Source organism: Uranotaenia lowii, chromosome 2, assembly GCF_029784155.1.
Source record: "Uranotaenia lowii strain MFRU-FL chromosome 2, ASM2978415v1, whole genome shotgun sequence".
Lineage (NCBI taxonomy): Eukaryota > Metazoa > Arthropoda > Insecta > Diptera > Culicidae > Uranotaenia > Uranotaenia lowii.
This window is the reverse complement of record NC_073692.1, coordinates 148545073-148689251: the sequence shown is the minus strand read 5'-3', so window position 1 is coordinate 148689251 and position 144179 is coordinate 148545073. Positions and strand designations below refer to the sequence as shown.

At 35.0% G+C, this 144179-nt stretch overlaps 3 protein-coding genes and 1 long non-coding RNA gene across 5 annotated transcripts; 1 reads left to right on the top strand and 3 right to left on the bottom strand.

Moving 5' to 3' along the window:
• Positions 1 to 24197: 24197 nt before the first annotated feature.
• LOC129743685 (lipopolysaccharide-induced tumor necrosis factor-alpha factor homolog) lies at positions 24198 to 35865 on the bottom strand. 2 transcript variants are annotated; one of them, XM_055735773.1, is made up of 3 exons: positions 35768 to 35843; positions 35548 to 35661; positions 24198 to 24868 (listed from the first exon to the last, which is right to left on the bottom strand). In XM_055735773.1, the coding sequence occupies exons 1-3, from the start codon at positions 35769 to 35771 to the stop codon at positions 24618 to 24620; spliced, it is 369 nt and encodes a 122-aa protein (XP_055591748.1). In that variant the 5' UTR covers positions 35772 to 35843; the 3' UTR covers positions 24198 to 24617. The 2 variants fall into 2 exon arrangements, with proteins under 2 accessions (XP_055591748.1, XP_055591749.1); XM_055735774.1 differs by lacking the exon at positions 35548 to 35661 and having other exon boundaries at positions 35768 to 35865.
• Positions 35866 to 49319: 13454 nt separating this feature from the next.
• Positions 49320 to 51124, bottom strand: LOC129743687 (lipopolysaccharide-induced tumor necrosis factor-alpha factor homolog). Its single transcript, XM_055735778.1, has 2 exons — positions 50998 to 51124; positions 49320 to 49710 (listed from the first exon to the last, which is right to left on the bottom strand). Exons 1-2 carry the CDS (start codon positions 50999 to 51001, stop codon positions 49460 to 49462), a joined length of 255 nt encoding a protein of 84 aa, XP_055591753.1. The 5' UTR covers positions 51002 to 51124; the 3' UTR covers positions 49320 to 49459.
• Positions 51125 to 61550: 10426 nt separating this feature from the next.
• LOC129743684 (lipopolysaccharide-induced tumor necrosis factor-alpha factor homolog) lies at positions 61551 to 130781 on the bottom strand. Its single transcript, XM_055735772.1, has 4 exons — positions 130535 to 130781; positions 104997 to 105231; positions 91997 to 92135; positions 61551 to 61982 (listed from the first exon to the last, which is right to left on the bottom strand). Exons 2-4 carry the CDS (start codon positions 105208 to 105210, stop codon positions 61880 to 61882), a joined length of 456 nt encoding a protein of 151 aa, XP_055591747.1. The 5' UTR covers positions 105211 to 105231; positions 130535 to 130781; the 3' UTR covers positions 61551 to 61879.
• LOC129743688 (uncharacterized) lies at positions 101575 to 102066 on the top strand. Its single transcript, XR_008736655.1, has 3 exons — positions 101575 to 101765; positions 101833 to 101906; positions 101971 to 102066. It is a non-coding gene; the product is annotated as an uncharacterized LOC129743688 (long non-coding RNA).
• Positions 130782 to 144179: the final 13398 nt, after the last annotated feature.

Sequence of the window (144179 nt, the reverse complement as noted above, 5' to 3'; positions counted from 1 at the left end):
TTTTCTGTAACGGTTCAAAATGAATTAGAATAAAACTTCCAAATCAATTCTTTTTTCGGAAATAATTGATAAATTGAAAACGTAAAAAACACTTGTCTTTGTAGTTCACAATACAAACTTCATATATATATATAATAAAACATGTTCAATTCATCTTTGGACACTTATATGTACTGACAAAGCCTAGTTTGGGAATTGATTTCTTGTATGATCATGAAGAAACTGATAAATAAATGGAATTCCAAGTTTTTCTGTAAATACTGAAAAAACAAAGCAAATACGAATTAAGTTGGTGCAACTTCTAATTATTTTCAGAACCTCTGATATACATATTATAAACAAGATCGATTAAAATAAAATTAAGAAATAAAAAAATGGAACACCAAATACAAGAGAAAAATTTAAGATCTAATACGTTGTCGCCGATAATTTAGATAATCATTCTTGGAAGGGACAACAGGTACACACAATGTTTCTTTTAATAAAAAAATATATTTATAGGCTCTAAAGAAGATTATGTTTTCAGAACACAAAAAATCAGGATTGGGAAACAAAGAAAACGTTAAAAAAAAAAAAGTGGAACTGTACATTTCGGATAAGTTGTTTGAAAATCAGAAGAAACAATGTTAATGGAAAAGATTAGTTTTTCAACATTTTAGAATAAAAATTTTAAAATTTTATTAACAAAATTAAACAAATTTTTTTGTTGCTATGATCTAATGATTGATTTGGAAGCTTCTGACTTCCTGAACTCGAGTCTTCTGTCAGATTTTGTCTTTCAAATCTACTTCTGGTGATATGTATTACTAGTTTAAAAATGAATCAGATTTTAATGAAATCAGTATCTGATAACTGATGAACCAACCTCAAGAATGATCAAAAACTTATTCTGAATTTGTTTTTTTTTTATCTTCTATTCAATCAAACACCAATATTTTACTTCAGATTTATATACAATGATTCAAAAAGTTAAATTCTACGATTTTTAAAATTTGAAAATATATGAACAAGTATTTCTGACATTACTAATGTAAGTAACCCTTAAGTTTTGTAATATTCACAAATTTGTTAAAGACTGAATTTTTTTCTTCTATTTCCAAAAATATTCGACATTAAATGTGGTTCCTTCTTTAAATACTCGCTGAAATTCCCGTATTTAACAGAGTAGGTAAATGTAAACCAAATAAATACAACTTCAGATTGTTTTCGCAGAAGTCAAAATTTCTTGCGATCTTCGAGAAAGTTGATCAATGTTTAAAATCGTTTTTTTTAATGTTATTTAGTTTTTTCAGAAAAGTGCAGAAATTTTCCAAATGATTTTTACCTACTTTCAAGAGTTGATTAAGAATAAAACATGACGGAAAAAAATGATATTTCTAATTAGGATTAAGGGCACCCAAATTCATCAAAAATTAACTTTTAAATTCTGTGCATCTTGGAAAAATGTTAATTTTGGGGCCTTGTGTAAATTTTCAAAACTCTTTCGGATGTGGAGTGGAGCATTTAAAAGAACAAGAAACGCAAAAAAAAAGTTGAGGCTAATAATTTTTCTTTGAAGAATATATCATATCAGCATAAAAATTGTAATGACATAAATGAATCTCCTAAAATATATTCCTTATTCAATAATGATGAGAAAGCGAAGTATTAATTATTATAGGGTAAGAATTACAGATTCCCGGATTTTTTTCAACATGCCCAATGACTTTTTGTTCACATATGTTTTTGATATTCTTTGGGTCACCAAAAATCAGTGTAAAATTTAAGATGATTTGGTTGATTCCTGAGTTAGCGCAACACGTTTCAATTTGGTATGGAAATTTATATGTAAAAAGAAATTTTTGCTCATTAAGTTGACTAGAAAATTCAACTAAACTTGAAATGAAGTTTGTCTTTGATTTTAAGTTTTCACTATTCTTAAGCTTCATTTTTTGCTAACATGACAGCCGGACATTTCGTGAAACAAGTTATAACCATTTCAATATAAGAAATCTGAGTAAATGGAAAAGTATTTCAAAATGGCAGACTTTGCTTGCTAGAGCTTTTAATAATTTTATGAAATGTTTTTGTAAAAGTTTTATGAATCAATAAATTTCCAGGCTTTGCAATGTAGTTTTTTGAAATATTTTTTTTGTCATTACACGGCTACACAGCTTTCAAACAAGCAGTCAAAACCGCTAAAAAAGAAAGTAGATAATTTTGAAAAATAAAATTTTGAATAACATAGACTATCTTTTCTGGGGTACAAGTTAGGTTTGCGTTTTTGTTCACATAGAATATACTGCAAGAATCAAGAAATATTTTTCATCCAAAATCATATTTTTTGCAACTTTCAATACATATCTGGCAATTTTTTAATGAAAAATTTCGTTTTCCCATACAAATTTCCAGGATTGGATGGAATGCTTCCAAAAAATTTATTACTATTTCTGGCAGCAAAAACAACCAAAAAAAATTGTGGGAAGTGTAAAAATTTAAGAATTTGAAATTTCCATACAGAGCTTGCAGCGGTTTAATGCCCAGGTTTTCAAAGAAAATGGACAAGTAAAGCAATCAACGGTTGCCAGAATATGTTGAAAAAAGTTTATATTTAGATGTTTTTTTTTCAAATTGAAAAAAAACGGACAATTCAAATTGTGCTCAGTTTTATTTATCTAGGTGTATCCATGTTTTATCTAAATTTATTATCCTTATATTACAGTGAAACCATTCGAGATATTATTTCAGGGGGCCCCGTTTGGTGTTCTTATTAAAATTTTCTAGTTTTATTTCCCTTGATCTAGAACTTTAAGTAGTTTGATTAAAGTAAAACTTTTTTACCCTCGCCAACCCCCCCCCCCCCCCCCTCCTCCTCCTCCTCCTCCCACTCTGGCCGGAGGGCCAGGCCTCCCTTAATCTGGTGTTGTTGACAGGAAAAAATATGTAAAATTTTAGTTAAAAAATAACCAAAAACTACTGCAATTGGTGATTTTATGCGTTTCGGCCATTGTGGCATCACAAATTTGTCAAAAATTACAAATTTCCTGCTTTTCGGTTAACTTTAAAAAAAAAATTGTTGCTGATCTTTTTTTTCTTTGTTATTTTTGCTCAAGCAATGCAAGAACATAAAAATTTTAAATATTAATTTTAAATACTATTTGTTTATTAATTTTTTAGTACTTTACATATATAATCTATCTTGTTGAAGAGAAACTTTTGAAAATACATCCTAAAGTCATTTAAAAGATGATAAGAATTTGTATAAAAAATCCTTGGGTAACATAACAGGAAACTTACTTCCATCGATTGTTGAAATCATAATTTTTGCTATAAAATCTGGTCAACTTAGCTTAAGATTGCCTGATGTTTTCCTGCATGTATCTGGGCTACAGAAACTATCAAACGAAAATCAAGAAAAAATGCATTTGAATCATTATTTTTCCATCAAAAAACATAGCCAGATTTTGAATGGTTTTGCATTTTCCCAAAAAAAAATCGATTATGATTTTCTAACAGTTCTATCTTGAACATTTTCATTTTTAGGAGTCAAAATTTACAATTCTAATAATGCAATTTGAATTTTTCGTTTGATTTTTCAAAACAAAAAAATGAATGAATCCGGACAAAATCAGGATATATTTCAAAAAAATTTGGACAACCTGGCCGTGCCAAACCTTTCCCATTTTTTTACTAATATCCTGGCAAGTCTGGATAAAATCGGGTAATCTGACAAGCTTAATATTTCTTATTCGATTTCAACTTACTATTTTTTTTTAGAAAGCCTTCAATTTAGAAAAAAAAAAATTCTAAAATAAAATCTAAATCCCATTTTTGAATAAAAGTTAAGGATTAAAATGTTGCGGTTCCAATCGGATCTCTGCAAATTCGATTCATGTTAGACATTTTTATTTGAAATTTGGTTCTTGAAAAATCGGAATTATTAATAATGTTGAAAAATACGCCACAAGAAATGGAATACCTTGCTATTTCTTTAAAAGAAGAAACATGTTTATCTATCATCAATTACTTATCATTAAAAATCCATTCTCGTTGTTGGTTTTTTTTAATAAGTATTTTAGAAGACGAAACTAGCAAAATGAACTCTATTTAATTTTTTTAATATTTTCGGCTGAATTGTTCAAACGTACTGACTTGGGTTTTAATATAAAATCAAATACTCAATCGGAATTACAAGCCTACGATCTCTTGCAATTTAAATTCCTTATCGAACTAGTCATCTTGATAATTTTATTTTGATTGTGGAACTCATTTACGAGCTAAATCTGAATCTGAATTTTAAAACGTTTTAATACGTTTTTTTAAATGCACATAAAAACGGTTTCTGAATTTAGAAATATGAGCCAAGAATTGAAATTAGTTTCAGAGCTCTCAATCATGAAACCATAATTATAATTCGGATGTTTTGGGTTTCAATGATTATCCTTTATTTCTGTAATGTTTTTCTAATCCGACTTGCAAATCTAAAAAAAAAAGAAAAAAAATCGACTAAAGAATCTATATCGCTATTTTGAAACTTTGTTATATTAAATTTTGCATTAGAATGAAGTTCATAAACTCTGAATCTGATTTTTTATTTGAAATTCGTTTATTCGGAACTGCGAATCTGATTAAAAACCAAAAACTCAGAATGATTTCTCAGTTTTTTTTTTCATATACGGAAAATTACTATCGAAATGTAAAAGATGCGTTTGAGTTTTGGAAATCATGGATAAATTTTTGAAGAAAATTTATAATCAAATTTAAACGGCGATCTCAAACACAGCTTTTTGTTTCAATTTTTAATGATGATTCGAACCGAAAATCAACAATTCTAAATTCATAATCCTAAATATGAAAACACAAATACAATTTCGATTTTGATTATAAGGGACCAGAATCTCTAAAATGAGTTTAATCTTATTTTTAAGTTTCAGAAATGAATTCCTATCAAAAAGTGAGAAATTTTTGAAAAAAATTGTAGCTGAATTCTGAATCTGGGATTGGTTTTCGAGGTTTTGACATCAGTTCTGAGTCAAATTGTTACTATCGAATAACCTTATCAAAATTTGATAAAGAATAACCAATTTTGAGTGTGACGTAGAATACATGGCTTGCTTTTGATGGACCCCAATAGAGGAAATTGGGGGGTTTAACCCCCAAAACCTCCTTCCCCACGTTCCTACAGCCATTGTTCTGACTTCTGAGTTTATATTAGGTGACGTGATTTTATATGAAAAAATCAATTTTGAAAAGTTTTTTAATGTTAACGAAAGAGAGAAACAAATACAAAGAAATAAATTTTAAGTTTTAAAATTTCTAGGGGTGAAAATTTTAGGACTGAACTCACTCGTAAAAATTGATTGATTGACAATTTGTCGTTTACTTAATGTTTTCGTGATCGACTAACAAATTTTCTTGTGAGTAAAAGCAGTAAATATTTGCTGAGGAAAGCTAAAATGAATAAGTCTTCAAAATAAAACTTCGAAAAAGGGTTTCACAAAAGCCCTTGCCCGTTGGAAATTCTTTCCAAGAGTAGAAATTCCTTCGGTCCCTTCGTAGGATAGTTCCACATGGATGGGGAGTGATAATAAAGGGGCGACATTCCAAAATTAGACCTTCTCTCTTCTACAAAACTTTTGTGTAGTCGTTGTCGTCGTCGTCGTCAAATTGTCGCTGCTGAGGATCGTTGATAGGATTTTTTTTGTTCGCTTTTCTCCTCGACACCCATTTGGTGCTTTTCTCTACTTTTGAGGGCACATACCCGCAACATGTTCTTGCGATGAAAAGTAGGTCAACTTTAGGGGGAGGTGGGCGTGTGAAAAACGTGAAGAATCGAGTCGCTCTGGAGCGAATGCTTATGCTGTAGATGGTACATTACACCGTACCCTCGTCCTTGTTTTGACCGTTTGATGAACCGCACCAATACAATGAACCCTATCCAGTGTGTGGCGGAATGACCTCAATACAGATGTAACTTCCCCGAAGAGTGATTGCTCTGTTATATAACAGCGAAAATTCTTTCGAAGGAAAATTCGGTGAACCGAAGTTGGAAAACTTGATTTTCTCCTTTTACCCGAACTGGAAATGTGACTTCTCATCGGAGCTTTTCCGAAGTCGATCGTACGTATACGCGAGTTCTTCCATGTATTTGTATTCGGTGAAATTGCGCAAGGCTCGTATCGATTTTCTAATCATTCTCAACGCACAATGACACAAACACACCCGCAGCGGGAAACCTAGAACGAAAATTCAGTTGACACAATTTCCGAGAGCGCCGGCGCAGCTTTTCCAGCAAAACTTTCATCCCTCATCCTCTGCCGTTCAGAAAGCATTTTTCCACCCATCCTCCCCCAAGCAGCGCAAAGAAAAAACCAAGGATAAAAAGAAAGAAAGCCAAGCCTCCGTTCTTCGCCCCACTCGGTGGTGGAAAACTTTCAATTATTGATCCAAATGAAAATAATAAAAAGTCCTCTTTACGGCGAGATTTTATTGCACCATGTGTCGATGTTTCTGGCCTCGTTGGGGAAAGGCCTTTTCCGAAAGCACATTTCCCACCAACACCCACCTTATGAATTTGCATTTGTCCTATCTGTGATTTTTTTTTGCCTTGATCCCGCAACCACCCTCAGGGCGTATTAAGGTTGGTTACATTCAGCGCTACCAAAAAGTGAAAATTAAAGCAAACATGAAAAACCTGACTTTAATTTTTGATGAGCTTCCAGCCACTACTGGCTTGGGGAGGTGTTAGTACTCTTCCGATGATGATTCTGATGGAGACGCTCGGTGGCTTGTCGTTGGCACGTGAATAATTTTTAATCAGTTATTCGCGATGCACCGTATCCATAGTGATAAAATGATAAACAAGAAGTGTAAGTACGTAACAAGGTTTATTTGATTTAGGCATGTTTTATTAATTTTTTTACCTTTTCTGGGCAAAGAATCAGTCACAGGAGTAGATTAAACTTTCAATTTTAAAAACCTGAATCATTGGCAGTTTCTATTTGTCATATGACTTGATATTACATTTGAAGATCGCTAGGTAGTGAAAACGTAAGTTCAAAATTTTCTCTCGAATACATGAACAAATGCTGAATGTCGAATAGCAGAATAGGAATGTAGGTAAAAAAAATCCAACAGTTGCAAACTTAATATTTAAAAGAATTCAAAAGTGAACTTACTCAATCTATTCTTGAAATATCTAGAATAAATAATAAATTAAATGTATTTTTTCCAATTAAGCTAGGCTTAGTTTTTACCAAAAGGTTAGACATAATTATTTTGGATTATAAAAAAGTCGATAAATAAACATGCTTATGAAAGAAGATTAACAAATCCAGAAATCTCAATTCATTAAAAAAAATAGTACAAATTATTATACCTACTATTTAACTAATCATGTACGATCTCGTGTCTTGAGCAAAAATACTGATCAAACCATTCGTTTTAATAAATCTTCAATCAAATATCAGAGCTTGTCATTTTTGACTGATTTTCATTTTTAAACTTTTTCCAGTGAAAAAATAGAGCCAAATTGTCTTCTTTTGAGCTGTAGCCAACGGTTTTTGAGGTAACTTTACCGAAGATACGGGTGGGTTTTGGGGGTTAAACCCCTCCCATAAGGATCCAAAAAATGTCAAGTCATACTTTGAACACTAAACTCTTAATTTATAATTCTTACTCAAATTAAGATGAATGACTAAAGTGAATCAAGAGTAACAATCTCGACTCAGAACTAAGGCCAAATCATCGAAATTTTATTCCAGGTCCACAATTCTACTTAAGATTTTCCAAAAAAACTTTTAGATATTAACTCGAATAATGAATTTTTAAAAACGAATAGACTCACAAAGGTTGCCTGATTGCCCGAAATTATCATGATTGTTTATTTTATTTTCAAAATCCAGAACAATTTAAATTGCGCGATAAAAATTATGTATTTTGCGTTTAATACAATTTTTTCTTCCAATGTCCATTCAAATAAACTAGTTGATGTGTTTCGATAAAAAAAACAACCTTTTTATTTTTTTCTTCTTAATTTTAATTGAAGAACTCCAAAATTTGCCTGGATATTGCTCAGATTTCGGGTTTTATTTTAAATCAAATGCCTTGATTTTGCAAGGTTTTTAGATAAAATAGCGCGAATATTCCCTGCCCGGAATTTGTTGTCCATAATCAAATTTTGGAATTTGTATTCAGTAAATTATTCTTGATTTTCAGTTCCATTCATCATTGGGACAAAATCCTGATTTCAAACTTGGTATTGTATTTTAAACTAAAATTAGATTGATTTTTCATATTCGAAACGCATCATTCCGGAATAGTAAAAGAAAATATTTGAAATAACTAACAATTTAAAGATTTGGAATTGAAATTTTTACTTCCAACTCCTATGAAGAATTGAAACTCAAAAAAGTTGGCGACCCAGAATTGAAATATCAAAACTTCATCATACGGCATTTGCTTCAGATTCACTAGTTGAATTACGAATTAATAATGAAAAAAATATTCATCTAGATAATCAAAGATTCATAATTAAAAAAAAAGATTTCTGGTTAAGGATTCTGTCTCTTCTGTTCATAAAATTGTGAACTTATGGATTTTCGTTTTAGAAATCGATTTCAAATTAGGAATTGAAATTTTTATTCAGATTCAAAATGTAGAATTCAGATTCGGAATTGAAATTCAAAATTGCCTCAAACAAAACAGGTGAATTCACTATTATAAAATAAGAATTGAACTCATTTCCAAAATTGCGTTCTTTAAAAAAAAAATATCAATTTTTATATTTTTCCACAGGATTGTACTGAGTCTTCAGGTTTAGGAAAATTTTGCTCAAAATATATTTTATTGGTTTGTTGTTTGACATGATTTACTTCTAAACAAAGATTTAAACTAAAATCTTAGTGTATCGAGTTTACAAGAGTGGAAAATAAATCTTTCAACCCCAAACAAGTTTTTTCTTCAAATTAATGCTTCAAAAAAGCTGAACATTTTTAAGACTTATTTTCGGAAATTATGATTTTAAATGAATAACTTTTAATATAAAAGAGCTTAAAGCCGATAATGAGATTCTCTTAGTAACATTCTTTTATTATTTTTTTTATCATGCAAAAATCTTATAGGAAAAATTCGGTCACCAAACCACTCCCATGAGGCTTCCTACGGCCCTGGTTGAAATGTTAGGGTGTGTCGAAAATATTAGTATTCTGGCTCTAACTTTTAAATGGATGCCGCTTTTTCCGATCCTTGACCCAAGAAGTGATTTTCTAAACTTTAAAACTGTCCCTTAAAACTCCCATGTACCAAATTTCATCTCAATCTGATGCTTGATCATGCCAAAATTGCAAAACTAGTTATCAATTTATATGGGGAGGGGAGCTGTTTGGCTTCAGTACCTTAGTAAATAGATCTATCTATTATATAACATTGTCTTGTAATTTTTTTTTAGAATATTCTTTTGGCATGAGAATCGATTTTTATAAATTAAAAAAAAACACAAAGTCACATTAATTGTCCGTTATAAATAAATTTGTAATTATTTGAATTATGTAAATGAAAGACATGGTTTCCATTTTTTCGAAATTATGTCTCCTGTCTCTGATTTCTGTCTTCAAGGTCGAGGTGTCGTGAGCAAACGTCGAGATAGTATAGTAACCACGTAGAAATGTGATTTTTTTTTCTTCTTGATTCTTAGCTCATTTGTACAGCACATATTAATGAATGACGACTAGATATGACCCAGATTGTCATTTGCCAATTTAATCAAAACCATATAAATGATTTCAATAATAAAAACTATTTTGATTTCGTGTTAACTTAAACAGCATTTGTTGTCCAAAAATATGAATTAAAACTGATGCATATGATATAATGGTTTGAAAAAAAGAAAGTTGGAAGATTTACATACAGTTGTACAATCCAATACGCTTAGAAGGTTAGTTTTGATTCATATCGAAAACAGAAAAAAGATTCAGGGGTCGGCAAAAGGACTCGTCCATATCAACTTTTCTTTATATTTGTGATATTAACGTTATTAAATATGCATAGGATTGAGATGAAAATTTGAGCTCGGATATTTTTAGAGACAGGCAATCGATTGCCGATATCAAATTTAGTGTAAAAGGCCAGCCAAAGGGGTCGTCCATATTAACTGTTCCCTTTTTTGCGATATTGACGTTATTATTCATCTTATTCATATGAAAATTGATACACGAGAGTTTTGAATGACGTGCAATCGATTTCAGGTATCACATTCAGTTTAAGGGGTCGTCAAAAGGGGTCGTCCATATTAACTTTTAAAAATTTTATTGATATTGACGTTATTATACATCGGATTGAGATAAAAGTTGGCACAAAGGAATAATTAAGGACGTACAATGGATTCCAATTATCCAATTTTAGGTCAGGGGTCGGCCAAAAGGATCGTCCATATTAACTATTCCCTTTTTTGCGATATTGACTTTACTATGCAATGGATGATTTTGAAAATTTGCACAGGGGAGTTTTGAGGGAAGGGCAATCGATTTCTGATTTCAAAGTTTGTAAAAGAGGGTTAAATTTTATGATAATAATTCTGTTTTTATGCAACGATCGTGTCAAAATTTATACACGGGGGTTGGGGCAGCCATTTGATTTCTGATTTCAATATTTGTATCAAACAACAAAAATCTGTATCGCATCAAGACAAGAATTCATGTATGGGGGTTTTTCTTATGGTCTGATTTAAAATTTAGTAGCATACGACAGAAAAAGTGATCGTCCATATTACGTGTACAAAATTTTTGCAATAATTGCTTAGCAATGCATTCGGAAATGCATCTGGAAAACGCTTGGCAATTGACATTCATTCAAACTGTTCATAACATATTCTAAGAGGAAAACGAAACGGAGTTCGTATGGGATCAGCTTGTATGTATATAAAAATGGATTTCTGCCTGTCTGTCTGTCTGTCTGTCTATCTGTCTGTTTCATATAGAATCGAAAACTACGCGCGTGAAACTTGGCAGAAGGTTCCTATAATGGTTTGGGACCCCTCTCTGTACCCCTGGAAGGGAGGTGGAGGTCTCTCAATGTAATAAGTTTTCATAAATCGAGAACTGACAATGCAAATGGAACCAAATTTGGCATGGGAGTATATTTCGGTACGAGAAACGTTTCTATGATTGTTCGGTACTCCTCCTTCATTCCAATGGGAAAATAGAAAGCGGGGAGGGGGGCTCCCATAAATTTTTTCGCACAATTCGAGAATTAATCAAGCAAACGGAACCAAATTTGGCATGCGAGGGTATATGAATAGGAAGAATATTTAAAAGATTGTTTGAGACTCCTCCTCCTTTCCAGTGTGGTTGTAGAAAAGGGGGAGAACTAATCAACAAATGAATCCAAATTTAACATCGGTGGTTATATGGGTACGAGAAAGCTTTATTTGGGACTCCACCCTCTTCGATTGGCAAGAAACAAAGAGGGGAGGGAGTCTTCCATATAATTTAATGCATTATTTGTCACTAATCATGCAAATGAATCTAAATTTCACATAGGAAGGTAGAAGATTACGAGTCAAGTTCGAAACCCATTTGTCCTTCCACTGGGTGGATAAGAAGGGGGGAGGGGTCTCCATGTATAACTCGATGAATAATGAAATAAAATACCAACTTTATCATTGAATCATATTCGAGTACGAGAAATGATTTTTTTTATGTTTCTCCAACGGTAAGAGGGGAAGGAGGAGAGTTGTTGGTATACAATACTTTTGAATCACTCGAGAACTTATTATTCAAATAATATAGCAGAGGATATTTGAGTAGAATTTTATTTCTATGATTGTTTAAGGCTTCTTCCTCCTTTTACTGATTCGATAGGAAGGAGGAAGGAGGAGAGCTCTAATACATTTTTTGGAGAACTTGAGTGCTAATCTAGCAGATGTTAACAAATTGGGAAAAGTATTCCTATACAAGAAACCTTTCTAAGATGTTTTGGTTCCCCTCACGGAAGGGGAAAAAAAGAGGTGTCATATGTATGTTTTGATAAATTCAAGGGCTCATCAAATAAATTTAACTAAATTTTACAGGGGAGTGTTTTAGGGTAGGGGTTTTTCTTATACCATTATTTAAAAACAATTTCAGATCCAATATAAAAAAAATTATTTCAGAAGATCAATTCTTCTTTGTATTCCAATAATTATTCGATGTGAAAGATCTCATTTAACTTTATCGATAATTAATTTATAAGAATATTATTTTCACGCAATTAATTGATTTTTAGAAGGTGTAGCAAAGCACACCGGGTCAGCTAATCTATATCTATATCTATAAAAATGGATTTTTGTCTGTCTGTCTGTCTGTCGGATCCCTATAGACTCGGAAACTACTGAATCGATTTACGTGTAACTTGGCAGGTGTGGGTATTGGAGGCCAAGGAAGGTTCCTATTATGGTTTGAGACCCCTCCCCTTCACTGGAAGGGGCGAGGTGTTTCCCAAACAAAACACAAATGTTTGCATAACTCGAGAACCGATCACGCAAATGAAACCAAATTTGGCATTGCAGGGTATTGGGGTACGAGAAATGTTTCTATGAATATTTGATACTCCTCCCTCCTTTCAGTGAGGAGATAGGAAGGGGGAGTGGGTCTACCTTACAATTTTTTACACAACTCGAGAACTAATCAAGCAAATGGGACCAAATGTGGCATTGTAGGGTATTGGAATACGAGAAATGTTTCTATTAAAGTGGTGAATTAGGAAGGGAGTAGAAGGGTTTCCATACCTTTTTTATTGCATAGCATGAGAACTATTTGATCAAATGGAACCAAATATGACAGAGAAGGGTATTGAGGTACCAGAAATGGTTCTATGAATGCTTGGTACCCCTCCCTTCTTCCAGAGGAGAGATAGGAAGGAGGAGTGGGCTCCTTTACAATTTCCAGAATCACTGAATAACTAATTAAGCAAATGACACCATAATCGGCATGGGAAGGTATTGGAATACGAGAAATATTTCTATGATATTTAGAGAACCCTTTGTTCTACCAGTGAGGAAACTTCAAAGGGGAAGGTGGGGGAGGGGGGTGGTCCCATACATACTTGGGAACTCATCCGACCACTGGAGCCGAATTTGGAATAGGAAAATATTTGGAGGATATTTGGTACTACCGCTTCCAGGGAGGTAATAGGAAGGAGAGCGGGGGGCGGGGGGGGGGGGGGGGTGGTCGGATTTTGCAATATTTCGCACAACTCGAAAACTAGTCGAGCAAATGGAACCAAATTTGGTATGGGAGGGCTTTTGGATACGAGAAATGGTTATATGCTTATTTGAGACTCCTTTCTGCTTCATTTGGGGATAAAGTTAGGGAAGAGGGGAGCTCCCATACAGTTGTTTTGCATAAACCAAGAACTTATCAAATAAATGGAACCAAATATTACATGGGGAACTATTTGGCTACCAGAAATGGTTCTGTAACTATTTGATACAGCATGCGTCTTACAGGGAGTACATAGGAAGTGGGGAGAGGGTCCCAATAAAATGTTGTTGGTATAACTGGAGAAGTAATTAAGCAAATAGAATCAAATTTGGTATGCAAGGTATCTAAGTACGAGATATGTTTTAATGAATATTGCCTTGCAGTGTGGAGAGGGGGAGGGACGGAGAGAGTTCCACATAAATATTGATAAATTGCTTAAGAACTTATCAACCAATGTAACCTTATTTGATATAGGAGGATTTCGAGTTGGGGATATATCGAGTTCTTAACAAGCATAAGAGACCATATTACGTATCAGACAAATGAGGCGAAATGTAACGTTATTTATATACTAAAAATATATCCATAGTAGTTCGTGAGCCCTTTCTGCATTGAATGGAGGAAAAGGTGATGATTTCATACCGGCAAAACAAGAATTTTGGCATAATTGAAAAATCAATGAAAAAGAGAGCGAAAATTACAGATCTTGGATAACTAATTTAGAAATCAAGTTTCAGAAAATTATATTGAATAATCTTTGCAGTGCAATCCGAAACTCCAGTTGCAGTTCTCATTTGAAAGCTGTTGCTTTTAAATAATGTTGAAACTATATTTAAAATTATGCCTACAAAAAAACTAAATTAAAATGATTTCCAAAAATTTCATTTATTTTTGGGAAGTGTACACACTACCAAAAAAATCTGTAAAATTACATCATATATGATGTAAAGAAAAAGAAGCATCACATATGACGGAATTTTCAGAGTGAGTTAAATATTACACGTCTGTAAATTTCAACTGACGTGTGAAATTTGAAGGCATGTAAAATATTAAAGGCGTGTAATATTCAATTTGCACTGATAATTCCGTCACATGTGATGCTTCATTATCTTTACATCATATATGATGTAATTTTACAAATCATTTTTTGCACGGCTTTTTCGTTTCCAATAAGAAATCCGAAAACAATTTTAAAAAAAAATTTTATTTTATAAAGCTAATTGTATTTTTGTTTACGTTGTGTTTGAAAGCAAATCACTACGATTAAGCCGCAAACTAGAGCGTGATGGAACCTCAAAATTCAGGATCTGGTATGAGAACGCAGGAATCTTCTCCAAGGGATTGCTTCTTCCGTTTTCTGGACTTGATTCTCAATTTTGTCTTTTTTCATCCTCTTTAAATTCATATTCCGCTGGCCCTGGTGATCACATCGTCGGACATCCTTTTTCCTTCTTCTTCCGCCACCATGGCAATCGAATCTTCTTACATTGTATAGCTTATTCATGCCTTTATTAACTCGACTCATCTGGTTAGCTGGTGGCTTATATTGACTGCTCTGACTGTTCCAGAATTATATGGAAAACAACTTCAGACTCACTAGGACAATCTGTAATATAAGCATGCGTTGTTTGAAGAAGCTAGCAGATCTAAATGAAATTTAAAGCTAGATTTACCGTTCTGTTCTGCTTTTCGCAAATTGCGCACGAATGCAAAAACTGCTTAGCTTCAATAGATGGCTCTGGTAAATAATTACCTTTTTTTTGATAAGTTATACTTTTTTATTCAGCATCATTCCTCTTATTAATTAGAGAATTTCCTATAAAAGAAGGAATAAAAATATAAATATACTTAAATGAAATAGGTTAAAATTGAAGTTAGTAAATTTCTCACGGTTAAATTTCTCGAAAATTTTAAGTATTGTTCGGGTTTCAAATTCCACTTTTATAATTCAGATGTTAAGGGTTACCATAACCATTATCAGCAGTTGGATCTAAAGTTGGAGTTTAGCCAGTAGCAAGATAATTCGAATCCTCTTTCACAATAACCATGGACATGATAGAATCGCCCCGAGAGCAGCATTAGTCTTGTAGACGAGACCTCAAATGATCTAACACTTTGATTTATTCGTCGCCCTTTAGTCATCGTCAATCGAGGTTGCTTTTCAAAAGTTGCTGTAGTTCCACTGTATGCAAACCATTTCTGCTAAAATTCAAAAGAAATAATGTTAATATACACTTGAATTTATTTGTCAAGCATTAAAGTTGTTTGAAATTAATAAATTAAATATTAACTTCTCCTTTTCCGAGTTCTAAATCATGAATTTGTATTCTGAAAGTTTATTTAAGCGATGAAATTAGATTAACTTTACCTACATGCCGTTCTCAATTGACATTCAATTTGTTGGTAGAGATATTGGCCGTTAGTTTAACCAAATCCTCAATACTTACCCTCTTGCATTTTATGAAAAAGAAAGGTTCGACGGTTTTGGATTTTGGACGCACTAAATCTAATAGCTTGCATAGACAACCTGCGTGCAATGCACGATTGTACAGGATGTTTTCCATTCCCTTTCGTTCAACAGGTCGGTAAACCAGAAAAATCCAGCCATGAATTCGCCCTTCATCCATGGGCGTCTGTTTTCCCGGTAGCAATCCGGCAGCATCTCCCAGGGCAACTACCGAACTCTTGAGGATGAGGCCAGCCATTGGCGTATCTCATTGCAATCGTAAATTGATTGAAAGGGTTCTCAAACCGCCCGATTTCCATTTTCGCAGTCTTGACGGATCTATCGAAGAGTAACAATAATGAAAGGATCAATACAAATTTAGTTTTAGATTGGCGCCGGAACTTACCGTATAACTAAATCAGCTGTATTCAACAGACAATCTCACTAGTTGCACGACAAAACACTGTTCAATTTTGAAGTTGTTGAGCAACGTCCAACATTTTTGCTCGAATTTGTTCGATTTTGTTTACATCCGCTTTTTCTTCTTTCGGTGTAACGGTGTAGAACGGGGATGCCACGAATTAATGCTTGAATCGCAGATTACTCGATAAACACTGATCAAAATAATTTCCACACCTAATTCTTCAGAAGCTTTTTCGTAAAACAAAATGTGATGCAGGTCGAAGTTTATTTGATGGAATTTTCAATCATTAAAATTACATTAAATTAATTTTACGTTTTATTGTAGTATTCCATGTCGTGTAATATTAGAAAATTTCATTTTTATTGCTGCTAAAGATTCAACGCTTTCAGTTTACATTACAAAATCGCTTTCCGTGTCATGTAAAATTATATTGATTTTGAAATTCAGTGCTGTTAAGAATTCAGATTTTTTCGGGAGTACGGAAAAAAGTTTTAAAATTACATCACATATGATGTAAATAAAAAGAAGCGTCATAAATGACGGAATTTTACATTACGAAATCGTGTTCTGTGTCATGTAAATTTTGTTTGATTTAAATTTCAGTGCCGTGAAAGGTTCAATTGTTTTGATTTTGTAAATTTACATTACGAAATCGCGTTCTATGTCATGTAATCACCCTTATTCTCGTTTACGGCGTATCTGGCTTTCGTTCGAACGGATACTTTCGAACGAATTCGAAAAAGGTATTCTTGTTTTCGTACGAATGTGATACGTTTGATTTTGGTGTTGCCTGATTAACTTCGAAATTTCATGGCAGCCCTGAGGTGTGAAAATGACAGTTCTAGACGTGAATGTTGTGATAGAAATTTGTTTATTTTTGAAACCTGAAGATCAGAAAAAACGCCGAGGATGATTTCGGTGAAAATTCCCTCGCCAGCAGCTGTAAATAGTCTCTTGGAGTGTCTACGGTTACAAGGAAGTGTCCCCGTTACAAGAGGATAGTGAGAATGGTCCCACCTTGATTGTTCTGCTGCTGTAAATTTCCCTTACCAGAAGGAAAGACGATGGCGAGTCTCAAATAAAAAATTACCATTTTGATTTAAAAATTGACTTATTTCAACTCTGATTTTTTAAAACAAAAATGCTAATAAAAGCCACATAAATTTTATTATTTCGAACCACAATCGTTCTTAACCCTTAAACCTACGCCCTATGTCCACAGCCGAATTGCCGACGGTAGAAACCAAATCGGTCGAAAAAAAATTCACCAACTGCAAACCAATTCGCAAAATTTTGCAAAACATCAACCCGCGTCTATAATGTTTGTATAATCAAATCCTTTTTTGTCTTATTTCCTCCAATTTAGCGATTTCTCCTACTTCAATTTCATATATTTTATATGAGGTTAAAGGACACCTTCTGCTTCAAACGCCTTCCGTTCGCAGCATGAGACTTGCGTTTGTCAGGCGGTAGAAAAAATACGTTCGATCGAAAACCAGAATGCTATGTTAAGTTCGTACGAGCTATGTTCGAAAAATCGAACTGTTCTCATTCGTTCGAACGAAAACGAGAATAGAAAGTTGTCTAACTTTCGAACGAATGTCATTCGATCGAAAACCAGAATAAGGGTGAATATCAGGGGTTTTCATTTTCAATGCTTTTAAGGATTCAGATTTTTTTGCTGTGTAGCAAAGCACACCGGGTCAGCTTGTGAACATATTAAAATGAATGTTTGTCTGTCTGTCTGTCTGTTTTTCATAGATTTGGCAACTAATGAACCGATTATCGTCAAAGTTGGCGTCTGAGGGTTTTTGGGGCCGGAAATGGTTTCTAGAATAGTTAAATACAAAATTCTCCTACTTAAACGGGGGAAGGGGGCCCCCATTCAAAATTTACATAAAATATGACACAATACACACAATGTATTTTGAGATTATTAACTGATTTATTATGGTGGTAGACAGGTTTTGTTGTATAAGAATCATTAAATGTATTTACAAATAATTTTGTAGAAAAATTTGGGGCTAAAGAGGGGGTTAGTTTCTTTTATATACATTGTAAAATATATCATAACTCGAATAATTTTCTAACAATTATGATCAAAGTTGGCACCTAACAAAATTCAGCAAAATTTGGGCTTTCAGGCAAATTATTTAAGAAAAACAGCGTTTTCCTATTTCATCCGATGATTCGGCGTAATCTATTTCGCCTACTTGCACTCACAAATTACAGTAAAACCCTGAAGAAGGTGAAATACATCACGCCGAAACGTTGGATGAAATAGAAAAACGCTGTTTTTCTTCAATAATTTGACTGGATGCCAAATTTTTCCAAAATTAACAAACAACAGTCGTAAAAGTTTTATCAATAACAAAATTTTTGATTTTATGAAATGATTTAAAGAATTCTTAACGTTTGCTTATTTTGTAAAGGAGGATCCAACGCAAAATTAAAAAAAATATGGTTAAATTCGAATAATTTTCGAACAAATTTTGTCATACATTGATAAATATTGGCGATTTAACATGATGAGATGATTTATGGATTTGACAAACAGGTCTAGTTCTAATTATATGATATGTTGTATTGAAAGACTCTTTCCAATTAAATAGCTCGAGCACTAATCTGTCTGTTTATCAGTTCCTTATTGTATAGACTCAAAAATTATTGAACCAATCAATTTGAAATTTTGTATGTAAGAGATTTTGGGGTCGGAGAAGGTTTCTAAAATAGTTTCAATCCATTCCGACTTCAAGGAAGAGGGGAAGGGGGGGGGGGGGGGGGCTCCCATACAAAATCAATATAAAGATGACAATTTGAACAACTTCAACCGATCAACGTGAAGTTTGGTGTGTAGCCGTTTTGAAGACCGAGAATAGATTCTAAATATTAAAAATTTTAGTTTTTGTGAACCCCTTCAGTAGCTTCAATGTAGCAGCACCAGCCTAATTGACAAATGAGTAAATACATGCATGCATCTTCCTCGCGTATCCTACCGGTCGTGGATGTTCTAGATATTTACTACCTACATGTATTGCTGTATGTTCGTGAATTAACATGTGTGAATAACGACATCATTTCACGGGGGACCATAATGATGTCAATCAACTGCCGACGACCCCAGCCCCTTTTAACCAACATCAAAATAGGGAGGGGTGTTGATCTACTTTTTAACCTTTTCCACCACCACAGGTTCATCAACACCCGAGGACATTACTGAGCTTGAAGCACTGTGTTTTGGGACTACCAACTTCTGCGGCCATCATGCCACCTGTGTGTCGAGTCCTGCTGCATAAATGATATCCCTCCTAACCTGATGATGGGTGTAATTCAGAAAAAAAAGGGAAAAATGCACCCGGGAAATTGTAAACGTGACAAAAGTGCACCACCTAATGATGTGGACGATTGACGAGGCCAAAAGATGTGGTGAGTTGTGGAAAACATGATCGTTAATGGCCAAACAGGGGGTAAAAGGATGCATTTGATGGTGAAAACAGGTAGGGGTGGGCTTTCAGATAATCGAATCAACTGATTCATTGGTTCCGTTTTTTCGCACTGCTGCAGCGTTTTTAACCCTTTTCTATTACATAAATTTGTGCTGAATCCCATAACAACGTGTTGAAGTAACTGTAGAAAAACTGATGATTTATTAGAACACAATGCTGAATATATCATGGCTAATTAAATTGATATATCGTTGATTTACATTTTCAACAAAATGATTTTTAAATCAATTTGCGAAATAATAACCTGACTAACGTAAAGCATCAGGGACTACTGAATGAATATAGTATATGTACATTAGAGTGCCCCAAATGACCCGACTTTTGAAAAAGTTATGCGCTGCAGGCTAAAATTGATCCTAGGCCTAGTACAAGATCTCATGCCAAATTTGGGCCAGATCGGATCACGGGAAGGGGTCGCTCAACGAGCCTGAAGTTTGTATGGGATTTTGAGACATTTTGTTCGGGAGAAACATGAAAAACCAGTTTTTCATCAATAACTTTATTTCCCGTCGGCCGATTTCTTTCAAAAACGGGTTTTCTTAAAGCCTAAATTATGAAAAACATTTCATCCGAAGACTGCATTTCGATAAGAGTTAAGACAAAAAAGTTATTGGACTTCCAAAATGGGCTAACTTTTTTTACGGTGGTATTCATCACTGCTAATGAGGCGTCAATAAGTTCGACCACCCCGACTCATTTACAGTGATGAATACCATCCTTAAAAAAGTTAGCCCATTTTGGAAGCCTAATAACTTTTTTATCTTAACTCTTATTGATATGCAGTCTTCGGATGAAATGTTTTTCATAATTTAGGCTTTAAGAAAACCCGTTTTTGAAAGAAATCGGCCTACGGGAACCAAAGTTATTGCTGAAAAACTGGTTTTTCATGTTTCTCCCGAACAAAATGTCTCAAAATCCCATACAAACTTCAGGCTCGTTGAGCGACCCCTTCTCGTGATCCGATCTGGCCCAAATTTGGCATGAGATCTAGTACTAGGCCTAGGATCAATTTTAGCCTGCAGCGTATAACATTTCACAGGTTTTGAATTTCCCATACAAATTTGGGGCAGTCTAATGTACATACTAAAAATTTCTACTATTTGGAAGATAATTTAATTTAATGTAAACTTCCTCATTTGGCAAAAAAACCAAAATTCAGATGCAGAATTGTGATTTAGAACTCTGATTCATAATTCCGAAGAATTCAGATTAAGAATTTGAATAAGAAATTCAAAATTCAGATACAGAATTCAGATTCAGCATTCAGATTCAGAATTCAGATTCAGAACTCAGATTCTGAATTCAGATACAGAATGAAGATTCAGAATTCAGATTCAGAATTCAGATCAGAATTCAGATTCAGAATTCAGATTCAGAATTCAGATTCAGAATTCAGATTCAGAATTCAGATTCAGAATTCAGATTCAGAATTCAGATTCAGAATTCAGATTCAGAATTCAGATTCAGAATTCAGATTCAGAATTCAGATTCAGAATTCAGATTCTTTTTTTTTTTTTTTTTTTTTAGGGATTTTTTTACGGCTATCAGTCTCGGATTTTTTAAGTAAAGTAAGACGATTTATTCCTCGTACTACAACCAACACAAGTAGATGCAATCAGAAACACGTTCAACTCACAACATCCAAACATCCAATTCACCGTCGAAATGGAGATGAATGATCACCTACCGTTCCTGGACCTAATGCTGCACCGAAACACAAATGGTAAGATATCTACGGAATGGTACATGAAACCAATCGCTTCCGGAAGATTTTTGAACTTTTTGTCGTTTCAACCACTACATCAAAAAATTAACGTAGCATATAATTTTGCGAAAAGAGTTTTTGATTTCACATCCAATACAGATAAAACTAACGCAAAAAAAGTTATACAAACACACCTTAAAATGAATGATTACCCAATCACACTTATCAATGGAATCATTAACAAATTAGGAGAAAAAATTATTGAACCGACAGCTATGGAAGAGAACGAAATAAAATGTTATAAATCTCTCACATATATTGATGGCTTAACAGCACAAATAACAAAAACATTAGGTTCAGGTTTTAAACATATTAAAATCGCAACCAAACAAAGTAAAACGATCGGATCACTTCTACCGGTCGTGAAAGACAAAACTCCGCACGACGAGCATACTAATGTTGTGTACAAGATTGAATGCAATGGTAATCCAGACCAAACCGAAAATTCAAACAGCTTCGAACGGAAATGTAACGCCTGCTATATTGGATGTACTATAGCAAAACTGAAACAACGGATGTCACAACATAGAACACAAACGAATGAGCTGAAACGACTGTGGGACAGAGGATGCACCGACCAGGATTACGAGATAACAACCTTGAGGCAGCAAACAGCATTATTGGAACATGAAGCAGCTATGCACCACCTGTTCAACATCGATAAGGCCAAAATCATCGACAGGGGAGACAACCAAAACAAACTCATGATGCTGGAAAGCTGCCACATAAAAACAACATCATCATCAGTTAACATTAAAAAGGATACAGATATTTTACACTCAACATACACAAATATTTTTCAGTGTTTAGAAAAAATCAAAACCCAAGAAGCAAAACACAATACTAAGGATCAAAACACAACATCACAAACATTAAATTACACCAACACAAATTAGTGAACGCCATATTTAAAAACAACTCGAAAACCAAAACAGTCCACAGTGCAAAGTTCTGATGCAGAAAATTGTAAAACTCCCAAAATTCAATAGAAAAACGAATATTCTACAAAAATTCGTCAGCAGTAAGTCTCACCAAACTTTAAAATACAAGAAACACAAAATTATAACCAACATAATCCAACACAGAAACCCAATGACAGCAGTTCAAGATAAGCCGAATCAAACTTAACAAGAAAACGACACTTTATCGGTAAGCACCAACAAAATTTCAAAGTCGATTTTCACTAAATTAGCAATAAATTGTAGCCCCTGATGAAGATCCAATAAGGATCGAAACGTTGGAGTAAAAAACAGTCGTTTTTACTTAAAAAATCCGAGACTGATAGCCGTAAAAAATCCCTAAAAAAATCAACCAAAACAGTCGTTCCATTCATAAAGAATTCAGATTCAGAATTCAGATTCAGAATTCAGATTCAGAATTCAGATTCAGAATTCAGATTCAGAATTCAGATTCAGAACTCAGATTCAGAATTCAGATTCAGAATTCAGATTCAGAATTCAGATTCAGAATTCAGATTCAGAATTCAGATTCAGAATTCAGATTCAGAATTCAGATTCAGAATTCAGATTCAGAATTCAGATTCAGAATTCAGATTCAGAATTCAGATTCAGAATTCAGATTCAGAATTCAGATTCAGAATTCAGATTCAGAATTCAGATTCAGAATTCAGATTCAGAATTCAGATTCAGAATTCAGATTCAGAATTCAGATTCAGAATTCAGATTCAGAATTCAGATTCAGAATTCAGATTCAGAATTCAGAATTCAGATTCAGAATTCAGATTCAGAATTCAGATTTAGAATTCAGATTCAGAATTCAGATTCAGAATTCAGATTCAGAATTCAGATTCAGAATTCAGATTCAGAATTCAGATTCAGAATTCAGATTCAGAATTCAGATTCAGAATTCAGATTCAGAATTCAGATTCAGAATTCAGATTCAGAATTCAGATTCAGAATTCAGATTCAGAATTCAGATTCAGAATGCAGATTCAGAATGCAGATTCAGAATTCAGATTCAGAATTCAGATTCAGAATTCAGATTCAGAATTCAGATTCAGAATTCAGATTCAGAATTCAGATTCAGAATTCAGATTCAGAATTCAGATTCAGAATTCAGATTCAGAATTCAGATTCAGAATTCAGATTCAGAATTCAGATTCAGAATTCAGATTCAGAATTCAGATTCAGAATTCAGATTCGGAATTCAGATTCAGAATTCAGATTCAGAATTCAGATTCAGAATTCAGATTCAGAATTCAGATTCAGAATTCAGATTCAGAATTCAGATTCAGAATTCAGATTCAGAATTCAGATTCAGAATTCAGAATTCAGATGCAGGATTCAGTTTCGGAATTCAGATTCAGAATTCACATCATTGTTTTTTTTTTTTCAAGGACAATATTCCAATGTTCAAATTCTTATGCATAGAAATGCATAATATTTTTCATTTTACGAATTCTTTTTTGACCCTCGCGCTTAGCATTAACCAGCTATCAATTACATCCTACATATTCAATCTTATACAAAGGTCACATGCTTTCTATCGACTCCATATATCAGTTACTGGAATATAACTTCTACTACTTATACTACTGCTATTAGTTGTATAGTCGTTTCTGCCGGAGCCAAAATCGAAACTCACGCTCGGTTTAATTTATGCTCAGGGCCATCAATAACCTCCACTCTGCTGAGCGAGTAGTGTTTTCTATTACTTAAGCTTAAAAATTATAAGCCAACGCACCAACACACAACGAGCAAACCTCCAGCTCTGTTTGAATATTTTCCCTCCAAGTTTATACTTCTCTTGAACGTTGCCTCGGGGGCCTTCAGCGAAAATAGCAATCCAACAATGTTTGGTTTTAAAGTTTTTTATTTATTCTCTATTCATATAAGTAGATAAGTATACACATGTATGCTAGCGTAGGTATGTTGCGTTAGCTCAGCGAGTTGGTGCGTTGCATCATCGCTTGTTCATTTTTTTTCCTTCTCTTCGACGGACCATATGTTCCATCCTAGTTTTGGAGAAACAAAATCATAGCTCTCCATCACTAAAGTGGGCAACATTTATTTGCCCTCCCCGCCAAACACCAATCTTGCAACATCAACGACAAAGTGATTTATTTTTTATTTAATTATTGCTAGTTTAAAATTTTCGAACAGTTAGTCTAGATTAGAGCAGTTAGATATGGATAGTAGTAGGCAAGCTTTTGACGATGTGAAAGCATAAATAATCGAAAAGCTCTCAGCAGAAGCTTCCAATGATAAAAGCGAAACTCTCGGCTCGGCTTCGCCCTCGTTCACTTTCGGTAGGTTCCGATGAACGAACCACAATTCGGGCAGTAGTGGTTTGCGTCTCGGCACGAAGTCGAGCAGTACGGAATGCAGACACAGGGCCAGCAGATGAACAGACACAGAATGGCGGCGCACACGTGCGTTCGGGTTGTCGTTTCGTACTCCAGCCGGGTGACGACAGTGGCGCGACACGAGGGACACACGATGGTGGACGGGTCCGGTCCCACGGACGGTGCCGTTACGATGACGGTCGTTTCTGAAATTAGATTGGAGAAATATGTATTATGAAGTAAACTAACAATAAGCTATGGGAAACATGCAGAAGGAAAATAATTAAACAATAAAAATTACAGTTTACTCATTTCTAGTGTTTGTTTTGATTAGGTCGTATGAACCAACATAAACAAAATTGAGATATTTACTGCAAACGATTGAAAAACATGTATTTTACGTTAGGTAAAAATTTGGTTTCATTTGATCAATAAATAAATTTTAGAACATGATTTGAATTTTAGACGTATAATGACTTTCTTATTTTTGAGTGCAATTTGGATTTAACGAAGTTTTGCGCAGCATTGGATTGCCGTGATGCAAAATGACGTATAAACAACAGTTCGTCGCGATGGTTTTTGCGACCTAATTTATTTTGGCAGAAAATTCATTGCCGAGTGATGAAAACCATATTTTTTCAAACAGAAATCTATCAAAAGAGTTGTTCTGCATTGTAGGAAAACAAATGTCTTCAACTTGTAATTGGGTAAGTTAAATAAATGTTACTTCTATGTCTCAACATATACTCAGCCTGTTATTTTTTGGTCATAAAGTAGCAGTCGACATATAGAAGCTTCGGACGAGTTCCTGCACTACTTGAGCGGTTATCAAAATCACAGGAAGTACCTAACCGATCATTTCCAGTAGAATAGACACCTGGTACATAGTCCCTCGCAGCACAGGTTCCAACTGCTGCACTGGTGTGGCTCCTCACCATGACTTACTCCAATGTTACAGACTAAGACCAGGCCCTTTCACCAAGTTTGTTGTGCGCATATCACCCACGGGGCAAGACAACGATCCAAGGAGTCACACGTAAGTCCTCTTTCATTTCTATTTTTGCTAGATGCTTGACAAATAAGCACTTGCAGTTATTTCTCAAATTAACTACAAGCCAATAATCGAGTCAAACCACAAAGAAATCATCATGTAAGAATTTCTGTAGTCAAAGCATGTTAGCAGATATTATTGAAGATTAGAACAAAACAAATCATGTTATAAAATAATTTTTTTTTTAAATTTTATAAATAAAAATTTATTAATTGCAAAATGACGTTTACGCTAAAAACGTAATGCAAAAGGTCGTTAGTACTTGTTTACCCGAAAATCTCAATTAATGCCTGTATCGAGTTCACTGCCACATTTCTCATCTGTTTTTGTATCATGTATCAGTTTTCCAGACAATTCTGAGTCAAATATGAAATACCATAATTGAAAAAGTGTTACAAAACTTCAGCAGCGATTTTCTCGAAATGAGTCAGTTGGCTCATACGACTTAATCAAAAGAAACTCTAGATTTTACAACCTTCGGACTAGAAAATATATAATTTTTTAAATCCAAAGGAAGACCTTTATGAAAAAAAAAGTCTTGAATTGCAATTTTGGATCAAATCATACGAGATCTTATTACAGCAGCAACATCAATAACGTAGAATAAATACTCGAGAAAGATCAGAATGAAAATTCAGAATCAGTAATAAGATAAAAATAAAAAATATATTAAAGAGCAGAGCACTCTGTAGGGAATATAAGTAGATAAATAACTTTAGAGAATATTGATGGTATAGTTAGTGGGTATAACACGATAATAAACATATTATGAAATGTATATAAACAGAATTTGATTAAAATTAATTAAGTATGTATCGTTTATGAATCCATCTACGAATGTTCGGTTTTATTGAAAAATGTAAACTGTATGCGTATCTTCTGAGATAACATACGAGAGAATGACTGAGCGTCAGTAGCGAGACGCTTATTAGGTATAGGCAGCCTTGCCAATTCTACGGATTTCTCCGTAGTTCTACGGACTTTGACCATTTCTACGGACCTACGGATCGATGCTCCAAATCTACGGATTTTCAGCATTTCCTACGGATTTTCTACGGATTATCGAATAAAGTCAAGGGATTCTGCGGATAAATGAAAATTCTACCTGACGACCAAAAAAAAAAAAGGTCATTAAGTTTTATTTAGCCAAACAGTACATTTTTCGATTTTCGTGAAATCTGCGGACTTGAGCGGTTTTCAATCTGGCAACGCTATATATGAAAGAGCATTTGAATGTTGAGAGTTTCTCTCAGAGGAAAAGAGAGGCCTGACCGACCTGGTGATAGTCAGTTAGTAAAGAATTGTTCTTAAGTGTAGTTCGTTTTGACGCGCGACAGTTTTTCCAATAATAAAAAATGACAAATTTGGTTCGTTAAGGAAATAAAAGTTTTGAGAAGAGACCCATCAGTCACGACAATGGCGCAGTTGGTGGGCGAGTGGACATTTCAACAAAAATTGTTTGAGAAGGTAACTTTATATTGTAATGATGAAAAAGATTTTTTTTTTCAAGATGGCGGATGATGGAAGAAGTTTTCGGACGCATGGTAAAGTGGTATTTTCTCGTAAAAGGAGTTTTGAAAAAAATTGCGAAATGGATGGTATCTTGATTTTAACGGTGAGTAAACGATAACGCTAATTGAGAACAATTTCAAACGAAACGTTGAATATCCCTCCAGGGCGAATGAGTGTGCCTAGTAGGTAAAGTTGCTAGAAAAATGATAGTCCTTTTTGGAGTGAGAGAGAGCCCCAAAGGGTCCCACTGGGGTGAATTACATTCCCTAGTGGGTGAAGTTGTTTAAAAAATGATAGTTCTCTTCGGAGTGGAAAAAGACACCAAAGGGTCCCACTAGGGTGAATGAAAGTCCCTAGTGGGTGAAGTTGTTTGAGAAATGATAGTCCTCTTTGGGGTGAGAAAAGTCCCCAAAGGGTCCCACTAGGGTGAATTACAGTCCCTAGTGGGTGAAGTTGTTTAAAAAAAAGATAGTTCTCTTTGGGGTGGAAAAAGTCCCCTGAGGGTCCCACTAGGGTGAATGAAAGTCCCTAGTGGGTGAAGTTGTTTAAAAAATGATAGTCCTCTTGGGGGTGGAAAAGTCCCCAAAGGGTCCCACTGGGGTGAATTACAGTCCCTAGTGGGTGAAGTTGTTTTAAAAAATGATAGTCCTCTTTGGGGTGAAAAAGGTCCCCAAAAGGGTCCCAGCATGAAACAAATTAAATGATTATAATTGTTTGAGCAGTCCTCGAAGTGTATTTTTTATTTTTTTTTTATTAAAGTTGTTCAGCGGCTTGATTGGGACTATCAAATTGTTACATTTTTTAACAGGTTTAAGGATAAGGTTTGATGTGATTTGACCTACGATTGCGATGATTTGATTTTTATTAGTAACTGAGTTTTGGATCTAGAATCTGTATAGCCCGAATAATGATTAACAATTTAAACTCAAGTCTGATCTCTAAAGGTAAATCTGGGCCTGAATTTAGAAGCACGAGCCTAAAGTCCAATAAATAAAATGAAAGTGTGTTAAGTCTTGGCTGACATTTCTATTGTATATCTGAAGTTTTGCACAGCTATTGCAACCCTGAGTCAAATTAAAACGTGGATTTGAAATCGGAATACAGAAAATAACCAAGCAAATACATTTGTGAATATTAGTGCTCAGACGACTAAAAGATGACAGGATTTGTAATTGAGCAAATGGAAAGAAAGAGAAAGCTGAAAACATATAAAATAATAGAGATGAAAGCTGGGTGTTGGGACGACAAAAAGGTATTAGGATTTGAAAAAAAAAATTGAAGATAAGAACTATACGATGCTGGATATACGATGCTGGATATACGATGCTGGATATACGATGCTGGATATACGATGCTGGATATACGATGCTGGAAAGTTAGTGAAGGAGAAGTTTGGAAATTGAAAGGCGAGTAGGAGAAAAGATGATAAGATGAGTTGATGTTACTTGAGACGGGAATGATGCAACGATGATTTTTTTTAATTCAATAAATGAGGTTACCGTAAGAGATAAGAAGATGAAAGGAATGGATAATAAAGATCAAAGCTGGGTGCTGAGACGACAAAAAGATGACAGCATTTGAAAAAAACATGAAGGATAAATATTATAAATAAAGAGTCTTTTAAAAAAAGTGAATGATAAGATGAAAAGACAAGAAGAGTAGAAGATGAGATATGTGATGGGAAAATACAGCTATAAAAAACGGAAAAGACTAAGAAAAACAAAGTAGTTAAGAAGCTGAAGAGATGACGAAAAAAGGAGAGACCCTTAGCTATGTTTGAAAGTCAAAAGGTGTTTTTTTTTTGCTTCGTCGGTAAAACATTTATTTTCAATATTTCGCTGGTGTTTTTATTTTAAAATGTGTCTAATTATTGTTAAATCGAATGGCCGGATAAGCCAGTGTACCAGTAATTTTCACCATCGGTGGAATAAATGTGTCAATCATCGTTGTTCTCAATTGAATAGTTCCTAGTTTTTCAGAGTTCTTGGAGGCAGCGAGGAATATTTAGTGGAAGGAAGAAAACAAAGCTTTTCATGACGCATGCATTTGCTTTTTTTTTAACTAATCATTTTCTGACTGAAAAGTGTTTTAATGTAAAAATTAAGTATACCAACGCATGGTCCAGGTGATGCGCAGCAGATGAATTTAAAAAAAACAGACAGGCCGAACACTTGCGTTAAAATTGTGTCTCAAATCTCAAATAGGCCATTTGGAAATGAAAATTTTGTTTTTTTGGGAGCGTTTTTGAAGCTGGTCCGAAACTAAAAGATTAATTGAGTGAAAATGCATTTAAAATATAAATTGGAGCTTCGACGTGCAGCGTACTTTGAATTTTTTGAGCAAACGTGTTGTTGTTATTAGCCTTTCGTGCACGTACATGGGTCGGTATGAATACTGGACTGCTGTGGTTAGTTTTTTTTTCGTAACCGAATATGCAGCTTTCTGTGTGGATCGCCGAAAAACTGCTGAAGCCATTTGATAGCTTGAAGATAAGTACCTATCCTTTTATTTCATTACTTCTTCATGAAAATGTATTTATATTTACAATAGCTTAACTCTATTATTGGGGATAAATGGGGGGTAGGACAGGACATCAAACGAACGGAAAACTGATGTACAATGGATTGTGGGTTCAAGCCAGCCGGAGTATCTCGGCAAATTTGGAACCATGAGTAGGTTACTTAGGTACCGTAAACTGGGGGAACTTTGATCACTTTTTTCATTCATTTTTGAATATTTTGTTAGGGGTTGCTTTTTCGTAATATCTAAAATTTTTAAAACCCTTACTGAGGTGAGGAGTATCAAACATCATCATTGATTGTAGTAAATTCAAAAGACATTGGTGGTAATAATTGAATGTTTGTTACAAAACCAGATTTCGAGTTTCGGGGTGACTTTGATCACTGTGGTTTTTAAGTACCGCAACATTTTCAAAAAATTTGTTATTGTGCCAATAAGCACACAAAGCATAAACATTAATAACAGTAATTTCTGTTAGGACTTTACCCAGTTTTTCAACGTTTTGTTTTCAAAAGCATTTATAGTCAAAAGATGGACCATGTTGCTGCATACATCTAGGGGTGAAAATTATAAACATTTCTCAATTTTGTTTGGCCTAAAAAACAAATAAAATTTTACCTTCATGCAATTCCCTAGATCCTCGCACTGTTCCCATGTATTTTTTTTCTTCAAATTGAACCATTTGATAGGGTCTTAGCCATTTTTACTATACGGGGTTTCTCATGGAAATACACCGTTTTTTTTCCAATATAAAAACATTATCACCAAATGACCTTAAAAATAACACTTGAACAAAACCTAAACAAAGAAAAAAGTTGAACTTTCACATTAAACAACCCATTTGCTTCTAAATGCTTGAATTTGATCAGAAGAGATGTTTGTTTGTGAGCCTTCGAAAAACCAGATATTTTAAGTTTTTAAAATTACATTATTAGGAATATCAAAAATCTTCTAATAAAAACCAAATTTAGCTTATTCGTAACTAAATTTATAGGCTTTCAAACGTAGTAAACAGTTTTAAGATATTTTAACTTTTTGCTTAGTTCATGATGATTATCTGCAAAAATTTCATGTTGATCAAAGTTACCCCGGTGATCAAAGTACCCCCAGTTTACGGTACCTTTTCTAGATTCTTTATTTGTTTCGAACAGTTTGAAGGGAGTGAGATGAGTCAAACCTGTCCCAAGCCAGTGGTATCGGACCCCTTGGTTGTGCTGCAATTATTGTTGATGAGTTAAGCATGAACAATATTTGAATGAGCGATGGAGACTTCCCGTACCGACTCGGGTCGAAAGACCTATCAGCCACTGGTGGGTTTTCATACATACATACATACATGAAGAGATGACGAAAAAAGGATAGTTAGATGAATAATCAAGACGGTTTAAATAGTATTACTCATTGACTTTACTAGGCTTATGAGCAAATAAATATTCAAAAAAGAACAAGTAATTAAGAAAAAATAAAATAAATAAAAAGGTCACGACAAGAAGAAGCTGGGTATTGGGTAAAATTGGGAAAAGTAACCGAACTTCAAACTGGAAAGATTGAAAGATGACGATATGAGAAGAACCAGTGAATGAAAAAATTTAAAGATAAAAGGCTAAAGAGAATAGTGGAAGAAAAGATGGTAGGATGAAAAGATGTGAATTGAGACGGGAGATATGAAACAAATAAAAATAATAAAAAATAAGAGAGGTTGAAACAGAAGAAATAAATAGGTAATCAAGATATAAAAAAGTCAAGTAAAAAAAACGGCAGAATTTGAAAATCAGACAATGGAGGGGTAAAAAATATAAAATGGGAGGCTGGAGAGAAATGTAGCAGAAAAGTTGATAAGATGAGAAGACAAGAAGAATAGAAGATGAGAAATGTGGTGAGAAAAATAAAACGATGAGAAACTGAAACAACTTAAAAAAAAGTTAACCTGAAAAGACAAAGAAAAGGGGATAATAAGATGAAACGGTAAAAATTGAATTATTAATTGACCTTTTTCAGCTTAGATGACAAAAAAAAAACCAGAAACTAAGCGAAAAAAAAGAAAATTGGATATTAAAAAGTGAGAGGATGTAGAGGAGTGGAAGAAAAGATGATAGGATAAGAAGATGGGAATGAAGACGGGAGGATGAAGCGACAAAAAAAGGGAATTAAATAAGAGAGATTGAAACAAAAGTGAAAATAGATAATAAAGATCCAAACTGGGTGCTGAAACGACAAAATGATGAAAGGATTTGAAAATCAGAGGATGAAAGGATAGAAGGTTGCAAGTAGGTTGGCTGGGTTGGCCTAAATCATGTCTAAAAGATTGAGTTTTTTTATTCTTAAATGTTTACCCGAGGTTCGATTGGTCCTTGTTTTAATCTGAATTCGACATGGGAATCAGTTTTTTTAAAGTTGGCCTTTGAAAAGGCCTCTTGGTGAATGTGGATGGGCAACTTTGGAAGAAATCATAAATTAATGGTTGGGAATGAGAACTGAACTGACATCTTTTAATTTAAATTTCGATTCTTAATATTCGATATTAATTTCAGTTTGAATTTAAATGAGAACAAAGTCGGAGTTCCACGGTAGTGCCTTCGTGATTTGGTTTTAGATTATGAAAGTCTGAGTTTTTAAAAGGAAAAGTTGAGTTTAAAAAGGAAAAGGTTGAGTCTGGAAGCTGAATCTTCAGTCTGAGTATCTAAGGTTTTTTTTTAAAGATATTTAATATGTGTTCTAATTGAGGCAGTTAAACGAGCTTGTAGACGAGACAAGAGAGCGAGGACAAACTCTCTAGCCGAAAAGGTGAAAGAGCCGCCGCCATTGCATATAACCGATTACTTTATGACATTTTTCGCCGCCTTAGAGGTGCAATGATTAATGCTAGAATGCCGCTAAATGACCGAGCAGGTTAGTTATTGACCGATCGAACAGATCAGCTCAAACGATGGACTGAGCACTTTGAACAACTCTTCCGAGTCTCGAATAGCGATGAGTAAGTCACATTAATGGCGCCAAATTGGAAGCGCCTTCGCCGGCTGAAATAGAAGCGGCAATCAAAAACATGAAATCCAACAAAACACCTGCATCCCTGCTGGGATGCTGAAAGCCGACTCTGCCTTGTCAGCACAAATGTTGCACCGTCTTTTCAGAATCAGAATCCAGGAGAAAATCGTCGCTACACTCTGACGGCAACAAGCAGAACTCCGATCCGGACGATCATGTGTGGACCATATCAGAACGCTACTAATAATACTGGAACAAATCAACGAATTCCAGGACTCCTTTCTGCTGGTGTTCGTTGATTTCGAAAAAGCATTCGACCGACTTAACCATGAAAACATCTGGGCGGCTCTAAGACGACGAGGGGTCCCAGAGAAACTAGTCCATCTCATCGAAGCACAGTACGAGGCATTTTCGTGCAAGGTCTTGCACGACGGTGTCTTGTCCGAACCAATCCCGGTAACTGCTGGAGTGAGACAAGGATGTATTCTATCACCGCTACTTTTTCTAATCGTAATGGATGAGATTCTGATTGGATCGATTGACTGTGCACCGAACCGAGGATTGCCGTGGAATCCTTCAACAATGGAGCAACTGAACGACCTTGACCTGGCTGACGATATTGTTTTGCTCGCCCAAACACAACCAGATATGCAGAGCAAACTCGACGACCTCACCGAAAGTTCCAAGGCAGCAGGTCTCAAAGTCAATGTCGGAAAGACCAAGTCGATGGAGATCAACACAGGAAATCCCTCCAGTTTCATGGTAGCTGGGCAACAAGTTGAGAAAGTGGAGTGCTTCCAGTATCTTGGTAGCCAGATAACGCCTGATGGTGGTACCAGAAAAGACATCGAAACCCGGATCAGAAAGGCCCGATTTGCGTTTGCGAGTCTCCGAAACATCTGGCGGTCACGCCAGATCTCTCTACGAGCTAAGATCCGAATCTTCAACTCAAACGTCAAATCCGTATTGCTGTACGGGTGCGAAACTTGGTGCACATATGCGGTAACGACGCGAAAACTGCAAGTATTTGTAAACCGCTGCCTGCGGAATATCATCCGCGCTTGGTGGCCTGGCAACTGGATCTCGAATGAGGAACTTCATCGCCGGTGTCATCAAAGGGCGCTAGGAATCGAGATTCGAGAACTAAGTGGAGATGGATTGGGTACACGTTGCGAAAAGAAGAATGAATAAAAATGAAAAAAATAATCCTACAAACGTCAAATTTCTTTCATCAATCTACCGACCAGTGCGAAGGTTCAAAATTTACTTTCTTATTTAGTGATTTTCAATAAAACTTTTTTGATGCTTAAAGAACTTGTTTTGCGTTAAACAATTATTTATTTAGGTTTCGTTTTGTTCCGGAAAATTCTTGCAGGTTCAGGCGTATTAATTCGCTCAAATTTCGTTGAAGTTTTGGAAGCTGATTAATGATAATTGTTTGATTAGTGGTTGTTCTAAATATAGCTTAATTAACAGAATTGGATTTTTGGTCGTTCTCATGGACCGAACAACATTTTTACATAGTCCAAAATTTATATTATTGTCATAGTTGACAGACTGGCATTGGAAAATCTAGCTGGTGTATTCGATTTCGATGTTTACTTTTGAATCTGCTGCAATTAACTCAGAAGACTTAAATTTAGCACTTAAACAACTAAGTTACATGCCTCTCTACACAGGGACTAATCATTTCAAGTTAAAATTTGCTTTATTACAAGTCTTTTCGAAATTTGCTGGTTTTTGACCGAACAGCAAAAAAAAAAACGATACAGAAAATGATATAGCGAATTTCAGTCTTCCTCCTCTAGATGAGAACGAGATTTGTAGAGAAGCGCTTGAATGGAATCCAGAAGGACATCGAAGAAGAGGCAGACTCGTGGCGGCGAAGCCTTGTCACCGAAATCCGAACTGTCTACGAAAATTTTGACTGGGACCAAGTGAAGACGCTGGCTCCGAATCGTCAACAGTGGAGGTCTTTTACCACGGCCCTATGCACCAAAGGATCGGCGCGGGAACATTTATTAAGTAAGAACAGCTTGACACAAAGGATATTAGTTAAATGACTCGGAACAATTAAAAGTGAAGAAAAAGTCCAGTATGGTTGAAAACCAAAAGAAAGTGTTGATATCTTTAGGGATAGTTTACGGTTGCCAGAATTTACTCAGCACGGAATTGGGCCGGACAAATTCAGGCTATTTTCCATTTTCCATTTTTTCCATTTTCCATTTTTTCTATGTATTTTGGCAAATAATTTAATAATTTAATAAAAATTTATTCTCTAATCCGGACAAAATCTGGGCATTTTTAAATAAAATCCGGGCACCCGGGCCGGACCGGACTATTGTCGAATTTTGTGTTCAATATCCGGGCAAACCCTGATAAAACCGGGCAATATGGCAACCTTAGTATAGTTTCAACCGTCATGTTACATCTGTTCTGGACTTGATTTTTTTTCCTAATTATTGTCGATCATATGTCTATGCACTGCAGTTCATATTTGAAAACTTTTTTTTCCAAAAAAAAAACCGCTGGAAAAATGGAAGTTTAAATTTAAAACTGTTTCAGGGAGGAATGAAAATTCCGGAAAAAGATCGAATTTTTTTCCAATGAATCTTAGTTCTATAAAGCTTTTTTTTTCAAAGTCCCTGAAACCGATTCATTCAAAATACACTTATCTAGAGAAAGTTTAGTTTTTTTACTGCTTAAAATTATAACTATGCTGAGATAATTCGTCCACGAGCATAACTCTACACAATCTACCTAAATAATCTAAGTTGAGTACACAATTTTTCACTACAGAAATGGACATAATCTTACTCGGTTGCATCACCGGTTCCATGCGAAAAGTCGGCTGAGTCTGCTGATGAGGATACGAAGATGGAATCGGCTCAAGGGTCTGTTCATATGACGGGGGGTTTGATTTGCCCGAATCTGATTCAACGATTGAGAAGAATCAAAAGACACCGCTTGAATAAGCTTATATTTTGCTTCCCCGACCCCAATTTTCCCCATTTAATCAACGCGCTCAACAACTCACCCATTATTTCTAATCACTTAACGGTCACGGAGTCCCGCGGGAAGTAAACTAGTAACGAACCGAAACGTGTCGCGGCTAATCCGAAACTGGGACTGACTGAGACTAGGATCAATGTCAAAATATCCGGTACAGGTCTTATCAGTGACCCAGACCCGCGATTTGCGGGTAGAGGAAGGGGGTTTTTGCTTTCGCGTGTTCGAAAGTTGTGTCAGGATATGCTCAGCTAGTTTGTGAATGACACGATCAATATTTTAAAAAATCCAAATCATATCTGAAATGTAAACAAATTTTAGGGTTATTTTTTTTCTTTAAAAACTCTTTGAATATATTCAAGAATATTTTATCTGAACTTTGAGTAGGTGCTACAAATTTCAAAACAGAATTAGAGCTCTACATTTTGATAGGATAGTTCAATTGGAATTACTAAAAGTTTCTTCCTGTTTACAGGCGACATAACTTCAGTAGTTTCTTTTCAAATTTCATAATTTCTTACGAAACCTTAACATGAGATTCTTGGAAGCCTAAATATTTTGTTGTTGGTGTTGATTTTATTCACTCTCTGATTATACAAAATATTAACTGATTGGGTTCGATAAGATATTGAGTTTATCGACAAAGATATTAAAGGCTTACGATATGAATCACTCATTCGTATTTTCAGGTGCCACACATCCGAATCGTCCCACAGAAATCAGTTTATACATTTGTTGTGAAATTCTGAGCCGCAATCTGAAAAATTATTTTGAAAAAAATAGTTGTTCAGTAGAAAATTAATATGAAATAATATGTGTTGATCGAAAACTCACGGATCGTTTGGGTTTTCAAATAAAGTAGAACCCCGCTTATCTGAGTTTGTCGAGGGAAGGACCACCTCGGATGAGTGAAACCTTGTATTACACGAAATACATTGACAAACTCTATCCTTTTGTTTTGGTTTCACATATCATCCTGGCGCATAGCTCGGTGAATACTTAGATTTTTCAATGCTGTTTTTCAACGACTTAAGACTTTAAGCTCGCCGAAAACAACGCTCAGAAAGCATAACAATATATCGCTTAGAAAAAACAACTTGAAATAGGACAGTTATCGGACTAGTTTTGTCAAATTGTCTGTCAAATTCAGCTATTTCAGCTCACAAATTGCTTTGAAAGGTGTATTTTCTTTACCGGTATAAACCAAATAAAAGAAATAAAATCAATTATTTAGGATTTTTTAACATCTATTTTTAAACAGCGGTTTTTTTTTGTTAAAACTGTTAAACGAGAAAATCAAGAAAAAAGGAAATTGTTTATTTTATGAGAAAACATTTTTTTTTCGAATCAATACCAATCTAGAGTTGAACATGAACATAATTATGCGTGTAATGCATATATTTACAATGTTCGAAATTTGGCTGTTATTAAAACCACACTAAACAAATTAGAAAACATAATTGTTTATTCAATGACAATTTTCGAGATAAACTCCAATCACTTCTCTTTTGCATTTTAATGAATCATCTAGATTCCTGTATGAACAATATCACGCGAGAAGTGCTTGTTGTTTGTCTATTGAATTTTTTATGGATTTAGCTAAAGAGCATGTTACAAAAGGCGACAAGAACCGTGCATTCAGCCCCTGGAAACTGGCAACTGACATGCAAATATGGCTTCAATGCAGTTCTCTAATTTGATTTTACCCAGAAAAACGAGTAGCTTATGCATTTTACTTAAGGTTTAAGGTTTTTTTTTTAAATTATTTTCTGATTGCAACTTGCAATTTTGTAAATTTGTACTCAATTTGTGAGTTTTGAGATCCCAGATTATAACACGATAAAGAAGATAGTGATTTTCAATTAAAACATTCATTAAAATTGTAGACGCTAGCTGAAGATAATTACATATTCATGCCTCAGCTACCCATAAGAAATATGAAAGATTTTGTGACTGGCAAAAATCCGCTTCGCCTTTTAAATCTAAACATGCTGATTATTTCAGTTATTCAATATATTTGCGTCTTTCAATTATCATAATTATCTCACAAACTCAAAAAATAATAATTTTTACTGATTAAACATATCAAAACTTTCAAAACAAATCACAATAAAACGTTCAAATTAATAATATTTTCGCTATGTCTTTGAAAGATTTTTCGAAAATATGTTTTTTATTATGGACAAGGAATTCGCTTAAAAATAATTTTTGAGCAATCTAGTTTTAAAATTTTAAATAAATATTCCCAAAACACAGACCTCCGAAAAAAAAATTGAATTCTCAAATAATCATCAGACCAGGTAAAAAATTAACCATGATGAATTGTTAGGAAAATGGTAATAATTGTTATTTATTATTCACTATCTGATCCGGTGTGCTTTGCCTCACCTTCCAAAAAGATACGAAATTTTCTAAAAATTATTCAAATAAAATTGTTTTGGGGGCATTATTTTAAATCAAATTACAACATAAACAAAAAGCAACCGCTACAGAATGAGAGATGCAGCTGAAATCTCGAATTGCAATACAAAAAATACTGAAACTAATTTTCTGAAACTTGATATCTTAATTTTTTTTCCAAGATTTGAAATTAAAAATCTGTTTTTATAAGCTTCAAAAGTTTTTCAATTCATCGAAAAATTGATATCAATTCCCCATTCTCTCCCCATTCCAATGCACAGTGGTGCAGAACATAAATCTAGCTGTACGAAATTAATAGCGCTCAGGGATGAAGAGATAGACATTTGATGTCTTCAGCAACACTGTTCAGTTTTACATGGAGCATATTCTAGTATCAAAATTTTTGCCGAGGGGACCACCGATAGCGAGATAAAAATGCTTACTTTTTTGTTTTTCAAATTAGGGCTTGATGTCTTCGACAAAGTTGTTTATCTGATCAAAATACATAAGTTTGTTGAATATGTCAAAGTCCTATCACATCACCCTCAGGAGTTACTCTCAAAGTAAAAAAAGTCTATAGAAAAAACACTTTTTTGAACCTGACACGTTGTAGATTGAATAAAACGGTTCGCTATTTTTGAAACAAAGTTGACACATGCCACGATCTACAATTGTCTCATACATTATGGTGGGTTTAGAAGTTGCTGAAGCCCTATAGAAAGCATTTAGTGTATTTTATTGGCACTTTTTGAAGGTTCGTTCATAGAAAAGTGCACATTTTTGCAACATCCCCTTTTTTGTGATTATTTTTGATGATAAGCGGAACCATTTCCGTTAGAAATTAGCGGGGAAATCGGTGGAACTAGTAAAGATTTGATTGATTGAAAATACACTTTTTATATAAAAATAGCCTATTTCACTTATAGTAAAAAAAAAACGTTGAAAACATTTCATTTATTATTAAAGTGTTGCAATTTTCTTTTATATGTTTTGTTTTATTAAAAGACATTGAAATTCGATTTTTCAAATCATTTAAACTCCAAAAAATTATTGGAACTAGTCCGATAAATTTTGTAGAGCACAACTGTGTACTGGCAAAACCGGTTCTATTATTCATTTATTCATTTATATGATCGAATACTAATTGAGTGCTCTACAAAATTTAACAAATTAGTTCCATTAATTTTTTTTTGGAGTTTAAATGATTTGAAAAATCGAATTAAAATGCCTTTTTAATAAAACAAAACATAGAAAAGAAAACTGCAACACTTTATTAATAAATAAATGTTTTCAACGTTTTTTTCTTTAAGTAAAATGGGTAATTTTTATACAAAAAGTGTATTTTCAATCTTTCAAATCTCTACTAGTTCCACCGATTTCCCCGCTAATTTCTAACGGAAATGGTTCCGCTTATCATCAAAAATAATCACAAAAAAGGGGGCATTGCGAAAATGTGCACTTTTCGATGGACGAGCCTTCCAAAACTGCCAATAAAATACACTAAATGCTTTCTATAGGGCTTCAGCAACTTCTAAACCCACCATAATGTATGAGACAATCGTAGATCGTGGCATGTGTCAACTTTGTTTCAAAGACAGTGAACCATTTTATCCAATCTACAACGTGTCAGGTTCAAAAAAGTGTTTTTTCAATAGATTTTTTTTTACTTTGACTGTATTTCCTGAGGGTGATGTGATAGGACTTTGACATATTCAACAAACTTATGTATTTTGATCAGATAAACAACTTTGTCGAAGACATCAAAGCCCTAATTTGAAAAACAAAAAAGTAAGCATTTTTATCTCGCTATCGGTGGTCCCCTCGGCAAAAATTTTGATACTAGAATATGCTCCATGTAAAACTGAACAGTGTTGCTGAAGACATCAAATGTCTATCTCTTCATCCCTGAGCGCTATTAATTTCGTACAGCTAGATTGATGTTTTGCACCACTGTGCAATGCGGGAAGGGATCATAAACTATAAATACCATGAAAATATTTTGAGTACCGTAAACTGGGGGAACTTTGATCAGCGGGATAACTTTGACCAACATGAAATTTTTGCAGATAATCATAAGCGAAAAGTTAAAATTTCTGAAAACTGTTTTCAACGTTTGAAAGCTTATAATAGAGTTATAAATAAGCTCAATTTGGTTTTTATTTGAAGATTTTTTATATTACCTAAAATTTCATTTTAAAATCTTAAAATATCTGGTTTTTCAAAGGCTCACAAACAAACATATCTCCTGTTCAAATTTAAGCATATAGGAGCAAATGGGTTGTTTTATGTGAAAGTTCAACTTTTTTCTTTGCTAAGGTTTAGATTAAGTGATATTTTTATCGTTATTTCGTGGTAATTTTTTGATATTGAAAAAAAAAAAACGGTGATTTTCCTTGAGAAATCCCGTATTGTAAAAATGGCTAAAACCCTATCAAATGGTTGAATTTGAAGAAGAAAATAACATGGAAACAGTGTGAGGACCTAGGGAATTGCATAAAGGTAAAATTTCGTTTGTTTTTGAGACCAAAAAAAATTAGAAATGTTTATATTTTTTACCCCTAGATGTATGCAGCAACATTATCCATCAGTTAAAAATAAATGTTTGGAAAAAAAAACATAGAAAAAATTAGTTTAGTCCTTACAAAATTTACTGTTAATAATGTTTATGCTTTCTGTGCTAAATGGCACCATAAAAGTAGTTTTGAAGATGTTGAGGTACCTTAAATACCATAGTGATCAAAGTTACCCCGAAACTCGAAATCTGGTTTTATAACAAACATAGAATTATAACCACCAATGTCGTTTAAATTTACTGCAATCAATGATCATGTTTTATACTCCTCACCTCAGTAAGTGTTTTAAAATTTTCATGTATTACGACAAAGCAACCTCTTCCAAAATATTCTAAAATGAATGAAAAAAATGATCAAAGTTCCCCCAGTTTACGGTATCTAAAAAATGTCACATGCCACATTTGGATCCATTTGTTTGATAAGAGTATTTGAGTTATGTCAAATAATGTATGAATAATGTCTGCATACTTTTGACTCCCCCCTGTAAAGGGAGGGTCCCAAATTGTTCAAACGCAATTTCATAAAATTTGATCCCGTTGCTTGATATGTTCTCGATTTATGCCAAACGAAATTGTAAGAGAGGCCTCCGGTCCTTCCCATCCTCCACTGCTGGAATGAAGTTGGGTCTCTAATTATCATTCCAAGTGTTTTAGTATCCAAAACCCTTGCTATATAAAATTTAATAATCAAGCATCTTAACACTGCAACACCGCACACTACATATTTCGTACTCAAATACCTTTACATGCCATACTTGATTGCATTCGCTGGCTCTGTCAACATATATTGAGAACTTATGCAAACAAAATTTTCCCCTCTTTCTATGTTTCTGCTCACTAAAAGAAGGGTGGTGTCTTAAATAATCATAAAATCATGTCAAAATAATTTTCCGTGTAAAATTTTGTTCATTTTTTAGATGAATTCTCGGGTTATACGAAAAAAAAAATTGTGGAAGCCCTCTTCCCCTCTTCCCCTCTTCCTATGATGTCAATCCTATGCTCTTACTGCAAGAAAGGTTTCAAATAATTATAGAAATATTTCTCGTATTGAAATAACATCCCATGCCAAATTTGGATCCATTTGCTTGGTTAGCTGGTTGGTCAAGTTTTACCAAAACACGTTAGAGAGTCCCACTTACCCTTTCTATCTCTCCATTGGACGGAGGGGTGAGTACCTAATATTCATCGAAATATTTTTTCTATTTCTTCTACTTTTTGATGCCAAATTTGGTTTTATTTACACGAAGCTGGGATGAAAGCGTTCGCAGTGAAGAAATTTTGGAAGTGCATATAACTAACGAGCCTATAGTAAACAAAGAGACGAAATGTCACGATTGGAATTTTTGATTTTCTGTCAGTGTCATTCCAATCGAGCAAAACCTAGCAGTCTTAAAGGCAGCCCTACAGCAGGGTTGCAAGCCCATTATTTCAAAAGGGATCAGATTGCGCTTCTTTGTTTACTATAGTTTCTTTACATATAACGTATTCAGATACGACAGAAATTTTCAAATGTCTCATAAGAAGACAGGTGGCGGAGTTCTTATACATAGCTTTAATACTGAAATAACTCTAACCCGAAAATTCAATGAATTTGAGCATGTTTGGGTGAAGGCATACATAGCAGGTGAAACACACGTGTTTGCCTCAGTGTATTTTCCACCAGACCATGCTCATAAAAACATTTATGAAAAATTTCTCATCACTGCAGAAGAGGTTATATACCATCTATCTGCTGAGGTCAAAACTCATATCTTTGGGGATTTCAATCAATGCCACGCTGACTTCATCGAGGACTCTGAAAATTAAAGCATATTACTCACAGTCGTTGGGGACAATGAAACTTTGCAGTTCATTTTTGACGAAATTGCTAATTTGGGATTAAAACAAATTAATCACATAAAAAACCAGCATAATTTCTATTTTTACCTTTTACTAACAAACAATTATGAAGACCACACGACTGCGAATATAAAGAAGTCTTTGAATACCAATCGGCAAATTATGAAAACATTAAGAATAGATTAAACAGTGTCAATTGGCAAGAAATTATTAGGAATGAAGGAAACTTCGAAACTACTGTTGACGTCTTTTACAAAAATTTATTTGGAATTATCTCACAAGAAACACCATTGAAGAAAAGAAGACGTTACCGAAACTCTAAGTACCCTGTCTGGAACAACAGACACATCATGAACTTAAAGAATCGGAAACAAAAAGCACATACTTATGCGATCAACTGAACTTGGCCATTAGCAGTGCACTTGAAAAATACAATGCATAAACTGAACTTGAAATAAAGATTTGTCCAAAGAACTTTTTAAAGTGAGCCTTAACTTGGCATGCTCCTTATCTTGGCATGCCAAAATGCATTTTGGTAATTTATATGTCAAACATATGCCTAAAAATATAAAATAAATCAAACATAAAAGAAAATCGCATTTGTCTACATTCTGCATAGCATTTGTCCGCAATTGAATCCAAATTACTGCGTAATAATTTTTTTTCACATGACGAACTGGAAGTAAAATTACGATTTTCGGAAAAAATCTGAAATGAACCTACCTTGCTAGTGCATCTGCCACCTTCGGATCGATTTTAAAAACACACTTCCCTATGAAAAATTCACTAAAAAATACCGTTGGTTACAGCAAAACGGGGCAAAAAATATAAAATTATAACCTACTCCAAACAACGTACATATTTGATCTTAAATTGAAGAAAATATAAACATTTTTTTCGCCTAATCTTGGCATGAAATTCCACTAATTGAGGTTTGTAGGTATGTATGTGTGAGAACGAAATCAGCAGGCAGACGGTAGCCGGCAGCCGGCAGCCAAATCGTCGGCCGTTAGTGCACAGTGGTCTGGAAATTTAAAACCGGTCGAAAGTAAAAAAAATTATTGAAATAACTTAAAAATACCATAAATGTATTTTGGACTATAATCAATTTATTTATCTCTCAAGCGTATTTGGCATCTTACTTGGAATTATAATACTAAAAGTTTAGCTGTCTTTTTTTGGTAAATTTCGAGAACTTTTCCTCTCAACTTCTGAGCACGAAATCAACAGGATTCGGATCCGAATCGATATCTTGGATCTCAACGTTGAAGTAACTTTATCCATACCCAAAAAACATCTTCAATTGGAAATAAGGTTCAACGTATTTTGATTTCATTTTATTTGTGCTGGAGATAAACATTTGCTGTATATGTGTCGCTTTGAAAGGAATGGTTACAAAGTTCAAATTATGACATTCTAAATATTGTGTTGATTAAAAAAAAGTAATTGCATTACAATGTTGTAAAATTATGTTAATAAGAGCTAAATTTTATTGTTTTCAATTTCATGTGAATCAAAAATAATATTTTGACCAAGTTTGTTTTATATTATGGATCACTGTGCACCAGCCGAGGTGACGACGTTTGTTTTCCTTAGGAAAGGAATATGCGAAGGAAGCGCTGCCGAGTTTGGGTTTGGATGATGATTTTGCATGAGTGCGAGTGGGATGCAGCTTGAATTTCACCCAGCTTGTAAATTTGTTGTTCGCTTCCATTGGCTATAGTCCCCAAACGAACGAGTGAGATGCAATCTATTTCTATCAGGCTGACTGGAGTGAGCGATAGTTTGTCTTGTTTTGCTATTCGGGTGTACTCAAACGATTGCTAGAAAATTCCTAAGGGCGACATTTTAAATATGTAGGTATGATTCAAAGAATCGTTCGCTTACTTGAGTTTTAGTTTTAGCTTGCTCCTTGCCTCGGTCATAATGGTTTTTAAAATGTCTCTCCTCCTTTTATGGCAGTGGAATAAAAAAAACATGAACATTCACTATCGTATGTTAATTTCAATGGAAACAGATCTATCATGATTTCATTTTAAAAAATTGAACAAACGATTTGTTTGCTCGGTTAACAAACATATTTATGTTAACCAATGCAATATTGTGGAACCTATTTGTTCTAGATTGTCATTATGATAATAGAAATTTTAATCACACCAAAAACTGAAACAAACAAGTGAAACTTTTTTACGTAAGATTATAATTCTGCACGCAAATATCAATTCTAAAAATTGGTTGACATTTCGTATTTTCGACTTTTTGAAAACAACACAGAACATTGTTGTGCTTCCTTCCAGGATATTATCAACGAATTCGTGGGGGCTGTTGTTGTATTAGTGAGGCAAATTTCTTCTAGAGGCGGCCAATTTAAGGAACTCATAAAGGGCCACAATTCGGAACGGGGGCCACAATAAGGAGCATTTTAATCAATAGTTTGATCAGGTTTATCTCAAATTATCCGCCGCTTTAAAGCTAGGATATATTTTTACTACATTTCAGGCTAGTAAGCAATCATATTTGTCTAAGGACTTTTGAAGGTACATATTACAGGAAGACTACAATCATGGGAAATATAGTCAACCATGCCTTAGGGGCCAAGTTCGGGTACTACGTGAAAACAAAATTGAAAACTGGGAATTTTCCTTCAAAATGCACCTTCTCGAACATGTCGATGATATCTCGGAGCAAATTTGCAATCTTTTTGAATCTTTTTTAAGAAATTTCTACGACATATAATGAAGAAGATCGTGATCGCTATTATTTTACATTTTTCCCAGAGTTCTCAAGGGACATTAGCATTAATTAAGTTCATGTGCAGGATATTCTGCAGTGACTAAAATATCTAGAGGCTTCGAAAGGTCCAGGACCAGACGGAATTCATGAGAAGTTTGGCAATGGAACTGACAGCTCGATTGTTATGTCGTTGGAATCAGGAAATTTTCCTAAAATTTGGAGTGTTTGACATTCTAAATTATCGAAATTATTGCGCAAAAGCCATTATCTCTTGCATTCCCAAGCTTTTTTAAGCAATTATAAACGAAAAATTATTTTCCCATGAAAAACAAAGAAATTAAATGTAATGGAAAGTTTTGCAAATTAAAATTACCCTTCCTCTTATTTTCAACATCATTCATCCTATTCTAATCTTCTATCCGTCTATAATCTTTCAATTCTTAAAATATCCTTTCTCAAAAAATATAACATTTCACCGATACAGCAGATAAAATAATTTCGTAAAAGAAATTTGCGGTGATTATCTCTTCATTTCAAAAATAAAAAGTAAAAAAAAACTTGATTTCATTTTAAAAACTTGCAGGTTTCAGCAAAACGATTCGATTTATGCCTTAAAAAATATCTAAAACTTCGTCCGGGTCGCACTTTTTCAGTGGTCGTTAATAAATCGCCGCGTTTGCTCGAGATACAGTGAACAAATAGTGCTGTGCGAATGTCATTTAATTACTGTCCAATATTAATTTTCTGATAAGCTGCGAAATTGACACCAAAAATATCGATTTGTGTTTTGTAAACTTCGTTCTGCTACAAGGTATAGCTTGTTAAACTAGAAAAAGTAGCCAGGAAGTGTTTTTTTCAATTTTAAAATATCCGGGATTTTAAACTTTTTTGCTTATTCGCGTAAATTAAGCTGTTTCACTTTGTTTTGTTGGCAGATTTTTCTTTTTTCGACACAATTAGAGAAAGATAGTAAATAATAAACATTTATTGGTTTATCATATTTTGAAGAAGATTGGATTTGGTGAGGAAAGTTACAAATTTTTTTGGAGAGGATTTGGCGTTAACTTGAGCATGTCAGGACCTGTCCCGGGCCGATATGATATGTGTTTTTGAAAAAGCACAGCCTACTGACATTTTTTCTTATCGATATTTATGCGTGGGTCAGTCTCCTTCGTAGGCAAAATTTGAACATCATCGTCTTCATTATCGCCGGCTATGCACAAGTGTTTGGATTCGTGCAAAAAAGCATGCTTTATGCTCATCAACATGGTGATGTGTCTAGTTGCAATGATTCTGGGCGGCATGGATTGTTGCATCCTTTAGTGTTGGTGCGGTTTTTATGGTTTGTACAGAACGGATTAGAGACCGCTAAACGGCGTGGTAGGTAAACAAACTGGTAATATACGAGTGTAACAAAAGGGTAAGATTGAAAAGATGAATTTATTCATCATATGACATTTGTTCTTGCAAAAATATATAAAAATTAGAATGATCAATCATTTTCAAGCTAGGCAGGTATACATTCACACGCGTGCGGAATACCTGACGTAAATTTGTAGCGTTGAAAATGTTACAAATTTTGTAAAAGCGCAAAAGCGCTTCGGTGGGTATAAACTCGACTAGCAAAACGAGTGGTGGCCAATGGTGGGCCGATCACTTAGGGACGTGTTTTACACGTCAGTGTCTGAGAGGTACAGTTTGCCGGAGGTGTCAGGGTTCGACACGCGTTTCGGGAATTGATGCGCCTGAACCGCGAGTGTGACCTGATGAGGGCGGTCTATAGCTCGAACTGCGCTTCGGGTGAGTCAAGCGCCCGACTTGAAGATGGAGTAGTTGCGCTGAGTGGTGACTTAAGTCAACACTACTTGTGAGTTCGGAAGAGTCTGAGTCCTACACGTGGCTTAGGGAGCTTACCCCCTCCCCTACCCGCGTGTTTGAACAGAGAAAGTGTCGACAACTCGCTTTGTGTTTCCGGACTTCCTGGACTGGATTCACAAAGTTAGTAGTTCCGCTGCGTGGGACCTCATTCACACGATGAGATGTCGGGTCCTAACTCGTCAGAGGAGGGGTTGCGCATCGAGTTGTGTTAGAATGAGGTATTGCTGACAGAGGATTCGGAAACGAGTATTGCCTTGAAGTGCACTAGCGCGAATTGACCTCCCACTATAGAAGCAAAGTGTGTCAAACAGTTCGAGGTGGGAACAAATGTCAGTAGCCCCAGGTGGACTTTATGGCGTAGGGGGTACAGTGTTCCTTAGCATTGTATCATGAGTCGTCCAATTGCACCCAGGGACCCAGAGTAGCAAACTGGGGGGACGCGGTGGCTCGCCGCGCCTTAGAATGCAATCCGTAAAATGGATTTACCACCTGGGTTAACAACTAATAAAAACAAAACATACATACATTCATACATACATACATACATTTTTTTTCTTTTTTTTAACATACATACATACATACATACATACATACATACATACATGCATAAAAATTATCTAAAATTCAATTAGGTTTAAAAACTCCTTAAAAATTTGTTATATGGGAAAAAAGTAAACATGAAGCAAACTTCTATAACTTTTTTCGCAGAACTCAAAATTACTTAAAATCATAAAGAAAGTAGAAAATTGATTTAAATCTTTTATTTCAGAATATTTTATTTTTGTTTGAAAGATTTGATTTGAAAGTTATTTGAACTTTCTTAAATAACTTAACCTATTTAAAAAAAGTTGGTAAAAAAGTTGCATATTTAGATTCAGGACACCCAATGCAGTCAAAATTAAATATTTAATTCATTGCAACTCAAAAAATGTTTATTTTGTGGCCTTGTGAAATTTACCATAAAAAATTAAAAAGTAATGCTGAGCATTTAGAAGAACAGGGGAACAATTGTAGCTGGAATTGGTTTCTTGAAGAATATTTCATATCAGTATAAAATTTCAGATTCACGATTTTTTTAAACCAAAATTTTTAGTGATATAGTAGAGGATATTAGATTTTGGATTTGTTTTGCTAATTCTGTGGACCACCATGAAAGGTTAACTATTAAATGGTGCCAACTTGTCGATGTATAAAATAAGTGTTTGAAGATAAAATGGTTCGTTTCAAACTCTGTAGTTGTTTAGTTACACTTCTTTATAAAAGGCCATTCTAAAGACGAGGTAGGAGTTTTGTATGTGGTGTTTAGAGAATTTTTATACAAAAGGTTAATTGAATTGCAAATCGAAATTTTCAATAAAACAATAGTTTGAAATCTTGATCGTCAAGTAGTGCCGTAAAATGAAATGTCTCAAGCCTAGGTTGATTTAAGACCAGTTTCTGCCGGAGGCGAGCAAAATTTCTAACTTGCTTGTAACACTTATTTTGAAACACCTTTTAAGATGAAGTAATTTCATGCTACGGTGAAAATTTTGCTTGGGAAAAATCTCCTTGGGGAGGGGGGGTTAATCCACTAACTCCTCCCTCCTCGTTCGCACGGTCTTGTTCGGTGATATTTCAGGGCTGGGGGTGCCCAGCCAGATCCCAAAACAGTAAAATAGCTCTTATTATTTATTCTAAACTTATGTTTTGTTTAGATACCCTTGTTCAAAAACTTCCACAAACGCTCAATTTAGCATTAGTGAAATGCTAGCCTTGGAATTGTACGCCTTGATGATGCAGCACATGCATGTGGATGGAGCTTTTCAAGGGACCATAGATTGCACTTGGAGATCCTACTTTGATATGTGTGTACTCGTAGTGCTACCGGTAAACAACTGCAACTTCAACCAATAGTGCAGGGGTGTCAAGTAGCATAGCAAAGTAAAAATTATAACGCGGGGTAATACCACAATAGATCAACTTAATGGTCGCAGTGGACTCTCTCTCCAACAGGAAAAAAAAACATAATGTTTGCTCGAATGGAATTCCTCAACTGGACACTCAGCATTGAATAAGCTAAAATACGAAAATGTGGACAGAAAACTAGGTTTGCTATTATGCGTGTCATTGCCTATAGCTGATTTTTAAATGATTTTTCGCTTAAAGAACAATTTGTAGATTTGCGTTAGAAGTCGTTATTTTTATTTAGTTTGAGCATATTTACAAAATTTAAATTATAATTTCATACTGTGGTTTATTGGGTTAGTTGAGTTGAAAAGATACTGTTCCAGTTTAAGGCTAGTTTAAGGTACGGTCCAATCACTTTTTGTGTGATCCAATGAAGGCGTTACAGTTGGGACAGTAATGGTTCGCATCTCGGCACCACTTGGTACAATATGGAACGCATACGCATGGCCAACAGATGAACAGGAACAGCAGTCCGGCACAGAGATGCGTCTTGGTGGTACTAGCATAGTCAACCCGTGTCACTACCGTTGCCCGGCAGGAGGGACATGTGATGGTCGTGGGATCCGGTCCCACAGCAGGACTTCCGACGATTACTGTTGTTGCTGAAATGAAGGAAATATGCCAGTTAGTTGTTTCACAAAATTTCTTGCACTATTTCGCAATTTTTCAACACGAAATTAACTGTGAATATCAATCTTTATAAGATAAGTTTGAATATCCTTAGTCTACAATTACAGAAGAATTTTATAAGAGTATACTTGAAAAGCCTCGGACAACTTGTGGTAGTTGAACAACTGTTGTTAACTCAAAATCGATCATTTTTGCATTTATACCCCCTTGTTTCTGGAGGCCTCATTAGATAAATGAGGTGTTTGAGTTAAATTATTCATCTCTAAAACTTATCGTCAGAATGCTGATTCTCGTCAATCGACCCCTCATTAGGTATATGGGGTTTATTTTGGTTCTATTCAGTCCCCCGTATATGTCACTGATGTTATCGAAGTTTATGCAGCTGTCAACTGGTAATTGATGGAACGCACGGGCATGAACAGCGCATGAACGCTGAACATCATTGTCTTGTTACAACGTATGAATGAAGCAGCAGATTGTCAAAAATTGGATTTTTTTTGCTCTGTATGACTTATAAATCCGAATATGTGGGTTTCAGATTTGGTATAGTTTGTGGTTTGTTTTTAAATATTTAAAAAAACTAGATATTAATACCGTTAAATGTGATGTTTAAATGTAACGAAATATGAATTTTAAATTTATTGAAAAGTGTTAGGTGTTGTTCTACCTTCATTGTTGTATAATAAAGGCTAGTCTGAGATAACGGCTTACTATCGACAGTTTGCTGGTTTGTTTTCGTAATCTTATCAAAATTTCTTATCTTCAATGACATTTTAGAAAGGGAAAAAAACATAACAACTGAAGGTGATTATTTAGTTGACGTTTGGGTAAGACTTGTTTTCAATAAGTTTCAATTGAAGCACTGGTAAAACTAAGGTTGTCAGAATTTTTTCAGCATGTATCCGAGCTATTTCATTGAAAAACCTGGCAAAATCAGGGCATTTCATTTCAAAATTGTTCACCAAAATCCGGGTAATATCCTAATTTGGTAAAAACCTAGAAATTACTAATCAAAAAACAATTAAAAAATTTGTAAATTTTATTTTAAGGCTTTAAAAACCATGATTATTGCTTTGAAGTTTGCTCAATAAATTTTGTTTTGTACATATGAATATAATTTTTTTACAACTATTCATAGGATAGCTTACAGTTAATTTTTACACCAATCTCCGTTCACTGTTGTTAATAAAACATCAACCACCATTTTTCCCACTGTAAAAAATTAGTAAAATGTTTTGTTGAACAACTAATTTACTTACCCATTGCAAATGTAACGCGTATAGCAAAATTTCCTTCGAACGAACAAACAAAACCGTTGGCACCGAACCGAGTTGCAACTCCGTACTGGAAACGATTCAAACGTTTTAGATACAGTAAGTCTCGAATGGCCAGTATATAAGCGGCGCATATACTATTATATTATATCAGATATGTTTGATTGGGTACTAGTATCTACCATTCTTATCACCGGTCATTAAGAGAGATAGGCAATACCCAAAATAAGTGGGGATTTTTTCTTCGTTGGAGTTCTAGTGTAAATAAATAACAGTAAGATTCTCAAAATTCACCTTGAATGCATCGCCTTGAACTTTGATGATTCACTGAAATAATTCAATAAAAAAACAAACCTTAAGATGCGGTGCAATTGTTATTAATATTTTGCCCAGAATTTGTTTATGAAACCCTTATTTACATAGTCATTTCAAGCTGATATTTATTTATTTTCTTAACTACATGTGTGAACACATGACTACGCCACATTCATCAATTGGAGTAATATGGAACCTTATCTAGTGAATTGTCACCTATTTATTTTTATACTCGAGAACTCAGCTCAACCTTCATTACTCATCCACTTGAATATAGACGTAAATATTCTGAAGAGGAAAACATTTTTTTTCTATTCCATTACTCAGACAAGCGCTAATGACAAATTGTACGGGAATCACTGCCCTGGTATGTATCGATTTTTATTTTTGAGTGTCGGGTAGGTACGCCAAGATACGTTATCGCAATGAATGTGTAACATTTGCTTGCGACAATCGGCCTAAGCTCCCCACGTATCGATTTGATGGATGAAGCTTCCCTAAACTTGGCTCATATTATGCATAGGAATAAGTTTGAATGTATTTTGGGACCATGTTTGTTATATAATTTGTTTTATTGTTAAACGCTGTAATATTAATGGAACACGGTGAGTTTTGTTTTAAGAGGGGGTAGGGTCTAACACTTTCAAAAAAATCGATTTTTTTATTTTTTTATTTTCTTATTGTAAAACATTTCTAGAATGTTGTGTCAAATTTTCAAGTCAATTGAAGCAAAACTGTAGAAATTATAGGCCTTTATCTTCTCCTATTTAATACTGCAAGAAAGCAAGAGCAGAAACTTCAAACGCGTTTTTCTCGAAAGCACATTTTTAAAGTCCGTGGACATCGTCATTTGAAAACTACTTATCCGATTCTTTTCAAATTTGGAACATATTTTCTACATATAAAATACCAGACCCCAACGTTTTTCTTTTTTATTTTTTTTACTTTGGGCAGATTTTACAGATAAAAAATGGCGGATTTTTTCGTGAAAAATCGTAGTTTTTACTTCAAAAAGCCATAAAAATTTCATAACAATTTTTTTAAGTTAAATAAAAACGTTGGGGTCTAGAAAAACATCTATTAAAAATATTTTGCTCGGATATTTTGATTTCAGATGATTCTGTGCTGAGATACAGTGTCCACCGCAAATCCTGTTTTCTAAAAGGCATTCTCGAAAGTGCTCCGTCACCGGCTCATTTATCAATATTTTTCTACAAAAAAATTACTAAATGTTCTTTTAACAATGCTTTGTATAATGCAAAAAAATTGAATACATTTGTTTGAACGATAGCTCTAGAAAAAAATCGTGAAAATGGTGTTTTTTTTTACTTGTTAGACCCTACCCCCCCCTTAAACACTAGATTTTTTTATAAAACGTAGTATCTACCTATATGGATAATCCAGCTCTAAATTTATAAAGATCAATAAACGTGAACAAACCTAGCATATTATTCTTAAATTTCCAACATAATTAGAAGAGATTACACTAGTTTATAGCATTTTTGAACTAAGTAAACTAAAGCTCAATAAAAGTATAAACTTGGCCGCTGAATCCGAAAATGAAAATCCAAAAATCTCAGTAGAACATTTTTTGAGTTATGCTACAATTATATTTTTTTCTAAGAGAAACAAAGAGCTTGGACTTATGTAAATCCAAATAAATCGGACTACATGGAATCAACTTGAAATTTGTTTTTGTACTTCAAATTGAAGGTGAATCAATTTTTTATCGATCATCAGAGCTTCATTTTTGTGTCCAAATAACAGTAAGGGAGATAAAAGCATAATGGCCACCTTAAGGAAAACGCTTATTTAACTATAGAGAACAGCTATAATATGTTAATTACATCATTGTTTCGTGTTCAGACACTCAAAGAGTCTATTGTCTAATTGGATGAAACTTGAAAAAGTAGATAATAACGTTTAAAAATGCATTTTAATTTTTTTTGCTGAAAGCTTTAAACTAGTCACTGTAGGGGCATAATGAGAACCCCCCTGTGACAGTATAAGCACCATTAATCGGGGCACGATGAGCGTTTTCTGCCGGGGAAACTAGCAGCGAATTCGATTCGATGAAGTCAACTGAATAATAGAGCTACAGCTTGACTTGTTTCATCTGAAGATTTGGCCTAATGGTAAGGTGTCGGAGAGGTAATTAGTAGACTCGAGTTCGATTCTTGGACAAGGATATTTTTTTTCATTTATCATTTATGGTCGATGCATTTTGCACTGAACGTTGAGGCGTAGATCCATCAAACAAAGCAATAACAAAATAATTTAGGTCTGTTTGTAGAATTCAAACAATTAACACATGTTTATACGTTATGGCGCTTATTCTGCGCCGCGTGTGACGTGATGATAATCGAGTTACCCAAGTCACTCTATTCTAGTAGTCGGTTTAGGTGAGGATTGTCACTTTGGATGAACTTTTACGAACCGGAATTCTCACCAGCTTTAAAAATCAGTTTGGAAAATTCGAAGCGTGAACGAAAACAAATCAATTAAGAACAAATTCTACCATTTTGACATATGTGTTCATTCAGTCACTCACCTCTGTCACCTTAGCCACATCGACTCCGGGAATAAGATGACAAAACTCACGGTGACTCCGAGATGAGGTGACAATCGTCACGTCACGCGCGGCGCAGAATAAGGGCCTATGTTTCTGGTGTTTTGTTTGACGGATGATGCTACTAGCCGTATAATGTAAAGGTGCATTTACAGTTCTTTCGAACGTGAAAATGAAAATACTTATATTCTTCAAAATCTTGACTATACTGCATTTCATGCTTGCGAAACTAGGTGGAATAGATGCGAAATGGTTTAAGGATTATTTTTGAACTGAATTCCTTGTTCAAAACCCTTTAAAATTGGGTTTATTTCAATTACCCCGATTTTCACTGCGGAATATTTTTTCCGCGTTCTCTACCATTCCGCTCGAAGTGTAGACGCGCTGAGCGAACGTGAAAACGGAAAACGAACAAACGTGGTGAATATAAATTCCACGTTCATTTTCACGTCCGAATGGCAATGTGCATTCTGAAAACATTTTCACCGATGACGGAAAAATATTTGCTCCATAAAAAATCAAGTTTTCAAATTGCAAGCACATTTAAAGGCAATTAAAGACTTAAAATACTACGAATTTGAAATGGAACGCATACGATTTTTTTTAACATTAAAACCCGCTTGGGCATCATTTAATTGTACCTGCTGGAAGAGGTTTTCGACGAATAAATGTACCTGTTGAAAGAGTTTCTCAACGAATAAATATAAATGAGGATCATCGAATGGCAAGAGTCTATTGAAATAAAAAAAAACATGGATTCCGCTTTCTGTGCTTCAGAAAAATTATGGAAATAATTGGAAAGTTTATAAAATTATTCAAAACTAATGTCTTTTAAGAAGAACCTGAAAAGCAGCCAAATTAACGAACAAAAGTGAACTGATGCATTTTAATTTTATAACAACCTTTTCGATCGTTTCACTAATTAAAAGAAATATTGAAATTTTTATTTCCCAATTTTTAATCAAGAACAAAAAAATGGCTATTTTGTAGAAGTTATTCAACATCCTTTCAAAAAGTTTTTCAAAAGAAACCATGCTTGGCATCGCTCCTCAGATTTGCCCGTTCAGAGTAAGAGCGTGTATTTTTTTCGCTGTGCTCTTCCCAAACGGAGAATCTTTAAAAAATGCTCAGTTAGCTCCAGAGCGACCAAGCGTCCAGCTAAGTGTGGGCAAGAGAAGCAAGCAAACTGATGAAGTGCGTTCTCGGTGCAGATAAATTCGTTCGCAATCGGGCGAAAGAGAAGCTTTAGGTACAGAAAACTCGGTTTGTCTTCATCGGTTGCGTCTGGCTGGATCGATGTTTCGAAGTGCGTCAGAATTTACAATGCAGAACATAAATCTAACGGAACTAAATTAATAACGCCAAAGGTAGTTAAGATAGAATGCTGGTGTCTTCGACAACATTGCTCTGTATAATAAAGCGCATATTTTGATATGAAATATAAAGTTTAGAGGTCCACCAATAGCGAGATATAAATCATAACTTTCTTGTTTAGCATTTTAGAGCTTAAGTTTCTTCTACAAAGTTATTTATCTTAATACAACACACAACTTTGCCTAACATGTCAAAGTCCTACAATCTTAACCCAAGGAGATACGGTTAAATTAAAATAAAAAACATTACAAAAAGTTATTGTTATTATCGCGCTATTTTTTAATCTCTCCACTTTAAATTTTATATCAAAATATGCGAATTAACAACTTTGCCCAAAACACCTATCTGGTCATTCCTGAGCGAGTTCCTCTAGTTTGATGTTCTGCACCAGGACCAATTATTAGCTACGAAAGCTTTCTTGGGTCAAATAGCGGTAAAGGAAGATAAATCCTAAATTTTACGATTTGTGAAAGTTTTGCAGTTTTATAACTAAAATTTGTCCCAGATCCCTGCGTAATTTTCACGGTTTGTTTCATAGCCAAAGATTTTAGGATAATTTTAGTAAATGTTACTTTGCGAATTGCTGCTTTTGTAAATTAATGCTACCCAAGTACGATATTTAAAGTACATAAGCCTAAATATACAGCAATTTGCGGATGCCCGGATATTGTGAAAAAACTACTTGGATTTTGCCCAGTTTTATCCACATTATTTGGAAAATGAAACAAGAAAATCGAATTCAGTTTAAAATTGTTTGTCGAAAATTGGATTTGTGAAAGTTTGTTTCATCAAAAATTAAACCAAAACTTTCCTTCGTATGCTTTAAACATAAATTTAACACAGATGATGTGTTGCGACAAAAAAATGTAAGTCGTTTTTCTTCACTAGATAAATGTCTGGAATTTCCTCAGATTTGGCCGGATGTTGCTCGGTTTTTGGAATGGAAAATTTCAGATTATTTACCCGGTTTTCACCATGTTTTTCAAATAATTTGCCAGGAAGTGCCCGGCCCGGCTACGTACAAAAATATTTTATACATAAACCTACATTGGACCTCTTCGACTGATGCACTGTTCCGCACTGCATAGCGGCTTTTTTTTTAAAGAAAACATTCCTGCATTGAAATCTTTCTGGCTTGATACACTGAGCGACACAGCAGCGTCGCTAGAGCACAATTTTCTAGCCAGCTCTTTCTCTTTTCTTTAGAGCGAGCGACGTCCACCCGACCGTCAGAGAAACCGCAATCGGGTGCACTCGGCAAAAAGATTTGTGAACGTTGATCGGCTGAGAAGTGCACTCGGAAACCGAAATGATAAAAGTGTAATTCGTTCTCTGCTCTGTTCTGTTTGCGAGGTGTTGGACAAGCTTGAAAGAAACAAATCGCTAAAGCTCGTCACTACTTGGATCGATAAACACTGTTTGAGAATACTTAAAATTCATAATTTAAATTTAAATTCATTGTATTCATAGATAAGGACTTTTGGATTATTTTATCAAATCAATCATTTTCAAAGCTGAAAATGTTTGAAGGAGAACAATATGTTTCTTTATATATTTTTTGAGAAATTTAAATTTAAATTTGAGCACCGGTTCGACTAGTATCGATTAAAACATTGGTTGAATGATCTGTCATTTACCGATCGAAACCAATTTCTACCTGTCATTGAACAAACCTCTTGCTAATTTTGAAGATTTGACCGATTTGACATTTCACTGCGGAATATTTTTTCACTGTAGTGAGTTCACGTTCCCGTTCGCGTCCGAGTTCACAAGAACTGTGAACCGGGCTTAACTATAAAAAAAACAATCATGAATTGTATGTGGAAAAAAACCCCTCGAACAGAAATCGAGCTCGAGTCTACTGATTACCTCTCCGACAATTTACCAATAGTCCGAATCGACAGATGAAACTTGTCAAGCTTGTAGCTCTATGATTCAGTTGTCTTCATTGACTTGAATTCGCTGCTAGATTATACGGCAGAAAACGCTCATCATGTCCTGGTTAATTGTGCTCTGTTCGCCCCAGGTCAACAAATTTAAGCAAAAACGCGTTTAAAAGTTGATTAAATTGAAAAATCGAAAATTTTATGATGGTGAAAATTGAGAAACAATGTGTCAAAAATGTTGCAGTGCGCACATTTCAGATCAAGATGATTTAAAGGTCATAAAAGCTTATTTGGTGGTGCTCAAAAATTATAATATTTTCATCACTTGAGTTATTGTTTGATATTTCCGTAAAGATGAAAAGGATATTTCTTTTTAAGTGAAAAATGAATACTATAGGTAGTACGAAACGAATCCTCATGAGAATTTATTTAAGACAATACGTAGGGGAGATAAGGGCATAACGAGCAGCCAGGGCATAATAAGCACTCCTTTTTTCTTCAGAAGTACGGCAAGCTATCATTAAATCAGTTAACGAAAAACGAAGTTGTGTGGTTCTTCAACAGTAACGGTATTTCAGCGAATGGACAAACGCTTTCAAAATACGTGCCTTTTAGGTTTATTCTTTAAAAAAACAGAACTGCCTCATGTATTTGGTTTTCAAAAATTTCCCTACAACATTTTTGCTTGAAAAATTCGAACAAGCATAAATGCATAGTAAATAAAAGTGACACTAAGAGTACCTCATTGTTCGGGTTCAGTTCCTTAATATCAATCATTAATAATTTAAAATCATTATTGACTTTCATAAATAAATTCAAAAAGTTTCCAGTTTTTTTAGGCTTAAAGAGTGATCTTGAAGTGTTCATTTGGAAGATAAACTTTGATGAAAATGTATCAAATATAAAGGAATAATAGCAAAAGAATAAGTTTGGGGTTCCAATCAGATTCATTTTTAATTCTGGTAAACTCTATAAATTCAATTTTAATTTAAGATCTTTAGATCTTTGGTAGATACTCCAGGTGCAATATAAATAATGTTATCCCTCCAGAGCTGTATGCAAAATATCCGCTTCTTGAAAATTTTACATTTAGTTTTTTGACGTTCCTCTGGCCGAAAATTTTAACCGATTTTATTGATGTTTGATTCATTCATCAGATTATACATTCTAGTTTCTTGATATTCCTGAATTAAGTAAATATGCTCTACGAAATTTTCTGTAGTTGGTTTCGAATGAAAAAAACAATCTTAAAGAAACATTTTTTTACTCTTATTATTGTCAAGAATAAATCTATTCGGCGAAGTATAAATATTATGGGGTCCGATGAGAATTTTGGCTGCTATCCGGATTTTTCGGTAGAATAAAAGTCCTGCATGAAAAAAAATGATATCCAATTTTAGCTTTGCTTTACTGTATGTTTTTCTCAATGGACAAATATATTAGTCTCGAATTTTAGTTTTAATTTGTGAATCTGATTATGATTTTCATAGAGCATTGTTGGTCTCTCGAAAATCTGTGTTCTTCAGAATTTCGGAATGAAGATAAGGATGATTTATAGGTACGTTTCAGGTCATTCTGACCCGAACAGCTTTGAAAGGTTGAAAAACAAACCAATAAAATATATTTTAAGCTGAGTTTTCATAAACGTGAAGATTAAATACGAGTTTTTTTTATCAACAAAAGTTATCATTAATCATTTATTTTATTTTAAAAGATTTTAATAAAGAAAGTCATCTTGAAAATGAAGTCAGATACCTTATTTCTGAATTAAATATGATTGATCTGTAAAAAAAGATTATGATTGAAGAAAATCGAAACAAAAATTACTAAACTCAATATAAATAAAAGATGGCCATTACGTTTTTTGGAGGATAAGCGAACTGATATTCAAGGAGTTCATTTACTATCAAAATATTTCAAACTGTTTAAATTTGAGAGCCACATTTCTCGACGCTCACTAGTGGTCAAGGGGGATCGATTCTCGGCTGTTAGATGAATTTGTTGTCAAGTTTTCGATCGCCTCCGTAATAATTTAGCGATTGCTGGCTACTGCTGCTGAGCAAATGGCTACCATTTTTAAAGCCAACGTAAGTTTGATATTTAATATGGAATAGAACAATTTCAAACAATTTTGTTTTTTTTTTTGGTTTTAAGATAATGATCTACAGGAAAAAAAATCAAATTTTTTGATACTAAATTCATCAAAATCGAAAAACCTAGAATAGGAGGGGTGGTAAGAACGTTTCAATGGAACATACAAATCCACGGACATCTTCGTAACTCGTCGAGCTGAGTCGATTGGTATACATATAGGTATAAAATGGGGTCTTGGACCCTTAATTAATGATATCCCCAACTGACCGTTCGCTATGTCTTTCAGTAAGAAAGCCAAAAAACTCGAAAAATATTTTTTTACGTTTTTATCAAAACACATCATGTTTGGATAAAATTAGCTCAAAAATTGTTTTTATAGCAAAATACATAATTGTGATCACGCATTTTGAATTTTTCATTGATTTTGCAAATAAAGTGAAAACATTCGGGTAAAATCCGGGTAAAATCCGGGCAAAATCCGGGCAAAATTCGGGCAATCTGGCAACGTTAGTGAGTCTAACCTTATTGAAAATTCGATATTCTCGATTCTGGACTAAGGACTGTACCTAAATTGAATTCACCAACTTCTTTATTGAATAACTTTTTAAAGCTATTTTTGAAGACAGTCTTTAAATAGTAACAGGCTTTGACAAGTGAGATTTTTTTTTAACTGTAGTAAGGACCGTATCGTAATTTATGAATACAACTTTAAGCCTCTCTGTGAAAAAGTGTTTTGACAGCTGTTCAGTGACCGCGTGTTATAAACATAGTAAACAAACAGAATATCTCGAAAAAAGTTGAGTTTTGAATCCCGGCGCAGCAATGAAGGGACTTTCGGAAGAAAAACGGAAAACGATTGTGACCAAATACTGTTCGGAGCCCGGCTTGACGATAAGAAAATTGGCGAAACAGGAAGGAGTCAGCATCTGTGCAGTTCAAAATGCTATTGCCCGATTTGGTATGCACAACACTTTCAGAGATCTACCTGGTCGTGGTCGAAAAGTTGGTGCATCCAAGCCGGCTTTGGACAAAAAAATATGCCAGCAGTTTGAAAGAAAACGGAATATGTCAGTTCGGGATTGCGCAAGAAAGTGTGGGACATCAATCGGAATGGTGCAACGTGCCAAGGCACGTAACTCGTTGAAGACCTACAAGAAGCAGAAATTTCCGAAACGCAGCAAAATTCAGGCGATATCCGTGAAAACTCGAGCTCAAAAGTTGTACGATGAGGTTTTGAGCAAGAAGAATTTGTGCATTATTATGGATGATGAAACATATGTGAAAATGGATTACAAAACTCTTCCAGGAGCACAATTCTACATTGTGCCTCAAGGAACGGATGTCCCAAACTCGGAGAAGTCCATTTATTGTGAAAAATTTGACAAAAAGGTGCTGGTTTGGCAAGGAATTTGTCAATGTGGTATGAAGTCATCACCTTTTTTCAAAAGCGTATTTTGCTACTCATTCAGAAGCATAAAGGTCAGACACTATTTTGGCCAGATCATGCATCATGCCACTACGCGGGTTCAGTCTTGTAGTGGTATCGAGAGATGGAAGTCAATTTCGTGGCAAAAGCGATGAATCCTCCAAATTGCCCAGAGATCCGGCCTATCGAAAGGTATTGGGCCCTGATGAAAGGGAAACTGCGGAAGAAGGACCATGGAGCTGTTGACATCAATCAGTTCAAGAAGGACTGGATAAATGTAAGCAAAACCATTTATGCAACCGTTGTGCAAAACTTAATGCGAGGAATCAATGGAAAAGTGCGTGAACTGAGCAGATCCAAGGATAATTAGATTATCCTTGCTGTTGTCCCATTCCTTGAAGTCTAATAAACATGTACGAACACCCAGAATTGAAAAATAAAAGAGCAATAAATAAACAGAATACTTATAACGTGTATTCATAATTTACGACACGGTCCTTAGTATTGTGGACCTGGGATAAGATTTCGCCATTTTTGGTGTTGGTTCTGAGTCGAGATTGTTACTTTTGATTCACTTTAGTCGATAAAACTTTCGTTTTATCAGTCAAAATATTTTTTTTTCAGAAAATTGTTGAATTTGATACTCAAACATTACCCTTTCTAATTTACAAATGGATGGAATTTTTTATCGTGTTAGATGCGTCATAATGTTTTGAAGTAAAGAAACAATGTTCTTTAAATTCGATGACGCCTTGTTATAGCGTTTTACCTATGAGTAATTTAGCCAGCGTATGCTCTTTTTGCTCGTTGTTAAAAAGGTTAAAAACAATTTTAAACCTGAAGGAGTATGATACGAACAATAACACATACGTCATTCAATTTTTATTTCAAGCAGAATATATTTTCATAAGTATCTCTAACATATAAATGGGACTAGCATTTTGTATAAAAAATGAACTGCTTCCTCTTCTCTTCTTCTCAAAACCATGTTCTGTATCTCTTTCGTTGGTTAAAAATATAATTTAGTTTTTAGATAGGTGTATGTAATGTAGGTAGGTAGTTCTCGATTTGATATGATTGCTCGACGCATGATCTGGTAACAGAGGGAGGAAACCCCTCCATCCAAAAAACGAACGAAATCAACGGAAGTGGCCAGGGATCTTTTGCGATGCGTTGGTTGATGGCTAACTAGAATTCCCATTTCTAGCCTCGATAGGTTCCAATATAGGCTCCACAGTTGGGGCAGTAGTGGTTGGCATTTTTGCAGGAATCAACAACATACGGAATCCAGAAGCATGGCCAGCAGCTGAAACGAAAAAAAAATAAATAAAAATGCAAAGGTCAGTTCATTTGTTTGTGCTGCAATTTCCGAGATGAGAGTTTGACTAATCTGGGTGATAAGAGCATTGGAGTTGATACCTACTTCTACTAAAGTATGACGATTGGCAATGAAATGCCGCTAATAATGACGATTAGATCATCGTACAGACAACAAATGAGTGTTTTGAAATGGTATTAGTCATGGCATTTTTTGTCACAATTGAAGCTCAGTAAGCTCGAGGAATTTAAGCCATTTTTTTACGAGGATTACATGATAAGGTTGTTTTTAGTGTTTTTTTTAAATATTTTTCTTTAATTTCTTTGATAATCTGAATAAACTATTTGGTTAAGACGGTAATCGCTAGGTCCACTGATGGCATGGGTTCGATTGCCATCTCGGTACTGGGTGTTAAATGTTAATCTTAAGTTGTCCACGTCATTTATTCAGTCTGTAAAGCCTAAATCGGCATAGACGGTGTACACTCAGAAAAAATCTATTATGTAGGCCATAAGATTCTCTTATGAAGTGGCGCTATAAGAAAAAATAATGAAATTCATAAGATTGTCTTATGATGGAATGAACTCAAAGGATGAACACCGGTTTCAATGAGGGGGTTATTGCTTTTCATAAGATATTCTTATGGGAAAAGAAATGTCTCACAAAATTGAAATAATTCAAGATTATTTTTTCATTTTATTTTATTCCCTGCTTAATTCGTATGGAAAAACATCATGGTGACAATCAGCTGCCTTTCAACACCCGGTTCCATAAAAAAAGTTTTATTGTGCCTCGGACCTTTGACTTCGCGCTTTTTTACCGGTAACCAAGCTGAAAAGTAAATAAAACATAAAATGTTCCTATTGAGTTTTCAAATATTTTCAACTAAATCTCGCGTGAGCTTTCATTACGTCGAATGAAACAGAAACACCGAACCGAGAAAAACGCTTCTGAAATTTGAAGAGTGTTTTCAAACATATTATAATAAACATTGGTAACTCTCAGCATGCTTCATACAGTCCAACAAGGACATGCACTTCAAAACTACCTTCAGGAGAAAGTTCTTACTAAAAAAGTAAAGTTGGCGTGTTTCGTCGAGAAATTTCTTGGTTTGTTTTTTATCAATCATTTTTGTTTTGACAACAAAGTTTTCATTAACAAATAACGATGAACAAAGCGCGGATATACTTTCGAATCTAATGTGTGGTATTGAAAAACTCCCGTTCTAAACAGGTAAACATTCAAAATAAAGAATATTCCGGATGATAACTATGTTATAATTCCCCAGATATCTACAAATCCAGTAATCGGTACCTGCTTCCGTTGCATCTAATTGCACATAATCCTGTTCGAATGGATGCCTCACAGACCTCGGGCGATTTGAACCGGATAGTCCAGTACTGGAATTGCCTAGTGATGTCTCCACCGAGGAAATAAAACTGCACTTATCGGATCTGGTTTGCCTTCAAGCATTCTATGGGGTTTGCAGATACTATTTTCAAATCCCAGAGACTTTCAGATACCTCCGAACTACGGAAGTTCTGGACTTCGGATGTTTCGGGCAGTCAAAAAGTGGCCATGAACTGGAAAAAAATTTGCATTCCCTGGCACAACGGACGAAGGCCTATTTTTAATACGTAAAATAAAATTAAACTTTCATATTCTAAGGTCCCGCCAAGCCAGAAAGTTTATTCGAAATCTCTAAGCATGTACCAAATGTACCATATATTCCGTTTTTCAGAATATAAAAACTAGGCTAACAGATTTGGTTTGAAATTTATGTTTGGGGGTTTTAGGTATTATTGGAGTACAAGATTCTTTGGGGATAAACGTTATTTCGTAGTAAAATTCTGTCATCTTAGAAGAAGCGCGCATCAGCAGTAACAACAGTACCTGATACCAGTCCATCGAGAGGAAGTCCAATTCCCCCACGGACATTAACAAAACCTAAAATGGGTGTTCTATGTAACATGCCATTCGTATCATTTATCTTTCAATGAATTTGCGGGGGTGTTTTGAAAAAGAAAAAATTGCAAGCTAAAATAATAAAATTTATTTAAAAAATTCAGCCAATAATTTTTCAGTTATGTTTTTCTTGTCGCCCAAAGAATCGTACGTAACAGGGCGTCTTTCACGCCGTTGGCTTTTGAAATTCGTTCTTGGATTGTGAACGTTCACAGCCATCACCCAGCTTTTTAACATTTTTTCTCGGGGGGAGGCTTCAATTGGTTAGCTTCCTCATTCAGAGGATCATACACAAGCAAATGTAAGCTGGGTGCTCCGGAAAAAGAGATTCCCCAATGATCGATGGTTAGAAATCCTAAAAAATCAATCAGATAATAAAACGCAATTCAGGTACATATTTAAATAAGCAGTACGAAAACATACCAGTACCCTTATCTGAAAACAAAATTGTTGAACCTGTGCTTAACACAAACCGATAAATTCTTCAAAAACTTGATGGCTGTTGAACGAAGAAAAAGAAAAATGTTAAACTGTTCAATTACTGTGATACCTAAATTTTGTTTTATTTTGAAAAATTTATGTCTGTGGCAACTTTGGTTTTTTTTATTTGTTTTTCTACGGTTAGTTAGAGCTTTCTCCACATGGAGGCGCGCATGGTGATTCTCCCTTTTTCCTTGGGGAGTGAGGTATATTGATTATTATTATATTTGGTGTTTTTCAAATCCTATTTTTATTCCTTCGCCGATAACCCTTCAAAAAATACGCAATATTCATGGAAACTAATTGTGTCAGATATTCCACACTATGAATTTAATTTTTTGCAATTTTTAGAGCTATTTTTTAATCATAATAGGAACATACGACATATTCGAACATAAATCGTTCATACACAGAAAAAAATAATGACAATTACGTGTCATTGAATATGGTTGCATTTAAAAAAAATAAACCTGTAAATCGAAAAACATTTGATTTTAAATTGATTTATTGAAATTTTAAGAGAGAATCATTTGATTTTACAGCAAACGCTCTGTAACAATATCGAGCAGGACATTTGCTGTAATTTTACAGGTCGAAAAAAATTACGTGTTGTTAAATGACGTGTCCTCCAATAATTTTCAAGTGAATATAAGTAAATTTAAGCTCATCTGGCATCCCAGTTCAGAAACGTCAAAACCAAGCGGATGGTTGTTTTGTTTTCGATTCGTTTTTTTTGTTTGGTTCTGGAGCTTTGGCAGTTACCGCAGTGAAAATAAAAATAAAAACCAAAAAATTGTGTTGTTTTGCCCGTAAGATGATTTGGTTTAACAGCGGTTTAAATGCGGAACTCTGCCGCAAAAAGCATCCCGATAATTGGATACCAAAGGCTCCACAAAAAGTTCTCCATCCGGAGGAAAAAGAACCTGGAACGTTATCGAACACAGAAGCTGTTTTTGGAAAATATTCAACGCCCCCAGAATCGGAGATGTCTACCCCGAAGTCGGTGTACGTGGTTAGGCGAAAAACATCGTGTACTTTTGCTTAAGCATTTGTGCATTAGCGTCATAGAGGTAAGTCCAATTTACATTTTTGAATGTCGCTAAAGCTAATATATTATAGAAAATGTTTCGTAACATGTATCACAGAATCAATGATTTCTCTTTGCAGATGTATTCGATTCTTGAGTAGCGCAGCGTTTCACTGATAATCTTCCCGGAAACGATCAAGTTCACGATACTACGTTGATGCCATGCAACAGAATGAACGATCTTCACAGTGTGTCCCGGAAATTTTGTAAAAGGTCCAGTTATTGTGAAACCAGGATAGTTTGGGAGTCGGTCCCAGGCAGGGTTGACAAACTGAGTTCGCACAAGTGATGAAGCCGTTCATTGAGTGAGTATCTTTCATAAGTCCCGCTTGAGTAAACTAGAATTGTTAGTGTTCTGGTAACCTATTTGGCAGCGAATTTACATTTTGAATTTTCTGCTTAAGCCAGCGACCTATTTACTTTTTGACTTTTGATGTTGATGCTTGAATCATGTTGTAATTCATTTTTGGTCATCGTTGATCTATGAAAAAGCAATAATAATTGGACCAGAATCATGATTTCAGCTAAACAATCACTTACCAATCAATATCTAGAATAAATAGGCTGGTCAACTGTTGTACAAAAAAATAACGTATATTTTTCCCCAGCTTACGGGTTTTCGTGTGAATTCTTTCAACAGTCCACACTATTCTATTCATGCTGGACATGGAATCTGGATGTAAATTTACCCAACGAATGATCTTTCGATGTGATATCGATCAACCGAATATAGAAGATTGATAATTTCACCTCTAAATAGACTGAGCGACAACTTCTCGATCTGTTTTGACGGCTCTTATCGTTCTCTATGATTTTCCACATAATAGTGAACTACATTTCCACCGCTTGGTTCTGCGGTTTCAAAAACTTTCTGTGCTTGGTCTTTGGGGTAGGATTAAGTAAATTTTATTGTTATTATGCAAATATCTTAATAATACAACTATTTGTTTATAAATAAGCTATTACCAATAGCGTGAAATGCTGACATTCCCTTCATATCTATCATTTTAGGTCAACCAATCTGGTGCACTCATTTATCAACACACAGACACTTGTATACACTCCTGTTTGGAAGTGCTGAATGGAAGATGCGAGAACACACAGAGTAACTTCGAATCGTTCCTGTTCGTGAAATTCATAACACATATCCAACCTTACGACTGCCTCGAGTTTTAGTACAATTAGCAGAGGTAAACATTCAGCTTCCAGAGACTCCAGCAATTTTTTCTATCCATGCAGTATTCCAGAAATGGTAAGTTATTTGAGGTCAATTCGTTTGAAAAGATACAACTTATATGTTTTTTAGTCCGTAGCATAACCTGATATATAAACGATATGCTCGACGCTTGGATGATCGGTGGAGGTTGACAAAGTCAGGAGGAATGACGAAAACCGCAAGATCGTTACGACAACGAATTATAGCGCTAGAGAAAGATTGAGGCCATCCGTAAAAAATTTATGTACTGTGTTCTGGCTTTTAAATAATTTTGTTTAATACATTTTTTACTCTAAATTTCGTTACTTTTATTTGATCCGAAAATTAAAATCCAATAGGAAAAAACTAGAAAAACGAATTGAAATTACAGTCCTGTATTTTTAAAGCAACAGCTGCATTCTGCGGCACACTGAAAAATAAGTGTCAAGTAATTTTTTCCGACCTGTAAAATTACGGTAAATGTCCTGCTCCTTTTTGTTACAGGATATTTGCTGTAATTTCACAGTAAATAATTTTTTCTGTGTACGTCTGAACACATTCGTCGTTTGGAGGGGAAATTTGTTTCATTCGTCTCTTTTCTTTCGTCCTTTGATTCGTTCAACTTGCACATACGCCCAAATGTTTCTGATGAAAATACTATGGAAAATTTTCAATTTTCTCGGCGTAGTGGCTGTTTAATAAGTGGTGTAGCGATAAATTGGTGAGTAAATGCATAATGAAATGTGTGAATCGGGTGCGAAATCGATCAAACAAACTCGCTGCTGCTGATCAGCTTTCTGTTGCCGATCAGCTGGAGGGGAAATTTGTCTCATTCGTCCTTTGATTCGTTCAACTTGCACTTACGCCCAAATGTTTCTGAGGCAATTACCGGTAAATTTTCATTTTTTTTTTGGCATAGTGAATGTTAACAGTGAATTATCGAGTGTAGCGGTGAATTTATTAGTGAATGCGCAATAAAAGTGTGAATCGGGTGATTGGGTGACTAACAGCAGCAGGCTGCTGCCGATCAGCCTGCTGCTGTTAGTTGTTAGGTTTGCTGCCGTTCGGTTTCTTTTCCCTGCTGCATTATTATACAGCGTTCGAAAGCCTTGAGTATCGATTTAAGAACGCCTGAAAACAAGAATCTGAAATAATATTGCCAGGTTGATATTCTGATTACCTCTTCCTGTATACACTGTTTGCTCATGAAATCCATAGCGAATGTGCTAGGTTTTTCTTCCTCTGCACATTCGCCGTTTGGAAGAAGGGACGTAAGCAACATTGAAATGGGCATGCAAAGTTTTGTTTCATTCGTCATTTTGAAAGTCTTAAATTTTATGCATTAAAAGGGTTTAAATTTATTGTTTTATCAATCATATAGGTAGATAATGTTATAATGAAGCTTTTTTAGTGAATATCTCAGTTTTTCAAATTTTGTTTCATTCGACGTAATGAAAGCTCACGCGAGAAATATAAATTTCAACTCAAACTTACCATTTAGAAGAATAAAATCATGCGCACATCAGTAAAAGTAATAACTTTGCAATTAGTGAGTGCTTCTGAAGACGTTGAAATACATGACTGATGGAATGAATGTGTTCATTATTTTTTCACAATGCCAATTCTTCTATTTTTCATAAGAACTTCGTATGAGAATAAGAAGAATTTCATAAGACTCTTATGAAAAACAATTTTACACTCTAAACAGCGGTTCATAAGAGGCATCTTATGAAAATTGTAATAAGAATTTGCCTGAGTGTATGTCTTTTCTTTTTCAAAATATTCTTTAGTAAATATTCAACATTGGGCTATGTTTTTTCTTGTAAATCGATTTTTTTTGTTCAACTGTTTTTTTACAAATCAATTTCTAAGCATCCTTTAAATTTAATTTCAACAAATCACTCTCTGTGAGTCACTTTGTATAAAGCCGTTGCAAAAAAGGAAAATTTTCGTGTTTATTCTGATTAAGATCTGTAATTCAGTATATAGTTTCAGATCCTAAAATCACGCTTTTACGGGGTGAAAGGAATTTAAGAACAGATTTTGACTAGTTGGGGGGCACTGACTTAAAATATTGTTTTTCATTCAGTTTATGTTTTCGAGATAAACTATGAGAATAATTCGAAATTCATTTAAAAAAATTATGTACTTTTTTTTGCAATACTATAGAATGTAACAAAGATTTTGAAAACAAAGGTTCAAGTTAAATAATCAAATTTGCTGAAGACTATGAATAATTTTGACATCTCTTTCCAATTTTGAAAAATACGAAAAGTTTAACAAAATATAAAAGAGGGTTTTACCTTCACCCATTTTTTAATATTTCTTAAAGCACAAGTCCAATCGCTTTGCGAAGAAATTCAGCATCTTCCGTCTTACATGAACCAAATCTATGAAAAGATATTTTCCTTTAGAGAACACTGATTCGAACAACAAAATTTTGGATACAAATAGACTTATCTTGTGTGTGTGTGTTTTTTTTTTGAGGAATCAAATGAAGGCTGTTCGAGTAGACTGAGTCGATTTGGGGTCATTTTTGAATTACTCAAACCCTGGGGTCTTAAAAGCTTCGTTTTGGTCCAAAACTCATCCATGACTTTTGCAGAATTTTTAAGTAACGTTTACATGAGTAAATTTGAACTTTTAGGTTTGTATGGGAAAATTGAATATTTTGTACTGAAAAATCAACATCATTTTTGTTTCTTCTGTGGAACCGAGCTTGCTAATGGTTTTTGTGCCAATTTATAAATTTCTTACAGGAAATTTTCCGCTGAACAACTTTGTCGAATATCATAACTTTGTATATTTTTAGAAAAAAAAGTTATTAGGGGAGTTTTTGGGAACACTGAATGGTGATGGACGCGTTTTTTCTAGGAACAAATTATAAAGTGAATTTTAAACCGATATTAGCCGAAATAAAGTGATTCCGCCTCGTGAAACCGATAAACAGTGTGTGTATGCTGGAGTATATCGTGAAGGATTTAACAAATATTCAGTGTATTCGAGGAACTTTAAAATTTTGTTTTTGCGTTTTCACTTTGAGATTTCATTCACGGATGACGTGGTATAGGCGCTTCGGGAAAAGCTTCATTTACATGCATAGAAAAAGCTACATGATTCGGCGGGATTTAGAAAGCTTTTGAGAAAGCTCCCCGAGCAAGTGTTACCAACGTTACTGGTTTGAGATGAGCTTTCCAACTTTCCACCAAAATATTTCCAATTGGAAAAGGCAAGGCAAGATACATAGGATCGGCAAGCTAAGTGCAATTTTATTACACCTAAGTAGTTTTTTTTTTGTTTATTTAGTCTACCTATTTTTCCAACACTTCTTCCCTAACTGATCCATTGTTTCAAGAAAAACTCCGTTCATATAATTTTTTTCAACACTACTTTTTCTCATTGTACCGTTTCACATCAAATTACAGGTAAACAAATTTATTTTGAAATGTACACATACTTGTGGCACAGAGTCTGTTTTCAATTTACAATTATAATTTTCATTATAGAAAGCTTTATTTGGGGGTTGCTATTTAATACCAAAAAGTGTTGAGCTATGTGTAACGTCAATATGTAAGGATTTGAAAATAGGAAGAGTGACCGTACCCCTCAAAACGTTAGCGTTACTCAATTAAGAAACGCAAAGGCACGTAACGCTCATAGTGACAAAACTGACGTTTGTCTAGGAATCAGAAGATGAATAAGATGCAAATACGACGAAAAGGAGAAGGAAATGTTATTTTAAGGAGAAACAGCAGAAAACTGATAAAACTGTAGGTGCTGGCCGGCCAGTTATAGCAAATCCTCAGCACTATTATTACTTTCGCTTTGTAGGTTATTTCGACAAAGGAGCCTCTGGCTTATGAGTAATTTGAATTGTGATTTTTATTTATGGGAAACATTAAAATAACTTAGTGACTACACAGAAAAAAACCTGAGCTTTACATTTCATGTAAAGTTTGATTTCATGTAAAATTCAGTCATATGTGTTGTATATTATAAGGCAGCCCTGAAAAAAAACCATGCGTTTCTCATTCGGATCAATTTGTTGTATTTTTACATGACTTTTGCTTGAAACGATGTTTGGAATCAAAAACGTTGCAGTCGCACACAGGGTGTGTCTAAATGTTTGCCGATTTTTATAAAAATGAAAAGGGAAATTCTTTTAAAACTGCTTACAACAGATATAAACTATGCTGTATTGCCTTTTTGGGAAAAAATAACAAAATAGTATATTACTCGTTTAAATTTCATAAACTTTATTGGATAGAAGTGATATTTTGTTCAAAGCCACAGTTCACCTCCCGTATTCATTTTTTTTTAAATATACGAATAACTCTAACCGATATGGTTGATATGAAATCCTACAATTAAGAATGAACGGCACAAAAATTAGTCATACTTATGGTTTAAATAAAATATTGCTGAATAAGGTCAACAATTTTCTCAATTTGTTGTTACCAAAATTTCAGCACAACAAAGCTTTTTTTTCTTTTTATTATTGAATTTAAGTATTAACTTTTAAATTGAAATAAAATCAGGTTTATATATTTTTAAACAAGTGGATCGTGGGGAATTGTTTAATATTCAAACAAACAAATGACAAGTTTCATTACCCCTTCCACATATTCCATCACTTTGCAAAGAATATTTTAATGTACAACGAACAAATAACAAGTAATATTATTCAAAGAACACACTAGATAAACTTCGTGTTATGTTTTGGAAAAGAAATGAAAAACAAAATGTTTTCAAAATCATCCATCCAAAAAGTATTAACGGAACTACAAAAAAATTCAGATACACCCTGTAGCAGAATCGTTTCAGAAACAAACACCGAACAGCCGACTGGTAAGAAGCAAGTTGGATTTGATGCGCCAAGAAAATGCCGTTTCCAATCGGGAGCTCGTGGATTTCGGTTGTGTAAACCATTATGAGTATTTTTTTGATGATTGGCATGTTTTGTTACAAGGCTGATGGCTAGTAGTTGAGAAAACAATAATTCAAAAACTAAAAAGGAATAATGAGCCGGAACGGTTTCATTGTTATGGTCATGTAAATTCACAATGTCATTTTTTTCGTTTCGGGAATTTACATTACGTCATAAGTCATGTAAATTTAGTAGAAATAACTTGTTCCATTTATTTGCAGGTTATAACATGTAATTATTTAATACTGTGTAGGTCAAGGAATTGAGTTGAAATATTGAATTCGTATGACACTGAAATGCACAAATGTAAATTAACGCGGATTTTGCATCTTGTTTTTCGGATATCATAAGTGTAATTGATTGCGCACAGTTTTATCACACAACAAAGATGTTAATGTCAGGATGGTTGTGGCTGCGTCAGCAGGCGAATCTAAAATTATGAGAGCATCTGTAGATGACGTCTCTCCTGACGTTTCCCTGCCGCTAGAAGAAGAGTAATATCAAAACAAGGAAGAGAACCAAGAACCGTTTTTTCACGTTGTCGTTTTTCAGACGTATTTCTACCGAATAGAACCTGCAGTCAGTTTAAGTGATTCTTAGAGTAAAAGTAGCGTAGTATCTCTAATTCAGTGATTGATATTTGTTAGCACATTCGAGATTGTTGAAACTTACGGTTTTCCTTGGGAACAGCAAGCAGCAACTTCTGCTCCCACGAGCAGAACCAAAACAGTTTGTTTTGGTTCCGCATGCTTTGAGTCAATTCGCAATTGAAACAATAGCGGTGATGATTGAAGATGACAGCTGATGATGGTAAACACGGTATAAATGTTTACATCATCACACGGTCAAGCGAGACAACATAAATTGGGTTCGTGGTAACACAACAGTGTTGCCAGATATTCTGGGTAAGAATATCAAAGTACTCATTGAGAAATGAGTACTTTCCCGGTTAGGGATTATAAGATGTGGAAGTGACAATTAGCTATCGCTAATTAATATAGTTGTAATCTAGTGACCTCATAGACGAAACATGAATAAAGATAACTCTATTCCACCACTGAAACCTGCGTTGAATTATTCATTTCAACAGGTTATGGGCCCAGCACGCTTCCACTGCGCCACTCTGCTAACTGGCACCGGAACCGATGATTCGTTGATGTGATGATGTAAACATTTATACCTCTCACTAACTCGTTTTCCAATTTTCCAGACGTATCTGGGCCCATAACCTGTGACCTAGAGTTCACTGGACCTAGAGCCAACCACCTCCCATGCCGCGTATTTCTCCAGGGCTTTTTCGATAGCTGTCTTACAGAAAACCCATTCTATGTTTCGTACACATGGGTCTTCTGTAAGACAGCTATCGAAAAAGCCCTGGAGAAATACGCGGCATGGGAGGTGGTTGGCTCTAGGTCCAGTGAACTCTACACACTACCAAAAAAATCTGGAAAATTACATCACATATGATGTAAATAAAAAGAAGCATCATATATGACGGAATTTTCAGTGCGAGTTGAATATTACACGCCTGTAAAATTATGCAAAGTGTAATATGAAAGTGATGTAAATTTAAAGTCACTGAATTTGTGAAAAATATCCTATTGGAATTTGTTTTGTTTACTTTTTATTGATCCGATTCAATGGAGTTTTTTCATCTTTCATAACAAAAATAATCTTTTAATAATAAATTTCATTTATTTTTCAAATTTTTAAAATTTTTGGTCTAATACATTAATTATTTTAAAATTCACTTTCACCATCTTCCGAAGTAGAGTTAGCAGAGCAGCGTGGGGCTGCTTCCAGAACAGCTTCCAGCTAACTGCTTCAACAAATTACTTTGTTTACTTTCCTGTTTTTGACAGTTTTTATTTTTACATGACGTTATCGCGTTCAGTGTAATGTAATATTAATTTAACTCCCTGTCGATATTGAAGTCCGTGTTGTGTAATTTTCAGAAATTTCTAATTCAGTGCTGTTGAGGATTTTGTATGACCAAAAAAATTGTAAAATTACATCATACATGATGTAACGAAAAAGATGCATCACATATGATGGAGTTTTCAGTGCGAGTTGAATATTACACGTCTGTAAACTTCTTAAGACGTGAAAATTTTGAAAACATGTAAAATATTAAAGATGTGTAATATTTAATTCGCACTGAAAATTCCGTCATATGTGATGCTTCTTTTTTTTACATCATATGTGATGTAAATTTACATCAAATAATCGCGTTCTGTGTCAAATAATATTCGTGTCATTGAAATTCCGTGCTTTTTAGGATTCAAATATTTTTAGTCTGTTAATTTACATCAATAAATCGCGTTCTGCGTCATGTAATATTAAAGGTTTTCAATTTCAGTGTTGTTAAGGATTCAGATTTTTTTTCTGTGTAGGTCACAGGTTATGGGCCCAGATACGTCTGGAAAATTGGAAAACGAGTTAGTGAGAGGGGTACTCTCAAGTACATTTAACTTGCGGTTAGCAAGTGGAGCAGCCAGCAGCCAGAGGATCACCCGGAAGAGGGCCACTAGCCAGAGGGACCAGCCAGCGCCGAGACGAGCCAACCTAGATGGAGATGGACCAGCCAGGGCAGAGGCCAGGCCGCCAAAAGTCCACGGTCAGCCAGGAGGTACCGCCAGAGTCCGGGGCGGTTCGCGGATCGAAAGGGTAGCTTTCGATGCCGTCACGAGCCACGTTGCGGTTAGCAAGTTGAGCTCACGACCGACGGCCGGGAGGAGTAATAGCATCCGCAACCGAGATGGTTCAGCGCGAAGGTCGGTAGGTCCACCCAAGAACAATTGGGTGGAACTTATAGCCGAGAGGGTTACTCTCGTGCTTTGGCTGTGCGCTGCAGTCAGCATTCAGGAGCTGATCCAAGCACAGACGACTACGAGCGCGGAGGATCACCAGCACAGAAGCCAGGAGATGCTCCAGGTCAACCAGAAGGTGCCACTGGAGTTCGAGGCATGGAAGTCGGGTTCCGAGAGGGTTACTCTCGATGCCGACACAAGCCACGCTACGGTAAGCAGCGTGAGTTTATTTCCGACGGCCGGGAGGAGGACTCTCGGGATCTGTAACCAGGATTGGTCAGGTCCGAATGCTTCAGATGAAGGATTAGCCCGTATCGGAGATTGGAAGAAGCTGGATTTCGAGAGGGTTACTCTCGGGGTGTGGAGCTACGCTGCAGATAGCACGCGCGGACTGATCCAAGCCTACAGTATGATTTTTCTGTGGCTTTGGAGGAGTGGTTTTGTGCGACGGTTAATTGCCACCAACTCAGAGTCAGATTTGAAGTTTGTGGTTTATAGTTGTCTCCAGCTATTTCGGAGAGATAATAGCGTGAGAGCAACAAGAGGAAAGTCCATGAAGCTGCAAGTCGAGAGGATTATTCTCGTGCTTGGTAGCTGCGCTGCGGTTAGCATGCGCAAGCTTGTCTTCGATGTTTGGAAGCTATTCCGGGTGCTGCGGAGGAGGTGGTTTAGGCGACGGTTAGGCACCAGCGATTTCAACCACTTCTTGATTTTTGCGGCATTTAGGACAAGTGCTGCCGATCGAAGTCAGGCTAATTCTCGGAGCCACCGAGAGAGAGCTTTGTTAGCTACAAGAGGATGCTTTTCTGGGGTTACCAGAACACAACACTCAAGATATGTTTTTCGATCGCACGCTGAGGTTATCAGCCACCAGTGTCAACGCAAGATTTGCGATTCTGGTGCCCGTCAGCGTAGGGTGCGAAACGAGAGCGACTTCAAGAGTAGCAATGACAACGATGACGATGATGATCAAGATTCCGTCAATCCCGAGCCGGCCCAGAGACGCAGTCAGCGAACAGAAGAAGCTAATCAACGCTACGTGGCTAACGTAGCCGCTGATGATGTGGAAGAGCAACGTCGAATCGTCAGCAAGCTTAAGGGCCAAAGGGACTGCTTTTACCGGGAGACCACCGCGGCTATGAAAGAGAACGAGATTCGGGCTGGGTGGGCGAAGTGAGGTTATCACTGAGCAGCCGTTCAACGATTTGATCGGTTGTTTGCAGTTTTCGAGGACGATCATCAGTGCTGCGGTTAGCGTACAAAGCAACTATCGAGCAGCCCTGGATGAGAGCGAGGTTTGGGAAGCGATTAGCTTAACCCAGGTTACAGGAAACTTATTCTGTGTCTGACACGAATGTTCGATGGATGCAGCTGAACAATGGTGAGGTTATCACCGAGCAGCCGTTCACGATTTGATCGGTTGTTTGCAGTCATCAGAATATCAGTGCTGCGGTTAGCGCACTTAGCAAATATCAGGCCAGCCCGGCAGATAGGCATTGGCTAGGCCTGAAGCGTGTTTTGCGATACCTTCGACGTATGACCGTTATGGCGTTGGTATACCGCAGAAACGTGACACCGGAAAAGACGTTTCAGAGGTTATCTGGATCTAGATCGAGCTTAGAAGGCTATTCCAGATGAAGGATCTCCTGGAAGTCAAGACTTTCTTGGGGATGACCATCAAGCGAGACTTCCCGCAATCAGGATACGTCGAGAAGGTTCTGCAACGATTCGGTATGGCCGATTGTAAACCCGTTAGTACTCCACTTGACACAAACGTTCGCTGGACGAAGCTGAACGATGGTGAGGTTATCACCGAACAACCGTTCAAAGAATTGATCGGTTGTCTACAATATCTGGCGACATCTTCGAGACCAGATATCTGTGCTGCGGTTAGCGCACTGAACAAGTACCAGGCCAGTCCGGCGGATAGGCACTGGCAAGGCCTGAAGCGTATTCTGCGATACCTTCGAGGTACGACCGATACGGCGTTGGTATTTCGCAGAAACGCGAAATTGGAACCACTCATCGGATATGCTAATACAGATTTCGCCAACGACTCCGATGATCGAAGATCTATATCAGGTTACGCTTACATGATCTTCGGGAATCTAGTTTCGTGGTCAACGAAACGTCAGCAGACGGTCAGTCTGTCGTCGACCGAAGCTGAGATAGGAGCCCTTTGCCATGCGGCCAAGGAAGGTTTGTGGTTAACAAACTTCCTTGGTGAATTGGGTGTGGTTAGCACTCCTTTCAAGTTAATGGAGGACAACATCCCTTGCATCCAGTATTTGGAAGAGGCGCGGACTCATCAGCGGATGAAGCATCTGGATGTGAAGTATGCTTTCATCAGAGACATCATAAGAAGCGGTCAGCTATCTTTGCGACACATCTCTACTGAGGGTCAGCCAGCAGATGCATTCACGAAGGCGTTACCAAGGGCGAGGCACGCGAAGCTGTTCAGCATTCTCAATCTGCGAATTGAGGGGAGGTGTTGAAACTTACGGTTTTCCTTGGGAACAGCAAGCAGCAACTTCTGCTCCCACGAGCAGAACCAAAACAGTTTGTTTTGGTTCCGCATGCTTTGAGTCAATTCGCAATTGAAACAATAGCGGTGATGATTGAAGATGACAGCTGATGATGGTAAACACGGTATAAATGTTTACATCATCACACGGTCAAGCGAGACAACATAAATTGGGTTCGTGGTAACACAACAGTGTTGCCAGATATTCTGGGTAAGAATATCAAAGTACTCATTGAGAAATGAGTACTTTCCCGGTTAGGGATTATAAGATGTGGAAGTGACAATTAGCTATCGCTAATTAATATAGTTGTAATCTAGTGACCTCATAGACGAAACATGAATAAAGATAACTCTATTCCACCACTGAAACCTGCGTTGAATTATTCATTTCAACAGAGATATTCGTCTGAGGTGGTCTGAGTAAGTTAAGAGTTCGTAAATAATATGTATTATCTGTTTGTAAATCCTAACCTATAATCAGTAGGAATAGCCGACAAGTGCTTAAGGGTTTCGGAAAAAGTTCCGTAGCGTAAACTGACGAGAAGAGCCAGAATAGTTCTTGGTAAATATTTGGATTTATTGTTTAGTCTTGTAAAACTCAGAATATCCCATATTAGCAGGAACCGTAAAGTCACGCAATCTGTTAGCGAGGAGCTTAAATCAGAATCCGAACGGTAGACTGACTGTAAGTTGGGTTATAATCACAGATGCAGGAATCTTTACTGAAATTCTTTATACTTTTTAGATTTGAAGCTAATAAACTGTCAGAAACAGTCTGTACCGATTTTTTACTTCCGGCCTTCGCTAACAAACTTCAAATAGTCATCATGGGATTACGTCCCGCAAGTTCGAGCGATGACGACTATAACACGACCGATATGGGCAATGCCCACAACTGCGTGGCCTGCGTTCACCCAGACTCAGCCGATGATCTTGTAGCCTGTGACCGGTGTGACAGTTGGTGGCATTACTCATGTGCCGGAGTGGACGATGGAGTAAAAAACCACCAATGGGTGTGTGCCAAATGTGCCAACGTTCAGACGAAAGCTTCTTCGATCCGAACTACATCTTCCGTCCGGAAAGCGAAGCTGGAGCTTGAGCTAAAGCGCCTGGAGGAAGAGAAGGAACTAGAAAGAAGATTTATAGCAGCGAAATACCGAGCCCTAGAGGAATCGCTTCAAGAAGAAGAAGGCGAAAAGGAAAGCGTACGATTTCGGAAAAGCGATCCTGATCCAGCTGAAAAACAGAAAAGCATCGCCAACTGGGTAACTGAGCAAACCGAATCTGTTTTAGAGGTTGTTGCTGGTGGGACAAAACAACTGAAACATCAGTCCGAGCGCATAATGGTAGCTTCAGAGAAACCAAACGACCAGGTATATCATGAAAATCCTTTAGTTGCCACAGAAAAGGATCCAACGAGTAGGAAGAGACTGATGTCGAATGCTTTCCATCAGCTTCAGAAACAGCTCCATTCATGCCAAGAACAAGATAATTTATCTTCCGAACAACTTCTGGAATTGCAAGACCAGTTGCGTCTATGCCAAATTCATCTAACAGAAAACAATACGCAATCAACTAGGGCTGCTGATGTGACTTTGCCGCAAGTTAAATTACAACCGTCGACACAACCGAAACCCAAACCAACGGGAACCAAACCGAAGGTATCACCGCCATTTCTTTCTAAAACAACAAAGCTGGAGGAAGGTGCACCTTTGAACGAAGCAGTCACGGTCCCAAATAACCTACGGAAGCAAAAAGGACCTCCTCAAATATCGCCTCGGGTCCCTGTTGGACAAGAGATGACGGAACACGCGGTGACAGTCTGTGCGGTACCATCTCAGCAACAACTAGCCACTCGACAGATGCTTCCACGTGACTTGCCTATCTTTTCCGGAAATCCAGCTGACTGGCCGGTGTTTATAAGTCAGTACAATTACACCACGGAAGCCTGCGGATTCAGCCCAGTAGAAAATATGATTCGTCTGCAACGCTGCTTGAAGGGGCCGGCGTGGGAAGCAGTCCGCAGCAGACTAATGCTGCCAGCTTCCGTGCCGCACGTCATAGAGGCTCTTAGGATGCGCTACGGTAGACCCGAACTTCTTATAGAATCTTTGATTCAGAAGCTGAAAGAAACTGCCCCGCCCAAAGCTGATAAGCTGGACACTCTGATTGATTTTGGAACCAAGGTACAAGCTCTGTGTGATCACGTCGAAGCAGCTGACATGGTAGAACATCTGGCCAATCCTACTTTGATGAGAGAACTTGTCAGTAAGCTACCAGCCGATTACAGAATGAAATGGGCCAGCTATCGCAGATCTGGAGGAACGGTGAACTTAAGGATGTTCGGGAATTTTATGGAGGAGGTGGTGATTGATGCATACAGCGTAACTTCCTACTCCGAAGAACAGCGGTCACTTTCGAAGCGTGAGAAGATCAAACCTGATCAGAGCTTGGTACATGCCGATACCGGGGGGAGTGTTGAGAACCATCAATCCCATGTATTGGACCATGGCGTGTTTCGCGAAAGAAATCAAATTATATGTGCAGCGTGCAACCAAGACGGGCACCGCTCAAAGGATTGCCGAACCTTTTTGAACTTGAGCGTTGATGCTCGGTGGAAGCTAATCCAAAAACTAGGACTTTGTAGAACCTGTCTGTTCGACCATGGACGCCGGACCTGCAGGAATCCAACCCGCTGCGGTGTAAACGGGTGTGAAGCAAGACACAACCCACTTCTCCATAGCACGAGAACTGAGTCGCTTTCCGCATCGACACCGAATGGCTCATCGACATCCGTGGTACATCATATCCATCAGCCGTTTCATCTATCACTTCTTTTTCGGATCATTCCTGTAACGCTATACAACGGCAATAATTCCATTTCTACATTTGCCTTTGTGGATGAGGGGTCTTCCCTTACAATGGTAGAAACTGACCTTGCAGACCAATTGGGTTTAAAAGGACACTGCAAACCCCTGTGCCTGAAGTGGACAGCCAACGTAACCCGTACTGAAAATGAATCAAGACGTGTGGATGTAGAAATATCTGGACCGGGTCAATCTAAACGTTTTGTAATGTCGAGCGTCGGAACCATACAAGCACTGGAACTACCGATCCAGAGCTTGCCAATTGAGGCACTGAAGCAACGATTCAAGCATCTCCGAGGGCTACCAATCCAGGGTTACGCTGACGCGATTCCTCGTGTACTAATTGGTGTTGACAACTTGAAGCTCGTTGTTCCCTTGAAAGCTCGCGAGGGAAGTGAAGGACAACCAATAGCAGTACGCACTAGGCTTGGCTGGAGCGTATACGGCGGACAGCGTGATAATAAGTTGCCGACATTCAACTACCACAGTTGTGAGTGCGATAATGAAACGGCGATGAATGATATCCTGAAAACGTATTTTGATCTGGAAGAAACCGGAATAAAGCCGTCGAAGAATCTACTGAGCGCTGAGGACGAAAGAGCGTTACGTTTGCTGGAGGAAACCACAAAGTTTGTAGGAAACTGCTACGAGTCTGGGTTACTGTGGAGATATGATCACATCGAGCTTCCAAACAGTTACTCCATGGCCCTCGGAAGGTGTCGGTGTCTCGAGAGAAAAATGGCCAAAGATCCTGAAATGAAACGAAGTATTTTTAAACAAATAGAGGATTATCAACAAAAAGGTTATTGCCATCGGGCAACTCCGGAGGAAGTGAAGTCATTTGATCCACGCCGTACATGGTTTTTGCCGTTAGGAGCCGTCACCAATCCCAAAAAACCGGAAAAGGTACGCTTGGTTTGGGACGCCGCAGCCAAAGCTGATGGGATATCGCTCAATTCGATGCTTTTAAAAGGACCCGACCAACTGAGCTCACTTCCAAACGTACTATTTCGCTTCCGACAGTATCCCGTAGCGGTTTGCGCCGATATCAGGGAAATGTTCCACCAGATTCGCATCCGCGAGGTGGACAGATGTTCTCAGCTATTCCTGTGGCGAACCAATCCTGATCATCCTCCTGATATTTTTGTAATGGATGTTGCGACTTTCGGGTCAACGAGCTCTCCAGCGACGGCCCAGTTCGTGAAGAACAAAAACGCGCAGAGATTCGCAGACCAATATCCGACTGCTGTAGAGAACATCGTCTCTGCACATTATGTAGATGATTATTGCACCAGCTTTGCTACTGTGGAGGAAGCGCAACAAATTTCAAACCAGGTTCGCGAAATTCATCAACACGGGGGATTTGAGCTGCGCAATTTCTGTTCGAACGACATGAAAGTCCTGCGTTACCTAGGGGAACAAGAAAAGAATGCAGTTAAAGATTTGAATCCCGTACGAGGAAATACTGCTGAACGCGTGCTCGGAATCTTATGGGAAACAAAGCAAGATCAGCTTTTTTTTCCTACCATCATGTCAGATGAGATGACCCAGCTAATCGAAACAAAAAACAGGCCTACCAAACGTCTCATATTGAAGTGTGTTATGACACTTTTCGACCCCTTAGGACTATTAGCCCCCTATTTGGTCTTTGGAAAAATGCTGGTCCAGGAAGTTTGGAGGAAAGGCTTTGGGTGGGACGATGCCGTAGATGATGAAATTTATGCTTCATGGGAAAAATGGACAGCTCTGTTAGCCCATATCAAAGATATTCGAATTCCCCGGAGTTATTTCGATCAGGCAGCTGAGATAGTTGAGCTACACACCTTCGTAGATGCGAGCGAGAGTGCATGCGCTTGTGTTAGCTACTTCCGCTTCGTAGACTCTTTCGGGAATGTGCAAATCGCATTGGTCGCAGGCAAGAGTAAAGTTGCACCACTTAAACCATGGTCTGTGCCCCGTTTGGAATTACAAAGCTGCCTAATGGGCGCACGCTTAACTCATTTTGTTCAAGAAGGCCACTCCATACGTATCAGCAAGCGAACACTTTGGACAGATTCCCGGACAGCAATAAGCTGGATTAACGGAGACCCTCGAAAATATACACGATTTGTAGCCTTCCGACTCACCGAAATAACGGAACTCACACACCGAAGTGAATGGAGATGGGTACCATCCAGGATGAACCCAGCCGACGAAGCCACAAAGTGGAGTAAGACATCACGTTCCTCGAACCACAGTATCTGGTTTACGGGCCCTTCGTTCCTGAAACTCCCCGAAAATGAATGGCCAGAGCAAAAACTGGCTCTGGAGAATGAAACGGTTGAAGAGTTACGTAGCTGTCAAATTCATCTAGAAGATTCGATTCCACAACAAATTATCGACGTTAACCGTTTCTCTAAGTGGTATCGACTTTTACGTACCATGGCTTATGTTTTCCGCTTTATCAGGAACGCTCAATCTCCGGAACGACGAACCATAGGATGCTTGAAACGGAATGAACTGGAAGTAGCGGAAAATGCCCTCTTTAAACTGACCCAATGGGAAGTTTTTTCTGACGAAATGGCTGTTTTAACAAAGAATCAAAAAAGCTCCGTCGATCAGTGCTTGCAAATTGCAAAGAATAGTAGCCTCTACAAACTTACGCCAGCCATTGACTCCAGTGGCTTGCTGAGAATGGACAGCAGAATCGGCTCAGCACGCAACGTACCAAACGATATGAAACATCCCATCATACTCCCAAAAAATCACACACTGACGTTCCTGATATTATCCTATTTCCATTGTAAATTCAACCACGGTAACAGCGAAACCGTAGTGAATGAAGTCAGACAACGATTCTACATTCCGGCTCTACGACAACAAGTCAAATTGGTTTGCAAGAAAGGTCCGCATTGTCGGATCTACAAATGTCGACCTGTCGCACCCAGAATGGCTCCACTTCCCTCTGCAAGGATGTCACCCCAAGTCCGCCCTTTTTCCTACGTGGGCCTTGACTACTTTGGCCCTCTTTTGGTCAAAGTCGGAAGAAGTCGAGTCAAAAGGTGGGTGGCGCTGTTCACCTGCCTTACTATCAGAGCCGTTCATTTGGAGATTATTTTCAACTTGTCAACTGAGTCCTGCATATTGGGCATCCGTCGATTTATTAGTCGCAGAGGAGCTCCTGTGGAATTTCATACCGACAACGGCACAAATTTCCAGGGCGCGGAGAGAGTTTTACGAGAACAAATCAATGCGGGGCTCGAATCGACTTTTACTAATACTCAAACGGCTTGGCATTTCATTCCACCAGGCGCCCCTCATATGGGTGGTGCCTGGGAGAGAATGGTCCGATCGATTAAAACGGCAATGATAGAGGCTTACAGCGAGAATCTGGACGACGAACGCCTCTACACGGTGTTAGTGGAAGCAGAATCTATCGTCAACAGTCGTCCACTTACTTATTTGCCCCTGGAATCAAGTTTTAGTGAAGCTATCACCCCGAACCACTTTCTTCTGGGTAGTTCAAGTGGCATTCGTCAACCGACAGTAGAAAAAACAATGAATAGTAACTTGCTGAGTCACTCGTGGAACATCGTTCAGCGACAATTGGATGCGTTTTGGACGCGATGGATTCGCGAATATCTACCAACTTTAACGAAGCGCACGAAATGGTTCGAAGATACGAAGGCAATCCAGAATGGTGACTTAGTTGTCGTAATAAACGATGCAAGGCGTAACGGTTGGACTAGAGGACGTGTGCTTGAGGTTATTCCCGCTGAAGGTGGTAGAGTAAGGAGAGCCATCATACAAACATCGACTGGTGTGAATTTGAAACCTGTTTCCCGATTGGCCGTATTAGAAGTACAGAACAGTGGAACCCATACTAAATCCGGATTCCACCGGGGGGAGGATGTGGCTGCGTCAGCAGGCGAATCTAAAATTATGAGAGCATCTGTAGATGACGTCTCTCCTGACGTTTCCCTGCCGCTAGAAGAAGAGTAATATCAAAACAAGGAAGAGAACCAAGAACCGTTTTTTCACGTTGTCGTTTTTCAGACGTATTTCTACCGAATAGAACCTGCAGTCAGTTTAAGTGATTCTTAGAGTAAAAGTAGCGTAGTATATCTAATTCAGTGATTGATATTTGTTAGCACATTCGAGATATTCGTCTGAGGTGGTCTGAGTAAGTTAAGAGTTCGTAAATAATATGTATTATCTGTTTGTAAATCCTAACCTATAATCAGTAGGAATAGCCGACAAGTGCTTAAGGGTTTCGGAAAAAGTTCCGTAGCGTAAACTGACGAGAAGAGCCAGAATAGTTCTTGGTAAATATTTGGATTTATTGTTTAGTCTTGTAAAACTCAGAATATCCCATATTAGCAGGAACCGTAAAGTCACGCAATCTGTTAGCGAGGAGCTTAAATCAGAATCCGAACGGTAGACTGACTGTAAGTTGGGTTATAATCACAGATGCAGGAATCTTTACTGAAATTCTTTATACTTTTTAGATTTGAAGCTAATAAACTGTCAGAAACAGTCTGTACCGATTTTTTACTTCCGGCCTTCGCTAACAATGGTTCTGCTGTTTAAATGTGAAATGTGATTCTCTGGTTAATGCTCTTAGTTAATGTATTTCGAGTATTCTGCAAATCAGCTACTGAATTCAAAATATAGTGTTTTTGTAATCACTATGCCATCTTAAATTTCCACTATCACGCTAGTAACAATTAAATTACATATATGTTTTTGTATTTTGAAATATCTACAAAAAAAGAACAAGTTAGTTAAAATGCTTTTGAAGTAAATAAAAAAGGAATAGAACAAGAATAGTTAAAGTGTGAGTTAATGAATGTGACTGCAATCACCTTCCAGGCAGCGCAAAGGCAACGGTTTGTTTTATTCTAAAAAGTAAATGGAGTGAAATTAGTACCCGTTTTCAATATTTATAAAGAAATTGATATTTTCTCTGAAAGTGTACAATAACGCATTTTATTTTTAATATTATGAATCGTCGAATATCTACATAATACAATTGTCAATTTTTGTAACATGGTTAGTAATTTTTAGTATTTCGAATTTTTAAAACGGGTGATCAAGAAATTTTATTAATTTTAAAATATGAAGGTGTTGATAACACGAGACTGTGTTTAAGAATCTAACCAGAAGTTTGACTGTTGTTGTCAAATATATTACGATTCAGTTCTTATCTTAATGAAATTCAAATGATCAAAAATAAATGTGAGGTAACTTATAATTTCCATCAAAATTGAAGAAGGAATCACTTAGTCATCAATTTAGAGAAACCCATTAAACAAACCTTTAGATTGACAATAACTTTGCAAATAAATATTTTGTTTTAAAGGTGATTTAAAAGCTCCTGTAATTAATCATTTGGAAAACAAGGCTTTATCGTACGGAAGTTAAAAAATATTTTCTGTAATTTTTCAAAACTGTGTCTGAGCTTTTATTATTCACAATTGAAACTTTTAAACATTCTGTAAAATAACCGCTTGTGTCGATTCATAAAACTATTTTTCCTGTTAATATAATAATTTTTTTTTTACTGGAATCTTTTTTTTTTTATAAGATGATTTTCAAAGATGCAAGACGAGCATCGATGGTTAGCTTTATTTCGAGAACTTAATTTTTATAAACATTTTGCAAACTGTAGTAAACTTTTGTATTTCATCAGAGAAAAGTAGAGCGTAGTTAAATGTACATTTGAGTACTTAATGAGATCGTTACACTAGTCAAAAGTGTCTCCTAATCATATCCTTTCTCCCAATCCGCCATACTAAAACTTTTTTGCTAGGATGCAGAGGTAACCTCGGTCCTAATGCGCAATATCGTTCTTTTATCCCTTTCTCTCTTTTCCAAATCTATCTATTGACTACTAGGACGTGGCCGGCGCCGTTATTGATGTCTAAAGAGAGAGCATCAGTTTTGAGCATTGTGAATGTGCAGCCAATCCCAGGTTCCATTCTTTTGACCTCTGAACAAAATTGATGGCCTCGGTCAATCACGGAGTAGCAACCATTGGTGACGTGGAACTTGTTCTACTGAACCACGCCTGCGGTCGTGGAATTTGAAATGCTTAGAATAATTTTAAAAAAATCATTAAGAAGCTCTAAAATTGGCATTTCAGGTTAAACGATTAATGGTGAATGTGAGTAGTCAATCAAGCTAAGCTAAGCTAAGCTATCATAACTTTGTATATTTTTAGAAAAAAAAGTTATTAGCTCTTTACCAGGTGTATGTCTTTTGGCATTGATAAGCAAGAAATTCAATTAACACCACTGCTGGGTGCCTAGCGAAGTATTGCAAGACCTCTTTTCATGCCATACTTCGAGGGGCACAAGCAGTGGTGTCAATTAAATTCATGATTTATCAATACAAAAAGACATACACCTGTTAAATAGCTAATAACTTTTTTGTCTAAAAAGATACGAAGTTATGATATTCAACAAAGTTGTTCAGCGGAAAATTTCCTGTAAGAAATTTATAAATTGGCACAAAAACCATTAGCAAGCTCGGTTCCACAGAAGAAACAAAAATGATGTTGATTTTTCAGTACAAAATATTCAATTTCCCCATACAAACCTAAAAGTTCAAATTTACTCATGTAAACGTTACTTAAAAATTCTGCAAAAAATCATGGATGAGTTTTGGACCAAAACGAAGCTTTTGAGACCCCAGGGTTTGAGAAATTCAAAAATGACCCCAAATCGACTCAGTCTAAGTGTTCGAGCTACCACATGCATCGTTAAATGCAACTATGGCCGTTTTACCTTCAATTTCCCAAACTTTTTCACATAGTTTAGAAAAAGCATGTTAGAACTTAAAAATTTTGAGCCAAATGAGACTTATCTTACATGATTTTTTTCAAGGAATAGAATGAAGGCTGTTTAAGCCACCGCACCCAGCGTAAAATTGAGTTATGGCTGTTTTAATCCCCTACATTTTTGAATATTTCAGAAAAAAAACACAAGATAGGTCTCATTTGATTTAATATTTTCAAATCCAACATGCTTTTTTCTCAGTTAATTGGAAAATTACAGGTGAATTGAGGGTATATATCTCCGTTCGTAAGCTCGTGCGGCGTCTGAAGCTATGTCCAATCTCTTTTCCGAAAAAAATTACTAAAGGAAAGTATCTTTTCATAGATTTGGTTAATCTAGGACGAAGACACGTTTTAAACACTTTCATCCCCATTGTGCGTTGTATTTCTATGGCTAAAATATCTAGACATGTATTGAATCCTTGATTGTATGACGGATTTCATGTAGGTTCACATAATATATATAAATATATATATAAACTCAAACGCATAGTTTAGGTTCTAAATTCAAGGCCAAAGTACTAATTTTGAGTCTAGGATCCAGAATCGAATTCAAAAAATATTTATTAGTTTACGATACAAAACTTTCACTCAAGTACAAATTTAGTAATCAATGTAGAAAATCTCCGATTTAAAGTTTTAAGATTAGATTTGGATCTTAATTTCATGGCATGTAGATGACGATTGCAAAAATCTTTTATCAGAGCTATAATAAAAATTCAATTGGATTCAATTTTCGCATCCAATTTTCAACATCAAATTCCCAATTTGAAAAAAAAACAGAAGTGTAAATTTAAATCCCAGAGCTTGTTGTTTTTTTTCTAACTTTTTATCAAAGAGTCTGAATTGATATTCAGAATTCAAGCTTTACATCAAATTTCTACAACATTGCAAAAGTTGACTAGAAAAACAAATGTTGTTTAAGAAGAACATGAAGAATCTGTTTTAAGTTATAAACAAAAAGTTTATATTCTCAGGTTTTAAGTTTAACACTTTTACTTCTTTTCTTTCCTCCACAGGTTAATAAAATTGATTATTTTTTGAGGTGTAAGCATTTCAGAACAAATTTTCATAAATTTGGGGCACTAAATTGAAGAAAAATCCCTGGATTGCATGTTCCCTAAAAGTACTAGTTTTTGGTTTCTTTATTTTTGTCCCAAATTAAGCTAAGAAGCTCGAAAGAAGGCTTCTAAAGGCCAGAAACGCATTTTAAAGCTGTGATCAAAAATTAAGTTCAGAATCCCGAAAAATCACATCTTAAGGCCAAAAAAACGCATTTTAAAGCTGTGATCTACAATAATGCTCTGAATCCCAAAAAAAAACGCTTCAAAAGGCCTGAAAACTAATTTTAAAGTTGTGATCCCAAATTTAGCTCAAAATTCCGAAGAAACGCTTCTAAAGGCCAGAAAATGCATTTTTAAAGTTGTGATCCCAAATTCAACTCAGCATTCCAAAGAAACGTTTCTCAAGACCAGAAAATTTATTTTAAAGTTTTGATCGTAAATTAAGTTCAGAACCGCAAAAAACGCATTTTAAAGCTGTGATCCCAAATTAAGCTCAGAATCTCGAAAAAAACACTTCTTAAGACCAAAAAACGCATTTTAAAGTTGTGATCCCAAATAAAGTTCTGAATTCCGAAAAAATGCTTTCAAAAGCCAGCAAACGCATTTTGAAGTTGTAATTCAGCTCAGAACCTCAAAGAAACGTTTTTTAAGGCCAGAAAATGTATTTTAAAGTAGTGATCTAAAATTTTCTCAGAATCTCGAAAAAAGCTTCTGAAGGCCAGAAAAAAAAGCATTTTGAAGTTGTGATCCTAAATTCAGCTCAGAATCCCAAAAAATCGCTTCTGAAGCAAAAAAAAAAGGAATTTTAAAGCTGTGATCCTAATTTAAGTTCAGAATTCCAAATAAAAACGCTTCTAAAGGCCAGAAAATGCATTTTGAAGTTTTGATCCCAAGTTAAGTTCAGAATCTCAAAAAATAAAACGCTTCTAAAGGCCAGAAAACGCACTTCAAAGTTGTGATCCCAAATTCAGCTCAGAATCTCGAAAAAGAAGCTCCTGAAGACAAGAAAACGATTTTTAAAGTTGTGATGCCAAATTCAGCTAAGAGTCCCGAAGAAACACTTCTGAAGTCCAGAAAATGCATTTTAATGTTGTTTTCCCAAATTTAGCTCAGAATTCCGAAATACGCTTCTAAAAGCAAGATAACGAATTTTAAAGTTGTGATGCCAAATTTAGCTCAGAATACCGAAAAAAATAACGCTTCTGAAGGCCAGTCAACTAGTTTTAAAGTTGTGATCCTAAATTCAGCTCAGAATTAAAAAAAATTGCTTCAAAATGCCAGAAAACGCATTTTAAAGTTGTGATTCCAAATTAAAGTCAGAATAAAAAAAAACGCTTCTGATAACAAAAAAACGCTTCTGAAGTCCAGAAAATATATTTTAAAGTTGTGTTCTCAAATAAACCCAAATCCCTTAAACGTTTTTTAAAGCCAGAAAACGTTTTTAAAGTTGTGATCCCAAATTAAGTTCAGAACTGCAAAAACAAAACGCTTCTAGACGCAAAAATTGAATTGAAAGCTGTGTTTAAAACGCTTCTCAAGGCCAGAATACGCATTTTAAAGCTGTGATCCTAAATAAAGCTCAGAATAAAAAAATAACGCTTCTAAAGGCCAGAAAACGAATAATTAAATTGTGAACCCAAATTTAGCCCAAAATCGAACGAATTAAGCAGAAAACAAATCTTTAAGATGCGAACCCAAATTAAGCCTAGAATCCCGAAAAAAGCTTCCAAGGCCAGAATACGCATTTTAAAGTTGTGAACCCAAATTTAGCTCAGAATCCCGAAGAAACGCTTCCAAAGGCCAGAAAACGCATTTCAAAGTTGTTATCCCAAATTCAGCTCAGAATCTCGAAAAATAGCTTCTGAGGGCCAGAAAATGCATTTTTAAGTTGTGTGTGATCCCAAATTAAGCTCATAATCCCGAAAAAAAACGCTTCTAAAAGCCAGAAAACGAATTTTTTAAAAATGTGATGCCAAATTTAGCTCAGAATACCGAAAAAATAACGTTTCTGAAGGCCAGTATACTAGTTTTAAAGTTGTGATCCCAAATTCAGCTTAGAATTCCGAAGAAACGCTTTTCAAGACCAGAAAACGCATTTTAAAGTTGTAATCCCAAATTAAGTTCAGAATGCCGAAAAAAACGCTTCTTAAGTCTAAAAAACTAATGTTAAAGTTGCGACCCCAAATTAAGCTCAGAATCCCGAAAAATGCTTCAAAATGCCAGAGAACGCATTTCAAAGTTGTGATCCCAAATTACAGTCAGAATCGAAAAAAAGCTTCTAATAACTAAAAAAAACGCATTTGAAAGCTGTGATCACAAATAAAGCTCCGAATCCCAACCAAAAATGCCTCTAAAGGCCAAAAAACGAATTTTAAAGTTGTGATCCCAAATTAAATTCTGAATCTCGAAAAAACGCTTCTGAAGGCCAGAAAAAGTTGTGATCCCAAATAAAGCTCAGAATCCCGAAAAAACGCATCTTAAGATCAGAAGCCGAATTTAAAAATTGTGATCCCAAATTAAGCTCAGAAGCTCGAAGAACGCTTCTGAATGCAAGAAAATGCATTTTAAACTTGTGATCTCAAATTCAGCTCAGAATCTTAGGTCAAAAAATGCATTTTAAAGTTGTGTTCCCAAATTACTCAGAATCCCGAAAAAAATGTCGCTTCTGAAGGCCAGAAAACGCATTTCAAGGCTGTGATCCCAAATAAAGCTCAGTATCCCAAAAAAAAAACGCTTCTGATGGCCAGAACACGAATTTTAAAGTTGTGATCCCAAATTTAGCTCAGAGTCCCGAAAAAACGCTTCTAAAGGCCAGAAAACGCATTATAAAGCTGTGATCCTAAATTAAGTTTTGAATCCCAACCAAAAGAAAAACGCCTCTTATCTCGAAAAAAACACTCTTGGAGGCAAAAAAAAAACGATTTTTAAATTTGTGATCCCAAATTCAGCTCAGAATCCCGAAAAAAGGCCTCTCTAAGTCAGAAAATGCATTTTAAAGTTTTGATCTCTAAAAAAATGTTCAAAAGGCCATAAAACGCATTTAAAAGTTGGTTAAATGAGCTCAATTACTTTCTGTTGAATTTTGGTAAAAACAATCTTTTTATTAACCTTTTTTTCATGATTTTTGTTGAGTAATTTCTGGGCTTTGTCCAAATTTGCCTGGTTATTGCCCGAATATTTGGTCGACAACTTTAAAATCCAATGAACGGACTTTTTCCGGTTTTTCGATAAAATACCAAGGGTTTTTCCGGTCTGGATACGTGCTGATAAAATTCTGGCAACCTTCATTTGAAGTTCAGTCGTTTGTATTAAAAGATAAGTGCACAGAATCAAACATGCAGTTTTAGTTAATCGATTTTTCTCATAGTGGAATGATACTCAAACGAATATAAATTTGTTTTCAATTTATTGAAATTTAAACTTAACTGCATTGTTATGCTTGAAAATACAACATAAAATAAGTAACTGAGAACCCGAGTTCACTTTTTTCGGTTAACTACATTATGTCTTCTTAAATATTCATCAGGTTTTGATAATTGAACTTTTAGCATAGAAAACCATTTAATTTAATATTTGATGTGATTTCTCGAAATTTGTGAATTTTCATTCGTTGAAATTTTGAAAAGCTTTAGAAAATCTTCAAAAAAAAAAATCTGTAATCCTTGAGTTTTTTTTCGCTAAAATTTGCTGAGCTCATTTTTCTGTCATGTTGGTTCTTGAGAAGGTATTTACAAGAAGAAAAAAAAACTTTATATGTTTGTCCAAGACAATTGAATAAAATCATAAATGGCAAAAACAAATTAAACTGGAGGAATGCTTCAAGAGTCTAGCCCATCTCTTATCTAGGGCAATTTGTAGTGCACGCAAACCCATGAAGGGGAACTTTGTCTCTTGTTGTGCAAACCATTCGAATGACACACGAAAGTAATTCCAAGCGAGGTGAGGTTGCACCTTATCTTATCTTATCGATGGCACAAGTGTTTAGATACCGGTACCGCGAATAACTGAATTGTCCGTCCTCGGGTAAAACGGCAAAAGCTATGACGAGTGCCATACTTCCTTTCATAATAAATTGAAAGCCACAAAAGTGAACTTATCAACGGTAAAAAATGTTCACGGAATTCAAATAGACTACATTATGAACAATCCTTTGCGTTGCTTCATTTTAAAACTAAGGCTTTCAAATACTTCTTACATGTACGACCTAGTAACGACATCAACGAAATAATGCATGATCTAGCATAGCTTTCAAAAAATTGAACTTACATAAACAGGCACAGCAGACCGGCCATTATGTGCGTTTTCGTGGAGGTTTCATAGTCCAGTCGGGTGATAATGTGTTTGTTGCAAGAAGGGCAGGAGATCGAAGCTGGATCTGGTCCGACGTTTGGGGCCGCGACGATAGCTAAAACGGGAAAAATAATTGTTGAAAATTGAAATTGAAATTGAAAAAATATCGAGAATCTTAATAACTGTTGAGTTATTTTAGGTTAAAGTTGACGAAAAAAATGTACAGAGTGAGATGAATATTTTATGATAATGGTTCGAATTTTTCACACTTTATTTCCAATATCTAAATATAGTTTTTCAAAATCGTCTGGTTTCATTCAAACAGCGCTGCAAAATTGCTTTTGCAAATGTATGATTGATTGGTCCCCTTCGACAGCTTATCTTATCTTTCGTATGACGGTTTGCTTTTACATATTTCAAGGAGACGAGACTAAACATTCTGCGTTTGGATACCTGTTTGAACCTTCAAATGATATTGGAAAACATTTTATTGGTGTTGAAGAAGTGGCATTGTGAAAAAATAATTAACACATTCATTCCATAAATTTTCATTTCATCGTCTTAGTATCGATGTGATGTATTCAGTTTTCCTTGATATTTAAATATGGTAAGTTTGAGTTTTTAAGTTTATTTCTTAACGTTGAAAAAAATTGTGAACTGATTTAATTATTTATTGACGATACTCAAAATCAACCGCATACTGCACAAATTTCTGAAGACCGGATGAGACAGAATAACATGTATTGCTACACTCACACGTGAATCCGCTACATTGACAGAAAATTCAGTGTGCCACCGGCCACGCTCATTTCAAAACTGGGGCACTACCGGTGCAAAACTGAGAGCATAAACGAACAAAAAGACAGCAAAAAGTGCACAACTGGTTGTGACTTACAAAACTGAGTATAATTGAATTCGGTGTTAGACTTATAGTATTAGTCTTGCCAAGAAAAAACTTATAGAGGTTTTACACCGACAGAAGAGTGTGCAATGCCTATTTTGCGAATCTCTGCCAAAAATGCGCCGAAAAGTGTTCTGTACCAAAGATGATATGATTGAAAAAGCACTATTGGCATAAAAACTCGAACTCCCAAGCAAAATGATGCATAATCACTTCATTCAAGCGAAACAAGAAAAACATGTTATGGGATTTTCATCCTATAAGGGTATATACAGACGATAGTATTGGCGAAAAATTGGCCTCAACCATAACCTCAAATTTTGATTTGCTGGCGACCTCACCAGTGATGCTAGGTGCATTACTAAAATCACTTTTTGCCTGGTTTAAACCAATTTTAATATTTATGGATTGATTTTTTTTTAACTATCAACAGCTAATCGTTTGAATTCATTACGCGACGACCCTAAATGGATGAAGATAAGCCATCGTTTGCTAATGAATTTTCAAGGTGAATTTAAAACATTTGAAATATATTTTAATGCATTGCTTGTTACATTAAAAAAGGGCTGTTTCTAACTTCTAAACAAATGCAAAATCATTCATTATTATCAAAAAGTATATTAATCAAAGCCCCGTCTATGCTGACTTTGAAAATAGTCGCCTACATGCTCTGATTATGTTTAACATATTCACATAATTCGCTACATCGTTTAAGCACTGGTTAAAGTTTGCGATACAGACAGTTGTTATTTCGTTCAGATAAATGAAACTTTCAATTTCACATTCGAATATAAATCTACGGGAAAGTTGCTAATTCTCAGTACTCATAAAAAAGTTTTTCCAATAACAATGCAATTGAAAAAATATAATCATTTTCCGAATATCAATGCACTTGGCACCCCTGAACACCCAAAAAAATCAAAACAGGAACATCTGTGTATCGCTTTTCCACAGGGCGAATTAGTCGAAATTTGTACCGGAAAATCGCGTTTATCGTGCGCCCTTCTCAAAAATCGATTCTGTTCTCGTATGGTTTGAGGTTAGGGCTGAGGCCTCCTGTTAAGGTGGTGTTCGTGTAGAACTGGCAATATAGCCTAATAGGACCATTCATCCAAAAAAAACATAGTGAGAATCGATCTTACTGCAACATCTCATCTCGGCTTGTCAGTCGGGTATCTAACACAGTGCACCATCTGAACCGATTACCAAGAAACGTTCTCTATTAGCCGCCTGCCGTTTGATCGGTGTTTGCTCATTCTCCATAGTTTTGATGGGAAGGAGATGTGAATGGGGTGGAAATGGGGAAGTAGAAACTGTTTTCTATTGCCGGCCGGTTTACATACACACGCACAACTCATATTGGCTGGTGTTTTTTTTTTGTCGTCGGCTGGAAACAAAGAATGTTTTGTTTTCTAATGTCGGTTTACACACACGAACAGCACTTGGTACATCATTCGACGCCCAGCAAACATAACATCGCATTAGAAATGTCAGCTCAAGTCTTTAACAATGTTAATGCGAATCGCAATTCCTGCCAAACCAAGTGAATGATCGTAAAAATGGTTAGTTAAAGTCTACCGACTCGTATATGACAAAATTGCGTCATGCTTGCAAATTTGTCTCCCGCGTGCGGGATTCAAGTGAGAAAACAACCTTGTTGTTCTCTCTGCGATTAGCAGTGCAACCAGATTTCTAAAAATCAGAGGGTCCATTTGGTTAAACTGTCCAATGAGAGAAGCAGCAAATATTGTCGCTGGCAACGGTTTGCATGCATTGAGAGCAAAACTTGCGCTCTCTTGCATACTGTCAGGATGTACGGTAAAAGGTGTTGTATATCGTCCAATTTTTACAACACTTATCGCATAAGCCAGAAGTTAAAAATATGTATGTACATTAGGGTGTCCCAAAATTGCATAACTTCTGGGAATCTGGGGGCTCACCCTCCAAATGGTAGATTAGGATGTGCAGAACAAACTTTTGTATGGGGCCGACTAAAAAAAATCATGTTTAGAGGTTCCGCAAGCGCGATCTTTAAAAAAAGTCCACTTTCAAAAGATTTGATTTAAAATATTTCCATTCCAATAGTTCAAAAATTTTCATGAAATTTATATATTTTATATTTTTTTAAATTTTGTTTGAGTTAAAAACTACACGTAAAAAATATAAAATTACTAGCAAGCTATTTACAAGAAAAAAAATTTTTTTGGTCCAAAAATTTTGAATTCAACTGACCAAAATGTGTACCAAGTATAGAATATTTTTGATACCAATGCCATCGAAAGATGCGGATTTTTGTGCACTTAAACTTTGCTGAACAAAACATGTGGTTTGTATCAACGTGTGAACAGCTATTCACGATTTAATGCTTAACAAAAATCACAATTTAGGATATTTTTTATTTAATTTATCAAATTTGTCTTAATAAATACCTACTTTAAAATCAAAATACTTGCAAAAAAATACTTTGATGGTTTAAAGGAGTCATCAGAAGGCCATATGCCGAATTTGAGCAGAATCGGACAACAGGAAGGGGTTACACTGAATCTCAAGTGTGAAAGGGATTCTGAGACATAGTGTTCTAAAGAAGCATAAAAAACTGGTTTTTCATCATACATTTTTGTCTTTACCAATCGATTGCTTGATTATGTAAGTTTTATTAAAATTTAAATTAAGACTAACATTTCACCTGAAGACTGCAACTCGATTGGACTTAAAACAAAAAAGTTATGGCTGTTCAAAGATTGTATTTTGGTTACAAATTGTCCTGTAAAACGCAATGAGTAAAAAGTACTCATTGTTTGTTAAACGACAATTTGCCACAAAAATACAATCTTGGAACAGCCATAACTTTTTTGTTTTAAGTCCAATCGAGTTGCAGTCTTCAGGTGAAATGTTAGTCTTAATTTAAATTTTAATAAAACTTACATAATCAAGCAATCGATTGGTAAAGACAAAAATGTATGATGAAAAACCAGTTTTTTATGCTTCTTTAGAACACTATGTCTCAGAATCCCTTTCACACCTGAGATTCAGTGTAACCCCTTCCTGTTGTCCGATTCGGCTCAAATTCGGCATATGGCCTTCTGATGACTCCTTTAAACCATCAAAGTCTTTTTTTGCAAGTATTTTGATTTTAAAGTAGGTATTTATTAAGACAAATTTGATAAATTAAATAAAAAATATCCTAAATTGTGATTTTTGTTAAGCATGAAATCGTGAATAGCTGTTCACACGTTGATACAAACCACATGTTTTGTTCAGCAAAGTTTAAGTGCACAAAAATCCGCATCTTTAGATGGCATTGGTATCAAAAATATTCTATACTTGGTACATATTTTGGTCAGTTGAATTCAAAATTTTTGGACCAAAAAAATTTTTTTTCTTGTAAATAGCTTGCTAGTTTTACATTTTGATACAAATTTGATTAATTTTATATTTTTTACGTGTAGTTTTTAACTCAAACAAAATTTAAAAAAATATAAAATATATAAATTTTATGAAAATTTTTGGACTCAGAATTTATTTAAAATCAAATCTTCTGAAAGTGGACTTTTTTTAAAGATCACGCTTGCGGAACCTCTAAACATGATTTTTTTTAGTCGGCCCCATACAAAAGTTTATTCTGCACATCCTAATCTACCATTTGGAGGGTGAGCCCCCAGATTCCCAGAAGTTATGCAATTTTGGGACACCCTAATGTACATATATTGCCTCCACTTTAGTACGTAAATGCTGTTTTTTCGAGTTATATAAGATGATTTTATAATGTATATGAAGCGTATAGCACAGTTTGTTGAGAAATATACCTACAATAATGTTTGCTGGGCGATATCCTTGCTGGCTGATTGTTTCCATCCTGCCTTGTCTTGTGATAGGATAGGGGATGTATTTTATTTGGTTTCTTTCAGACTTATGTAATGCAGTTGCACTGCTAGGGCAATACTAAATATTAGAAAGCTTGTTAATGCCGGTTCGGCATAGAATCTTATACCCATAGTTCCACCTCTAAGGAAGTTCATTATTGGAGTATCGTTGGTAGTCAGAGAACAGACGTACCAGCTAGCCCACGAAACTTGTGTAAATAACAAAGTTTTAATCAGGTCGTTTGCGTTATATGTCTTGTTTGAAGAACATCGCAATTGAATTTCCGTAGCACATTCATCATGTTATTGTCTTGAAACTTATTCGCTATTTAGTTTAATCTTACTAGACGTACTCAATTTTGGACAATAAAATGCAAAAGTGATACTTGAAAGTAACCCGCTTTAAGACGAGTAAAACCAGTACTGCTTAGTGACACTAATCATCAAGAGTGTCCCTATTTTACTGGACATTGCCTATATATTATCTGACTCCGATAACTGTTTAAGAAGTGCAAAAACTTATTTCAAAGCTGTTAATTATTTTGGCTGCCCCAGCAGTGGAAAAATAAAAGAAGTGAAATTTTCCACAGTCAAAAGTAACTCTAATTGTATTTATCTAGCAATAAATTGAAGCCGTATATTTTAATGAGGAATTGGTTTAATCATTTATGAGTTCATATAAGATTACGCTGTTACGAAAACTGAGCACTTTAAAAGTGCCTTTGTAACTGGCACTGCTTAAAGTAAATTTTTAACGGTTTTTCAATGATAACATTTGAAATTTATGTCAGCCGAATGTGATAGAAATGATGATATTTTTGTTGGACCTGTTAATAGCAGGAACTATTTTCAGTGAAGTGAGGTGGGCGGGGAGCATCAAACACAAAGCATTTCATTCTCTTCCTCGCTGTTTTTCCACAAAATAGAGCCAAATCGCATTTCTGGAACCACCAGAATGCTACAGTGAGCGAAATAAGAATAGTACCACTATGTGTTTTGCTTGTTAAAATATGAATGATTGAAAATCACGAAAATTTTCTTCTAAAGTTTGTTTTGAATTGTTTAACAGATAAATCAAGCATAAGTTTACTTTTTTAGGACGTAGCAATTGGCGTTGAGGACCAAAAATGTGAAAAAGGGGTGCGAAATAAGAATAGTACCACTTGAATTTTTCAACAAAAACAAGATTATTTAAAAAAAATTACTGTGTACTAGTGAATAATAATGATTCTTCTAATTATTTGAATAGAAAACTGCAATTTAAGGAGTTTTCCGGAATTTCAAAGGTTTTCTAAGGTATTAATTGGGGGTTTTCAGAGATGCTCCTCTAACGTTAAGAAATTTGATGTTTGAGCTATAATTCTTTATCAAACTGCTTGATTTCTTCATTAAGTATGATGCAAAATGATCAAACATATATTTGAGGCTGAATTTGAATCCAAAAAACAGGTTGGAATTCAAAAATACTAATGCTTTTAAATAATCAAACACTATTTCTCTAGTTTTAAGACATAGATGGCAGCACTATCTTGCAACTTAACCAAATTCACGTCCATTTTCGAATATCCGGGATTAATTAGGGTGTGCTGGATGATTTTGATCAATAAAGGTCACTAAAAGTGAATTTTTCGGACTGATTATCAGAATAAAGTTGTACTTTGCGATGGAGCTTGATGAACCAGACGGCTAGCAGTATTATAAGCATGATTTGCACTTGAATCGGAAGTTGAGATGTGCAGGAATTTTAGCGGTTGTACATTTTGTGCTGGTGATTCTTTTGCAAATTCGGAAAAGCTTTCTACAGCGTGAACTTTCACAAAACTGTGATGGAAAAAATACCTCAAAATGAATAAACCTGGAAAATCAATATTGAGACTTAATTTGGTTTTAACTGCAAGATAGTGCTGCCATCTAATAAGTGAAACTTAAATAAGTGTGGTTTACTTAAAAAAAAATCTAAGTTTTTGATTTCAAACCTATTTTTTCTGATTCAAAATATATTCCGAATGTGTTTCATCACTTCACGTCATTCTAATGAACAAAGTAATTAGTTTGGTAAAGAATTACCAGCTCAAATATCAAATTCCTTAACGTTAGAGGAGCATCTCTTAAAACCCCCTTTTAAAACCTTTGAAAACCTTTGGAATTCTAGAAAACTCCTTAAAGTGCAGTTATCTATTCAAATAATTCGTAGAAGCATTATCATTCAATTGTACATAGTTAATTTTTAAAAATAATCTTGTTTTTGTAGAAAAACTCAAGTGGTACTATTCTCATTTCACAACCCTTTTTCACATTTTTGGTCCTCAACGCCAATTGCTACGTCCAAAAAAAGTAAACTCAAGTTTGATTTATTCGTTGAACAATTCAGAACAAACTGTAAAAGGAAATTTTCGTGATTTTCAATCATTCATATTTTAACAAGCAAAACACATAGTGGTACTATTCTTATTTCGCTCACTGTATTATAGAAATCAATTTTGGGGTAATTTTCCGGGGCGCGACCTTTAGCCCTCATAAATGGAGATATTTTTTTAATAAGAGTAAGAGGGGGCAAGTCTGATCATTTCTATGATGTTTTTCATCAATAAATAATTCATTTGAATTTAGTCATTCAATGATACATATATTGAAATGTTTTGTTAATTAAGATCGAATGAAACACCCATATTTATCATTTTTGGATATGTTTGGCCATGTTGAATCTCACACAATTAGTTTCGATCAAAATAAATTTCGGTAAAAATCTGATAGATTTATTCACATGGCGTTTCACCGGTTCCGCATCTGATTGGTATGATGCTGTAAATTTCACGATAGATAATGTCCCAGCCAACATGAAATCGTAAAAGAAATCATCGTCGAACTCGTATATGGATGCAACTTTAATCGGAATCGTAAATATGTACACTTAGCATTCGACCATATCGTACATTCATCGTAGAAGATGCAACATCTCAATGAAATACGACTTAATTACGATGTGTTGGATGAAGTCGTATTTAGTTCCACCGATGTCAAATGAAATCTTATAACGACCGCATAAGATTTCTTAAGATGCATTTTATTGGTACACAACTTACTTTCGAATCGAAATCGTAAATGACTTCAAATAAATTCGTAAAGAATTCTACGTAAGCATCGTCTTTCGTATCACTTTGTATGTTTACTAGAATGTCACATAAGTAGGCAAATTAACACCGTGTCTTTCCGATATAGCTACAAATATTATAACAAGTATAATTATAATCGTATAATCGGTCACTTTAACCACGATGTAATTATATTTAATGCGATCGAATCAGATTCGTATTAACAGATACTTAGCGTTCGCCCACATCTCATCATGATATTAAAACTTCATCGTGTTGGATCGTGTTGAGTGGATGTGTAATTTTGCGATCGTGCTTGCAATTTTGTATCAGCATTTGAATTTTGTGAAAGTTGACGACTAAAGCAAACAAGCAAACGGATGAAATAAAATAATAAAGGTAGGTTTTGGAAAAACAACGTTGGACAGAAACCTTACTAATAGGATTACTCTCCCCTACTAGGCTCAGATTAAAAAAACCCGCCGGATAATTACCCGACGATTTGCATGTGCATACTACGAGTAGGGGAAAAGTTCATATAACGCCCCATGTGGCTAATACGCGCCACTCTTGTTCTGAAGAATCTGAAACATTTTAAGCCTGCAAAATATTACCAATTTGTTTTAAATGCTGTGATTGGTCATGGCAAGTATGAATTTTTCCTTAAAATGCCCCTGTGTCGTGATAATTTCACAATTTAGGTTTTTCTTCATTTCGATCTAAATTTTAAAACACTTTCAATAAGGTGTCACCAAGCAAAGAAACACGAATAAGACAATATTTTCTGACACATCGATAGAGGAGAATCTAAATTATGGTTTTATGCTAAAAAATCATACTGAACTCGCTAAGGTATGCTTTTCATGGGTATGCTCTATCACGGCCCATGCGCTCTTTATAACGCGCCAATCGTAGTAGGCTGAAAATAGCATTGATTTTTCAAAAAGGCCAATTTTCATTGAAAATGAACAAAAAGTCTAAAACCATATTTTGAGCGTTAATTCAGCCCAAAAAACCTATTTTTCATTTTTTGTTAAATTTCTATTAGTCCATTTTGATTTTCTTTTCAGTCAAAGTGTCTGTAAGTATTGGTGTGTTTTCGGTCTTCGGCTGCTCTCGGGTGTGTTCGGCTGCTAGGCGCGTATTGAATACACAGCGGCGCGTATTCGCAACACAGTTTTGTTCTGTGGCTTTGAACATGGTTTTTAAAAATCGTGTTTTTGAAGAAACTATGGTAATTTGAGTGATGAAAAGTCATAGGAATTTGTAGGAAACACTTTTCTTCAACGATTACACCCATTTTTAACACAATTTGTACGTGGAATACATAGAAAATCAGCGATTTGCTTAGGTGGCGCATAATGGGGCATGTTCCCCTATCAAGAAATGTTCACGGACAGAATTGTGGCCGGGAAATTTCCGCTGTAAACCCGAGAGAAAGAGGCCAAAGATCCTGAGGGAGGCATGGAGGCGGTGGCAGTTAGGAAAGTAGCGAGCGGGACAATGCCCGGTTGCGGTTCCTACGAAAATATATGTAGTGCATTAGTTATAATAAAAATCAGTTAAAATCATCAACTTATTTTATTTTTTCCTAGCGTCGTATTTCAATCACAATATTAAACATAACATGCTACATAAAATGGTCCGTAAAATCGTTTTATGATACAAATCGTACATACACACTCATTTGGCGGAACACCTGAAAGTTGTAAAATTGACCCGTTTTTACGAACCTGCATTATCTGTCAAATAACGGGTCAATTTGTCGGGTCAATATTACACATTATTTCGAAAAGCCCGGGTACGCATCACGACGGGTAGTTTTATGTGTTGTCAAATTTTGAACCGTTTTGTTGCAAGTCCGCTGGACTGTTTGGAGGAGGATTTTAGTAAGTATTTTAATATTATCGTCAAAATAGTTTCGTTTCTAATACATTTGTATGATTCTCTTCACAGACTTTGCGTGGGCACATGAGGAGGGTTCCGATTCCGAACCAGAAATGCTTCGTGATAAACTATGCTGGTAAATGGTAAGCATTTTACTACGAATAAATTATTAAACCATCAATTAACAATCAATTATTCGCTCAACAGGTTGCCCTGTGACCACAAGCTGCGGAAATCATCATGCTTCGGAAAATGCTGAAATCGAGCGGTAGTATGTTAAAAATGTTAAGTTTAAAGTGAAGAAATAAAGTATGCTTTGTTTGAAAATATGTCATTTCATTTTCATTTTGTATTCCTTGCATGCAACGTTCCTTGTCGCTTGAAACTGCTCACATCTTCACAGAGCGCAAGCGTTTCAAATAATGTGTAAATTTGACCCGACGATATGACGTATAGCCTATGTACCCTATAAGGGGTACAAGGCCTGTACACCAAAAAGGAGTTAACCCAGTCTTATCCGATAACGGATCAAAACTACACTATAAGGGGTTGCGCCAGATGAGTGTGTAAGTACATCCCAACTCACATAAAATATCGTTTAAAGAGTCCATCAAATGCCAAATTGCATCATATCGTACAATCTTACAACACACATCTTATAAAATATGACTTAAGTTGTCAATCGATGTTAAAATCTCTGAACATTGTATAAGACTGCAACACATCTCGCATAAAGGGTGACATAAATCGACATTCCATCGTCAGATTACTTCAAGTCGTACAAGAGTTCGGCACACCTCGCATAAAGGGTGACTTAGATCGCCAATTCATCGTCAGATTGCTTCAAGTCGTACAAGAGTTCAACACACCTCGCATTAAGGGTGCCTTAAATCGCAAATTTATCATCATATCGCTTCAAGTCGTAAAAGGGTAAAACACACATCGCATAAAGTGTGGATGGAACTGTCAATCCTCCCATCATCGTAAATGCGCATGAATCGAATCTTTTAATGTAACGTACAAAACGACGCCATTGCGACATAAAGTACCAAAGTATTTCTAACATCGTAAATCACATCACATATGATGTTGTCGATGTCGTAAACCAGAAAATAACGAAAACATGTACGTATATTGCCTCCACTTTTGGTAGGTATATGCTTTTTTCTAACGTCATATACGATGATTTGTGTCGACATAGACGTACGTATATCTTTTGATATACCTACCAAATTGTTGGCTGGGGTTTCTTTCATGCGACATATTAAGGCAATCAAAGCTTATTTGCAAAAAGGCTTGTTAACAATACACATGTTTTTGTTTTATGAATATCGATTTTTTGTCAATCGATGCGAGGAAATAGAACCCCATTGGTTGAAAAAACAAATCAGATTTTTTGTTTGCACGCCATTCACAAATCATTTGTACATTTATTACTCCTTCACTGGTTCAATATTTATGTTGAAAACGCAGGTTTCAGATGTGGAAAGAATTAATCTTCAATCAAATTTGTTCGTCAAGTCACTATAATAGTACTCATTACATTAACGACAGCTATTTGTCACTTTCTACTTCTCATATTCCCTAACCGCGATAGTACTTATTTCTCAATGAGTATTTCGATAAATCTACTCATTCTTATCTGCCAACACTGCAGTGTTGAGGTTTACCACAGTTTGAGTAGGTTTGCTTTACAGTGTGATGATGTAAACATTTGTACTGTGTACATCAACACCAACTGTCATCAGCAATCATCAATGACCAATCGCTATTGTTCTCAATAGACAAATTGGCAAAAAAAAACGGAGATCCAAAACAATAATGGGTTTTGGAAGGGAATCAAATATGCACAGTTGCATGTGCAATGTGCATGTAGACTAGCGAAACACCTGAATTTTCCAGAAATACCATATGTTGCGTTAAAAAACGGTCTAAGGACACATTGACAACGATTCGGAAGCCTCAAACCAATCGTCGGAGCGGAACTGTCGACCGGAAACTGTATGGTCAGATTTTGAAGACGATTAAAAGGAATTCCAATATGTCGGACCGTGATTTTGCCAGAAATTTTGATTCTGCCCATAGTACCGTGAGGAGATTTCGACTCCGGGGAAAAATCAAATCGTATCGAGCTAGCAAACAGCCAAATCGGACCATAGAACAGAAAAGTGTGGCCAAAAACAGTGGTCAGAAGTTATAGGACCAGGTGCTGACCAAGTTTGACGGGTGTCTTCTGATGGATGATGAAACCTCTGTCAAGGCTGACTTCGGGCAAATTCCAGGTCAAAAGTTTTACTTGGCAACGGCTCGGGGAATGTTCCAGCCAAATTTAAATTCGTTTTGCGGACAAATTTGCACGAGAGTTTATGATTTGGCAGGGCATTTGCAGCTGTGTCAACGAGAAACGAATGTTTTCGTTACAAATAAAACAATGACATCGGAACTATACCAAAAAGAGTGGCTCCAAAAATAAGTTTTGCGGTTAATTCGATCCCAATACCATCCCTTAATCTTTTGGCCAGATTTGGCAAGCTGTCATTACAGCAAAAACGTTCAAGAATGGTAGGCAGAGAAAGGGGTCCAGTTTGTTCTGAAAAACCTTGACCGACCCAACTGCCCCCAGTTCCGCCCTATAGAGAAATAGATACGGGGCAATCAAGAAGAGGAGACTCAAGCCAAATGGAGAGGTTGTCAAAGACATCACTCAGATGAATACCTGGTGGAATAAGATGGACAAAGAGGTGTGCGCCGCCTAATAAACCGTGTTCGAGAATTCCTTCGAAACCGTGACGTATAATTTTATTAGTATTTTTTCTTGGAAGTATGAAGAAAACGCTGTATAAAAATATATCTTGAATTCAATAATAAATAACTGAAATACAGGCAATTTTTTTTGTTCCGATTTTTTCTGAGGCAAGCTTTAAGATCAAATGAGCTCTGAAGACAGATCCCAGCAGATCCGATCTAACATTTTTAGCTAGAAAGTCAAGTCACGTGACTCGCAGAAAAAAGTATCCCATACTAATTTAGGACTTTTTGCTTCTCTTTGTCCCTCGATCTAGAATCAAATCAGTCTTAAAAATGTATTCAAGATACATGAAGATAAGTCTTGCCTGAAGATACATCGATTGATTGGTGTACTCTACAGCTCTCGCAACAAATTAACAAATTCATCTTCCCACCGAATCAGATGTTAGGATCGTTATTTTGCACGCTACTTAAAAGTTACTTACTTTGTACATAGGTGGTGGTGCCGCCCTGCTGGGGTGGAATCATATTGGCATTGGCATCGTACGGGGGCGGTGGGGGCGGATGGGCGTAACTGAACTGCTGCGGCTGCTGACCAGGATGTGGATAGCCACCTGCCATTGGCTGAGGCTGCGTCTGATGGTTGGCCATCGGAACAAATCCGGGAGCATTCGGATAGGGTTGGTTTTTGCTGTCCATTGTGGTGACGTTTAACGAGTTCTGGAAACGAGAAAGACGCACAAATCGTTAGAAAAAGAAGCAGCAAAAAGTTTACGTATCTAATGGGTGGCTGGAATGGATGAGCGTACATTTAAACACCTACTAATCGCAGCAAATTGGATTCGCAAGAAACGCACCGGTCGTTCAGCAGAAGGAGGAAGTTTGTACCTTGCGGATGATGTGTTTTTTTATTTTCATTTGGGCGCTCATTCGCTGCGCTTGCTCAAAGGCTTACCGCGAGCTGATCTTCATAGAGGGTTCCATACAATTGCCAAACGCTACGTGTGCTAATTATAAATTCATCAACCCTACTTCTGTCAGCATTCCACGTGAATCCGGGCGGCAGAACCTGACTGACTGACTGACCCAAACACGTTTGATTAACATGTGTAATTACAATCGATCGAATCAGAACTGCCACAAATGGCCACAGTACCGGTTGTATTAATCAAGCAAGGGTATGATCGAGCCATTTAGCAGTGGAGTTAGTCTGCAATTAGAGCAGCAGGTTCGCCCCCTTTCGGAGGTGCAGCCTCAAGAATCTTCCAGAGCTGGATGCGAAACTAGAATTCAACAATGGCGACGATGCCGACTTGACGAAAGGGAAATTTATTCAACTCTCATCTCATTGAACCACGTTGATTGAACCGCATTGACCTAGATTCTAGCAACTACAAGCCATTTCCATTTCTGGAGCAACCGCATGTCAAGTTCAGTCATTTATCAGTTCTAATGGCTTGAGCTTAGGAGGATTCATTGTCAAGCGTATTGACTAGGGCATATAAGAGTTCAGTTATCAGTTCTACACGAAATCGTAGCTACAAACTGAGAAATGAAGCTAATCACATGCATTTCTATTGTGTCTAATGTACAGTCCCCCCACAATCATGGGTCACACACAATTACTAGTCACCGATCATTAGAACTGCTGATATCTACTAAACCAAAAGATATTATATCATATTATTATTTTTAGTTAATCGACAATATCATCAAAATGCATTAAAAATATTATTTGTGCGTTTGATAACAGTAAAATTGCTGTTTGAATACTTTTTATCAAAGGTGAACTACAAGCTGTGGAACTATCGCATAAAATTCCAATGTTATAAGGTTGACATCTTAAACCGTTAAGCCCCTTATGCTGGTATTTCAAAGATTCCAACCAAATGAATTGGTCCTATATAAGCACAAAAGAAGAGTTTACATTTTCCAAATAAAACTGAGCGAATGAAATGCGAAAATTCAATAATATTTAGCAAAATAAAAGTGACCCATAATTGTTACAGAATCCACCAAGTTCCACACTATCATGGGTCACTTTTCCGCAAGCAAAACAAAACATTTCTTGGTTGCTAGCTCAACCCAATTGCCCCTTGAACGTATACTAGCAAAAAATGCCCCTGAATGTTTGCCAGAAACTTGTCGATTTTCATGTTGATATTCGGGTGTTGTCATGGATTTCATTGTGACTAATAATTGTGGGCAATATGACTAATAATTGTTACAAGCTTCAATTTTGACCCATAATTGTGGTTTTGAAAAACGTTGATTGTTTCGGTAAATTATTTTATTTTTCAACAAAATTGGAAACAAAATCATGTTTGAAATCAAAGAGGGAATATTTAATGACTGAAATTCATGCAAAGCTTGATGTTTGGTCCACTAACACCCGAACGAACGAACATTTTGTGGTGAAATGATACGTTAAGTGACTAATGATTGTGGGGGGACTGTATAGTAAACATTCTGAGAAAATGAAAATTAATCAATAAATCATCTGTGAGGTTTTCGAAGCTGAAGTAACATTAAATGGTTCCAAAAAGGTATAAATTTCTCCATTTATTTGCACGTTTCATACATAAATATATGATATTTCTTTTTAAGAAGATGAAAGTTTTCTTAAATTATATCTTTTTTTTCTCTCAAAGTGTTAAGTTTAGCAAACAATTTACAAATGTCTAACTAAAATCGACTTTACTTATGGGATGAATCATCCAATAGGATGAAAATCCCTGAAAAAAAACTTTAACCGACTTTGGCTCCTTAGAATCTCAGGGTATGATCCCTTTCAATATAAAAAAGCATTAAAAAAACTTGGAAATGTTATGTATAAAACGCTGCCGTGAGGTTCACGTAGAAAAACAATAATTTGCCTTTTTTGTATCAATCATGTCGATTTTAGTTGAAGAGTTCTAGTATCAACAAACTTTGAGACACTCCAAGATAAAATTTTACACTCAAAAGTAATCAGTATTAGATTCCGGATACTTTCGCTGATCATGATAAAAGTTTTATACTAATCCTGTTCCAGAACCTAATCAGTTTTTGATTCCAGTCCGGGTCCTGGTTCTTCTCCGAAACCATTGATTAATATTGTGATATGAAACCTGAACCTAATCTCGATCCCAATCCTGATCTGGAATCTGATTCTGGATCCTTATCTTAAGGTGTTTATTAAAAAAAATGCAAAACTTTGTTTTGTGAATAACTTTTGAAAGCATGGATGCAAATTTTCAGAAAATCTACGCAGTAATAGAATGTTTTCATGGGCAAATTTTTTTAACGAACTGTCGAGTGGTTTTTGAGATAGCGGCCGATGAATAAGTTCATAGATCAACATTTTTGGGCAGTATCGTGAAAAATTCGGAAAGTTCTTTTGAGAGATCCCAAATCAGCTGGAAATCAACTATTCGACCAAAATTCATGTTATAAATTGCTTTAAGAGTCTTAGGGAATCTAATGGTGAGCTAAAATTTGAATATAAGTGAGGATCACTGATTCCGTGAAAGTAAAGATTATGGTTTCACCTTTGCAGGTTTCAGGAAGCAAAATCTGGACATTTCGAATCTATAAGTGGTGAAAAAAGTCAATCATTTTTTTCTGACTCGTCTAACAGTCTAAAAACAGGCCAAAATTCATGTCGACTAGTTTAAAAAGTTATCCATCAGTTGAATAAACAAAAAAAGGGGTTTAACCGTGTGCTTAACAGTTGTACAGATAGCGGTGTGAAACGTGAAACTCTGAAAATAAAATCCAAATGGATTGTAAAACCATTTTAAGCGAGCACCTGACAGATCTCCAGGAAAAAAAATCTTTGTCAAGACTTCCCTGGATGATCCCGAGAAGATAAAGGAGAAAAGTGTGAAAAAAATGATAACCAGTTTCTAACAAGGCTGGAAATTCGTGGAAGCTGGAAATCCGCAAGTGGTAAAAAAATGATCGTCACATTACAAAACCAAATTGCCAAGAAAAATGCCTCTAATCTCGTCCTTTTTCCTTCAAAAGTACCGTAAACTGGGGGAACTTTGATCACTTTTTTCATTCATTTTTGAATATTTTGGAAGGGGTTGCTTTTTCGTAATACCTAAAAGCTTTAAACCCCTTACTGAGGTGAGGAGTATCAAACATGATCATTGATTGCAGTAAATTCAAACGACATTTGTGGTCATAATTAAATGTTTGTTACAAAACCAGATTTCGAGTTTCGGTGTAACTTTGATCACTTTGGTTTAAACGTATCTCAACATCTTCAAATTTATGGTTTTGATGCCATTTAGCACAGAAGGCTCAAAATATCGATAACAGTATTTTTGGTTTGACTCGATTAAATTTTTCAACGTTTTGTTTCAAAAACAAATATACTCAAAAGATGGACAATGTTGCTGCATACATTTAGGGGCAAAAATTATAAACATTGCTTTATATTTTTTGGCCTCAAAAACAAATGAAATTTTATCTTCATGCAATTCCCTGAGTCCTCGCACTGTTCCTATGTTCTTTTTTTCTTCAAACTTAATCATTTGATAGGGTTTTTAGCCATTTTTTCTATACGAGCTTTTTCATGGAAAATGACCGATTTTTTTCAATATCCAAAAATTATCATTAAATGACCATAAAAATATCACTTAAACTAAACCCAAACCAAGAAAAAAGTGGAACTTTCACATTTGACAACCCATTTGCTTCTAAATGCCTAAATTTGATCAGGAGAGGTTTGTTTGTGAGCCTTCAAAAACCAAGATATTTTAAGATTTTAAAATTACATTTGAAATAATATTAAAAATCTTCCAATAAAAACCAAATTCAGCTTATTTGTAACTTAATTTATAGGCTTTCAAACGTAGTAAACAGTTTTCAGATATTTTAACTTTAAACTTAGTTAATGATGATTATCTGCAAAAAAATCATGTTGATCAAAGTTCCCCCAGTTTACGGTACTTCTAAATATGCTAAGCTTGTCATAACTTCGATCAAATACATAATTTTGAGTAAATTTGAAGGTAGAGCTCAAAAAAAAAAAAAAAAAAATAGGGAACATCATCAAAAAGTCCATGATTTGAAAAAGGGAAGGTTCATAGTTTGAAATATAGATGCCGCGCGTTCCGCCTATGAATAAAGTTCGATGCACTTCTTTATTGAACCCTATCTAAAACACCAATTGACAGAACATCATAAAATTTTGCACCTACAAACATCGCATTGCTTGGTAGTTTCACTGAAAATTTTGCCAACTTTCATCCATGCATTCAAAAGTTATCCACAAAACAAAGTGTTGCATTTTTTTTCGAATACACTCCTTAGAATCTGATTCAGATCCTACGTTCAAATTCTGGATTGATCTTGATATTGGATCCTGAAGCTGAATTTTGAGATCCTTTTTTCTACTACTGAACAAATCCCATCATGCATCCTGAATTTGATCGCTGATCCTGGTTGATGGTGCCTATTACTGGATCATGGTTCCCGGATTATTATTCCGCTTTCTGATTTCAGGTCTTAATTTTGGGTCACGAGCCTAGACATCTAAAATTCAACTAACGGGTGTTAAAGTTTATCCTGCTATCTGACCCCGAACTGCGAATTGAGACTAAATTTCGAATATTGATCATTGATCCTGATTGTAGACCTTCCTACCTGATCCTGTTTCTGAATTTTGAATACTCAATCCTGATCTTGAGTCATGGCTACTGATACAGATCATAGATTGTGGATTCTGATGCAAGATCGTGAACCCTGATTTCCCGTTGCGTATTTTTAGCACTTCGGTTCATCTAGTTTAGTGTTTGAGAAATATTTTTGATATTCTGGAGTTATCAAAAAATCGTTTCTGGAAATTTGTTGACTAGATATGCAATTTTTGTGATTACATGTCCCGTTTTTATAATTTTTGTTTTGGAGTAACGTTACTTTTTTCTACGCTTATTGTATAGCGCATTGTTTTGTTTTATTGTTACTTCCTCTTATTTTGTAAACAGGAGAAAGGAAAATATCCGTGTTTTTTTTATTACTTAAGTGTAATTACCAGGCCCATTGCGGAAGACTCGTCCATGGGGTGGGGGTTTTGGAAATTAAAATTTTGCTAGAATAAGGAAATTCATTTTTAAAACCATTTTCCATATTTTCGAAATACCGAAACAATAAGAATTAAAATTTCAAAATAAATAAAATTTAAAGCTTCGGATATGTGTAAGAATAAGTGCACAGAAATAGAAAACAAACATGAAATATTACACTCGATTTAAAAATATATCTTAAATAAATTTCAGCTCGAACAGAAATTAACAAGGATTTAATTTTGTAAAGCAAAAAAAGAATAATTGTTAGTTTAAATTAATCTTAATTTAACAATTTTCATATCCAGTTAAATCTTCAATTGAAAAAAAATAAATCACGTTTAAGGTTACGACCGGATGTTGTTCATTCAATATTTCTAGCGTTTTCGGTCTTTCAAGTACTTTTTGCCTTTCTTACAGAAAGGTATAGTTATCGGTCGATTTGGGAGATCATTAATTATGGGTCTTAGATATACCTTTATAGGTACCTATCGAATCAGCTCGATGAGTTCTGATGATGTCTGTGTATTTGTGTGTATTTGTGTGAATTTTTGTAAACTTTGTTCTCGACGTTTTTGTGAAACTGAGCAGTACAATAAAAATGATTTTTATCTTGAAAAATTTGATTTTTTTTCTTCTTCAACCTATAAAAAAAAGAAAAAAATACAAAATAGTTTGAAAATTTTTTTTTCATAGTAAATATCAAAAATCATCACTCCAAAAAACGTGGCCATTTGGCTTGCCAGCAATGTCAAGCTATCACTAATCAAGATGATCGATAATATGACGTCAAATTATACATGACGTCATAGATACGCGCTTGCTATTTGAAAGTATGGATCTGTCGATGTGTGCAAGGGAAAACGTACAGGCTTCATTCCCACTCAGGTTTGATGTCATCATGACAGAAACCGTGTGAGGGGAAGAAGACTGTTTCATATTTTCCCGGTCAAAGGTCATTTTTTTCATTATTTTGGTTCAGTTAAAAACCGAACCAATCCAAAAAAGCATCGGAACTGAAGTTCCGATGCATTAAACATATTTATGGTTTTCACCAAGGGGTACAACCCCCAAATTAATGAAGTCGTTGATGAGTACGTCGTGCCCACACTGCATGGTATGAAAGCGATTGTTACTTCGAGACTTCCCATAACATTATATTCAGGTTGCTCTGTGGAGGACAAAACGACGAAGGGGCGCGTGCGGGAGAACGAAGCACACCATATCAATTTTTTCATACGCTTATTTTCATTAACCCTTTTATATGGTTACTTAATTAATAATTTAATACTGTTGCTTTTAAATCAATTTTTGGAAAAATTGCAATCATGATGGTAGTTCTCATGCCAAAATTATAAAATGGTTAAAAAAGTTGAAATTGAGATATTTTTTCATTCGTTGCCATTTTCAAAGTGATCCATTTTGAAGAAGCACGCATTTTATCGAGGAGTGATAAAACATCGTTTTCGAAGCTTATTGAAGAGAAAACTTTTTAAGCCAAATTTTTAGATATTGTATTCGTTATGTTATATTCGCCTTATACATTGATTCTGACCGATACACATACCTATGCGAGTAGACCAGGCCGACATTCCATTTACTAAACTGAAAATTGTAAAAATGAACATAGATACAAATTTGAAAATATATTCAACCGACCATTGGACTCTATGTTAGAATCATATTCTATTCTTGCTGTCTTGACTCCATAGGTTACCCAGAAAAATGTTGAATTATTTGAAACACATGGTTGGGAACCTTTTTTTATATTGTAATCTTGATTTTAAATTCGTCTTTTTAATTGATTTTGATCGGTATGTTTTTTATGATCGATATACTCATGCGTTTAGACCAGCCCGACATACCATTTACTAAACTGGAAATTTCAAAAACTATCATATAAAGCGGTTGGGATCAAAGGGGTACAAGTGCCTAAATGATAGTTTCGAGAAAACCCGCTTCAAAGTTGTTAAGTTGCACAATTTTTCATATATTTTTCGAATTCGAGCAGTTTAAACTCAATCAAAAAGTTTTCGAAAAAAATTATAAATAGGTAAATACACCAGATGTACATTGAAACATAAAAAAACCGTTGGTTATCTTAATTCAAATTGACGATTTTGGAACTTACACCCCTCTGATCCTGAAGGCTTCATATATACAAATTTGAAAATATATTTTACCGATCATTTGACTCTATGTTAGAATCATAGATACTATTTTCTCGCTGTCTTGACTATATAGGTTATGCATAACAAATGTTGAATTATTTGGAAAACATGGTTGGGAACCTTTTTTTATATTGTAATCTTTAATTTTATATTCATGTTTTTTATTGGTTTTGATCGGTATGTTTTTTTATGATCGATATACCTATGCATGTTGACTAGGCCGATAAAATGACCAAAAATGACCTTATATAGAAATTTAAAAATATGTTTTACCGATCATTGGACTCTATGGTAGAATCATTGATACTCATTTCTCGCTGTCTTCACTCCATAGGTTACCCGGAGCAAATGTTGCATTATTTGAAATACATGGTTGGGAACCTTTTTTTTATATTGTAATCTTAATTTTAAATTCGTCTTCTTAATTGGTTTTGATCGGTATGTTTTTTTTTTTATGATCGATATACTTATGCGTTTAGACAAGCCCTTCAGTTACTAAACTGAAAATTTCAAAAATTATCATATAAGACGGTCGGGATCAAAGGGGTACAAGTGCCTAAATGATAGTTTCGAGAAAACCCGCTTCAAAGTTGTTAAGTTGCACAATTTTTCATATATTTTTCGAATTCGAGCAGTTTAAACTCAATCAAAAAGTTTTCGAAAAAAATTATAAATAGGTAAATACACCAGATGTACATTGAAACATAAAAAAACCGTTGGTTATACTTAATTCAAATTGACGATTTTGGAACTTACGCCCCTTTGATCCTGAAGGCCTCATATATACAAATTTGAAAATATATTTCACCGATCATTTGACTCTATGTTAGAATCATAGATACTATTTTCTCGCTGTCTTGACTCCATAGGTTACCCAGAAAAATGTTGAATTATTTGGAAACATGGTTGGGAACCTTTTGCCTTTCTTTCAGAAAGGTATAGTTATCGGTCGATTTGGGAGATCATTAATTATGGGTCTTAGATATACCTTTATAGGTACCTATCGAATCAGCTCGACGAGTTCTGATGATGTCTGTGTATTTGTGTGTATTTGTGTGAATTTTTGTAAACTTTGTTCTCGACGTTTTTGTGAAACTGAGCAGTACAATAAAAATGATTTTTATCTTGAAAAATTTGATTTGTTTTCTTCTTCAACCTATAAAAGAAAGAAAAAAATACAAAATAGTTTGAAAATTTTTTATTCATAGTAATTATCAAAAATCATCACTCCAAAAAACGTGGCCATTTGGCTTGCTAGCCACAACCAGCAATCAATAAAATAAAGATTATCGAAAACATGGCGCGATAAGCACTGGGTACGCTTTCACTCCGTGTTATTCCGCATAAGGAAAACAGAGGGCGTCTCCAATCGGTTGACAAACATAAACGTCAGTCAAACAAGGATGTCTTGATTTAAATTTAACGAGCGAAGAAGTTATTCTTTTAATACCAGTCCACCGTTAGGAAAACCAGACACAAAAATTAATTCTGGGCTTTAAACTCAAAATTAAAATTCCTTTAAAGGGATTGCACCATGAGGTACAACCCCGAAATTGAATCACTCAAGCCTAAGGACTAGACCCTCACATCGCATATTTCTATAGTGATGGTAAGTCCAACGTTAGATTCTCAATCACAGCTTGCTCTGAGAAGGGGTAAACGACACGGGAACGCGAACGATATATGCACACTATCTCATCTTCTCACGTACCGTTCATGCTCAGGAAGCTTTTTCTAGGCACGAACGACAGGCGAGAATTTCGCCCGTAGAAGCAAATTGAATCCAATAGGACAAATGCTACTGAATCCTCTCGAGCTTTAAGCTCTCGGGCTAGTTTTTTTTTGTTCCTTTTTCTCTTTCTCTCTCCAGATCTAACGTTGCGCGATGAAAACTTTTCGTTCGCATCGAAAAACCTGTGCAATTGTTGCGTTGTTTTTGTTGGGGTTGGTGTCTAGCAAAACGATGACGGCTTGGAAGTCAATCCGAACTTTCACTTGCTGAGACCTATGGAAAGTAACAACCAAACAGTAGCGCCACCAAGCCCTCCATAGTAGAGTTTGAAGCATGGAAAAAATAGAACAATTTGACAAAATTGAAGAAGTTGACAAGCTTGACATAATTCAATTATTTGATTAAAATGACAAAACTGACAAAGTTGACAAAAAATTTACCAATATGACGATGACAAAATCGACAAAACTCACTAAATTGACAAAATTGACAAAATTGACAAAACTGACAAAATTGACAAAATTGACAAGATTGATAAAACTGACAAGATTGACAAAGTTGACAAAATTGACAAGATTGATTGAACTGGCAAAATTAAAAAATTGACCCAACTGACCAAATTCACTGAATTGACAAGATTGACAAATCGACAAGATTGACCAACTTCACAAAATCGATGAAAATTGACAAAATTGAAAAAATTGGCCAATTTGACAATGACAAATTTGAGAAAATTCACTAAATTGACAAAATTGACAAGGTTGACAAAATCATGAAAATTGACAAAGTTGACAAAATTGACAAAATCGAGAAAACTGACAAAATTGACTGAACTAACAATGTTGAAAAAATCATGAAAATTGACAGAATTGCCAAAATTGACAAAATAATTTTTTTAAAAAAATTGACATGACTAACAAAATTAACAAAATTGACAAAATTGATAGTACTGACAAAATTGACTAAGACATAATCGACAAAATTCACTAAACTAACAAAATTGTTAAAACTAACAAAATTGACAAGATTGATAAAACTGGCTAAATTGTATTAAATCGGGTATTTGAAATAGTATTCTTAATTTTTAAACCCCTTCCATTTTGAAGTTACCATATGCTGTAACTCCAAAAGGAGTAAATTGAGTTAGATTATAATGTCATAGAAACGGAATCATACAAAATATTCCAGAATCTAGTCATTCAAAAATCTCCAATTAGTTGCAAATAATGATATTGATATGAAAATTATGATAATATTAAAAATACTTTTATCCTATTAAAAACTTTGAATCTTTATTTCCTACATTGTTTTTTGGATTTACTGCGTATGAAATTCATTAATCATAATTCATAATTTATTTTGTGCCATATATACTCAAATATAATTTACAGGCTGTAAGAAAGGCTACAATCCACTGTCAAGTGTATTAAATCGGGTTTTTTTTTTAAATACTCGACGTTTCGATAAGTTTTCGTGGTCCTTTTCAAGGGAATTATCAGTCTGTTGTTCTTGTTAATGTCATATTCATCGAAGGGTTAGGAGTCCAAAATTCGCTGGTACTATTTTCGAACGAACAAAAAAAGATTAGTGCTGTTTTTCTACGGTCTCACTGCACATCAACGTTACAATTTCAAAATGAAATGAAACGTTGATGTGCAGTGGGACAGTAGAAAAACGGATGATAATAGCTTATTTAAACTTTTTATTCGTTCAAAAATACGAGCAGCAAATTCTGGAGTCCTAAACGTTCGATGAAAACGACATTGACAAGAACAACAGACAGAATTCCCTTGAAAAAGGCCACCAAAACTTATCGAAACGTCGCACACAGGGGTAAAATATGAAAAAGGCGATCAAAACTATTTTCCGCCGAAACTATGCGTTTTAGACCTATAGTGTCTTCGAGACAAATGACCAACATTACAAGGACTAAAAAAATATTTTTTTTTTGAAAAATTGATTAATCCACCTAGTAGTGAGTTAGAAAAACTAACTTTTTTAATATCCATTGTAGAGCTATATTGTCTGAGAACAGTTTTTAGCTAGTACCAATTCTAGCAACTTTGCCAAAGAAGTCATAGCTGTAACATTAATCGTTTCAAAGTTATGACAATTTTTAGAAAAATATCATCAATTTTCAGTTTTTTCAACATAACTTTTTTGCGCATGACTTTTCATATAAAATATGTTCTAGAGAGTTTTGAAGACAGAAAAGTTGTACACTTTTGCTGAATATACTGTATAAAAATTTTGAAGTTTAAACGAGATATCTTAAAAATACTTAACAAAAATAGTCATTTTGAACTGGTTATATCTCTTGAGTTCGGACGAGTTCGGTTACATATTTTACACTTTTTGAATTAAAAAAGTATCGGCTTTCAAACAATTTACAATGCAAAGTGGCCAATTGTGACCTTCATAGTGAAAATGTAAATGGAAGAGAGCCGAAAGTGCAGTTTTTATACTAATTTGAGCATAACTATTACTATTAGGCTGCAATATGTAGGATTCCTAACAGTAGGCCTACTTGAACCACTTGGACTTGAGATGGTAGATGGGCTCAAATTAGTATAAAAACTTCATTTTTATCTCACTTCTATTGACATTTACACTATGAAGATCAAAATTGGCCACTTTGAGTTGTTTATTGTTTGAAAGGCGATACTTTTCTGATTGCAAAACTGTAAAATATGTAACCGAACTCGTCCGAACTCAGGAGATATAACCAGTTCAAAATGACTATTTTTGTTAAGTATTTTTGAGATATCTCGTTTAAACTTCAAAATTTTTATACAGTATATTCAGCAAAAGTGTACAACTTTTCTGTCTTCAAAACTCTCTAGAACATATTTTATATGAAAAGTCATGCGCAAAAAAGTTATGTTGAAAAAACTGAAAATTGATGATATTTTTCTAAAAATTGTCATAACTTTGAAACGATTAATGTTACAGCTATGACTTCTTTGGCAAAGTTGCTAGAATTGGTACTAGCTAAAAACTGTTCTCAGACAATATAGCTCTACAATGGATATTAAAAAAGTTAGTTTTTCTAACTCACTACTAGGTGGATGAATCAATTTTTCAAAAAAAAATAATTTTTTAGTCCTTGTAATGTTGGTCATTTGTCTCGAAGACCTTAAAGGTCTAAAACGCATAGTTTCGGCGGAAAATAGTTTTGATCGCCTTTTTCATATTTTACCCCTGTGTGCGTCGGGTATTTCAAATCAAAGTTGTTTGATATACTTAAAAGACCGAAGCAACAAAAAATATTTAATTTAATCACGTTTTAAAATGTTTACTGGGAATTAAATAAAAATGCATTTCGAAGAGAATAGATTTAGAAAACAAAGTTGGAATATTTTATTTTGTTTCAAGAGTATCTACTAGAGCCCAAAATCAGACATAAAATCATATTTAAACTATTTCAGACATAAAAACTAAATTTTAAATAAGTTCTATTTTGAAGTTTCTCAATTATAACTTAATATAAATATTTGTTAAAAAAACAGAACATTTCATCATTGGTAGCTTAAACTAAAAAAAATGCAGGTTCGGAAATTTGTTTCTTGAATAATCAATAAAAAAAAACTTACAGAAATTAAAATAAATAATGATGATTATGTCATTTATTTAAGACCTTTTAACCTCAGAGGGCACTCGAGTCTGAAAAAAATAAAAGAATCCATGTTTTGTTGTAAATATTGAATGCTTCTAGCAGCAAACACTAATTTTATACACATTGTGCATTAAAATTAAGCTTTAAAATGGCTCCAAAATACTTCGAATCATTTTTCGAGCATATCATAGATGAATTTAAAAAAAAACAATGGTCGATTAAAACAAAAAAATTAAAAAATTGAAATAGGTTAAACGTTTTTGAATTTTTAAGCGCAGGATTTATAAATTAAAATTTCAAGCTTGGAATATGCTCTTAAGCTTTGAAGTATTGGATCCGGGAAAAAGATAGAATATTTTAATATTTTTTAGATTGATAGGCTTTCAAGAAGATGAAGTTTTCAGAACACAATAGTTTTAGAATTAAAACACAAAGACAAACTGCCTTACAAAAAAAAATTATACAATGTGAATAGTAGAACTAGAAATTTCGGTAAATTTGTTTGAAAATTTAAACAAAATATAAAGATTTTTAACATTTCAAAACAATTTTTATTTCAATAAAAACGTCTTTCCATTTAAAAAACTTCTTAAAATTTTTAAAAAACAACTCAAGAAAGCAACATTTTAGGTGCCTATATTTTAATGATTGATTGTAGCGTCATCGAACCTGAACCTTTTGCCATATTTTCTCTATCACTTCTATTTATAATAGGCTTGCCAGGTACATTTAGAAAATAGCGGGACATTTCACGACAAAAATGAGAGACACAGCCGAAAATAGCGGGACGTTTTAGAAACTCATAAAAAAGCTTGACTATAAGCAAATTTGTATTTACATATGTATACCATTAGCCAAAGTTGTTCATAGAAAGTACATAAGACTCAGTTTTTTTTACATAAAAAAAATTACATGCCACATTGTTCTCACGCATTGACACGTTATTTGTGATAAAATATTTCGAGTCGTACATGTAAACGGTGGATTTGATACCGTGTAAAAAACTTTTGAGTAATTTGTTTAAAAATTGGTTTGTTTGGTAATTTGTTCAAAAATTTGAAAACCTGAGAAAAAAACATTTGATTTGTTAAAAAAAATCTAACTCTATGCCCAAATAAAATAATCTTAATCTACTTGCAGTCTCGATCCAAATTCTAGTTGAAGTTTGAAATTTAGCTCTTGATAAAACTGCAATAATAATATTAATAGATTTTAACGGGATATTAGATGAATGTTTCTTTATCCGCAAATTCTTTTCGTAAAAATGATTTCCTTAAATAAAATCCTGTGGATATTGATGTTTTTTTTTACTAAAATGAAAACTGTCTGACTTTGGCAACAAATTTGAAATTTTAAAATATAAATAACAATCAAAATTATAAGTGGCAATTTGCAATCTGATTTTTGAATGTTAATTCTGTATCTGAATTCTGAACCTGAATATGAATTCAGGTTCAGAGTTCAGCATTAATATTAAAAATTCAAATTTAGCTCATGAATAAGTAAACATTATCAAGTTTACTAATAATGAAACTGAATTTTGGATTTTTTCCGAGCTTTAATAGATTTCTGAAATGTTAAAAAACGGATTTTGAATTCAGATTTCCAATAAATATTTTGATACGAGCCAAGAATTGAAACTTGTTTCAGGGCCTTCAATCATCAATCTAGTATTTTAAATTTGATTTCTAAGGTTTCAATCTGAATTTTTTATGTTATTTTTATATTTTCAATTTGAAAAAAAATATAAATTTCGTATAATGACTTTTACTTAAAATTTTCAATTCTGGATCGCCATTTTGAAGTTTTGGATTCTGCAGAAGAATTAAGTTTAAGAACTTCGAATCTGAATATGAAACAAAAACTCAGGATAATTTCTAAAGCTATGATCATTTAGAGTCCGGGCAGGTATTTTCAGATATCTGAATAACGTGTGTTTGACAAATTTACAATGAAAAAGGATATGGTAAAAATATTTTTGCACAATCACCTCGGAAATCTTTCTTTGTCGACTTGAAAACTTATGAACTGTTGCTTTTTATGAAATTTTTTGGCCCAATTAGACCAGAAATATAAGAAAACTCACTAAAATGCTTACGTTTTTCAATCAAACGAATAATTTTTAAAAACACACGTTTGTAACTGCCTGAATTCCAGATGATCATAGCCTTAATATTGTGTTTTTTTTTTTCATATTCAGAAAATATATTATTGGATTGCATAAGAGTCAAAAAAATTATGGAAATAATTTTGAATGAAATGAAAAACCGAATTTGAATAACAATTTCAAAATACCTTTCCAATTCTATTTTCTAATGATGATGATGTGAACTGAAAATCAAGAATCCTTAATCAGATACTAAGTGCAAAATATGAAAACAGAAATATAATTAAGATTTTGATAATAAGGAACCAGAACCCTGAAATGATTTTAAGATATTTAAACTTAGTATTCAGAAATGAATTTCTATCATCAAGTGAGAAATTTTGGAGATCTTCGCAGAATCTTACTGTTAGGAACTTTAGAGTTATTCAGTATTGTCATATATGAACAATGAAAAATGCTGCTTATTTTGCGAAAAATACGTAATTGAAAGATTATCTGTGTTGAACCAATGAATCTAAATTGAGACTAAAGTTTGATTTTTCCAGTGTAAGGCAGTGAACTTTTAAAAATTTTCTAAAAAAAAGTGGCACATTTTGAGGAAAAAGCGGGACAGCGGGACGTTCAACAAAAAAGCGGGACATATGCCGCTTTTGCGGAATGGATGGCAAACCTAACTTATAAGTTTAAAAATGTTTAACAGTTCAAACATTTATAACTGATGAATCAACTAACTAACATGAAAAACAAAAACTGATTCAGAATAAACTTTCTAGCATATAAGTATTCAATCGAACAACAATATTAAGCCTATACAAGGATCTTAAAAAGTTAAGTTCTACAATTCATTGAAATTTGAAAAGATAGCATGAATTTCTGCTATTACTTGAAAAAGTAAAAAAAAGGTTTTATTTCATTAAAAAAAACTGTTGAAGACTGCAAAACGTTTTGACGTTCGCTTAAATAAACATCAAAATTCAATATTCAATTTCTTTTAAAACTTCTTTGAAAATTCGTTAAAACTGCCGTATATTAAAGAACTGTGAAAAGTGAACCGAAAATTCAATAACTATTTTCACAGAAGTCACAATTACTTTTCTTAACGGGAAAGGCAAAAATTTATCGCCGAAATCGGGTTTTTTTTTCAATTTTTATAACGTTTTATAGTTTTGTCAAAAAAAAACTCGGATATTTCTTTATTGACTTTCATCATATTTTGCAAAGTTCTTTCAATAACATTACCTTTACAATCAGACTTATTACGATTTTGAACTCAGGGCACCCAAATTAATCAAAATATCTCTTATTCTACCCCTTGTTTGCACGGCCTTGCTTCGTACATTAGTAAGAAGTGTATTAAAAAAATGCAATATTTTTTTGTTAGTAACAAAATGAATGCATGGATGAAAATTGATGAACCCTGTTAATGTGATGTGTATGTGTACAAAATTTGGTGACAATCTGTCAAGTGGTTTTTGAGATAGCGTCGAATACTGAAGTTCATTAACAAAACTTTTTGGGCAGTATCGAGACAAATCCAGAAAAGTTCCAGTGGGAGACCCAAAAACAGCTGGAAATCAACTATTAGACCAAAGATCACACGGTAAATCGATTAAGAAGTCCTAGAGAATCCAATAGTGAGCTAAAATTTGAATAAAATTAAAAAAATAATTGCTTCCAATAAGTGAGAGGAATGTGAGGGTTTTTTTTTTCAAGCTCAATCCGAAAAATTTTCTGACTGGTACGTCTACCTTTCTAAAAAATAGGTTTTACTTCATTTCTTCAAAGTATGCATGCTCCTCAATGGTTAAATAAACAAATTACGGCGGTCAAATTGTGTGCAAAATATTTAGACTGCTTGTGGGGCGATATTTTGAAGAATTTCAACAGAACAGAAAAACGAAACTGCAACATACTCAGTCCTTCATGACGATTGACACGATTAATGGCTTAAATTACAAAAAAAAACGCCCCCAAATGCAACCGTTTTCTCTTAAAACCGTTTCAATAGGTCACACAAAGTTTAGAACCTGCTTAAATTGGATCTTCAATCGTGTCATAATCGTGTGATAAAAAGTGAAAAAAAAATATTTTTATGCTGAAGGAGAACAATCGGCTTAATTTGTTATAACTTAGGCCAAATTCAAAATTTCGAGTTATTTTGAATTTCAAGCTTCAAGAAACAGAAAACGTTATCAAAAACAGCCTTGATTTGAAAAAAGGTAGGTTCATGGAATGCATTATACATGGCAAACGTGTTGCTCAAAATTGAGGTCGAAAATTTTGTTCATTGGACGCTATCTCAAAAACCACTTGACAGAACTTTACCAAAATTTTCAGATGTAAACATTACATTACTAGGTAGCTGCGCTGAAAATTTCATCTATTTTCATCCATGCATTCGAAAGTTATTCACAAAAACAAAGGGTTGTTTTTTTTTCGAATACAGTCCTCAGTGACAAATATTAGATGTTTCTTCAAAATCATTCAAATAATAAAAAAAACAATTGATTTTGAACAAATTACTGAAACGTTAAATTTATTTGGGTTTTTATCTGTTATATATTGAAAGCCTAAATTAAAATCGGTTTTGACACCATGATTGATCAACAATATGAACCAGGGAAAACAAGTAGAGTAAAAACATTCATGAATGAAGCGTTGCCCTGATAATATTTTGATTCTTAGGTTTGGTTCTGATCCTTATCATCGGTGTAGGTTTAATGTGTTTGGTGCTACGCTTCACAAACAAATGCTATAATCAAATGTCATAATACAATATTTTAAAAAGGTTAGTGTTGATCGTTATCAAATCGATTGAAATGAAGTCGAATGAACTATTCTTCGAATTCATTCGAATTCGAATGAATTCAATGGAAATTTTAAAGTAGCTTTTGATGTCATTTCAATGTGTTTACTACATTTCTAGTTTATTAAGGTTAATAAAAAAAAAGTACGATGCGATAATCAGTCGTTACAAAACTATGATAGTAATCAAACACTAATAATCCTCTATAAAAACTCATTAAATTTTGCCATAAAACCACACCCTCAAACATTCAGGTTATGGAGTAAAATATTAAATAAATCAAATCGGAAGCTTAAAACTGTCGGTGAGTAAACTCAGCAGCAAGTCGCAATATAAAGGTGGATACTTGAATTTCAAATGTGATAATGCATCTACTATAAGCTCGGTCTAACAGTTGTAATACCATTTGCATACAATGCATATATGTACGTTCTATCCGTATAGGTTTGAGTTTGAATCGCACTCGATGGAATTGAACAGGAGAGACAGTAAACTTATTGCTTAGATAAATTTCATTACCTGTCAAACGGTCATGTGTCAGGTGTAGATCAATATTTTAGCTTCCCGATGGAGTGATAAGACACGTTGATATCTATTTTAGTTTTTTTCCAATGTTAGAACCGATACAGACAGAAACATTTGGATTCGAGATTCGTAAATCAACTGAACATGTTGACAATGAGTTTTTTCTTTTTGGAGGAGCCAGTCAAAATGACGACAAAAAAGCATCTGGATAAACACTTTCGAAAATTACCTAAGCTTAGAAATAATGTACGAGTTTATTCGTCACAAACATATTTTGGTTGTGGTGCACAAATCCCTTTGGAAAATGAATGTGTTTTTGTAAACTATAATTTAGAAAAATTGATTTAACAGTTTTTTTTAAATATTTTTCAATGGTTTCACACTGGAATGTTTTTTTTTACAATATTTACTAAAGCGGTGAATCATGGTTTTTACCATGATTGATACTCTAAGAATCTTGATTTGTCTTACATACCCACAATTTAATTTTTAACTTATAACAAGACTTTTTATTTTGAACTAATTTCCACCAACCTGTATTTGAAACCCTAATTTCTTTAACAGTTTTGTACTTCCTCCTTTTTCCTAGTACATTTAGCAAAAAGATAATCTACGCAAAATGTCAAGAAATTTCATAATCTTTTTAAGCTTCCAAAGTTCTGTGTTGATCTTAAAACGCGATATCCGGAACTCACATCAACATATTAATCTTGATGAAGTTTTTTTCTCTATTTGGAAGCACTATTTTCCATAGTTTTCTTGTTTTTTTTACTCCACCAGTTAAATTTTAATAACAGTCACCCCGACTAGGAAGATTATTGGATTAATTTTTTTTTTAATATTTCAAGCTTTGATAGTTTAAATTTGATAAAGTTATCGTTTTTGTTTTGAATCCATAAAGTTTTATTTGTTCTTCAACCGTTTGGTTACAATAAGGTGTTTGCATGTACATGAACATAGAGAAAATATCTGTTATGAAGAAAATTCTACCTAAAACCCTATCACTTCAGCCAAATTCAAAATTTATGTTGGAATCAATCGGAATAAATCGGTTAAAAATCTAAATGGATCCCAGACTGAAAATCTTGACTCAGAGCTAACATCAATACTTTAGAACTTATCTGGAGTTCAAAATTAGATATAATAGAAGATTTTCTAAATATTTTCAGTTGTAAAATAGGACAACTAAGGCTCCAGTTATTGAATTTAAGATATTTCAATTTTTTTTTCTATTGTTTCATCATATTTTGAATTAGACTAGTAAGCCAAAATTTAGTCTTTCAATTTTAAACTCTGTTGTCAATTTTAAAATGGGAACTTTTAAGTTCGTTGAGTTAGATTAATAAACAGAAATTTATTATTTGGAGCTAGAAAATGCATTTAATTTGAGATTGAAATTTGAGATTTTTTTAAATGAGATTTATGTCTTTTAGAATTGAGGTGCTAAGGGTGCAAGTGATTGTTTCTAGAAAACTTGCCTCAAGGGTTTCAAGGTGCTCGTTTTTTCATATAATTGCTGAATTCAGTAGTTTTAATTCAATCGAAAAAATGTTGAAAAAATTATGTAAAATTCGAGTTTTGCGCCGAACATAGATTAAGATATGAAGAAGCAATAGGTATACTGAACTTAGAATAGATGATTTCGCAAAAACGTTCATTCAACAACAACAACCAGATATGTAGGTATTGAAGTTAAAAATAAACTACAACTTTTAAATTTTAAACATTCCTGGTTTCTAGCAGTACATTTCAAACCACAAGCCTAACTTGTAAACCAAAATTTTGACAATATTGTTTAATTCTAGCGTATTTCACTGCTTATTTGGAAGCTGTTAAAACATGGGATAAAATAAAAAAAACTAAAAAAAAACTGCTTTGCATAGTCAATGAGTTTGTTGATTTCTATAATCTTTGCGAAAACATTCCATGCAGTTACTTTTCAATAGATTCGGATTCTTTCATTTTGAAATAGTTATTTTTTTTAAATCCTTGAAAATACTAATGTTTGAAAGCAAAATTAATCTAAGGAATAAAAAAAATGAAATAAATGAAGATAAACTTCTTTCTAAACTTTTTTTTTAATATACTGGTTGATTTAATACGCAAACATTTCTTCTTCCATACAAATATAAAAAAAATTTAAACGCGTTGGGTTCATTCAGGAATCAATAAAACATCTTAAACTATACACTGATGTTGGGTGACCCAAAAGGCATCGAAAAAACATATGAGCAAAAAGGCAAGTTTTGTAGAAGTCTAATGAACAGATTTTATATTTTGCTGATTTGAGCGAACTTTCAATGTGTCGGTTTTCCTTAAAGCTCTCCACTTTGTAGCCTAAGGTTTCGTTCATCGAATCATGTGTTCTGAGAGTTGGTTTTTTCTCATTTTAGGAAAATCAACTTCGATTTTAGAAAACATGAAAACAACATTGTACTTAACATTAATATCACAAGACACCAACAAAATATACATTTTTCAGAGTTGTAAAAAACTGAAAAAAGCTGACTATGACTAATTTGTGGGCGCTGATTCTAACTTTGTTATAAGTTTTTTTTTAACAGATCTTGTTTTGAAAATAGGTCAATTTGTAGAACATTACGAAGATGTGGAAATAATAGGTTTAATTTAAAAAATCAACTTTCCCAAAGACTGCAAATAATTTTGGATTCCGCGGAAAAAGTTTTAAAAGTTTTTTTTGTTTCTTTTTCCCAGTTCTGCAAAATACTAAAGTTCTATACAATTTTTAACCAAATTGAATCTTAGATATTTCTTAAAGCAAACTCAAAATCAGTTTTACTTTTCTATGAAGGTTTGTTGGTTCTTCAGTTATGTATGATCGATTTAACTCAAAATCGATCAATTTCAAAATTTCCACATGCCCAATGCCTGCATCACCAAAACAAGAGTAGATAAACAAAATCTGACAATTGGTTCGAATCCAGGTCGCCAAAATCTTCAAAAAACAGTTATTAAAACTTAAACACTGAAAATGCTGTTCCCCACTCAGCAAAATATTTCTAAAAGTATACGCAATCTAAAACACGAGTGATCTACTTTTTCACAAGTGTAATTCAAAAATAATAAACAGTAGTTTTCCGGTTTTATTACGGTCAACAAAAATTTCACCGTGAATTTGGTGAAAATAAAAACTAAAGTGGAAAAATGTATTTTTATCGTATTTAATCAATATTTATAATGTTTTCAGTAGTGGAAACGTTTTGTATCAACTGCATCAAAAAAGTTATTTTCAGCAAATTCAAATTTCAATATTTAAATTTTCTACACCATTGATTAACTTAAAAGTTCACCTTTCCGAAAAAATTTTGAAATTTGCTCAACTTAGACTTTTAAAGTGTGTTTCTCGAAATTTGCTTAATGGGCTGATAATCCTTTTTTTTACATACATATGTAGAAAAAACAGAAATCTTAGTCCTTTATACATATTTTAAAAATAGCTATCAGAATTTCATTTTGATCATCCAAAATTATAAATTCAGACAATACTAAAGGCTATCCAATCAGGATATCGCACGTGAGCCTTTCAAATAAACAAATTAAAAGAAGAAACCAGAGACACTAATCTCTTTTTAAAACCGCGTAATCTTAAATGTTGATTTTATTAGAGCGGCTACCAAAGCACAAATAACAACACAAGCATAAGCGTGACGTTAAAATACTTATGTCAATTGTTACAAATGTTTTTTAAAATGAAAAAGGCGAGTTTAAACACTACGCAGCTAAAGCAAGTAGTTCAATGGTATTAGCATATTAACATAAACCATAAAAAATATTATGAACAAAGATGCTCTACGCTGCTTAGATTCGAGGTGATGGCTTATTGTGCGGAATAAAAAAATATCGCTTTCGCAGTTAATGTTGAATTCATTCCGGACAAAATTCTTTCAAAATTGAATTAAAAAATGGTAGGTTGGATAGTTGAAATAAAAAAATCAGAACTAAAAATTCTCTTTTGATTGCAGGAACGGTAGATTATTGCAGTTACAAGGATTAAAAGCCGAATCATTGTCGAAATTTTCTGAAATTTAGGATTACTATTGATTACTATTATGCTCCTGGGATTCAAGAAGGCTGTTGATGCTGATAGGCATCATCGTCCTGCTGGGGATCGTCGGAATCAACTACAATTTCAGCTGCCCGTATTGGTGGGTGTTTTTTTGTATGCAAAGTATCGGAAATTTATGATAAATAAAATTACTCATGTGGCTATTTATTCAACGACAACACCAAAAATCTGATAAAAAATATACACAGTGGTAGAATTTTATATCAAAATTGATGTTCCGTTTTCGTGCATCGTTTTCGATCTAAAATTACACGAATTTTTCTTACTGTGCAGTGTAATGTACTGCGAATAGGAATTTTGTGTAACAGTTTGTTTCACAGATTTATCATAAAAAATTGGCACTAAAATGACTTTTTACAAATCTAAAATTTGTTCTTTAGTTTTTTCATAGACATTTTATCATACACAGATATTAAATTTGTTACTAAAAATTCACCATTAAATTCCCTTTGAACTCCAGGACAGCTTTCGTGATTTCATAGCTTCAAAATATCTAGGCATTTCTGAGGTTATTCGGTTCTAATCAAATTGAATTTGTTACCCAGAAACCATTTTCTGTACAAAGAAAGGTATGTAAGTCAATTTCATTAAAATTTGTTGCATTGCTTATTCTTTAAATATGTTGTATCTGGATTTGCTCTTGGATTATATCGACTTTTTCAGGCGAGTGTTAATACTAAAAATCAAAATTTACCAGTTGTCGAGACGTTTCGAGCTACTCTGGCTTTCACTCCTCTTCAGTAGACAAAATTACTGGCCAATCTTCTGATCTATTTTGATTCTGGACCAAAATCAAAGTAGTTTAAACGATGGCCAGTAATATTGCTTACTGAAGACAAAGCAGCAAAGCAAAGAGCGAACTCCATAGTATTTTCGAAACAACTAGTAAATCTTTTTTAAGTAGGTATGTAGTTTTAAACTAGAAAGAGTTTATGTTTTCGTACAGAAAAACGCATGACATATTTAAGAAACATTAAATCGCTAAAGTAAATTTTTAGTTTTGATCGTCATTTGTTTCTTTTTTGAATATTTTTTAACTTTTCTCTAGTTTTCTACACGCTAAGAAAATAATACATACTGGTGCCGTAAAAAGTACATACTTTGAAGTTTGACAATTTTTACGGAAATGTGTGATTCAGAAATTACACACTTTGTCCGTTCTACCTGTATTAAGTGGGCCATAGACTACACAACATTTGCACAAATGCGATGAAATTCGATGAGTTCTGTCGCTTTCAACAATTTGCATCGTGTATGGTACTGTTCAAATGAGCGTGCAAACAATTTGAGTACAATCGGTCGGGATCGAAATATTTTATACAAACAACCCTCTGTGGCATGGTAAATGGTGCTGTTTGTACAAAATTCAGGCCATTTACTCAGCCATAGCCGGGGTGGAGGGTTTTTTTTGTTGGTGTTGCTGTTTGCGACAGCAATCATTTAGATTCGCTTGAAGTATGTTCGTATCATGGGTGGGCGAGCATAGAATCAAACAAACGTCGTGGAATCACCGAATTTGCACAAGCCATTTGTGTAGTCTATGGCCCGTTTTAGAAAGTCCTTTTTGTAGAAACAACTACAAAGTGTGTAAAATTGAAGATTAAGGCGTATTGCTTCTCATTAGCGCCCGCAAAAAAAAAAAATAAAATCATCGGTCAGTCTTATAAGCATCCTGCTGTTGCAAATATCAAAGCATCAAATTTTGTGTGCCTCGCGAAAACTTCTACGAATGGAAGACTTGCTTCGAATCATTTTGTTGCCCAAGGTTAATTTGTTAAGTTCTGTTGTGTTTGTTTTTTCCTAAGAATATTTATTATTTTAAGATTATAGTTGATGTTCCTCAGCAGACCGATTCACTATAGCAAATAAGGAGCTGGACCTCTTGAACAAACTGAAGAAAAAAATTTACTTAGGAGACTTGAAGGCTATCCTCTACGCCATGGGTTGCGGAATCAATCCAACATGAAAGTAAAATGTCTGTTTGAATTAACTTTAAAAATGTTATGAGTTATTTATGGTCTATCGCTCCTCATAATCCTAATCTCAAGATTTTTAGTCAATAAAATCAGTCGGTCATAATTTCGTCTTATTGTAACAGTAGGAAAAGTTATTTGCAAAATGCTTTGTTTGTTCTAGGTGCCAAGAGACTTTTGTATGAAGTTTGTATGTATTTGTTATTCATAAACGTTCATGAATATTTTCAGAATTTAAAAAAGAGTTAATGAAAAAATAAATTTTTCAATTTCCAATTTTAAGCTTAAAGTGTAGATATGTAGCTAAAACAAAATAAATTTCAGTGTTTTTATAATCAGATACTTTCTCAACTAATTGTTTATTTTGGAATTCGATTCATTCGAAATTTCATGGATGCAGTCAATAATTGTAATTAATTTAGGAATGTATTTTTTTTTAACTAATCTGATCAACATTTGTTTTCACATAGCTTATTAAATATTGGCTGTAGTCGTTTCATGTGTTCAAAAACTAACAACTAGTCAAGTTTGGTAATTATGCGATTTCTTCTATTTGAGTTAAATTTTGTGTTTTTGTTTCACTTCAAAATCTATAGAAACAGACACGATCTTAACGAGTAGTTATTGTTAGAGATTTTCTAACTTCCAGGGCCATCAATCAGCCGATAGGCCGGCAAAGTTTATGGGCTCGCCCCGCCCGGTTTCTCTCCTGAATGCACTTGTTATGAAATCACTCGGCTTAAGTAAAGTTCATTGAAAAACAGAAACTGCAAAACGCAAACATAATAAAACCGGTTTGTCTTCTTGTTGTTGTCCAATTTGACCAATTTGCATGCGTCAAAGCTACTCTAAGATGCTCTGTGCGTTGCTCCTCAATTTCGGCACATTATGCGATGATCCATGGATAAGAGAGAGAGCACACACTAGAAATTTAGTGATCGGACACTTACACTTTCTCCCGCTCGTGAAATCCTAAGAAACGCACTGATGCACCGCTTCCCTTTTTAAAAACTCTTTCGTCGAAATCGAACCACTAACCGATATTGGGTAAAAGTAACTAAATCCAAAAACAATCAGAAGTTCCCGCTTTCCAGGCCGATTGTGGCTAAAAGTTTCTCTTCCAATAAGCACTTGTCTTGTGATGATTTTTTTCTTTCAACGATGAGGCGAAATCGCGAGTCCGTATGCCTTGAACGACCGAATCGTACTGATTTCGAACGCTTTAACTATCTTCCACAATATGCATGCAGTGATTCGCGCCCGACATGGTCCAGCTAGTGTAGGGGTCGGCAACCAGTGGATGGATTGTAGTGTTTAAGGATGACCCAAACAGAGCTCAACTTAATTTAAAAGCTAAACTAGAATTGAAATCAATGTGAACATTACTGAAAGATGTATAAAATAATATTCCTTCAAAATGGTTGAGCTTAAAGCATGTTTTGATAAAATCATTTCGATAAAATCATTTTTTATTGGCACGACTAGCAAGTCAGGGATTATTGAATTTTAACTTCTTTGGACCTTTGGTTATGCAGATGCTGATATTGCATTTGGCTTTCCACATTCGTATCTAGAAATCATTGCAATCCTCTGAAGGACTCTTCAGGTGAATAAACCTCAAAGTAGGTGAAGTTCAATTTTTATAATGGTTGAGGTTATCAAGAAAAAATACATAATATAAGAACACAGAAAAAAAAATGTTCCCGAACTTTGTATTTTTTCATCCCACAAAAAGGCTGAAAAGTTTTCAAATCAGCTTAATTTTGAAACTGAGAAGTATTGAGAAAATCTTTATTTTCAGGAGTGTTGAATGCTATGAGAGCTTTAAAAAAAGCCTGTTAGGCTTATAAACAAAAGCATGTTTTACGGAACATTCACGAAGGAATTCTAATTATTTTAGCTGATTATACCAATCATCAAAGCGTATTTGATTTTTTTTGCATCAAACTATAAATTTAATAGACTTAACTATAAATTGATGATTGACCTAACGCAATCATCCATGAATAAAATAGATTCAAATACAATTCTATGATTGATTTTATGCATTCAACTATAAATTCGTGTAGACCTATCGCATTCAACTATAAATATGTTAGATTCAACTGTTATGGTAGATATAATTGATTAAACAGTTAGTTTGATTGATACAACTAAAAATGTATAATTGTTTTAAGACAGTGAACTATAAATATAGTAAATTCAACTTTATTTTTATGATTGATTGTGGGAAACTTGTATAATTACTACACATCAGTATTTTTTCTAACGCAAAATAAATTGCTCAGGTCCACACTTAAAACGTTCCGTTCGATAAACCTATTATAATAAAAGAAAAAGCCACAGTTTCACATTCAAAGAGCCGCTGGTTACCGACCCATGGGCAAATGGCTTGAATGATTGGCTGGCTCGCTGCCGGTAAAGTGAGAAAGCTCGTTCAACGTTAAACTGCAACAGGTAGATAGGTAGGAACCTACCTACCTGTTGCTGTTTCTAGCGTGTTGTTTGTGGTTTTTTCTCCCTAGGAATCGAGAGTTGAGTCTTCGACGTGGTGGACCAGCTGATTGAGATTAAAGGCTGAGCTTGAATCACAGTCGCGCCGCCTGGCTTCAACATTTTCCGGAAACACAACAATCACCCTACATGTTGCCCAAGATCGGTCTGATGCAATGTGCTCAGTTTATGTTTACGGATCACCGCAACACCAAGCGGACGTCACAATGTTCGGGGGTGCGTCATCAATCTAGAGACGCAAAACAAATCAATGGATTCCACTACCTACTTTTCAATTACCGGCATGAATCATCACTTCTGCTCTTGAACAATCGCTGTTAGGTTATCTGTGTGATACAAAAAACCCTGATTGTCGCTTTTTATGATGAGAATGTATGATGGAATTGGACCATTGTTGAAAGCGTCTCAGTCATGTTTAGAGATGGTGGTCAATATTACATTTGATAAATTTCCTACTTTGAGTCATTTCAATTTCCGAATATTTTTGAATTTTTAAGAAAAAACATGCCAATTTTACAATCCCTTAAACATGTCAACAACCATATAAGCTTCCGTGTGGATGTCACAACCCGCTTTTTTTTTATTTATTCAAAAAACTCAAATTGTTTTTTTTAATATCGAAGAGCATTTCATTTCTTTTCTCAAAAATTGAAAGTCATAATTTTGTATTGTGACCATAGGTTGCAGGCAGTTGATAATGGTTGTGGTTGGGTGATTATGATGGTGGCAAAAATTATAGACAAGATAGAAGGTTCTGTATCTAATGCACAACTGGTTTTCTTGAGTGAGAATTAGTTGCCAATCACACGCTTTCCAGAATATTCTGGGTCAATTTCCATGTGAACGGACTTGATGACGCAAAAGCATTTTTTCGGTATGGGAGAGGTGGGCTGTATGCGTATACTGAGGAGAATACCAGGTCCCGGCAACGATACAGGATATGTCTATATATCGTGTGACCAACATCTGTTAACTAAGTGTTGGTGAATCTCGTTTTTAAGCTTTTTTTCCTTAGATTTAAGCTTTTTTTGCCTTGAGAGCATAGGAGATGAAAGCTCAAATCTGAAGAAAAAAGCTTAAATCTGTCAAAATAGGGGAAATCAGAGGGGAAATCTGAGAGATGTGCTCCATACGGTTGGTATAACATTGCCGGGATGTGGAGAATACTTATTTTCTACAACATTAAAATAATGAGTGAATTTCATACAACAGGAACATGAGCTGTCATCTGTACCTATACATTCATGCAATTGTTATGCACAACTTCTTACAGTTTTTGTGAAAATGATTTCATAATAATATAGCTGACCCGGCAAACTTGGTTGAGCCTGTATTTTTGAGATTTTTTTTATATTTTAGCACTGTTCCTTAGTCAGCCTTCCTTTTGAGTGGATAAAAGCAAGTGGATACCCTTGTGTCATAAAAAAATCCCGAATTATAATTCAATATACAAATAAGTTACGCTAACTTTTGGTTAGCGAACTTATTTTCTTCCGGTAACTTAAGAACGCTTAATCTATCAAGTATCAATTTAGTTTAGCCACCATTCCTATTCAAAAACTCCTATCTGATCAAGTATTTTAAAATTGCTGAAGATTGATTTGAACAGAAAATGGATCTTTTTTGCCGGAGTCGTCATAAACTGAGTTTTTTTCGATTTGTTTTTACCTCTGTATTTAAATACATTGAAGTTTTCTATAAGCATGAACGTCAGAATAGAAAAATTGAAAAATGAATTGGACAAAACCTTAACATTTAAAGAATAATGAAAATAAACTTAACTTTTTCATTTTTTTTTCATTGTTTCTAATGCCGTTTTTTCGGATTTTGTACTAAAAACACCTATTTAATCGTATTGTGAATTGACAGAGCTGAGTTTGACATATATTTAACAATTCAGGAAAAGTCACTTTTCATCTCATTTTACAGCAACACTTTTCTAATCAATATAATGTTTGAAAATGTCATTAAATGTGTCATTATTATCTTTTTTCAATTTTCAGTTAGGGATTGGCAAATTGCACTATAAATTAGGAAATAAAAAAAAAATTAAACTGTTATGTTTTTGAATTACTTTTCTCTTAGCATTTGAAACCTTGAATGAAGGCAATTCTATTTTGAGTATTTGGAATGTAAATTCAAAGCAATCACAAATTATTTAAAATTTTAGTTTATGATTTTTTTTTTTTTTTTTTCCTGTAGGGGAGAGCCCACTGCGACCAGTAGTTGATCTATTGTGGTGTTTACCCCGCGTTACTATATGCTGTCAGGTTCACCTGCACTATTGATTGGAGTGACAGTTGATTGCTGATTAAGCATTTTATCCCAATCGGGTATGATATCAAAGATGTATGATATAACCTTCTTAGGGCTGATATGCAACCATATGTCTTGTGCGCTTATTAACTTTGCCCCAAGTATTCGCTCTCTCCTATTTAGGAGGGCGCAGCAGTTGCATAGAAGATGCTCTGCGGTTTCTTTTTCGAACCCGCAGAACCGACAGTCATCGTTCAGAATTATGTTTATCCTTTTGAGATGCTGTTTTGTTGGACAATGTCCGGTCAAGAGACCTGTGTAAGTACTTAATTCGTGCTTACTTAAGTTCAACATGTTTTTTGAGAGTCGTGCGCTTGGTTCAATGAATCTTTTTGCCTGGGTTGCTCCCTCCGCTGTTTTCCAGTTGGAAACAATAGTGGTGCTTTCCCAGTTCTTGAGCTCCATAGTCAAGGCACTTCTCGATACTCCGCAGAAAGGTTCAGGTCCAATCAACAGTCCCTGAGATCCTTCCCTAGCTAGTTGGTCTGCTTCTTCGTTCCCTAGGATACCGCAGTGGCCTGGTACCCAGAATAAAGATACTCTGTTCCTTATGGCCAGGTTTCTTAGTGCAACTATACACTCCCAAACTAGTTTGGAGTAACATGTGAACGTACTTAGTGCTCGGAGAGCAGCTTGGCTGTCAGAGAACATGCAGATACTTGTGTACCTGTATCCCCTTTTCAAACAGGCTAAAGTGCATTCTAGAATGGCTTGAATTTCAGCTTGGAATACTGTTGGCCAGTTTCCCATAGGAATTGAGATCCTGAGTCTAGGTCCGAAAACCCCTGCCCCAGTTCTTTTATCCATTTTTGACCCATCAGTGAAGAATAGGATCGATCTGGGAGGAACCGCAGGTCCACCTGACTCCCACACGTCCCTATCATTGATAGTTACATTGTATGGTATGTCTAGGTTGAAAATGGGCTCCATCCAGTCATCATTTTTCACAATAAGTGAGTTTAATTTAAATTTCTTTAGGATTTTGAGGTGTCCTGTAAGATCTCCTTCATAGAGAGTTTTGTGTTTGGAGAGTCTCAAGGCACTACGTTCCGCCTCTAACTCAATGAATTGATGTAGAGGCAGAATATTTAGTAGTGCATTTAGAGCCTCATTCGGTGTGCTTCGCTTTGCGCCAGTTATAGCTAGCGTTGCTAGTCTTTGGAGCTTCGCTAGTTTTTTCTGGGCAGTAATTTGCATAGTTTTGGTCCACCATACTAAGGAGGCATAAGAGATTTTGGGTCTTATAATAGCTGCAAATATCCAGTAGATAATTTTCGGCTGTAGTCCCCATTTTTTCCCTACTCCTTTGAGGCAGACCCATAGAGCTGTTGTAGCCTTAGCGATTACATGCTCTATCTGTGGGTTCCATGATAGCTTTGAGTCTAGTACTATGCCTAAATATTTCACTTGTGATTCGAGGTTTAACACTTCCCCATCTAATGTTAGAGGTTTTAGTGTAATTTTTCGTCTCCTAGTGAAGGCTATCACAGTAGTTTTGGAAGGGTTTATGTTTAGTCCCTCTTCCCTGCACCAAAATAGTGCGTAGTTGAGTGCAGTTTGCATTCTATTAGACAGCACATTCTCATGTTTTCCCCGAACTATAATAACTACGTCGTCTGCAAAGCCAATAACTTCGAATCCCATGGATACAAGTTTGTTTAGGAGGTCGTCCACTATCAAGGACCACAACAACGGTGATAGAACCCCGCCTTGGGGACATCCCTTCGTTGGTGTGGCTTTGATTGTAAGTCCTCCCAAGCTTGCATAAATGGTTCTGTTTATTAGCATCGCACTAGTCCAGTTAACAATTGCCGAGTGGCACCCTCGTCTTTTCATAGCTGTTTCGATTGAAGTGTGAGATGCGTTGTCGAATGCCCCTTCAATGTCTAAAAAAGAAGCGAGTGCTATTTCTTTTGCCTCTACAGTCTTTTCTAGTTTTTGTGTAAGGGTATGTAAGGCCGTAACCGTGGACATACCTTTTTTGTAAGCGAACTGGAAGTTGTTTAGCTTACTTAAGCTAAGATACTGCGATTTAATGTACTCGTCAAGTATCTTCTCCATTATTTTCAAAATAATGGACGTTAGACTAATATGATCGTAAGATAAGAAACTGTAATCCAAACAGTTAAATTTAATTCTGAATTTTATGTTTGTATGTATGTATGTATGTTGGTTATCCACCATGGGTGCACGGATTCACCGCAGTTTCTGCCAAAGTTTGTGCTCACACGCATTCTTTAGATTATTATTAAGTTCGACAAATCCCGGACCCCATGGCTTCGTATGAAATGTTATGGATGAATGTATTGTGTTGATGTAGGTTTATTTTGGAAGAACGAGTCAATCAGGTGGGCTAGTTTACTTACAGGTATTCCGACATCCGTGTATATACCTGGCCAGCTGGCATCTGATTGAACATTCTTATTATATAGTCAGTTATAAGAGGAAACACATCTTACCTGTCGGCCACTAATGGGACTTGAACCCAAAAGTTTTCTTGCCGATACCGGGAATCGAGCCCAGTACGCCTGGCATACCAACACCAGACTCGCGCCAGCCTATCCACTAGACCACATCGGCGCTCTAAATTTAATTCTGAATTTTATTGTAAATTTATATCAATACTAGCAGACCCGGAAAACTTCGTCTTACCGTGTTAAACTTAGCGTAAATTATTAATTCTCTCACTTTTATAAACATATTCTAGTTTTTTTCTTAGTTCCCCTCCTTTCAGTTTACTCGAATTGTCCCGCTTAGTTCTATCGAGATAAAACCTTAGAATTTCAACTCAATTCTATGGGTATTTTCTTAAATTATCAATAAATAACCTTTAATAAATCTTACATGCAACTTACTTGAATGCTTATTTATTTACTTTTCATTCATTCGGATTTTTTGTATATCGCCGAATGATCAGGTTTCAGGTTTTTGTTGCAAACTGTTTTTTCTTCAGCATTCGATCTAATCATCCAACTTGGCATGCATAGTGATGAAAAAGCAACTTCTTGTAACTTATTCTATAAATAATTGAATGTTGATAATATGTATGTTTCTTCTATTGTATACCATTTAGTTGATTTATCTTACTTTGTTCGAATTAACATTGAGGTTTAAATCGAAATCAAAAGATTTTCTTTTATTGAAATTTGTTGCATATGGAATTTTATGGAAATAGAATTATTAATATTGGGACAACTTTCGGAGTATTTGCCTAATATTAAGCCTTGCGCAGCGCTTTCAGCTCCCAATTAAATTCGGATGGTAGAGCTGAAGATATAAAAAACATTAGAGAAGGTTTTTTACTAACCATTTTCAAACAGTTTATTGTTCACCATCCTCACTCTTCGAAGCAGTTTGAATTAATATACATATTTTCACCAAAATCGTGTTAAAAAAATTTTGCCAGATACCGACATGACACATTTCAACTTGAAGTGTTCCCATGGCATGAAATCTGGCGATTTTGTAAACAGAAACCAATTATGTACATTTAGATTTTTTTTAGTTATTCAACCCAATCACAGCATTTTTTTCTATTTTATATTTAAGGACGTATGTGCCAATTTAATTCATTTTTAGAGATTCTAGTTGAACATCCCAATGATGTTCTAATTTAAAAAATTTCGAAACATTATTGGTGGGATTATGTAATATTATCAAGATTCAAAAACATTTATTTGAAAAGCTGTTTTTTTTTAAATTAAATAGATCAAAAAAAATCTGTTCAGGCTACGATGATTTCATGAGTTCATTTTATTTTCTGGAAATTTTCATGCAAACATAACTCAGAACCTTAAAAAAGTTAAGTGTATTTTTGTTGTAAATCTAAATTTGAAATAAAGGAACACCGAGGCAAGTGCAAACGGATATCCACACAGCTTTACCTTCTGTATACAGTATACTGAAAATTCTTCCGGAAATGCATATCCTCCCTTTTTGTTATGAAAAAGTAGCTTCTTTGATTGATAACTTTAACTTATGTTTGCAAAAAAATTTAAAAATCTGCATTCGGCCTTTACATCAAGTTTATATAATCTATTTTAAAGGACAGGCTTTTGCCAGTTCATGTGTCGGTTCATTTTCATCGGATTTTGTTGATGTTCTAAGTATTTGAAGGTGCTTGATTCATCTTCAGTTAAGAGCATTTTTACGTGTTTCGATTAATTTTTGTCGGAATCATCTTATCCTTTTTTCTGTTATCGAATCAAACTGTCCTGTTTCTGTTATCTGGATCCAAACTAACCGTACTGGATTATACGAAATTGAATGTAAAGCTCCCTCCTTTTTTAAAACGCCCACAAAGTGTCATACCATTATTATATATGCATCAGTACTAAATTCATATGTTTTAGACAATAATTACTTATAAGCGTCATTCATTACCATGTGCTGAACAAATGAGCTAGGAATCAGAAAGAAAAAAATCACATCGAGGCGTGCATTGACAGTATGCCTGGTTGAGAAATACGCGCCAAAATGTTCCCACTAATCAGTATGCTATGCCATGGTTACTATTCTCTCGCGACGTTTGCTCGCGACGCCTCGACCTTGGAGACGAAAAACAAACCGCCCAAAGGAAAAAAAAATCTTTAAAAAATGGAAGCCATGACTTTTATTTGATTAAAAAATCTACAAATTCAATTATAACGGGCAATTGATGCGACTTTGTGTTGTTTTTATTCGATATAAACCGATTCTCATGGCTACAAAATATTCTAAAAATAATTTCATTCGATTCGTTTGGGTCATTTCGGAGGAGTAGTACTACAAACACCGTTACAAGAGAATTTTATATAATAGATTCTGAATTTGGCTTTATGAATCTGGATTTTCAGTTATATTTGAACGTAAATTTAAAAGCTGATTTTCTTTGATCTTGATTTTATTTTTGTTGATCGAGTACAAGTGTTTATATTCTTAAACTCACTTGTGCTTGATAGATTGTTTTTTTATCTGATACTAGCTGACCCGGTGTGCTTTGCTACACCTTTCAAAATCGAATGATATTTTTAGAATTTATTCAAGTTTTTGTTGTTTTGTTGGCATTATTTTAAATCAAATTATAACATAATTCAAAAGCAACCGCTAAAAAATGAGAGCTGCAGCTGGATTTTCGGATTGTAACACAAAAATAACTTAAACTTATAATCTGAATCTTGATCTATAAATTTTTGTTAAAGCTCTGATAATTTTAATCTGTTTTTTTAAGCTTTGCCCTAAAAAAGGAGGGCTCAAATTAATCGTACGCAAACAATCCAACTGATAAAATATAGTTGTTTTTGCTTGATATGTTCTGCATTTATGCTAAAAAACTAATAAGAGTGCCTCCTCCCCTGTCCTTCCCTTCCTCCCCTGCTAAATGGAGATCATGATCTTTAATAATCATACCCATTTTTTTTTTCGTTCCTAAAAATCTTCTTGTATCAAATATTGTCCATTGGTTGATAAGATTTCAAGCTTTACAACAAAATTTACATGGAACCCCCTCCTTTCTTCTCCTTTCTACACTGTAAAGCGTAAGGGTCTATAACAATCGTAATACATATCTCGGAACCAAGTACCTTTCCATATTTGTTTCCATTTATTGGCTTCGTTAGCATAAATTGAGAACGTATGCTAACAAAATTGTATTGGGCTCACCTCCTTCCTCATATGTATGTACCTACTCACTGAAAGGAGGATGGTGTGTCAGATAATCATAGAATCATACCAAAATGATTTTCTATGTTAAGTTTTGTCCATTTCTCGGATTTTGTAAGAAAAAGTTAAATGTAAACTTTCCTCTTTCGTTCCTTTATTCCCAATTCTAACATCCCACTGCAAGAAAGGAATTGTTTGACATAATAAAATTCTCGTATTGAAATACCATCTTATGCCAAATTTGGTTTGATTTGCGTTGTAAATTCTTGAGTTATGCATAAACTTGAAAGGAAGTACCATCCCTCTTCCGTTCTCCCCATTGAATGGAGGGGTGAGAACTTAATATTCATAAAGTATTTTTTGTATTCAAATACTTACCAAATTTTATATCATTTGCTCTAATAAATCTCGAGTTATGCAAAAAAATTGTATGGAAGCCCCCCCGTTCCCCCTTTATATCTTTCCACTGAAAAAAAGGTGGGGCTTCAATTTATAATAGAAACATTTCTCGTACTCAAATACCCTCACATGCCAAATATGATTCAATTTGCTTGATCAGCGCTTCAGTTATACTGAAAATTATAAGGGAGACCTCGCCTCCCCCTTTTCATCCACCTCTTCGAAAGAGTGAGGGATACCAAATATTCATAAAAGCATTTCTCGTACCCAAATATCGTTCCATGCCAAATTTGGTTCCATTTGCTATTTTAGTTCTTGAGTTATGCAGTAAAAATTGTATGAAACTCCCCTCCCTCTTTCCTTCCTCCCCGCAGGAAGAAGGAAGGGGTCTCAAACAATCATTAGAATATGTCACGTTCCCAAATACCCGCCCATGCCAAGTTTGGTTCCATTTGCTTAATTACTTTCTTAGTTATGTTGAAAACTATAAAAGAGGCCCCTCCCCCTTTATATCTCCCTACTGGAAAGAGGGAGGAGTCTCAAATTATCATAGAAATATTTTTCGTATCCAAATACCCTCCCATGCCAAATTTGGTTCAAATTGCTTTATTGGTTTTTGAACTATATAAAAAAAATATGAAAGAGGCCCCTCCCTCTTTCAACTGGAAAGAGGGAGGGGTCTCAAATAATCATTGAAATATTTTTCGTATTCAAATACCTTCACATGCCAAATTTGGATTCAATATCTTGATTAATTCTCGAGTTATATGAAAAATTGAAAGGTAGCCCCCCTCCCCCCTTCCTATCACGCCACTGAAAGGAGGGAGGGGTACCAAATATTCATAGAAATATTCCTCGTTCCCAAATACCACCCCATGCCAAATATGATACCATTTGCTTGATGGGTTCTCGAGTTATGCAAAAAATTGTCTTTTGTTTGGGCGGCCCCTCCCCCCCTTCATGAGAGAGGAAGGGGTATCAAACTGTGGAACCTTCCCCTGTCTCCAATACCCTCACCTGCCAAATTTCACGCAAATCGGTTCAGTAGTTTCCGAGTCTACAGGGAACAGACAGACAGACAGACAGACAGACAGACAGACAGAAATTCATTTTTATATATATAGATTTGGTACGATTTTTTTTGTATTTTTGTGTATTGGTTCAGTTTTTTCTCTAAGAATCATACTTTTGCAAAAATATTGTATAAAAGCCTCCCGTTCCCCCTTTATATCTTTCGCAGAAAGAAGGTGGGGCTTCAATTTATAGGAGAAACATTCCTCGTATCCAAATACCCTCACATGCCAAATATGGTTCAATTTGCTCGATCAACTCTCCAGTTATACTGAAAACTGTAAGGGAGACCGCTCCTCCCCCTTTTCATTCACCTCTTTGAAAGAGTCATAGAAGCATTTCTTGTACCCAAATTTAGTTCCATGCCAAATTTGGATACATTTGCTGTTGTAGTTCTTGAGTTATGCAGTAAAAATTGTGAGAAACTCTCCTCCCTTTTTCCTTTCTTCCCGCTAGAAGAATGAAGGTGTTTCAAACAATCATTGGAACGTGTCACGTTCCCAAATACCCGCCCATGCCAAATTTGGTTCCATTTGCTTAATTAGTTTTTGAGTTATGTAAAAAATTATAAAAGAGGCCCCCTTCCCCCTTTATATCTCCTTACTGGAAAGATGGAGAGGTCTCGAATAATCATAGAAAAATTTTTCGAATCTAAATACCCTCCCATGCCAAATTTGGTTCCACTTGCTTTATAAGTTTTTGAGTTATGTAAAAAAAATATGAAAGAATACCCCTCCCCCTCTCTATTGGAAAGACGGAGGGGTCTCAAATAATCATTGGAATATTTTTTGTATCAGAATACCTTCCCGTACCAAATTTGGTTCCAATATCTTGATAAGTTTTCGAATTATATGAAAAATTGTAAAGTAGCCCCCCTCCCCCCTTTCTATCACCCCACTGAGAAGAGGTAGGGGTACCATAGAAATATTCCTCGTTTCCAAATACCACCCCATGCCAAATATGATACCATTTGCTTGATTTATGCAAAAAATTGTCTTTTGTTTGGGAGGCCCCTCCCCCCCTTCATGAGAGAGGGAGGGGTCTCAAACCATAATAAAAACCTTCCCCTGCCTTCAATACCCCCATCAGCCCAGTTTCACGCAAATCGGTTCAGAAGTTTCCGAGTCTATAGTGAACAGACAGACAGAAATTCATTTTTATATACATAGATTTGAGAGCTCTCATAAATTGAAATGGGAAGAGTATTCCAATGCAATGTATCATTTAATTTCAGCAAAACTTGTTTAGCCATATCAATAAATCAACTCATAAAAACCAAACGCTCATGTTGATCATTTTTTTATATTTTATTTCAAAAGTTGTTCGAATTTACAATTTTTTAATTTATTTTGTGCCCCCTGAATTAAAATTATTAGATAATACTTTAAATAATTTCATGACACCAAAAACATCATTTTGTGCTTAATTTGATCATAATCGTTTGAAAATCGTTCGAGTTCTGTAACATTTTACAATGAATTAAACCCCTCTCCCCCTCCACCTTTTCCAATAAAGAGATATTTTAATACAATTTCTCATCTAAATATATCAAAGCCGTCTAACCAACATAATGAGACATTGTGTTAAAATGTGTTTGTGTAGAAAATTTGATGATAATCCCTTGTAAACTAATTAAACTGTGTCAAGCATTATTCTATTTTGGTATGGGAGCCTACCCACCCCCCCCCCCTCCATGATTTGTAACTATTACAGAAACCATCTCCGGCCCCGAAAACCCTCAGATGCCAAGTTTCACGATCGGTTCAGTAGTTTCCGGGAACAGACAGGCAGAAAAACATTCATTTTTATGTATGCCTATAAATTCCAGTGTCCGATTAGCGAATGCCAGAGTAGCTCAAATCGTCTGAATAACTTTTTTTTTAATTTGTAAAACTAGCCGAAAAACGTCGATAAAATTCAACAACAATACAGATATTTTTGCAGATTTTCACTCTCTAAACACCTTTTACACTTTTTAAAATCCTTATTCTAATCATTGCATACCATTACATATTTTTAACATTTTGCATTTATTAGGTATGTTTCTTTTAAGAATTCATGGCCAATCCAAAAAGTCTGGATGTCTAGAAACTTGGAAAAAGTTGAAAGGTCAAAAAGTCTGGAAGATCCATACAAAATTTGGAAGGTTGACATCATTGCATTCAACCGGAATCCATTCCTATACTCGTTTCGTTCACAAGACAAAGGACTCCTCTGAAAGGATGATGGAATAAACTACCAGCCAACCGCCAGAAAGCCACCGCTGTGCGTTTTTTGGTGATTGAGCAATGGCAGAAACAGTATGATAACTATCCCTAGTTCTTCATCCGACTCATGTAGTACACTGGTAAAGATGTCAGATTGGCAAGATGATTTTCAAATGGTGGTGAATTCAATTATCACTTCCTTGACGGTATATATATATATTTTTTAACTTCTTGTTTAGCTTAAACATCACATCATTTTGCACGGGAGCTCAAGTTTCAATAGCAGTAGCGCTTTTCAATCATATCATTTTTGGCACAGTACACTTTTCAGCACATTTTAGGCATATAGTTATCTCCGATCGGCATTGAATTTTTGCAACCTCTTCTGTGGGTTTAGGTAGTACATTCCCCTGTCACAGTGACAGTTGCTAAAATTGACAAATAGTTC

What these genes read in the sequence shown, in the direction of transcription:
- LOC129743685 (XM_055735773.1), bottom strand. An exon ending in GGAACCGGTGATGCAACCGA is followed by an intron (nt 24,869 to 35,547) that starts GTAAGATTATGT and finishes ATCTAATTTCAG; the next exon opens with AAACGACCGTCATCGTAACG.
- LOC129743684 (XM_055735772.1), bottom strand. Translation starts at nt 105,210, where the DNA reads ATGGACAGCAAAAACCAACCCTATCCGAATGCTCCCGGATTTGTTCCG. An exon ending in CACCACCACCTATGTACAAA is followed by an intron (nt 92,136 to 104,996) that starts GTAAGTAACTTT and finishes TTCCCGTTTTAG; the next exon opens with CTATCGTCGCGGCCCCAAAC. An exon ending in GGTCTGCTGTGCCTGTTTAT is followed by an intron (nt 61,983 to 91,996) that starts GTAAGTTCAATT and finishes TTTTCGTTTCAG; the next exon opens with CTGCTGGCCATGCTTCTGGA.